Genomic DNA, 102,945 nt, shown 5'->3' on the forward strand with positions numbered 1-102,945 from the left:
CGCAATAACAATCCACAAAATGGCATTGCGGACATCAGCTACGTGGGTTGCGAGCAACAAGATGTAGTGACTGTGTATGTCACTGTGTGGTGCCGGACTTACGAAGCCACGGTGGATAATGTGTTGGCATTATGTGTAGCCCGCTTACTGGGCGTAGTACCACCAACCCTAGCGGGGCTTGGGTGAGCAGTGGTCAGCAGTGGTCAGCGCGGAGGCACCACGTACAGTGTGCGGTGCGGGCTCCCGGTGAGGTAGCGAGAGGGAGTGTCAGCCAGCCAGGGTTAAGTTGGGGCATGATACGCTGGTTGACCTGCCGACACGTGACCGGATGATATTGGAGGGGGGCCACCGGTGGACGGGGGCCACTGGGCGGTCACGTGGTATAAAAGAGCTCTCAGGAGCCTTTGGGAAGGAGCTCGAGAGATCTAGAAGGTGGGCGGGGCGAGGGGCGGAGCCAGCCCCAGTCCGGGCGGATATAACGGAAGCCCCGTGAGGGGCTCGGGGTTCTTCGTGTTGTTGGTGATGAAGATCCACGTCGGGTAAAATAAGCCTCTAGCCACGCGGTCCGGGACCCAGGTTGTGGTCCGGCCCGGGATAGCGAACCGTGTCTAGTTCTGCCGTAGCGTGGCTAGATGGGCACTCAACACCCAAGTGTGGGTTGTGTTATGTTGTGTTGAATTACTGAATAAATAGTGTTGCTCCCAAGACAACGTCTGTGACTCAGTTGGACTCACTACAAAAATAAATGGTGAAGCTGGAGATGGCACCGCTGGAGGTGGGGAGGGTGTGGGAGGGTCCAAGTGCATTCGAGTGGGAGGCATAGGAAGCACCGCCTTGCCTGTGTGGTCCGAGATACAGGGGGCGTGCGGCACGCACTGACGCAAGGGGCATGTGACGCAATGGGGGCACAGGGCAATGAGTGTCCCCCCCACCCGCGCTACACAACTGAAATAATTAATTAATTCGGTGTTGCCGAATGTGAACAAACTAGATCGTTCACACGCGAGGCATGGGATTCCCAAAGGCTGACACAACCCCTGATGTACAATATTTGTGCAGTTATGCAATGTTTACTGATAGAACATATGAAATGTTCACTCTGGCTTTGTTCCATTTCTCAGGAATATATCCAACGTTGGAAAGTGGCCCTACGGCAATGGAAAGGAATGTAATTTTAAAAAGGGCCAAGGAAGAAATAAGTATTCTTCAAAAATATATATTAAGCTGCCACCCATAGCAGCAGGATACTCATAAGATTTATTTCAACGGGGGGTATATGCTTTGCCAATGAATTGACTCAACTCTGGTACAACGTCGTCTCACTTCTGCGTGCCACTACATCCAACATATGTGGGTGCATGTTCTCTCTCAAGGCAACATTTCAAGCTGCCTATTTTAAAAGGAGTAATTCCGATACTGTACGCTTGAAACATCCGACAATGTGGATACCGTTCCTAACAGCTTAATACAAATGCGTGGGTTACGAGAGTGTAATCGTGGCCAAATTAAGGAGGTAAAATCTGCAATCAGGGACACGGCTCAATGTTTACTGGTAGGGCATTTGTGGAAAAGTGTGCTGCAAAACATGATGTATGCAGTGGATAAAATTGCCTTTGACTGGACTAGAATGCTATATAATCCAAATGAGTAATGGCAAATACATTTAATGCACCAACTTTGTATAAAAACATATACAGTATACTTTACGCTTCCCAAAGAAAGTTTAAAGCGTGACTGCTGCATTTTTACTTTTGTCCTTCTGTCTCTAAAATGGGTTCACGATAAACTCTCGTAAAGATGAGCCAAGATGAACGAGAATTTAGTGTTAAGTTGTGTTATTGTTCTTCTTCTCGACGTTACCCTATTGGCATCCGGTCAATTTAATAAAGGGTTGCCCAATACAAGAACACTGTACAAGGAACGTATTTTGGAAGGGTAGCTGCCCACACTCATCTGCGCGAGATGCAGACGTGGGGAGCACGGAAGTGAAAACGCAGTGGGGTAACAAACCCAATACTTCACATCATCAGAATATGTATTTATCCTGGAGGAATCCGATGAGCTATAAAGCACTTTTTTCACAGATGTCCAGTGGGGGTACGGGGTAAGAACGTTACAACAAACAATACAAAATCACGATGGTAGTGCAAGGCACCATGAAGGTAAACAAATCAAACCAAAAAACATAGAAATAGAACTAAACCACCCCCATCCTACCTGGCAAAGCCCAGAGGTATTCACTTCGCTGCACCGTCCCTCTATCACACGCCCACCACATATGACCCCGCAGCCGATAACACCTGTTAGACATGATGGTCGCTCATCCAAACACAAACTCGAACCCGATTCACTTCCGAGATCTTAGAGTCAGATCGGGCTGAGCCGACGGCGATTAACGGCGTCGATGTCTGTTTGCCTCATCATCCACTCAACTTCAACAGAGAACACCGCCACCAAAATAACTCACCGCGCACACCACTCACACAACTCAGCATTCACGCGACTCACCACTCACACGACTCACCACTCACACGACTCACCACTCACACGACTCACCACTCACACGACTCACCACTCATACCTCACACGACTCACCACTCACACGACTCACACCACTCACGACTCACACCACTCACGACTCACCACTCTCACCACTCTCACCACTCACCCGACACCACGACCAGAAATCCACTCACCACTTGTACGGCTCTCACTACTCGCCAGACTCACCACCCTTCGACGCTGCTGCTGTTGTTGTAAAAGTCTTACTACTGCAAAGTGAAACTGGGACGAACAGCCGCGCTCGCTGCCACTTCCTCATGCGCAGCGTGCGCTGTGGGCCAAGTGTCACCGATACAGCGGCACTTTACGTTGCGTGCAGTGTCGATTTTAACTTCTTTCGCACCATACGTAGCCAATCGTGCTCATCGGAGGTGCGGCGGGAGAGGGGGGGGGCAACAAAACTGAACACGAAAAGCATCGAAACAATGAAATTAGTTTGTCAATGTCGACTTCAAAGTGCACAGTTCCCAGTGGGCTTCCGAATATCGGAAGGGAGAGCGTTCCAGACGGCCGCAGGAGCGCTCGAAGCTCGCAGACGCAGCTGGCCGCAATCTTTGTTGGTGGGGGGCGGCAGCTCGTGTGAGACACGGGGGGGGGGCAGCTTGTGTGGAGACACGGGGGGGAGCAGCTCGTGTGAGACACTTATCGTGTAGTCACTACGCCACTTATACTGATAGGAACCTCCTGGTTACACCAGCCCACAGGGGATTATTGTGTCCGTCCGTCCGTCGTGCAGAGAGGGGCTGGGTGGGGAGGGGCTGGTCACCCTGTGGTGCCCTTATAAAACTCAACGTTTAACCTACTCACGCCGGCTTGTGCCCACCCTCACAGTTGGGCATATTTGCGGAATACACCACGCCTCCGTTGACCCTGGCCATTGACCGAGCAACCCAACATTACTACCAGCTCACTCCGCAGGAATGTCTTCATGTAGTCACGACGCCACTGCTCGGGGTCCAACCGGAGGGACTTGTGATTGAACGCTCATAATGAAGCATTTGGCGCTCAGCCCCCCAGCTCTTGAAACCAGGAAATTGGTATATTTTTAAAAAATATATTTACCAGAGAAAATACTATAGGGCATTAAATGGTTTGTGTTAATATGTGTGGTGGTGGGTGTGTTCGCGTGATGCCAGTCTGTCCCTTGACCTAATTTCTGCTGGAGGGCTTGCAACCACTCCACGCAGCTTTATATCCACAGAAACCTCGAGTTGGTAGGGGGAAATAATTACGGGTGGCGTTTCCACTTTACTCGGGATATCGCGGGGGTTGGGGCAGGAAATAAGCAGAATCCTGTGCACCTGTTTGGTGATACGGTATATTTATATGGTCTGCGACAAAAAACCATAACGAACAAGCGCAGACCAGCAAATCTTGTTTCAAACAGGATGCAAGAATGTGCAAGAGCACAAAGGCTTTGTGCATATGCAAAACACCATCAACAATTACTGAAGTACATTGCATTACTTTTGTCTTGAGTGACCATTTTTGAGCAAACGTGACGAACTGCAGAGGTGGTGTGCTTTTTAGACACTTGTTTGTGGCAAAACATTGGCAGCAAACTCGTTTCGGAAAAACCAGGGCTGTTAAAATAGTGAATTCTCATTGTACGGTGAGGCGACCATGCACAATCCCGGGCGATGATGATGGTTCCGCGGGATGTTGCGATGTCACTGGCGATAGTTGTGATGATTGCAACGGCTACATGGCCCAGCCCGAAGGAGTCACTGATCAGACAGAATGAGTGGGGATGTGAAGGAGCGGCTGCCCCCACAGAAGCCTGGACACGGCTCCACAGCGACGCGAGATCTTGGGGGGGGGGGGGTGGGTGCTGCTCCTTGCCACCTTCCCCACACATGCAGCGCCCACGCTTACTGTATTCTCCAGGATCATACAATCCTGTGTTTGAACGTTGGAATGTCAGTGTTATTCAATATGTAAACCACGTGTCAATGTTCAAAACAGCATTTTGCAAACTCTGGTCGTACACCCATGGATGATGTCAGTCTCATTGTATGGCCATTGTCTAAATCACAATAGATTGCTCGGGAAGACACTGGAAGGAACAATCGAGAATGCATTTGGTCAACAACCCGACACTCCATGCTTCAGTTTTTCAGCCACATTAAAAGGGGCCTTGGATTTAAAGAAGTTTGAGAAATCGGTCCCAGTTAACACTTTATTCAAATACAGAAGCCATGACATTACATACATTAGGTCTGTGTGATTATACAATAGCCTCAGGACATTTTCCATTAAATTTAGTCAAAGACAATGATTTCACGAACATCCATGAAATAACAACTGTTTAAGAAATTACGTAAAATAATGAATGAGGGGTTTTTGTAGTAATTATTTGCACGGTTTACCTGAGTTTGATTCCTAGCCACAGCTAACATCAGTGGCAGGCGATGTCTGAACCCATCCGGGACCTCTTTCATCAATGGGTACTCACTGAGTAGCGTTGTAAAGTGTGGTTAACAAAAAAATTACCTCTCCAATCACTCCGAAGGCATCATGAGGCTTTCAGTCAGCAGTGGATTTACCAAGGCCTCTAAGTTATCATTGGTGATTACCCACAATTATGCATGCTCAATTAAGTTTTTTTTTCTAGATGGCCTTCATCTTCATGACCCTCAATTGGATCAATCCAAGTGGGCTGGTTCTGGGCTGCCCTGGATCCCTTTAGCAAGGGGCAGAAGATGGAAGCACTGGTTGCTGTTGTTCACCGCTAGTTTTAAATGATGATGATGATGATGTCGGTAGTGACGATCTCTTGTTTTTCACGCAGCCAGTCCCTTGTAGGTTTAATGGAGACGCTAGCCGAGCATTGAGCACATGTTGAAGTTGCTCACTTCTTGGAAGATGAAAATATATACGTGCCGTTATGTAAAATTAGACCCAAGATAGACTTTTTCCCCAAGATAACAAGACCAATAAACCTAATTCATGCACAGAATGAGACCAGTCGTAGTCTGTAATACAAACAAACCAAGATGGTTATTCACAATTATTACCTTAGCGTATTCATAATAACAGCTTGGCAATTAAAGTAATCATGCATGATCTTTTGTAGTTGAATATGAACATAAATACTCTAAATATACTATCTTGGTGGCTTACTTACAAAACATGCAGTGTTACAGTCCTGTATGAGGGAGTAATGGCACTGTAGGTTAGGCACTGCACTAAATTAGATTCCTGGTTATGACTACTATAAATCCACACTGACCAGCATGAAGTATGGTCAAACTATTTAAAGTGAGAGTGGGCATTCATATAGCATGGATTGATAACTGGCTATAAATTATTACTTTATATTATGCAAAATGAAAGTTGTCATGCAGACAGGATTTATCCCTACCTGAGAATATTGCCCATGCATGCCTCGGTCAGTCACAGCTGGAGGTACGCTGTGGAGAGACAGGGTGTCAAGTTGCACTTGGTTCATGCGTTTAACCAGTATACACTGACACAATTTGTTGTAATTTAATTACAGAGGATTGTTTACCATTTCAAAATAACACGTACCAATTTTTATTTAATATAACCAGGAACGCCCCGTTTCAATAGAAATCGATACAATTGGGCTTAAATACATTGTACAATGTTTTAACATTGATTTGTGATAAATATATTCTATTTTTGTTACCACAGCAAAAACAGGGTAGCTACAGTGACTTGCTAAACTCTCAGACAATCCAGATGTTGCTATGCATTTATCCCAGTTACTCTCAATCGTGTGCAGTTGTGTTGAACATAAGTGTTGAATGCATCTCCCTTAATAATGTCCTTTTAATAGTGGTGATGGAGCCCAGCGGAAGCACGTTCGCCTCTTGTTGCAGAGGTTCACGGTTCGAATTCAGCAGCTGCCATTATTATTACTGTGGGCATAATAACTGTAATAATACTGCACACCATTTGTTTCACAGTTGACGTTATTTGGCAAGTCCCGGGGTCCAAATTTGAAATATACCTGCAAATTACTCAATTGGCACTGAATATATAAATCACTGCCCCCCTACTGGCAGACTAATACCAAAGATCACTGTTGCATATGAGACCATCCTGGTCTCGAGTTCTCACCTGGTGAATTTTCACTTCAGTGGCCATGCCCGTGGTGGCCGTGCCCATGGTGGCCGTGCCCGTGGTGGCCGTGCCCGTGGTGGCCGTGCCCGTGGTGGCCGTGCCCGTGGTGGACTTCATGCACATGGTGGACTTCATGGCCATGGTGGACGACTTCGTGCCCATGGTGGACGACTTCATGCCCATGGTGGACGACTTCATGGCCATGGTGCCCGTGGTTGACCCCAAGCCCATGGGCGACCGTGTGGAGGAGCCCAGAAAGCCCTCCACTATGGGCCCCGTGGTGATGGTGGCCAACAGCTGGCACATGTTGATGCACATGGTGATATACTGGGGCTTGTGTGTGGTGGTTTGCATGGGGTTGTGGGTAACAGACCGCGTTGCTTTGACCTGGATGCCCAAACATTTGCACTTGGGGATGTGCTCCCGTAGCGGGTGCTGTGCCAACATAGGTATTTGGGGAATATGCATGGTTGGCAGGGTATCCTGGCTGGGGATAACCCTGCACGTATGTAGGGTATGGGGAGTTATGTGCATTTGTTGGGGGGTATCCTGGCATCGAAGGAGCAATTTGATTACCTGCAAAGATACATTAATTGATTAAATCAAGCCAGACTGCAGATGATGAGAACATTTATGAAACCAGTCCTGAGTTTGCTTGTTCAGAATCAATGTCGGCATTACGCACTCCCAGAAGGCCGTGGGGCCAATGAGTTGTGTAAAAACAAATTGTCTACTTATATATTTGGTTACTTATATTGTCCACCGATTATTGATTTGATTTCTAATTCTGCTTTCATCACTACTCAAAACTAAATATTTGCAACTATATATGAAACATTTACATGAAAAGGACATCAGAATATTACTGTTAATGTTCTAATATGGATTAGTTTTTCTGCAAATTTGCATTGCTAATTATAACAAGCTCCTATTTTCATTACACAAATTCAGCTTGATATAATAGCAAGTATCTATATGAATAAAAACCTTAACCTGAATGTGTCAAAAACCTCTCGGGTACCTCCCGACAAGGGAAAAAGCTGAAATTTTTTCATTTTAAGGCACCCAAATCTCGATTTTAAGTGTCCCATAAACCGTTTAAAAAATAAGATATTGTCTTCGTTTTATAGAGCATTGTATGATGTTCAAATCTGAATAATTCGAAAACAGTAAAATATAGGAGCTGCCCCTCAGAGTATTAAGTTCATGACTTTTTGTTCTTTCTAATTAAAAAATGATGGAATCTTTAAATTGAGGGGTTTCCGACGGGTACATCTTTAAATAAAAAGTTGAATCAAGTCATGAACAAACATTTTTTGTGGAAAAATACACATTTTTGGAGTAGATGTTAGTGTCTGGTCATAGATCAAAATTGTCAAAAATCATATCAGGTTACTTATTATATGTATCGAAAACTTTTGCCTGGCGAAGACAGGCTTCATGAGAACTAGTTTGAAATATTCAAAGAAAATAATGTTACAGTATTATAGACATTTTACAATATATCTAAACGTGTACATTTTTCTTAATGAATATACTGGCAAGAAAATCTTATATAATAGTTAGGCTTTGTGTTGTGCTGTCCAAAAGCCAAACGCCAGCATGAATGACTTGGCCTAACGGGTATAGAAATTCCATTCATCTAACCCTAATCCTCACCACAAATCAATTTAGACATTTCAGCAGTCTCCTCAAATAATTTCAGTGCATATTATTGGATCCATTGCCACATTTGAAAATTAGTTACCTGTTAACAATCACGTACTTACCAACAAAACGCCCGATTCAGTGCCATCATTTGTTCAATAATACGGTTAGTTTCTTACAGTTGCTCATAATGCTTGACAAAGGCTGTAATCATGCGAGTGAACAATGTGAACACACCACCAAAATGCCAGTGGTGAGATGTTAACTACCTCACCTGGTAGACAAGAGGTCTTGGGTTCGATCCCGACCCTGACACCTGTATATTTGGAGTTTGCGTGTCTCTCCCCGTGGTTGCATGGAATTTTCTCCCTCCACATTTATAAACGTGCGTTTGGCTGCCACTTCGTTGAGCCATCATTTGTGGCCAGGTCGCTTCTGAAAAAGCTATGTAGCTCAGTGGGCTTTACCAGGTAAAATAAAACGTTCAATTCAGTTTGCTGCACTTAGCCAAGGCGGAGCCCCCCCCCCCCTCTTCTTGCCAGGGAGACAGCACCAATCTTCCTCCCACCAGGAATTCTTGTGAGAAGTCACTGGCAAGTTCCAAGCGTGAGATTTGGTCTATCACACAGGATGACCCCCAATACATCGCTAACCATGAACAGTCAACTAGAGGGCATTAACATTGACCTGTTTTCTCCCAAAACTCTATAGTTGATTAAAAACTCGATTTGGAAAATAAGAGTGGCATTACCGTGGAGGCGTTTCCAAAAATCATTGCTGGTAAAATTCCCAGACTAACAAAAGAAAATGTTAAATTAAAAAGTTAAATTAAAAATGTTCCCAACGCATACATGTTTTTATTTATATGTTCGGTGATATTATTTCCCAAGTTCTGACTTGGGAAATTTGTCCCACCCCCTGAAATAAAATTGGCCCCGAAAATGCAGTCTCCATTAACAAATATTCAGTCTCCATTTCTCGAGTTGTGGCTCACAGAAACAGGACGTTTATATTCTGTGTCAATGATTATTTACATCTTTGACATTCTCGTGGTAACAGACAATCGTGAAGATTGCCAGTTATTGAAAGTAAACGTTTTTTAACCAACTGAAGAAAAATGTATTACACTACAAGTTTAATCTGGGTAATACAGTACGTAACCTTGAGCCTAACAAGCGTCGTACAACCGAGTAAGCATGAGGAAGCCTCACATGCAAGTTTCGCGACGTTATTTCAGGTAAAAATAGCACAGGTAAAAACGGCACAGGTCAAAATGGCACAAGTGAAAACTATGAACAAAAATGGCACAACTAAACGGGTTAGAATTAATCATCTCTTTCATTCAGATCAGTACGTACGTGTTAGTACTTCTGTTAGCACAGTACTTGTAACTGTTAATGCCAGTCCCGTTTGACGGTGCCATGTTTACTCTAAGATTGTTATTTGTTATTTGAGTCCAGTGAACTCTTAAGGAAGCCTGGAGGACTCACTGGAGACCACCGACTCTCGTACTCAAACCTCCACCAACTCATCAGTCGGATCACCGCAGTACTGTATACAACATAGCAGAGGTGTGGACTCGAGTCATGTGACTTGGACTCGAGTCAGACTCGAGTCATGAATTTGATGACTTGCGACTCGACTTGGACTTGCATAACAATGACTTTGTCCCACCTATGAGATGTGGACTCGAGTCATGTGACTTGGACTCGAGTCAGACTCGAGTCATGAATTTGATGACTTGCGACTCGACTTGGACTTGCATAACAATGACTTTGTCCCACCTCTGCAACATAGCAACCCATAGCAACACAGCACACGACTCAACAGTGGGCTACACGCAACTGTTTGTCGATCTGTATTAACAGTACTGACCACTCGTTTTGAATATAGTTGTATTTGTATATTTTGTTAAAGTTGTATTTTCTATACTTTGAACTCCTATCGTGTTGTTGTATCGTTTGTCGTTGTAACGTTCTGACCCGCCTCTATAACTGGACATATGTGCAAAAGCGCTTTATAGCTCATCGGATTCCTCCAGCATAAATATTCTGATTCTAAATAACAGTAATTTCGAGTACACAAACACCAAAAACAATACACAACACCAGCTATAATTTCAGGCGGTAATCATACGATCTCTCGTTAAATGCTAATCCAAAGTTAACGTGTATATTCTGTATAAGTATAATCCAAAGGGCCGGCAACCGCTCAACGTGACTGTCGTTCTAAGATGCCTGCGTGCGCGAACCTTGTAGCTCCGTACCTGCGGGAGGATTCCACATGGTCGCAGGCGAAATGTCACAACCGGAGAGACGATGGGGGAGAGTCTTGGGAAGATTCCTTCCTGTTCTGCTTCTCTTCGCCCTTCCTGTTCTGCTTCTTCTCTTCAGCCGCACTGGAGGAAGTGTGGACCGTGCTCATCACGCGCAACCCGCGTCAATTGTCCCCTCCCTTCAACAACCGGTTTGTCCCGTTCAAACATCGCCCGCATTTTTAGAGTTCTTCTGTGTCGTGAGTCAAGCCAACAAGACAAAGATCCCCCGTGTAGCCTAGAAACCAGACTGTTGGGGGCAAGTGCTGTTAGCGAGCAGCACCTACGAAGGCCGGCACGGCGCACGAGGGGTTGGGTGGCGAGCACCACGCCCGGCCACCTTTGTCTCCCCAGTGGCGATGTTTACACATCACACCAGGTACAAATTTGAGGCGGACTCGACCTAGGGGAGGCCCAGGACCGGTTCAGATCATCGTCACTAGTGTTGGCCGTGAGCAGGAATCGAACACGTGTCGCCAGGGTCGTAGCACAAGCCACACATATTCACACCCCCCCCCCCCCATGAATAAAGTGACATTTGCAAAAAAAAGCATTGCCCACGTCATCGTTTTCAGCTCCTGCTGTAATATAACAACACAGTAAAATGTTGACTCATGCGACAGCGAACTTTATTATACATTGCACATGATTCGGTGATGCTGCGTTGGCAGTGGTTCACAAGCACAAGGAACTCACAATGGTTAATAGTTACTGCCTTAAAATACAATACCTTTGGAACCTCATTTGCCAGTAAAAAAATATGATAATTGTTTTTTTACCCTTCTATCTGGCAACAAAACTGACACCTTTTTTTTACAAGGAGTCATGTTTACATAGACCACAATACCTGCAGTCATAATGCAAACAAAAAACATAACTCTGATAATGTGCACTGTCCTTGAAGTTGATTGGTCCACACCCGAGACAGCTTTCCTTAGAGCCTAGTCTCACATGGGGTGGACCAGATGACGCCAAAAGGCACACAACTCAAAGACAATGCACCATCAGAGTATGACTCCTTGTAAAAAAGGTGTCAGTTTTGTTGCCAGATAGAAGGGTAAAATAACAATTATAATACAATACCTGTCAACCCATACGGTTTTCTCCGTATTCTTGTACAGGGAAATTGCGTTTTCAGATCCATATGGCGTACAGCCGTTTCAATACGGGCAAAAAACATGTCTTTGTGTTTCTCCCTTGTGATGAGACTTTGTAGGTTGAACGTTGACATTTATAAGGGCACGGGGTGACCAATAAGGTCTGAATTGGTCTGTGTTAAGGTAGGCACTGATAAGGGGTTGACTGATATGAAATACAAAGATAACCTGTGACCGTTTCTGGCAATGACCCTTCTACAGTATCTTCCCCCCTCGATCACCATGAAAACGGAGAGAGTGGAGAAGGATAACGAATGAGAGATCATGGGGGTCAGGGTCATTATCTAAAATGTCGCCGATTATATTTGTTTTCTTTGAAGGCGGTGTTGTTGATGAGTGGTGGGTTCTGTTGATAATTAACCTGTAGTTTTAGTTTTCATGAGAAAAAAGAAGCTACAGCATCTAAATACGAACAGGTTAACGTACTACAGTGATACCTAGGTTCACGAATGCTTCTGTTCACGAACAACTCGGTTCACGAACAGAAAAGTTCATAAAAATATGCTCCGGTTCACGAACTCCGCTTCGGTTCACGAACAGGAGCCGCGGCCATTTTAATGCTATTTCCAGGCTGTCACATGGTCGTGACTTCCTGTAGGAAGATCGTGGAGAGAAGAAGAGACACAGAAAGAAGTACTGTGAGTATTGTGAGACACTTTCAGTGACTTTTTGCTTTTTGGTGTGCTTTTTAGCACATACAGTACTTAACTGTACTGTACAATATTGTACTTACTGTATTGTACAGTTCACCTGTTTGAGTGCTTACTGAAGTCATCTCAAGCAAGGTTGGTGTTCTCTCTTTATACATTACTATACTGTACAGTACTAATGTGTATTGTAATTTGTTTCATATTTTTGTGCTTCAAAAAACAAAAAAAAAGGTCAGAACGGATTAACCGGATTTACATTGAACCCTATGGGAAAATGTGCCTCGGTTCATGACCAATTCGGTTCGCGACCAGTCATTTCACGAATTAAGTTCGTGAACCGAGGTATCACTGTATACTGTTTGTTGATAAGGTTTTTGGTGGCCCACAAACTGCACTATTCATACTCTAAGTGACCCTCACCCAGAGTAGTACAGTAGAATATCGTCCAACTACGTTTGCATTTGATATTTGCAGTAAAGCCTACCACTTGCTACAAACAGGTCTAAAGGTCACATCTAAAGAGACCACGAGTCTGCTTGTTGTTGAATCAATGGACTGATAAAGAGATTTTCCCCCCAATAATGGTTTCATTGTCTCCGTGGCTCCAAAAACCACACGAAGGTGAGTTACGCCTTCTCATGCTCGGGGCACCACAAAAATAGCAATGACTCAGAACCTGGAAGCTATTGTAACTCGCTCACCGTGACTTCCCAATTATTCTTTCATACATATTAATATCAGCAGATTAAAGATTGTATTTTAAACGAGCTTTACTACCCGGCTTCGCCCGAGACTTGGATTCTTGTATTGGATTAACACACGGCCCACGCGGAAGGTGGGGGGGGTTCGTGACGTCAGCAGGCACACTGCGTAATGCTGCCGCGTGCGGGTGATATCACATATGTGACGTCACCACAGATGTGACTTCACAGATGTGACGTCACCGCTCACTTGCCGTGCAATATATTATATCCATTATTGAGCCCGCCCGCCCCCCCCAAAATCTTAAAGTCTATTTTTATACTTTTTGCATTGTGTACAGTCTGGAAGCTACCCACATGCCAAATTTCAAGTTTGTTGCATGTCGGGAAGTTCGCTAAACATTTCGAACAGACACATTCACATATTTCCCTTTTATATATGTAGATGTGTTAATCACCCAGTTGTCTGTTCTGATACAGAGTGGATCTCATCCATTCCTCCTTTAAATGAGTCAAGGCAGCAGCTGTTTACAATGTGGTCGATGGTTTGGGATTGGTGACCGCACTCGCATCATTTGTGCATCACTTCCCAGTTTGGGAACGTTGTCGTGTCCCTTATGCTTACACTGCTTAAACTGATGCTGGAACGAGCCAGACCACGAGGGGCGCCGGGTGCCCAACGGAGGCAGCGGTCGTCAGCTGAGGACAAACAGGGGCGGGGCGGGAGCGCCTGAGGACACGGGTGTGGGACGGGCGGGGGTCACGGTAGGGGAGGGGCAGAGGGGAACTAGCAGAAGTTTTCATGGCAATGGGCCGTGAGTGACAAGGGGATTGAGAATGGGTGTGACGCCCAGGGGATGTTATGGCACAATGGGGCATGGATACGAGGTGATATCATAGAGCAGTTGGTTCTTAACTTTTTTTGGCTATTGTGTACCCCCACTTGTGGAATTTTGTTTCAACCGAGTATCCTGCCCCCCACCTTGTCTGACTTGACATGGTTCTGAGAAATAAATGTATGAACATCAATAGCTTAACCAATTGTCAATTTTGCGTGGTATATCCTAACTAGCTGGTAACTGCAAGTGAATTAAAAAAAATCAACGGATGCTCTGCATGCATGACATAATGTTTGCGCTCGCTGGTTACATTTGGAAACCACATTTTTACAATGATTTTAGAAAGGTATTTTATATCGTTGTAGGTTACCATATGGATTTAAATTGTATCGTAATTATTTTATATTGGCAGATTCATACATGATTATTCACCAATGACTCATGGATGATATTTCACACAATTGTAAATAACCTCACGTACCTCCTGGAACATTGCCACATACCCCCAAGGGGTCAGCATACCGCCTGATTGAGAACCACTTGACATAAGAGGGGCTAGGATGAGAGAATAAAAGCCACAGGGACAAGAGGGGTTCCAGAGCGGTGTGGAGAAGGGAGAAGCGGTGTTGAGGGCAGAGACAGAGATTGTGCGTCAGGGCCAGGGCAAGACGAGAGAGTGACCAGGGTGGGAGAGTTTATTAGTATGCTGTTCCTTGTGATATTAGGAAGCCACTGGAAACATGCACTTTTAAATCAAGATTGAAAACTCATTTCTTTAGAACTGCTTTTTGTGTTTAGTTTTGTTGTCCTTCCCCTGTACCTCTGATCAGCACGGTTGACTACACAATATACCTGGGCGAACGGGAGATTGAGAGTCAGGCAGGAGATTAATGTCACTGTGTGGAAAGTGGATGTGGAGAACCCGAGTGCTGGACGATTCAAATGACCTAGAGGCCAGGTGGACAATGTGTGGAGTTGAATAGTATCCAAGTGTGAACCGTGAGGTATATGTTGAGAATTAGGCTGTATTATTTTTCCGACATTGTTCATGGAGCTCGCACGACATAGACGATCGAGTTGTCCCTATCCATTGCAGGGATGCTTGTGTCACTATGGTACTTACTACTGCCACATGTTATGAAGATTTGAGGTGTTCAGATTGAGTCCAAGTGATTTGACGTGAAATAATCAGCAGGCGTATTGCCAGCAACACCAAGGGTAATACAGTGACTTGTGTAAGGGTTACCTTTTAAAATGAATCATGTACAAAGCTTACTTTAATACGTGAAAGAGTAATCATGCTCGAATTCAGTTAAAACTGTGTGTAAATCACATTTTTTCTTAAGATAGTTTTTTATGAAAAAAAACACACCAAGTGAGACCTTGCGCACCTAGGTCAGTATAAGGCTGTGATTTCCATGGTGATTGAAAATGCAACCAGACTCAATGCGTTCGACATTTTACCTTATAAATGGCATCATTTAAGTGCGTATGCGTAATGTCGTCTGTGCGTGTGGCGTGCGTCGCACACACAGTGAGTCGGAGACGAGGTGGTCGCAGGGGGTACCGTTCTGCCCTCTTTATTTGTTGTTGCAGAGCTCACGCCACCACTCGGGCCCCCCCTCCGTTTCCCACACACGACCCCACTGCCGCGCGCCCTGTCACCGACACGACCCTGCCTGCGTTGCACTGATGGTGTCGACCGGGACAGCCAACCAGTGTCCGGCCGCGCAATGCCCGGGCGAAGGCACCAGCGACGAGGGCGGCGACGACGACAGCGACGACGAGACGAGTCCAATCCCAGAACCGGCAGCTCAGAGCTCTCGCTCTCCGCTGCTTTAGATTTGCAAATATATACAATTCCAGAGGCATCAAAGTCTCAGATTATGTTATCAAGTAGAATATAAAAAACTGTTTTATTTTTGCTTTGGCCACCTAGCCAATTCTGAAATGAAGAGAATCAGGAGCAAATGTGCTGAACCAAAGATGACTCACCTAATCTGAAAGTATTTAAAATAAGGCGTTTCATAACGTTTGAGACTGAGAGCAGTCTCAAATCCCCCCCACCCCAGCAATAACAGCGTGGATTACAAACTTCTTCCACAAAGAAATTTCAGAGGTAAATTTCAACAGAAAAATAGGAATTGGTGAGCTTTGGGACTTCATCTGCATATGATGTGTACCATTATGGATAATTTAAATAATTGAAGATCAATGATCTTCTTAAATAAATTTTCCCGACGGCGGTATGCCACGAAAAGGCCCCAGTATAACGCGATATTTTAGGAATCATTGTTGGTAAGCTAGGACAGATGGACTGTGCCACATTAGCAGATCCAGCTACCAGCCATGCCAACTGCATTTGGGCCAACACATATACACAATACACAAAGAGAAACACGACAACATGGACTTGGACACAAATGCACTCACACAGTAGGGCGCTTTCTTTTCACGGATTTTTGGCATCACTTTATTTCGTTGTTCATGTATAAACAAAGCATTGTGAATCTCTCGTCTACAATACATTCCCCACCAACCCAGGCTAAGGGTGATTTTTCAGTTCAGTATGCCATGAAGATCGAGCAAGCTTGAAAGTGTGCTATGGACTGAAAATAGTTGAGAAGCACTGTTCTAACGTACCAGGGTTTATGTTTGCTTTCTCCAAGTCATGCAAAAATGTCCATATAATTCAATCAACAATATCTGTCTCTTTCCACAGCCACCAATAAATATTCATAGCTAGTAATGCCAATTCCCCACGAATTTATGTTGATTGATGACTTGACACAAATGAATCAAAGAAGCATAAACCTTTACATGAACTCCGGCCAGCCTCACAGTTGCTTTTGGTTAGCCATCAAACAAAGACAGTCACCGCATCCGCGTGCTTTTAGATGCTCTTCTGCGGCCGACTGGAAATCTCTTCTTTCTTATATTAATTTTCAATCTAGATTTTCAATCTAGATTGAAAATTAATTTCTTTAGAACTGGTTTGTGTTTGGTTTGTTGTCCTTCCCCCTTACCTCCGAGCAAGGTTGGCTACATATGGTGTGAAAGAAGATCAATATACGTATGTAATGGGTTCGATTGAGGCACACTCAACATGGAGGCATACTTTATTAACGCATAACCAACGGGAACGTTATACACAGGGTGGTGACCACCGTTCATAATCTCACTAACACTCGGGGAGGGAATACTACATAACGTGACCAGGGCAGGTTAACGGGCTGCCTGGTCACGGACGAAGGTCAAAGCCTGGAGGAGCGTTGATGGCGTCTTCATCCCAGGGTCGAACAACTCAGCTCTCTGTTCACACCCCACTTATAACTCCCGTGGCATGGCCAGCTCCGCCCCAGGCCACATCCCCCTTCTCGATCCTTCGGGAAGGTACGGGCCCCCAACCACGTGACCCCCAAGCTCCCCCCTGGGGCCCCTCGCCCCCCCTTTGGTTGGTCACATGTGCTGTTGGGTTCACGCTGAGTGTCACGGCCTGACACGACCCCGTGACACCCGCCTACAGCCCCCATATCGAGCCAACACGGTAGTGACGTCATATGTCACTACACGTACATACAAAAGCTCATGCATATTTGCGTGGATGAAAGGTTATTCTCAAAACAAGTTTTGCTTTAATAGGTTACGGTCTCATGAGTATGGTAAGTCAAAATAAAATGCATTATGTGGTTGTTAATACCCCTGCGATGTTCAGTTAAATGATGTGAAAGCTCTTCCACGGTCTTCCTAACGTCAATTACATTGATGACATGATGTACATGGATACGTGGAAGGAATATTTGGATTTGTCAACTCAAGTACTGGAGCGGTTGAGACTGTACCATCTTTTATTATTATTTTCTCTCACAGCACATCCTACAACACATATGTATGCATGTATGTTGAACTTCTTTCACACCGTACGTAGCCAACCGTGATAATCAGAGGTGCGGGGAAAAGACAAACTAAATGCCAAGTAGACTTCGCAAAAACGGCCTTCTTTGGGTACGAGTTGGTGAAGGGGAGATCAAACCAACATAAGGTGACCCTAATTTGGCAGGCTCATATACCGAAGGAAAGTTTGTTGGACGTTTTATACACGCAAAGAACATAGCCACATCATTCCAATGTAATATGAAGGGAATTGTTAAAGCATGGGGGTGGGACCATTGGTTTCAATGTCAATATTAACAAACGTGTGAAAACACATAAATAAATCCTATAAGACATACTATCGTGCTATCGTGTCAAAACTTTCGTTGCGAATCCTAAACCAAATTAATATTGTTAATTATACAATGTTCATATTTCATCTTCTTGGTTCTTTCGGTAAAGTCACGTAGAAGGGAAGTAATAAAATAATAAAAATAAAACATAATAAAATTAGTCTCACGACGTTTCGGCCACAACGCAAGCAGCCGTCCTCAGGTGAATACCAGGTCCGTCGAGGCGACAGAGTCTGAATGAAACAGCACACGAGCTTGGAGCATATATATAAGCTGGGCGCCTTGACAAAGGAATTTGCATATCAAGAGGAATTTAGCATATTTATGGAAAATGCAGGAATGTGATTAGTACTACATATGCATGTGCATTATGCAGGATTAACAGCATCAAAGGGAGCTGCAGTTGCTGCTGCTGCAATTGCTGCTGCAGTTGCTGCTGCTGCAGTTGCTGCTGCAGTTTCTGCTGCTGCTGCAGTTGCTGCTGCTGCAGTTGCTGCTGCAGTTTCTGCTGCTGCTGCAGTTTCTGCTGCTGCAGTTGCTGCCTTGGTTTTCACCTGAGGACGGCTGCTTGCGTTGTGGCCGAAACGTCGTGAGAATAATTTTATTATGTTTTATTTTTATTATTCTATTATTTCCATTCTACGTGACTTTACCGAAAGAACCAAGAAGAGAGGTTACTTCATTTGGCCAAAAACTGTTCAGCAAGCTACAGTAATACAAGACACAGAGTCACCATTGAACCCATAAGCTGAAGAATTCCACCGCCACAACACAAAAGGTGAACAACAGTTATCGGCAGCAGCCGAGGAACATTTATCAGCAACTGGTACAGAGAGCAGGGAGACATATTCAGAGAGTGAATATCAGTTAACTGAAGCAACTGAGGGACAGATCTTGCCAAAGGGATCAGAATGTGTGGGGGCTGACGTCCACCTCCCCGCTCCCCGTGAGCGGGCGGGGCGCGACGTCCACCCCCTCCACTCCCCCCTCTGAGGGACATGGCTCGCTGGCTGGCTCATCACCACCCGGAAGTTATCCCACACACTCCCACGTACACCACCACCAATGCGGAGGTGGCTGCGTGCATTTGTGCGCCCGTGCAGGCGCTCGTTACACACAAAGGCAAGCGCTAAAAAAAGCCGTATGAATATGCACACCTTCCCTCCGGTGGATCAGCCTTAATCCGCTGTGCAAACAGATGCTAATGCTACACGAAAAAGGAGATGACCTGCGGCAGGACCCTGGGTGCACGTCTCGCCGGTAAGGCTATTTTTACTATGTGCGCACACCCAAATCACTCACAAACCGTAGCGGTCGTAGAGATGGTAATCTACGCGCACCTCACACTCCAACCCCGCGCTGACACCCTGCAGCCCCGCGCTCGCTCTCTCACGCACCCCGCACGCAGTCGTTCCACTAAAAAAAACACAGACACCACGTCGAAGTTCACCCACACACACAGAAAACACACTCCACCGATCTTCTGATCTGAAGTTCATTAATGGCGCGTCTAAAGAAAACCCTGTGCGGCCCGGAGTAAATATTATACGAGCAGTGCCTAGCCTATCCTTATTCAATCCCTGGGTGTACCCCCACTCTACTTCTCACCTCGCAGATGTGTAATAAAAGACTTGACCACGATATCTGGCTCAGTGTCCTTTATTCGGTCCGTACTGCGTCCCCACACGGCTGTCTCTCTTATTCTCTCTGTGCTGGTTCCGATGTCACTCCAGTCCACATCAGCAGCCCCGCTGCTGTTCTTGTCGCTCTTGCAGCCCCACAGCAGCTCCGCTGCTGTACTCTCACACAGCTCCCTTGGCTGTTCCTGCTGCAGCTCTGATGGCCTCGTGCTGTCTCGCCTTCTCGTCGCTCCTGCGACTCCTGGCAGCCACCCCGCTGCTCCTCACACACAGCCTTACTGCCTATCTCTATCTGCAGCTTTACACCTCCCAGTAGCTCCCTACTGTTCCCAGGGTTGGCTCCCGCTTCTGACGGTGCCCCCTCGGCTCGTACGCCCGCGTGGCCCCACACCTTTCCATTCACACCCCGACTGCCTTCTCCTTCCGGTTTACCCGCTTAAGGACCCCCTACCTTTCACCCACGTCACCTGGCTCCGCCTCCTCGTGACGTCACATCCGGAAGGTCGCTTTCGCCCGCATTACACCACCCTCCCCCATAGAAAAAACCCAGCCGACCTCGGCTGAACAACACCAAAGCGTAATGCGGTGAACCGACCTTCCCCCCTAAAGGACACCAAGCATGCAATATAACAACAAGAACAACACACAAGTAACATCGACGAACGTACGAAAGCATGCGATAAATACGACGGCAAGAACAAGAACAATAACAACATACAATCAACGAAACGTAAGCGATTTGGAACGAGTGCGGGTCGCCGGCCCGTCCCGGACGGTCGGCGGCCCACTTGTAGAACGGGGACGCGATGGAACACGAGAAATGACAGGGGGTAATTCCCCTGCTGCGATTGGAAGTCCACCGACATCTCGTGTCCCTGACGAATCAGTCTTGGTCATATTCGGTGAATGCGCCTGCAGCGGGGTCGGAAGGGTCGCCGGGCTTGAAGGTCCCGCAGCCTTGGCAGGCGCCCTCCGAGCAGGCCCACTCCTCCCCCGCGGTGTCACGGTCGGCCTGTCTGAAACAGGTACGACAGGCGCTCCAGCAAGATCAATGGACGCAGGCGGGGAAGAGTCAGAGTCAGCAGCAACAGACCCCGGCAAGGCAACATTGGGAGATGACGCATCACGTAGGGGAGCAACATATGGTTTCAACCGCGACGTATGAACAAACCAACGGCGAGAACCAAACTGAACGCGCGCCGACTGTGGATTGGGAACCTCAATGAGGCGCACAGGACCATGCCAAGGTTTGTGCAATTTAGGAGAGGTCCCCGGCCGCACCTGCGGGCAATGGAGCCAGGCCAGGTCTCCCACCTTCCAGGGGCACTCCCCCTCAGACCGCCGAGCATACCGCTCGTTCCGGGCCTGGGCTTTGGCCGTAGCCACGCGGGCGTTTTCCCGCGCCTCCGTAACCCGGCGAACCGTGTCCTGAATGTATTCAGGGAGTGGTTTACGAGGTCCCTTCACCCCAGTACCCAATTGCACATCCACCGGAGGCACGTTTTCCCGACCATACATAAGGTAAAACGGCGAATATCCTGTAGCCGCATGGGGCGTCATCCTGTACGCCGAAAGCACTCCGGGGATGTGCAGATCCCAATCCGATTGCTGTTCACTCACAGTATGGCAAAGCATGGCAGACAATGTCCTGTTCAGCCGCTCAACCATACCATCCGTCTGCGGATGGTATGGAGATGTCCGTATCTTCTTAGTCCCAAGGCCTGCGCACACTTCAGCCAATAATTTAGAAGAGAAATTTCGGCCCTGGTCCGTGAGGAGTCTCTCCGGCGCCCCCTTGTCCATAATGTACCCAAACAAAAAGGCGTCGGTGATGGCCGCGGCCGACTGATCGGGCAACGGCCAGGCCATCGGCCAACGGGAGAGATACTCGACCCCTACCAGCAAATATTTATTTCCCCTCGCCGATGGTGGGAAGGGTCCCAATATGTCCAGTGCCACCAATTCATTGACTCGAGACACCTGAATCGACTGGAGAGGCGGCACGTAAGGATGTTTAGGCAGCTTACGCCGGGCGCATTCAGGGCACGCGCGCACGTGCCCTACGACATCTGTCGCCATGCCGTGCCAAAAATAATGACGTTGTAACGTCAACAAGGTCTTCTGCACCCCTAAATGCAATAGTGTGTCACAATGGAGAGTTCTAATCAACTCAAATCGCAAGGACGTTGGTACCACCACACGCCAGCTTTCCTGGAACCTTTCTTGCCACATAAGCAGACCATCTCGGAGAGCGGTTCGCGGCCCCACAGCCGAACTCGGACTCCCCTTGTCCCTCATAGACCGCTTCCGCATGGACAACAACGACTCGTCCATCATCTGTTCCCGAATCCAGACAGACCGCGGCAGATTCAAAACCCCATCAGTCGGTCCCGGTTCCATCGGAGTATCCGACTTCCCGACGGCCAACGTGAGCGGCTGAGGGGGGTTGAGAATCGGCGAACACCTATGCGTCCCCGACGCACATTTACAAGGGGCGCGCCCTGGTAATCTGGAAAGTGCGTCAGCGTTCGCATGGCGCACTCCCTTCCGATGTTGAATTTGGAAGGAAAACTCCTGCAGCGTGTCCAACCAACGTGCCCACTGTCCCGATGGCTGGTCCATTTTAAGTGCATATTGCAAGGCCGCATGATCCGTACGCACAATAAAAGAACGACCGTAAAGGTACGGTCGAAATTGCCGTAGGAAAAAAACAACCGCCAAAAGTTCTCTACGAGTGACACAGTAGCGTGTTTCCGCAGGCGACAAGACTCGGCTACCATACGCCACGACGCGCTCTACGCCCCCTTTAGACTGTGATAATACCGCCCCAATACCTGTGTCACTCGCGTCCGTATCGAGAATGAAAGGGCGATCAAAATCGGGATAATCCAATGTCGGGGCCGTAGCCAATAGATCGCGCAGACTCCGAAAGGCCGCCTCTTCCGGCTCTCCCCAAACAAATTTCCGTCCTTTACCCGTAAGGAGATGCAAGGGCCTCGCAATCGTCGCAAACCCCGGCACAAATCTTCGGTAATACGAGGCAAATCCCAAAAACCGTCGAACATCCCCCACAGAGGCCGGAGTCGGCCAATCCCGGACACACGCCGTCTTTTCCGGATCCGTGGACACCCCCTCGGCACTCACAATGTGCCCCAAATAACGGACGGACCGTTGCAGTAGGTGGCATTTCTTTGGTTTGAATTTCAAATTGGCAGAGCGCATCCTCGTGAACACTGTCTCCAGCCGCGTTAAATGTTCCTCAAATGTGCGGCTGAACACAATAATATCGTCCAAATATATAAGACACGTCTCCCACTGCAACCCCGTCAAAACGAGCTCCATCAATCTTTGAAACGTAGCAGGGGCCGCATTCAATCCCATCGGGAGGCAGTTGAATTGAAATAACCCCTGCGGCGTACGGAATGCGGTTTTCTCCCGTGAGGACTCGTCAAGGGGAAGCTGCCAAAATCCCGAAGAGAGGTCCAGTGTGGAAAAGAACTTAGCCCCCGACAATGCGTCAAGGGAGTCGTCCATACGCGGCAGGGGGTACGCATCTGCCACCGATATCTTATTCAATTTCCGGAAATCGACACAAAATCTCAAGTTGCCATCCTTTTTCTTAACCAAGACCACAGGAGCGCCCCATGGGCTGTTAGATGGCGATATAATGTCCGCAGCCAACATGTCTTCCACCGCCCCCCGAACGTGTTCTCGCTCCGCTGGACTCATCCGATGCGAATTTAACCGAATAGGGGCAGCGTCGCCCGTCTCAATGTGATGGGAAAGCAACGATGTGCGTCCCAAATCCAAATCGTCGGAGCTGAATACATCCGAATACGTCAGCAACAATTTACGCAGCGCATCACGTTGCCCCACGGACAGGGAAGAATTTTCGTCACATAAGGTAGCGATCCAACGATTATCCGAACTCCTTGGCTCGGAAACACCAGCGACCACTCCTCGGCGATGCGGACAATCGTGCGTCGCAAACGCCGTAGTGGCATGTGCCACAACCGTACCGGCCGGAACACGGATGTTTTCCACCCCCGCATTAAGCACCTGTAAAACCGGTAATTGATCCGGCCGGACGATGGTCTGTGCCCCAACTAACGCCAATCCCGTTGTTATCGTGGCTGATGGTGACAACAAGACCCCTAATGCTCCTAGCCGATTGGGCAGGGGCTTCCGATACCGCAAGGGTATAAGCATCTGTGAACCAGGTGGGATGTCCACAGATGCGACGGACAGCGCCTGCACCTGTACGGCCGAAGCAGGTCGCCCCCAGGGCGACGGCAGAAACGAGATTCGACGGCCCCCCGGCAATTCAATACAATTCTCATTGATTTTAATCAAAATGGGCATCTTAGCCAAAAAATCCGTGCCTAGTAAGCAAGGAACCGCCAAAGATCTCGATATTAACACAACGCCCGAAGCCGACACATCCCCTATAGATATCTTAGCATCCACCTGGCCCACAATCCCCATACTACCCCCGTTTGCAGCGACGCAAGACCCATAAACCGGACGCACAGCCCCCGGCGGAATGCCCAACAGATGGAAAATGACATCCGATATAATAGTCGCAGACGCTCCCGAGTCGACCAAAATGCGCACGTCCACACCTTGTATGGACCCCGGTACAGTGGACGAACCCGTAGCGGCCGCGACAACTCTCCGTGCCAATTTGCGCCACTGCGTAACTGAATGACAAGGCCCCGTCGATGGCCTTTCTTTAACAACAACAATAGGATCGCGCAACACAGGTGGTGGGTGAGGTGTAAAGCCTTGCCGAGTGTCTGGTGCGTGCCGACATGCCTGTTTCGGAGGTTCCTTGGTCGGCTTGTCCGGTGTTGTGGGCTCCTGCTGCGGCGGACCCGGGAAGCGGGCCCAGCAATCTTTGGCGTAATGGCCCCTACGGCCGCAGCGGAAGCAATCGGCCTCGTTGCGCCGAAGCGCAGGTCCTGCGTCCCGGCGGCCCCGTCCCGATGGCGTAGCGCGCGGCCCCGGCCTTCCGCGTCCCGGCCATGGAGAGGAGGCAGCCGTCAGCTCCTGTGGACCCCGCTCATCCGGCACATAGATCGCCCTTGTGGGGTCCCACCCCATCGCGCCTCCTTCCTTGACGGGCCCACCCGTCCATGCCGCCACTTGCTTCCAGCGACGGAGATTAAACTGCGCGTCCAGACACTTTGCTGCCGCCCGGGACGTGAGCTTCTCATGCCCACACACAGGCATGGGGATCCCCAGATCCCGAGACAGCTCCAGCATTTTTCCCAATATGAGGGGCTCGAGCAGATCCTGTGGCGTGTCAGGATATGCTGCCATGGCCAGCTCCAACACCGCACCCCTGAACGCCACGGGCGATTCTTCGGGTGCTCGTTGTCGTTGAGCGAATCGCCGATGCGCGTCGTCAGGTGGCTCATAGGCGTCGGCCATTTCCTCAAAAACTCCACATAACGTCTTCTTCTTATCGGCCGTTATGGAACGGAAAAATCGCACAGATTCGTCGTCCAGTAGAGTCGGCAACACTTCCAAGGCCTCCGCATCGGTCCATCTTGCTGAACGAACCGCCGCCAAAAATCGGCAGGCGAAAGCGCTCCAATCGCCCCCGATAGAGAATTCCTTAACTGTAGTAAGGTGGCGACTCCGACTCCTCTTTACGCCGTCTTCCAATGATGGTTGTTCTGGAGGCAAATTCAAAATGGCGTCGGCCCGCGGCGTGGCCAAGATGGCGGTTTGAACCCGCGGAGCGCGCAAGATGGCGTCTTCTTGCCGCGTGGCCAATGGCGGCGGCAGGGCAGGCAACGTGGCGGCCCGTGGAGCACCTTCTCGTTCCATCGTCGTCCTTGGCGTAACGAGGTGACACAGATGCGCCAGGACGTCCTTGAGTGTCTCCAGTTGTTCTGCCACCTGTTGCCATCTTTGGTGAGCGTCCGATGTTGTTGACGGACCCGCCATCGCGCCGACATCTTCCACGCCCGTCCCCGTGCTCGCCTCAGCAGGGCTCTCCTCCACCACCCCAGCAGAATCCGTGGTCGGAGGGAATTCGTCGTCGTCGGACGAAGAAGCCGATGCTGGCGCCGGGGGAATTTTCTTCCTTACTTGCTTAGACATGCCGTTTCACTTCTGACCCCAGTGTAATAAAAGACTTGACCACGATATCTGGCTCAGTGTCCTTTATTCGGTCCGTACTGCGTCCCCACACGGCTGTCTCTCTTATTCTCTCTGTGCTGGTTCCGATGTCACTCCAGTCCACATCAGCAGCCCCGCTGCTGTTCTTGTCGCTCTTGCAGCCCCACAGCAGCTCCGCTGCTGTACTCTCACACAGCTCCCTTGGCTGTTCCTGCTGCAGCTCTGACGGCCTCGTGCTGTCTCGCCTTCTCGTCGCTCCTGTGACTCCTGGCAGCCACCCCGCTGCTCCTCACACACAGCCTTACTGCCTATCTCTATCTGCAGCTTTACACCTCCCAGTAGCTCCCTACTGTTCCCAGGGTTGGCTCCCGCTTCTGACGGTGCCCCCTCGGCTCGTACGCCCGCGTGGCCCCACACCTTTCCATTCACACCCCGACTGCCTTCTCCTTCCGGTTTACCCGCTTAAGGACCCCCTACCTTTCACCCACGTCACCTGGCTCCGCCTCCTCGTGACGTCACATCCGGAAGGTCGCTTTCGCCCGCATTACAGATGCACCCACGGTGTCGCATGGACTCTGTGGGAGTCGGAGGGACGATGACCCGAAAGGTAGTGGCACTCGCTAGCGTCTCTCGGAAGCTGCGAGCGGCTGGGAGTCGGACCGGGCGGCTGAACAGCTGGAGGATAACTGCTTAACGTTTTTCCGCTCCCTCCTTTTATGCCCTCGGAATCCCAAGATCCAGGGTCACACGGTGTTATCCTGCGCGGCCAATCGGGCGCCTACCTTTCGATTTTAAACCGATGCCCCGCCCCTAGCTGGAGCGTTGCTTCCCATTACGCCTCGATCCATTGTCTACGCCCCGTCCTCCCCGGACTCAACCGGTTTGATCAGGGTGGCCGTCCCGCGGAATACACATCTGCAGTGGGTCCAGGAATTTCCCTCCCACCTCCTCTTATGCGCTGCTCGCGGAGTGTTTTCCCTCAAAGCCCTATCTCACTGTGCTGTGAGTGTCTCATTGCGGTTAGCCCGGGGAGCTTCGTTGCGCCCATACAATTTTAAGCCAATTCACGGGGGCCGCAATGCAATTCACGTGGGCTGCAATGCACGCCAGCGCCCTCTCTGAGGGACATCGCTTCTCGGCTGGCTCACCACCGCCCGAGGTTATCTCACACACGTACACCACCACAAAAGCGAACGTGGTGGCGTGCACGCGCGCGCCCCTACAGGCACCTATTTCGCACAAAGGCTAGCGCTAAAGAACACATTCCTGCGGAGGGAGCTGGTAGGAACGTTGGGTTGCTCGGTCAATGGCCAGGGTCAACGGCGGCGTGGTGTATTCCGCAAATATGGCCGACTGTGAGGGCGGGCACAAGCCGGCGTGAGTAGGTTAAACGTTGAGTTTTATAAGGGCACCACAGGGTGACCAGCCCCTCCACTCCCCAGCCCCACCGCTCCCACCCCCCACCCAGCCCCTCCCTCCCCACCCAGCCCCTCCCTGCACGACGGACGGACACAATAATCCCCTGTGGGCTGGTGTAACCAGGAGGTTCCTATCAGTAAAACGGCAGTATGAATATGCGCGTGCACCTCCAGGTGGTTAAACCCTAATCCGCTTGCACATCAAGGCTAGCGCTAAAGGGCTGTACGAATTTGCGCGCGCGCCTCGTCGTCAACGCTATTGTTGTTGCGCGAACACGCGCGAGCGCTTATGTTTTAATACACGCGCGCGCCTCGCACGCACACTCAAATTACCGACACCACACCGACGCTGCAGCCCTGCGCTCGCTCTCTCGCGCACACCGTCTCCCCGCGCAGTCGCACCACACACACATCGCAGACACCACGCCAAGGTTCTACCCACACACACACACACAGAAATCACACTGCACCGATACTATGTACTAAAGTTTATTAACGGCACAAATAAACACTACCTGGAGGTGGAATACTTCGCAAGAAGAGCTTAGCCTAACTCTGCCTACGAACCCAGTCACTCACTCAAACGTCCCACCACGTACCTCGTAGCTGTACTCACGGCGTCGCACGGACGTTGTGAGAATCGGAGGGAGAAGGACGAGCGAAAACCTCACCTATCACTGCCTCGTAGCAGCACTCGCTGGCATCACACGGATGCTGCGAGTGGCTCGAGGAGGCAGGATGGCAGGGAGTGGGTCTTGACGGCCTGGAGGTTGAAGACAACTGCCCTAAAATCGTCCCGGGTTACTTTTTTTATTTTCGAAACTTCAAAGGCCCAGGGTGATGTCGTACCGCGCAGCCAATCATGCGCTTTACTGCGCGGTCGTCCCTCTCCACCATCTCTTCTTCTTTAGTGCTGCCTAACGGCGTGTGCGACTTCACGATGATATTGGTCCCGGTCTAGCACGGCGTGTAGAGTTTGTGCTGTTGTTAATTGTAGCCATGTTTTGATGTTACTGAGCCATGTCGTTTTTGGCCGTCCTGGTCGTTTTTTCCCTTCGATTTTTCCTTCCAGGATTTGCTTTAATAGCTGGTATTTGTGGTCGTTTCGGGCAATGTGGCCTAGGTAGTAACACTTCCTGCTAATGATGGTCTTCAGCAGTTGCCTGGCAGTGCCCATATCTTGCAGAACTTGTGTATTGGTGGTTTTGGCTGTCCATGGGATTTTCAGCATTCTTCGATACAGCCACATCTCGAAAGCTTCGAGCCTTTTTGTTGCTGTTGTTGTCAGTGTCCACGTCTCTACTCCGTACAGCAAAATTGACCAGATGTAGCATTTCAGTGTGCGCAGTTTCAGTGATGTACTCAAGTTGCGGTCTGCAAGGAGTGTTTTCCATTTAATAAATGCTTGCCTTGCTTGTTCAATTCTGCTCTTGATTTCGACTTCATGGTTCAACTGATCGTCAATGATTACACCAAGGTATTTAAATCGGTGTACTTGTTCCAATTTTTCGCTGCCAAGCTTGATTGTTATTTCGCTTGTAGTTCGGCTGACCTTCATAACCTTTGCTTTCTTTTTATTAATTCGTAAGCCCCATATTTGACTCTCTGTGGCAACCTCGTCCAAGATTTGTTGTAGGTCTTGTTCTGAATCGGCCAGCAGTGCAGTTTCGTCGGCATACCTGATGTTGTTGATGTATTGTCCATTGACTTTAATACCAATGTTTTTATCTGCTAGTGTTCGATCAAAAATCTGCTCCGAGTAGATGTTGAAAAGACTCGGTGACAGTGGGCAGTCTTGTCGTACACCTTTTTGTATTGGTGTTGGGTCTGTCAATTCGTTGTCATATCGGAGTTGGGCTGTTTGCTTCCAATAAAGAGCAATGATGAAGTTGATGTCGTTTTTATCTAGTCCCAGTTGTTTTAATAGAGCTGCTAGTCGGTCGTGGTCGACTGAGTCAAAGGCTTTCTCGTAATCTATGAAGCAGATGTACACTTCTTTCTGATGTTCGTAGCATCGCTGTAGTAGTATCTGTAGACAGAAGATTGCTTCTCTTGTGCCTAGTCCTTTGCAGAAGCCAAAATGTGTGTTCTTCAATGCATTTTCGCATGTGGAGCGTATGCGCTGTTGGATTACCTTCAGGAAGACTTTCAGCACGTGGCTCATCAAGCTTATCAGTCTGTAGTCATCGCATTTCCGGCTTGTTGCTTTCTTTGGTATGGCCACAAAGATGGATTGTAGCCAGTCGGATGGAATTTTATTGCCATTGTATATTTGATTGTACCAATTAGTCAGTTGTCATGTGTTGTTACTGTCTAATAGTTTGAGCAATTCTACATGGATTGTGTCGGGCCCGCACGCTTTGCCTGACTTGGCTGTTTTGATTGCATGTTCTACTTCTGATGTTAAAATGTGTAGAGCGTCTTTCGACATCTGTTGGTCTTTTTCTGCAGGTGTTCTCACGGCGCCATAGAGCTTGTGTATATAGTTTGTCCAGGTGTCCATTTTTTCTTGTTTATTTAGGATTGGTTGGTTGTTGTCCGCATACAAGGTAGCTATTGGGGCTGGTCTGTAGATGTTACCAGCTTCTTTGAGCTTCTTGTGCAGAGTAAAATTGTCATGTTTTTTAATTAGTTCTTCAATCTCGGTGCATTGTTCTTCCATCCACTTTTCTTTTGCCTGTCGGATTGCTTCTCTGATCTTCTGTTGCATTTGTTTGTACTTCTCCAAGTTGTTATTTTTGTACATTCTTCGTTTGCTCATTAGATCGAGAATACAATGTGTCATCCATCGTTGTTTCTTTTTCGGTGGCTGATGTCCCAGCATGACTTCTGTTGTTTCTGTGATGCATTGTTTGAACGAGCGCCAGTACTCCTGAACATCTGCTGTTTCTGTTGTTATTGAGCGGATGCTATCGTTGAGATGTTGCTGTACTTGTCTTTTATCGGCGCTGTTCTTCAGTTTCTCCAGGTCTGCTCGTCTCGTCTTTGTACATTGTATTGATCGCAATTTGAGTCTTATTGTAGCTGTTACTGGGTTATGATCTGACGATATATCGGCTCCAGGGTAGGTTTTTGCTGTAATCACACTGGACTTAAACCTGATGTTAATTAGGATATAATCGATTTGGTTCCTGACGATGTTGTTGTCGGAGTCTTGCGGCGAGGTCCACGTGTACAGTCGTCTAGGTGGTAATTGGAACCACGTGTTAGCAATACTGAAACGTTCTTCTTGGCAGAATTGAACCAGTCTGTCGCCTCGTTCATTCCTTGTTCCTAGTCCGTGTTCTCCGACAATGTTCTGCATTCGACCGTGGCCAACCTTGGCGTTGAAGTCGCCGAGGATTATAGTGATGTCTTGCTTCTTCAGCGGCTTCAGCGTGTTGGTTAGTTGCTCATAGAACGATTCGATTTCATGATCTTGTTTATCTGCTGTTGGAGCATAAACCTTTAGAATGTTCACGTTGACTTTGTTGCCTGCTAATTGTAGTAGTGCTATTCGTTCTGATACTGGGGTAAAGTTGTTGACTTTATTCGCTAATTTCTTGTGTACTATAAAGGCGACACCGTATGTTTGTTTGGTGTTTTCTTCTCCTCCAGAGCAGAAGATGTGGTGTTCGCTCGATATAAACTTTTTTGTTCCAGGCCATTTAGTTTCGCTTAGACCGATTATGTTGATTTTAAGTCGATCCATTTCTTGTATGACATTGGCTAGTTTTCCTGCTTGAAGTAAACTTCTAACGTTCCAAGTTGCTACTTTGAAAGGGTTCTTTGACACAAGCTCGGAGATTCTTAGCACCCCTGTCCTATTTAAAGGACGCCGATACTCAGGGCCTTTGTTGATTTTGCTTGTCATCATTGAAGTTTTCAAGGGAGAAATAATCCAAGTAGTTTCCCGTTGCTTTCTTGGATCACAATTTATTTGAAAAGGTAATGTGGGGACCTTTCGAAACGGGTTTTGTCTGACGTCTCCACTGAAGTCTTCCCGCCTTGGGTGACCCTTCTGAGAGCACTAGGCTCTCGACGGTATAGCGATCAGCTTCTCAGACGTACACAAACTCTCTCGCCGCATTAAGGCACCGTTTCTCTAGTGTGGCCTAATCCCCTCACTTCAAAGGCCCAGGGTAGCATTGTACCTCGCAGCCAATCGTGCGCTTACCTGCGCCGTCTCCATGGAGTGCCACAGATTGTGCTGCTGCTCCGCTCACCCATTCTCCCGTTCTCATTCATTCTAACCTACTGGTCTGCCCTTCTTGCCTAATATTCCACCCTCAACCTCTCCCAATGTCGTGAATAAATTATTGTGGTTGGCCAAGTGAACCCTTTCCTTCTGTGCCCATACAATTTTAAGCCATACTCTTTGGTTCTTTCGGTAAAGTCACGTAGGTATAAAATTCGATTTGAACTTCATAATTTAGACAAGACTCTTACAATCACACTTCAAATTAACAGATAAAATGTCCACTTCTGATTGGGACCATGTAGATAACATGACAATAAGCCAGAGCCACACGTTAAAAAGTTAGATGTAAACAAGATTGTTATCAAACAGAATAACATCCCAATTTCCGACAGCCTAAAATCGGTACTAGCTAAAGGGTTGAATTTCGCAGTCACCCCTAAACATATCCCAGTGGATGATATAATCGCGCAGGTCGACGTAGCCCTCAAAGCAGAGGTCGCAATCAGGTACCCGATACCCGGCCGGATACGGGTACCCGTTTGCGACCCTGGTGCGGCCGGGTATGGGTACGGGTAGGCCGTGAGTCACTGGTGAGTAACCGTTTGTCACTCATTTCCCAACGTCTTGTCTCTTCTCACAATTCAAGTTCCTAGAATCAACCCACCCGCGCCTGCAACATGGCTTCATCCCAGAGGTGCTGGCGTCCGCGGATGGAATTCTTTTCCAGCTCAGACCCCGCTTGCTTGCCCATCGCCACATATATAACCTTGTTGTAACTGCTCTCTCGCTGGCTCAGCAGTTCCACTGCTGGATTATTTATTTCCGCCTGAGGACGACCGCTTGTGTTGCGATCGAAACGTTGTGATATATTATTTTTATTTTGTTTTATTTTTCTACCTACATGACTTTACTGAAAGAACCAAAGAGTATGGATTCCTGCAGTCACGAAAGCTTCAAATCTAAAATGTGAGTTTCACTTCATTTTTATTTCAGTTTTTAAAAAAGAATACATTTTGGGGGAAAACCCCAACGTTTACACATTTAAAGCAATTTTTTTAAAATACTGTACTATATATTTAATTAATGCTCATTTTCACTCCATACATATTTTAAACAGAAAACAGTTCTGGCGAGATTTGTTTTACTTTTCCTGATGTTTAAGCAAGAGATGTATATTAATGATATAAAATATTTCCTGTCAATAGACCACCTGTGGATCGAATGCAGGCAATGATTTCGATATCTAGATCAGCTTAAGCCTCTGTTAAATCCAGTGACGTTTGTGTGGCCACTGAATTCCTCCCCTCTCCCTGCCCCCTTTGAAAATAGATGCTGCTTCCGTGCAGCGTTGACCACCTTATGTAGCCTCTTTCTCCATACCCTCATGTTTCCTAACCATTTGGTCCCATTTTTATATTTGTTTTCCATCATTTTCCCTCTTTTATTTGCCATTCTTTTTCTTCTCTCTGCCTTTTCCCATTAGCTTTGGTTTTCCAAGCATCATAACTCTTGACTCTACTCCCCTCCCTGTAGTGTGCCAGGGGTAAAGAGTTGCTAGTACAAAATGACCAAACATCTCTAGTCCTTGTGCCACCTTTCCTAAAACCCAATCTTCATGCCAACCCTGTTGGCAGACACTAAAATACGAATTATGGTGGGGAGTGAGATCTGGAGTTTTAAGATCGTTAAAAGCGGATCGTGCACCACAGCAATGGGACATGTTAATAATTCTCATGAAAAACACACATATAGAAATCATCATGTATCATACTGCTACGAGATACAGCTTTTGATGAAAATCACGAAACAATATTACAATACTAGTTTTCCACATGCTTTCACTTTGAAAATACTTCCCTGTTTCTGATGTGATGTATTTACTATGAATTATCATGTGGATCAAAATCTACTGTTCAACTATAAAGTGCAGAGTATGTCAGTGCTTACATCATATCATGCCACTGAAAAGTTGGGTGCTCAGATGTTCACGACTGGTTTTCAATCGGTGCCACTGAAGAATAAACCAATTTAAGGAAATAACCAAAAGGGAGTGACTCCTTAAAAAAGCTTCACCTGTGATTGTCGTGTGGCTCAGTAGTCAGAAAGCTGAGATGGTACAACTGAGATGTTGGCAATTCCTGGGACTTTCACAACTTCTACGCAGTTGCCAAGGCACAAGGAGCGAGTGTGGAGGTTTAGAGAGATGCAACTTATGCGATGGCAATCTGAATAGTAGAACGTGTGAGTGTAGTTTGATCAACTTAGCTTAAAATGTCTCATTATAATTGTTTCACAATGGAGACACCGTTAAAGACACCATGTATATTTTCATGGTTCTGGGCAGTTCAGGTGACTGTTGCACAACATGCCTCAGTTGGCCTGCCAAGTAGTTAGGGGTTTACATAGATGTTGGGCAGGTTAATTATCTTTCACCTTCACGTATAATTGTTTAAGTATGTCTTTGATACTTCTTTCAGCTAAGGAAATATAATTGCGTGCTGACAGATGATGTTATACTTGTTCTCCAGGACTTTGTGACAATTTCCACTTGAATGGATGACTGTGTAGAGAGCTGTCCTATCATAATACTAGACCAGGGCTTGGCAACCTGCGGCTCCGGTGCCGCAAGTCTCAGATTCACATTGCATTGCGGATCGTAAAATACTGAGTTGTTTTCTACCGAATTGGAATTTTTTTAAATCTTCTTGTTATATTGGTTACCGATCTCTGCACTATACACAGTCATGACAGTAGAAATCAGGCCTGTATTGAACTGATAAGTACAAACTATGTATGCTGCCATGCTGCTTTTGCTCGGGAGAATGGCTGTGCATGTCTAATGCTGATGTTAGATCAGGCTCGAGTGAACGTGATCTAGTGGCCCTGCAAAGAATTTTGGGATGTTTAATAAAAATGTACTCTAGTCTTAACTGTTTTTCTCTTTATTGCATGAAGATTGTCACTGATATAACCTCAACAGTTGTATAACACGTTCATTGCGAATAACCAATAATTTCTAACAAATAATGAGATGTTACATTCAGGCTTCCCCTTTCATTGCCTTGTTCTTTAAACGTGTCCTATTTCGTGTTATACGTGATATTGACTCATGCTTGATGATTGGAAACACACTGAAGCCTGCAGTGTTCATCTGTTGGGTTTGTCAGGTTTCCGTGGGTCGCTCGGCTTGGATGGCTCCGCTTTCATTGAGCTCTTTGGTGGAGCCTGCGGTGAGTTGGCTTGTGCAGGCTTGGTGGCCGGGGCAGCAGCAGCAGGAGAAGGAGCAGCAGCGGGAGGAGGAGCTGCTCGTGCAACAGCAGCAGGAGGCCCTGCTCGTGCAACAGCAGCAGCAGGAGGAGGCGCAACTGCTGGAGCAGCAGCAGCCGCCGCTGGGCCAGCAGCAGCAGCCGCCGCTGGGGCAGCAGCAGGAGCTGCTGGGGCCTTGCCAGGGATCGCGGCTTGAGCACCCGTGGGAGCGGGGGCTGTGCCCGTGCTAGCGGTGGCTGGAGCCGGAGTCTTTGCGGGAGCTGGGGGCGGTGCTTGCGCCGACGTCTCCTTCCAGCGCCGAGCGCCCGACGTGCTGTTGTACTCGTACGTCTTCCCTGTCACTGGAGCGGCAACCAGAGACATCATCACAACCCGACGGCTGTGTATGTGTGTGTTCCAATGCATTATTACATATATAGAAATAAAATAACAGTATACATATAAGGGCGCCACGATGGCGATATGTTAAATCCTTCGCCTGGTATACAAGAGGTTATGGGTTCGATTCCGACTCTGGTGCCTGCTGTATAGTTGGATTTTGCATTTCTCTCTCCCCGTGCTCGCGAGGATTTAATCTCCGGGTCATCACGTTTTTCCCTCCACATTTAGAAACACACGTTTCGAGTATTTGGCTGCGATTAAATTTCCACATAAGCCATTTCGTCGAGCTATCATTTGTGGCCAGGTCACTTCTGAAACAAAACTATATAGCTCAGTGGGCCTCACCTGGTCAAATAAAAGGAGCTATTAAAATCTACCACTATAATTGGGAGAAAAAAAACTAGTCGTGGTACAGTGATTAGCATGCTGCGCTGTTAACCCAGCAACCCGAGTTCGATTTCCGACCACAGCTAACGTAAATGTCGAGTGAGTGAATCAGGCCTAGCCCCTCCTTGACCCTCTTCCATACTTCACCTTGACCAGCATGGTGAAGTATGGTGAAACTACTCCAGTGACCGAGACGGTTTGGGAAGATCTTAGTCTCACAATACATTTGCAAAGGTCTGTACTATAGTTTAATGTGCATATTACCAGGGAGAGATTTTTGGGCCAGTTTCATTGATGAGTATCTTACATGTGGGAGGCTAGCAGAGTACAGCACCCTTAGAAAACCCAGCCGTACCCAATGTGCGATTGACACATCATGGAGATCACTTTCCATGACTTAATCTCCCGCTGGAATCAGAGTAGACGCGATCTCATTGACACGTGACTGAGATGCCTTAGAAATACTTTTTGGTGATCCATACAGTGGAGTAGCCTTTTCAGCAACTCTTGTGTTGATGATAAATCTAATAATTACAGTTGAATCACATACGCATACCAAAACTGCTGCAAATGAGAATCAATTTCATTTAATAAGCTCACGCTAATTTTAACTCATCCCATGCCTAAAATGTAAAACTTGAATTCACGAATTAGTCATTGACAGAGGCATCACGTGAACAGATATTCAGGCATAATATCTTGGAAATGTACAGCATTCATCTCGTGTAGGCAGCAAGCAGTGTCAGTGTCTGTATAGAGTACAAATGTGAATCTCAAAGTCTAAAGTCTCTACGATCTGTATAGATGGCTCTTATCTCTAGCTTCAGGCAACCCAGCGACCTTTATTTAGCAGGCTTGACTCTGCTAATGAGACTCAAAGTCGAAAGCGGTACAGAGTTTTCTTGTTTCAACAAATGCTGCTGGAAAAAAATGTTTGGAAGGCCAATAGGTCGGCAAACTAAAATACAATTTAATTTTTACAATAACAGACATACTTTTGTCCGTGTATTCATTTTATAGAATAGTTTCTTAAGAGGACTCTAAATCAATCCCATCACGATATCCGGTGGGGGAAATGGCTGAGCGTTTCTAATGTTCTGCTGGTATTGGACACTGCAGACATTAGTGGGGTTATCACTTTGACAACAACTAAAGAACAGAAAGGCAAAGAGGTGGCACTGGAGAAGACTTTGATGCTCACTCACCTGGGTCTATAGCCTCTCCGTCGAACACAGTGTTGATCTTGGTGATCTCCTGCGTGACACACAATAATGTTATAATTAATATATAATATTAATACGTATTTATTTATCCAGGAAAAAAAAACAATGAGGCCGAGAACTATTTTTCAGAAGGGTCCTGCATTGGGTTTATTTGTTTAAATATTTTCAGCCAATTAATTCGTGTTTATTATACTTGTGGGAGGAAACTGGCGCACTTGCCGAAAACCCACACGTGAGAGGGGGCTAACACTTCATCCCTCGTACAGACGGAAACCGATGGAGATTAGTTCACTTCCTGGACTGCCTTCTCCTGTTGAGACAGGGTTTGGCACCTCGGCGCTCACGGGAAAGGTTAGTTTCACTATGTTTGTGTGGTGATCAACCCTTGCCTCAAAAGTATTGAATTACATGTGACGTGCATAGCCACCATCGCTTGGCACTGCCACAGCGACATGTCACCAGAGCTAAGCACAGGGCAGGTGCACTGGCACAAGCTTTAGAAACCTGCCCATGTGCTCATTAATGCGTCCCACACAATACCATAGGGCAGCATTAGGAAACACACACTTCACTGTGTGCGTGTGGATTGTGGTGTTTGATGTTGTACGTGGATGCTGTGCGTCGTGCGGATTTATGCATGGGTGTACCTGCGTAACATCACAAATTGCTTAGTAGCAAGAGTCGTGCACGTCGTGGCACCTCCACCCGTGTGCACAACTTAAACCATCGCTGTGCAGTATTGGCAGTTGTCAGTGCATGAGCTTGTTTTAAACTCAAACTATTTTTACTCTTTGGTTCTTTCGGTAAAGTCACGTAGAAAGAAAATACATTGAATAATATGTATGTGTTTGTCTCTCTCTCAAATTTAGCAATCTTTGGATGAACGTCATCAACCAGGTGAGGTGCTGACTGTTGTGTTGGCCAACTCTCTGTGTTGTATTGAATTTTATTTCTAATTTCACTAGGTTTGTTTTCTACCTGATGACGGTCGCTTGTGTTGCGATCGAAACGTCGTATTATTTAATTTATTATCTTTCTACGTGACTTTACCGACAGAACCAAAGAGTAATTCCTGCAGCCACGAAAGCTTCAAATCAAGTTGAAACTATGTTTTACTTTACGAGGTAAGGCCCACTGAGCTAGATAGCTCTTCTTCAGAAGCGACCTGGCCACAAATAATTGCTCAACGAAGTGGCGTATCACGTGGAAATGTACAGTAGCCAAATACTCAAGAGAAGCCCGCAGCTTCGATATCCTTCGCGTCAGCATGCAACCCAATTTGTTGTGGACTGTGACAATCGATTTGTTAGATCGTTAAGCAGCTATGATGAGATTACTGAGGCCAAATTAATATCAGGGATATGGGCCCATTTGTAACATTTTACAAATTCCTTTCAGAACATCGGTTATTTCAGCTATTGCCAGTACATAATTTGTTATTGCAGTGGATAAGAGACCGAGCATAATCACCTGCACAAACTCAACTTTCTTTTTCTCTGCAGCTGTTAAGACAAAAAACAGGGATGTATTAAAATGCCTTAAGACATACAATTTTCTCGTTACAGTATAATAACAAATGTTTGTTCAAATGGAACACTTTTATATGACAGTGAAGACCTCTTATCCACCCTCCTATTTCCATCTCTTCCTGTTATCTAAGACTCCTCAATAGATCCACCAACCTTCCTATGATCTGTGCCTACACATGGGTTCGACCTCACCTATATAAAACAATAATAGTAATCGTACATCAACACATGCTAAGCTTGTCCATGCCCACGCACGGATTAAAAGAATAACCTAGAAATCAGGCATATGTGCCCTCTTAGTCGTACTTTTCTGCGGATGAGACGAAAAATCTGTAGGTTACAGGAAATGAATCCGATGATGCGTGTTTATCTGACAGTTTGACCCGAATTGAAGCGACCAGGAAGGGTTTCTCAGATGTACTTCGTTCATCCTGTTCTGCACACTTACGAGTGGATGAGAGGAACTCGTAACCCAGAAGTTGTGGCAACTTTGCCCTGTTGGCCATGTTTACCTGAGCCAATTAATGTGGATGAAATTAGAAAATGTGTGGATTATTGTGGATAACGATCTTTCCACCGAGACCCCGTATCAACACAGATAAGAGGAGATTCACTGTATATACTCGACTGTATAATCATGGAAAAACACTCAGATGAATGGGTAAAAACACACACTACAGTTGATCTTCCAAGCCTCATGACAGCAGATACATTATATTTGTTGTGCACAAGATATTGATAGCATCAACATCATAAGAATGTGTTCGTTTGAATATTTCACATCGTGTGTCATAAAAGAAACGTGGTCAGGAAATAAACAAGAATGCTTATCCTCTAAATCAATTCGTGGATTACAAGTAACGCATTACAGAGGTAAGAGAGTAAAGACACGGCAAAATATTCGCGTTTACCTTTGACTGGTGGCAATCTGTGAAAGCACAAAAATGAAAAACTCATCATTTTGACAAAGGCAGGCGCAGCGGTGGCACAGAGAACAATGAACACTGCGGAATGAACTCGGCAACCCGATTTGGATTTCTGGTCATGGCTCTAACATCAGTGGTGAGTGACATTTGAACCAGTCCTGGTCCCCACTTCATCAACACACACAGACCAGCGTGGATAAGTATTGTCCGAATTATTTATACTGGAGGAATCCGATGAGCTATGAAGCTCTTTTTCACTGATGTCCAGTATAGGTGAGGGTAAGAATGTTACAACAACAAACAATACAAAAACACGATCGGAGTGCAGGCATAGGAAAGGTAAGCAAATCACTTAAAACAATATATACAATTTAAACATTTTTTTCTCATCAGGTAAAGCCCATTGAGCTATTAACTTACTTTTCAGAAGCGAACTGGCCACAAATGATAGCTTAACAAAGTGGCGTATCACGTGGAAATTTATAGCAGCAAAATAATCAACAACCCACCTGATGATGGAGACTTGTGTTGCCTCCGAAACGTCGTGAATTTTATTTTGTTTTGTTTTATTTTACTTTCATTAATTTTAATGTTTTTACCTACGTGACTTTACCGAAAAAACCTGAGAATATGAATCATTGCAGTCACGAAAGCTTCAAATCTAGAATTAATGCCCTCTACGGGGAGGAATTCCACCTATCTGTTAGAGTTTTTAACAGACAACGAGACAAGAAGTCACAGCTTCTCGAGACGCTGGCCTTCCTCAAGAGATGCCGCGATAACAAGGTAATACCCATCGCTTTCACACTCACATCCGCTGCTGTGTCCTCACCGAACTCCAAACAGATCTTATTTAAAGCTAGCCTATCACTAATCTCGGAGAGAATAAGGTTACTCCGATCTGAACTCGATAATTTAGACAAGACTCTCTTACAAACACATCTAATGTTAACACAAAAAATGTCACCTTCTGATTGGAACCACGTTGATAACGTGACTTCTGCTTCTGCTGACTCAATGTCAGCCAAATGCAAAGCTAACCTGATTTCTAAATTCAACCTCCTATCTAAAAAGAAACCAGAGCCACACATCGCAAAGCTGGATGTTAACAAGACCGTGATTAATCAGAGTAACATTCCAATTTCTGACAATCTAAAAACGGTACTGGCCAAAGGACTAAATTTCGCCGTCACCCCTAAATATATACCAGTAGAGGATATGATTTCTCAGATTGATGTAGCCCTCAGAGGCATAGGACACATCCATGCGGATGTAGCAAGAGCTGAAATAGCTACTATTCTTAAGAATGCTAAGAAACCCACTAGTAACATCAGCAAAAACGAACGCTCTGAACTCGCGAATTTAAAAAAGAGAGATGATATAGTCATCCTCTCGGCAGACAAGGGCAATGCCACGGTCATCATGGATAAAGATTCATACAACAACAAAATCCTGGACCTGCTTAATGATGGGAGTTACTCCAAAATTAAAAACGATCCCACTAAAAGCCTAACGACAAAAACCAACAGTATCATCACGAGTTCGACTTCCCTAATCGAACCAAGCAAACGTCCCTCTCTAAAACCATCGGCGGCAAGACCTCCCAGACTCTATGGTCTTCCCAAAATCCATAAAGAAGGCACCCCGCTACGACCCATCGTGTCGACGATAAACTCTCCGACGTACAAACTAGCCCGTTTTCTATCAGATACACTGCTCCCCTTCACAGGCAAGACCTCTTCGGCAGTACTCAACTCAACCCAATTAGTCTCTATGGTTAAGGACATGGTACTATCTCCTGATGACATCCTCGTCAGCTTTGATGTAGTATCTTTGTTTACCAAAGTCCCAGTACCGGACACCCTAACAATAATTGAGGACTTAGTCCAACATGGATTGAATTCTGATGTACCTGCGCTGGTTAGGCATTGCCTCACCAACACCTATTTTACCTGGAATGGCACCTTTTACAAACAGAATGAGGGTACCCCTATGGGCTCCCCCTTGTCACCAGTTATAGCCAACATGTTCATGGAAAAGTTTGAATCAGACGCCATCCAGACATCCACCCTGCGTCCTTCCCTGTGGAAGAGATATGTGGATGACACTTTCGTCATCTGGCCACATGGCCTCCCAGCATTGAACCACTTCTTGGACCACATCAATTCTCGACACCCATCTATCAGATTCACCATGGAAGTGGAGAAAGACGGTAAACTACCATTCTTGGATATTCTGTTTAAGAGGAGGCTTGACGGATCCTTGGAACATTCTGTCTACAGGAAAGCCACCCACACAAATTCCTACTTGAAACCGGATTCCCACCACCACCCATCTCAAAAGAATTCTCTCATCAAAACGCTATACCACAGAGCCCATGGCATTTCTGACCAACACCACCTGACTGATGAATTAAGACATGTACATCGGGCCCTCAGGATGAACGGATACTCTGACCGCACTATGCGCCAAGCTGTCTCTCCCACCACACAGAAACAACCACATGAAACTCTGACCAAAACTATCACGTTACCATACATAGCAGGCGTGACCAAAAAGATCTCCAAAATTCTAAACAAACATAAGATCCAAGTCCGATTCAGTACAGTGCATAAAATCCGTGATCTGATTCCATCTGTGAAGGATGTCGTTCCTGACTTACAGTATCCTGGAGTCTACAAATTGAGTTGCATTTGTGGTGATTGCTACATTGGAGAAACAAAACGTCATGTTGCTGATCGTGTCCGCGAGCACAAGTCAGATCTGAAACACGGCAGAACTGATTCTTCGGCCGTTGCCGATCATTGCTACAACTCGGCGGGCTCTCATGAAATTGTCTTTTCCGAGACCAAGGTTCTCTGCAAACCTCCGGGCTACCATCAAAGGTTTGTACACGAAGCCATACAAATATACAAACACAGACATAATTTCAACCGTGATGATGGGTACAAACTCAGTAATCACTGGAAAGATGTTATTAACCACGCAAAAAAGACTTAATTACACTTTTTGGACCATCTTATCTGACAGGCACTATTTAATTTACTTCACCGAGTGTTAACATCCACAGTGTTTAACAGTAATCTCTTCATTGTTCTTTGATCACCGCTCGCCACGTTTCCATTCATTGTGTTGAGCACTACGTGATGTCTTTGATCACCGCTCGCCCTCCGTCCCGGCGCGTCTCCATTCATTGTGTTGAGCACTGCGTGCAGTCTTTGATCGCCGCTCGCCCTCCGTCCCGACACGTCTCCATTCATTGTGTTGAGCACTGCGTGCAGTCTTTGATCACCGCTCCTCCTCCCTCCCGATACGTTTCCATTCATTGGCTACCACAGCCTGATAAGCTCTCCCCCCCCCCCCTCTCCACCTCCCTTCAACTTGCTTATAAGGGATTACATCTTGAATCATTGCTTCACTTGATGCAGCTAATTCGGCTGTGACGGTCCCACCTGATGATGGAGACTTGTGTTGCCTCCGAAACGTCGTGAATTTTATTTTGTTTTGTTTTATTTTACTTTCATTAATTTTAATGTTTTTACCTACGTGACTTTACCGAAAAAACCTGAGAATATGAATCATTGCAGTCACGAAAGCTTCAAATCTAGAATTAATGCCCTCTACGGGGAGGAATTCCACCTATCTGTTAGAGTTTTTAACAGACAACGAGACAAGAAGTCACAGCTTCTCGAGACGCTGGCCTTCCTCAAGAGATGCCGCGATAACAAGGTAATACCCATCGCTTTCACACTCACATCCGCTGCTGTGTCCTCACCGAACTCCAAACAGATCTTATTTAAAGCTAGCCTATCACTAATCTCGGAGAGAATAAGGTTACTCCGATCTGAACTCGATAATTTAGACAAGACTCTCTTACAAACACATCTAATGTTAACACAAAAAATGTCACCTTCTGATTGGAACCACGTTGATAACGTGACTTCTGCTTCTGCTGACTCAATGTCAGCCAAATGCAAAGCTAACCTGATTTCTAAATTCAACCTCCTATCTAAAAAGAAACCAGAGCCACACATCGCAAAGCTGGATGTTAACAAGACCGTGATTAATCAGAGTAACATTCCAATTTCTGACAATCTAAAAACGGTACTGGCCAAAGGACTAAATTTCGCCATCACCCCTAAATATATACCAGTAGAGGATATGATTTCTCAGATTGATGTAGCCCTCAGAGGCATAGGACACATCCATGCGGATGTAGCAAGAGCTGAAATAGCTACTATTCTTAAGAATGCTAAGAAACCCACTAGTAACATCAGCAAAAACGAACGCTCTGAACTCGCGAATTTAAAAAAGAGAGATGATATAGTCATCCTCTCGGCAGACAAGGGCAATGCCACGGTCATCATGGATAAAGATTCATACAACAACAAAATCCTGGACCTGTTTAATGATGGGAGTTACTCCAAAATTAAAAACGATCCCACTAAAAGCCTAACGACAAAAACCAACAGTATCATCACGAGTTCGACTTCCCTAATCGAACCAAGCAAACGTCCCTCTCTAAAACCATCGGCGGCAAGACCTCCCAGACTCTATGGTCTTCCCAAAATCCATAAAGAAGGCACCCCGCTACGACCCATCGTGTCGACGATAAACTCTCCGACGTACAAACTAGCCCGTTTTCTATCAGATACTCTGCTCCCCTTCACAGGCAAGACCTCTTCGGCAGTACTCAACTCAACCCAATTAGTCTCTATGGTTAAGGACATGGTACTATCTCCTGATGACATCCTCGTCAGCTTTGATGTAGTATCTTTGTTTACCAAAGTCCCAGTACCGGACACCCTAACAATAATTGAGGACTTAGTCCAACATGGATTGAATTCTGATGTACCTGCGCTGGTTAGGCATTGCCTCACCAACACCTATTTTACCTGGAATGGCACCTTCTACAAACAGAATGAGGGTACCCCTATGGGCTCCCCCTTGTCACCAGTTATAGCCAACATGTTCATGGAAAAGTTTGAATCAGACGCCATCCAGACATCCACCCTGCGTCCTTCCCTGTGGAAGAGATATGTGGATGACACTTTCGTCATCTGGCCACATGGCCTCCCAGCATTGAACCACTTCTTGGACCACATCAATTCTAGACACCCATCTATCAGATTCACCATGGAAGTGGAGAAAGACGGTAAACTACCATTCTTGGATATTCTGTTTAAGAGGAGGCTTGACGGATCCTTGGGACATTCTGTCTACAGGAAAGCCACCCACACAAATTCCTACTTGAAACCGGATTCCCACCACCACCCATCTCAAAAGAATTCTCTCATCAAAACGCTATACCACAGAGCCCATGGCATTTCTGACCAACACCACCTGACTGATGAATTAAGACATGTACATCGGGCCCTCAGGATGAACGGATACTCTGACCGCACTATCCGCCAAGCTGTCTCTCCCACCACACAGAAACAACCACATGAAACTCTGACCAAAACTATCACGTTACCATACATAGCAGGCGTGACCAAAAAGATCTCCAAAATTCTAAACAAACATAAGATCCAAGTCCGATTCAGTACAGTGCATAAAATCCGTGATCTGATTCCATCTGTGAAGGATGTCGTTCCTGACTTACAGTATCCTGGAGTCTACAAATTGAGTTGCATTTGTGGTGATTGCTACATTGGAGAAACAAAACGTCATGTTGCTGATCGTGTCCGCGAGCACAAGTCAGATCTGAAACACGGCAGAACTGATTCTTCGGCCGTTGCCGATCATTGCTACAACTCGGCGGGCTCTCATGAAATTGTCTTTTCCGAGACCAAGGTTCTCTGCAAACCTCCGGGCTACCATCAAAGGTTTGTACACGAAGCCATACAAATATACAAACACAGACATAATTTCAACCGTGATGATGGGTACAAACTCAGTAATCACTGGAAAGATGTTATTAACCACGCAAAAAAGACTTAATTACACTTTTTGGACCATCTTATCTGACAGGCACTATTTAATTTACTTCACCGAGTGTTAACATCCACAGTGTTTAACAGTAATCTCTTCATTGTTCTTTGATCACCGCTCGCCACGTTTCCATTCATTGTGTTGAGCACTACGTGATGTCTTTGATCACCGCTCGCCCTCCGTCCCGGCGCGTCTCCATTCATTGTGTTGAGCACTGCGTGCAGTCTTTGATCGCCGCTCGCCCTCCGTCCCGACACGTCTCCATTCATTGTGTTGAGCACTGCGTGCAGTCTTTGATCACCGCTCCTCCTCCCTCCCGATACGTTTCCATTCATTGGCTACCACAGCCTGATAAGCTCTCCCCCCCCCCCCTCTCCACCTCCCTTCAACTTGCTTATAAGGGATTACATCTTGAATCATTGCTTCACTTGATGCAGCTAATTCGGCTGTGACGGTCCCACCTGATGATGGAGACTTGTGTTGCCTCCGAAACGTCGTGAATTTTATTTTGTTTTGTTTTATTTTACTTTCATTAATTTTAATGTTTTTACCTACGTGACTTTACCGAAAAAACCTGAGAATATGAATCATTGCAGTCACGAAAGCTTCAAATCTAGAATTAATGCCCTCTACGGGGAGGAATTCCACCTATCTGTTAGAGTTTTTAACAGACAACGAGACAAGAAGTCACAGCTTCTCGAGACGCTGGCCTTCCTCAAGAGATGCCGCGATAACAAGGTAATACCCATCGCTTTCACACTCACATCCGCTGCTGTGTCCTCACCGAACTCCAAACAGATCTTATTTAAAGCTAGCCTATCACTAATCTCGGAGAGAATAAGGTTACTCCGATCTGAACTCGATAATTTAGACAAGACTCTCTTACAAACACATCTAATGTTAACACAAAAAATGTCACCTTCTGATTGGAACCACGTTGATAACGTGACTTCTGCTTCTGCTGACTCAATGTCAGCCAAATGCAAAGCTAACCTGATTTCTAAATTCAACCTCCTATCTAAAAAGAAACCAGAGCCACACATCGCAAAGCTGGATGTTAACAAGACCGTGATTAATCAGAGTAACATTCCAATTTCTGACAATCTAAAAACGGTACTGGCCAAAGGACTAAATTTCGCCATCACCCCTAAATATATACCAGTAGAGGATATGATTTCTCAGATTGATGTAGCCCTCAGAGGCATAGGACACATCCATGCGGATGTAGCAAGAGCTGAAATAGCTACTATTCTTAAGAATGCTAAGAAACCCACTAGTAACATCAGCAAAAACGAACGCTCTGAACTCGCGAATTTAAAAAAGAGAGATGATATAGTCATCCTCTCGGCAGACAAGGGCAATGCCACGGTCATCATGGATAAAGATTCATACAACAACAAAATCCTGGACCTGTTTAATGATGGGAGTTACTCCAAAATTAAAAACGATCCCACTAAAAGCCTAACGACAAAAACCAACAGTATCATCACGAGTTCGACTTCCCTAATCGAACCAAGCAAACGTCCCTTTCTAAAACCATCGGCGGCAAGACCTCCCAGACTCTATGGTCTTCCCAAAATCCATAAAGAAGGCACCCCGCTACGACCCATCGTGTCGACGATAAACTCTCCGACGTACAAACTAGCCCGTTTTCTATCAGATACTCTGCTCCCCTTCACAGGCAAGACCTCTTCGGCAGTACTCAACTCAACCCAATTAGTCTCTATGGTTAAGGACATGGTACTATCTCCTGATGACATCCTCGTCAGCTTTGATGTAGTATCTTTGTTTACCAAAGTCCCAGTACCGGACACCCTAACAATAATTGAGGACTTAGTCCAACATGGATTGAATTCTGATGTACCTGCGCTGGTTAGGCATTGCCTCACCAACACCTATTTTACCTGGAATGGCACCTTCTACAAACAGAATGAGGGTACCCCTATGGGCTCCCCCTTGTCACCAGTTATAGCCAACATGTTCATGGAAAAGTTTGAATCAGACGCCATCCAGACATCCACCCTGCGTCCTTCCCTGTGGAAGAGATATGTGGATGACACTTTCGTCATCTGGCCACATGGCCTCCCAGCATTGAACCACTTCTTGGACCACATCAATTCTAGACACCCATCTATCAGATTCACCATGGAAGTGGAGAAAGACGGTAAACTACCATTCTTGGATATTCTGTTTAAGAGGAGGCTTGACGGATCCTTGGGACATTCTGTCTACAGGAAAGCCACCCACACAAATTCCTACTTGAAACCGGATTCCCACCACCACCCATCTCAAAAGAATTCTCTCATCAAAACGCTATACCACAGAGCCCATGGCATTTCTGACCAACACCACCTGACTGATGAATTAAGACATGTACATCGGGCCCTCAGGATGAACGGATACTCTGACCGCACTATCCGCCAAGCTGTCTCTCCCACCACACAGAAACAACCACATGAAACTCTGACCAAAACTATCACGTTACCATACATAGCAGGCGTGACCAAAAAGATCTCCAAAATTCTAAACAAACATAAGATCCAAGTCCGATTCAGTACAGTGCATAAAATCCGTGATCTGATTCCATCTGTGAAGGATGTCGTTCCTGACTTACAGTATCCTGGAGTCTACAAATTGAGTTGCATTTGTGGTGATTGCTACATTGGAGAAACAAAACGTCATGTTGCTGATCGTGTCCGCGAGCACAAGTCAGATCTGAAACACGGCAGAACTGATTCTTCGGCCGTTGCCGATCATTGCTACAACTCGGCGGGCTCTCATGAAATTGTCTTTTCCGAGACCAAGGTTCTCTGCAAACCTCCGGGCTACCATCAAAGGTTTGTACACGAAGCCATACAAATATACAAACACAGACATAATTTCAACCGTGATGATGGGTACAAACTCAGTAATCACTGGAAAGATGTTATTAACCACGCAAAAAAGACTTAATTACACTTTTTGGACCATCTTATCTGACAGGCACTATTTTAATTTACTTCACCGAGTGTTAACATCCACAGTGTTTAACAGTAATCTCTTCATTGTTCTTTGATCACCGCTCGCCACGTTTCCATTCATTGTGTTGAGCACTACGTGATGTCTTTGATCACCGCTCGCCCTCCGTCCCGGCGCGTCTCCATTCATTGTGTTGAGCACTGCGTGCAGTCTTTGATCGCCGCTCGCCCTCCGTCCCGACACGTCTCCATTCATTGTGTTGAGCACTGCGTGCAGTCTTTGATCACCGCTCCTCCTCCCTCCCGATACGTTTCCATTCATTGGCTACCACAGCCTGATAAGCTCCCCCCCCCTCTCCACCTCCCTTCAACTTGCTTATAAGGGATTACATCTTGAATCATTGCTTCACTTGATGCAGCTAATTCGGCTGTGACGGTCCCACCTGATGATGGAGACTTGTGTTGCCTCCGAAACGTCGTGAATTTTATTTTGTTTTGTTTTATTTTACTTTCATTAATTTTAATGTTTTTACCTACGTGACTTTACCGAAAAAACCTGAGAATATGAATCATTGCAGTCACGAAAGCTTCAAATCTAGAAATAATCAACAACGTCCATGACGTCGTGGAAAGACTTTTATATCCAGATTGACAAAGGGCTCTAAATTACACATTCTTATTATGTAAGTACACAGTAATTAGAATAAAATCCTGATCAGCTGATCTAATCAACTTTTGCGTCAAATTGATGGCAACTGATTGTTTCCCCCCCCCCCAATTCAGGTCTGATGGAATCGGGTGGTATCAGATATATACACAGCTATGTACCTTTAATGTTCATATCATCATCATCATTACCACTGTATTGAGGAACCAATATTCGATTGGTAAAACCTACGAAATGTAAGTAGCAGGCTATATCTTCTTGGTTCTTTCGGTAAAGTCACGTAGAAGGGAAGTAATAAAAATCAGGTGAAAACCAGGTCTGTCGAGGCGACAGACCTAGTTTTCACCTGAGGACGGCTGCTTGCGTTGTGGCCGAAACGTCGTGAGAATTATTTTATAATGTTTTATTTTTATTATTTTATTACTTCCCTTCTACGTGACTTTACCGAAAAAACCAAGAAGATGAATCCCTGCAGTCACGAAAGCTTTAAATCGAAATTTAGCAGGCTATATATTTCTAATATTTGAGTTTTATCTTGAACAACAAGATTTTCCTAATTGTCCTATTTATTACAAGTTATGGAATGTCATGAAATGAAGCACAGTTTAACATCCTCACTCCCTTGCCAAATAACTGCCCATGGAAGCGGATATCACAGAGCTACCTCTGATATCCCTTCACGTGACCACTGGTCCAAACATTAGGAGGCAGCACTCTCCCACCCGGCCTGCTACAAAGTGGTGTTCATCGCATGACAAACCAAAATAGTGTTTTCCATTTTCACCTGGAATTTAGCTAAATTATGCAAATAATCAACTATCATATTGTGGTGCTATGTGCAGGCATTATTTGGGCTGCGACTATTATCTCCATACATTTGAGAACCAAATTTTAAGCTAAGGCGGCTATCTGCCGGGATTCCGACCCAGGATCTGAGCTGTGTCAGCTCGGCTGTTTTTGAATTCCGTGCCATCTGGCCACCTCTCTGTGGTACACTGTAAGGTCCTGCATCAGGTCGGGTACTCGCAGGCGACCCACACACCCTTAGGTGTTTTGACAGCTTGCCGTATGGGTGCGGGTCGGACATGACGTGATGAACATGACCTGACATGCACCCAAACGGCAAGACGTTAACACAACTTAATTCTGACCTGCCTTGCGGATCGCTCCAGTATACTCTATATCAGAAAACGATGATGCAAACACTTTACTATTTAAAATGTATTGTGCTTATGCTACATGCTTAAATCGATATTTCTATTCGTATATATGTTGTAGGTAATTGGTTAATGTGACCCCTGCAGCCACTAGAGGTGTCCAATGATCGTCAATTCATAAAAAAAAACGAATTCATGAAATCGCAATGGGACAAATGATTGCAGGCCTAGTAGGTATACACATATCATGTGTGCACGTTACGCGCTTCACAATGCAGATGGGTAATGAGATGGAACACAGCACGAGTGAGAAATGCCTCCCTTTTCCACCGCATTGTCTGCCAATAAGTGGACACTCATCTGAGTAGATTTCACAATATTAGATTCATACCCGTACAGTTATAAACTGTAAAAAAATGCGAACTTGAAAAATTATAACTTTTTAATGCGAACTTGATTCCTTGGAAAAGGTTTCTATTTAGTGTTTGAATATCTTAACACCTGTTTTATCGCCAGAAAGGGTTAAATCTATGCTTATTTTTTCAAAGTAATAAACGGTGTTGCTCCTCACCTTTTGCAAATAATTTGATAAGAATAACTTGGTGGAGGTGTGACTAGAAACGTGACATTAGACAAGATGCTCCGATTAGCACGGTTGGCTACGTGTGGTGCGAAATAAGTTCAACATACATACATACAAACGAGTGCCAAGATGGTTCGTGACTGTCCCAATGTTATGTTGGGTTGAGGCCACAATGAGCGTGTTTACAGATGGTATGATTCTTGCCGGTAATCTGCCTGCGGTGCGAGCGGCGCTGCTCACCTGGCGGGTTTATTCCGAGAGCTGCAGCACGATCGTAGGCAGCTTCGGAAGGCCTTGGACTTAAACAGGCGGTAGAGCAGGAAAGCGAGGAGGCCAGCCAGCAACAAGGAGCCCAGTGTGATCAGGAACGGCACGTACCACTCGCTCCAGTCGTAGGTGTTTACAGAGGTCCTCCTCAACACCACACCGGGCTTGTCCTGCCACGGACCACAGCAGAGCACGGTGAGATTTGCAGGCGTGTGTGGCGAGTTGTATTAAATGCTCGATGTGCAGTTCGCGCTTCGTGTCATTTCACAATGAAACCCCCCCCACTCCCACGGAAGGTGTTTTTTGTGGTCGGTAACTGGTCCTCAATTTCACTTTGAAACATAGTTCGTGTATTCGTTGTCTTGCTAACTGTGTTGTGCTGCTGAGTCACGTCATGAGGCGAGGGATCGTCCTTGTGAAAGTCCCCGCAGCAGAGCCTCGCATGACACCACGGAGCAGCCCAGACGACGCCAACTCAGAGATGGGTCTGGGCCTATGTCCATCGGCCTCTTTTACCTCAGGCTCGATGGCGCTCGTGTCATTATTTTTGTGATGATACATTAAGAATGTTTATACAAAGCTCGGAGAGCGTGACTTACGTTGAAAGCTCATTTTATGTTAAGGGTTTTTGTGCGCAGTTACTGGTGACGAGACAGAAACCATGAAACCCATGACACTTAAGAACTTGGTCTAATCACGGGGCAGCTACTAGAGTGTTGCTGACTCAATGATCTAATTGGCATTATTGGACTCCTTACTTACCCGACCACTTTATTATGGTACCGAGTTGACATGTTGCCTTATATTCGTGTAATTTATTAAATCCCAATGTGACGCACGAGCAAGGTTGAACTATTTAAAAATAGATGCAATTAAACACCTTTAACAACTTATATCGACGGAATAGAGGCCACAAAACCACACATTTACATCCACAAACAATACCTGGGCTTTGAGCCCATGAAATGTTTCCCTCTGCCTTTCAGACTGCAAGGTGTTGGGGACAAGACGTGATTCATGAAATCCTTCCTCCGGTTACGGTTCCAGTGACACGACACACGGCTGCGCACACGCCACTCACGGACAGCGCCGTGAGGGGTCTGGCAGTGGTGCCGGTCCTGACGACGGTGACGAGGATGATGGCCGTGCCGGTCTGGGCCGACACGTTGCGCTTGTTGTCGTCGATGACGTGCACCTCCAGCCGGAAGTTCTGCACCGTGTCCACCTGCCCCTTGTAATCGAACGAGCGCATGAGCAGCAGCCGTGGAGAATTGGAGCCGCGCGTCGGTGAAAAGCCAAAGTGGTTGTTGATGTTACCTGCGGACGCGCGCGCGCACAGCGGGGTTAGCGCATTTCGGGGTCGGTGCAGCTCGTGGAGTCCAACATCACAAACCGCTAGACAGAATGCCACGTAGCTGATTTCCCATGCACACATCTTAGTTGTTTAATGATTGCGAGTCTCAGGTACTGTTAAAAAGTTATTTGTTATAATCTTTGCATTCTATGTACCTGCATAATTTACACCAATGTGTTACAACTTGGTTGGCTAATATTGAATCTCATGACTATGTTCATACTTTACTTTGAAACTTAATGGTTTGTGTTGGGGAGTAACTTTACCTGATAAATGTTGTTTTGAGTAACTTTTCCAATTTTATGGCTACGAACGACTTTACCGCTATCAAAAAACACAGCTAATGTTGACTAGGCCCCTCACCGCTCGATATGTCGTATCGCAGCTCGTCCGCAGCAGAGTCGGCGTCAGTGCAAGTCAGAGCGAAGCCTTGGATGTTGGTTCCTACAGTCACCGCGTCCGTGAGGGTCAATCGAGCCAAGAGGGGATTGCAGACCGGGGGCTCGTCATTCTCTTCCACCACGATCACGGTCACCTGTAAACACCAGACGGCCAGGGCACGCACACATTGCTACTATTCATCACGCGTAGTCAGCGAAGGACCGTTGCGCCAAACGTGTGACCCCTTGCGACGGCATTCGTATCAACTGCCCTTGCTGTAATACACCGGCCTGTTGAGTGATTTGTTTGAGCCACGGATCACGGGGGGGCGGGGGGGGGCGCCTACGGGGGGAGCAGCGCCAATCCCTTTGTGTGTCGCAGTCCTCTTCGAACGTCAACCAATGAAGTGCGCACACCTTACTACTAATTAACTATCTTTTATTTATTTTACAAGGTAAGGCCCACTGAGCTATATAGTTATGTTTCAGAAGAGGTCTGGCTACAAATGATAGTTAAACAACGTGGCTTATCATGTGGAAATGTATAGCAGCCAAATCCTCTAAATGCACGTTGATTCTAAATGTGGAGGGAAAACCGGAGGACCCAGAAAAAATGCCACGGGACCACGGGAAGAAGATGCAATCTTCAAATATACGGTACATGTGTCAGGGTTGTCATGGAACCCACCCACCTCCTGTACACCAGGTGGGGCAGTTAACATCTCGCCAACCTCTATATTAACACCACACGTCATTGCTGTGTCGCTCTTACTCATTCACAGCCACATTAACTAGGCATTTAACAATTACAGTTTGTGTCATTTTCATTGACTAGTAGTGCATTGGCACAGCGGTTCACACACCATACTACGAACTTGGTCGACTGGGTTCGATTGCTGGCAAACATCAGTGGCGAGGAATATCTGAACGGGTCCTGTTCCCCCCTTCACCAACCAGCACTGACCACTGTCACCAGGGCCGGATTAAGGCATGGGCTTTAGGGGCTGCAGCCCAGGGGCCTCCGCCAGCTGTAGGGCCTCCAGAGATTAAGTGAAAAGTTATTTATTTGTGAATGCTGAATCTAGGTCAGGTTGGACAGGTTGGCTATGCCCACTGTGGTGTTTAAGAGACGATGTAGCTCGGTAATTCTCAACTTTTTTTTTGGGCTACTGTGTAACCCCTTGTTGAATTTTGTTTCAACCGAGTACCCCCCTTGCCTGACCCAACGTGGTTCTGAGAAATAAATGTATGAATAATGAACATCAATAGTTTAACCACTTTTCCTTTTTGTGAGGTATATCCTAACGAGCTAGTCAGTGAAAGTGAATAAAAAATACATTCAATGGATGCTCTGCATGCAGGACCTAATTTGTACACGCTCACTGGTTACACTTGGAAACCACATTGTTTACGATCAATGAAGTTAGAAAAGTATTTCATATCGTTCTAGGTTAGCATGTGGATTGACATTTTATCATAATTTTATATTAGCAGATTCATATGTGATTATTCACCAATGGCTCTAGTGTATGATATAATTTCACACGTTTATAAACCACCTTACATACCCCCTGGGACATTGCCACATGTAACCCCCAGGGGTCCGCGTGCTCCCCGGTTAAGAACCCCTGCTGTAGGCAACCATGCAACATGGATGGCTGTTGCCGTTGCTTCTCCCTCTGCTTTGCTGGTGGTTTGGTGAGTGCTGCTCATTGGGGACTTCATAAGAGGTGAGTACGTACTCTACAACTGTGTATAAAGATTTCCTCTTTAAGTTTCTAACATGTGTAGGTTCTGAGGCATCTGCGTACATGTACTGTAAAGAGACCAGTAGTACAATAATGTGACAAGGAAAAACTATTGCACGGCTTGTGGAGCTACTGTGAGTACGGCATGTAAAGTACTGAAACTAGCAAGGTTACAGCACTGTTATCTATAGGGCAAAGCAACAAGCAGTAACTATATGAAGATATTTATTATTATGTATAAAGTGAGGGGTTAAACTAAGTAAACCAAAACATGAGCTTTAGAAAAGATATAGCCATGAAGAGTGAAATTCCTATGCTGACTGATTGTGTAACCCAGTGTTTTTCACTAATTTTCAGAGGGGGCACACTTTTGCCGATAAGAATCCTAAGTGTGGGCGCCGCCACACATTTGAAACCATTGGGAGTTTGACAGCACGATGATGATGGGGGGTTGTTGTCACTGTTTGAGTATTGTCGGGGGCCGCACGTCAGGGGCCGCACTAAAGGCCACCAAGGGGCCGCCAGTGGTCCGCGGGTCTTGGAATGAAGAACCCTGCTGTGACCTAAAAGCTGTGCGCTGTGCCCGGCCGCGTGCATGGCCGTCTGCAGGCGAGGGGACCGGTTGCTGCAATGCCACCGCAAAGGGGAGACCCAAATCCAGACCTCGGACAGTGGAAAAAACCTGGCGCACTGGTGTCGCCTCAGAAATTGACTGGAGTCGAGATTGCTGTTTTATCTTGAGAGATGACAGGAGTGACGTAGTGTTGTGTGTTACAGGGCTGTAATATTCTGTAAATGTGTCTTCGTGTTCCTTTGCCTTCTGCCCTAAAGTGGGCTCATGCCCGCTAAGGATGTCACGGTGGATAGATGTTAACTACCTCGCCTGCTATACAGAGGGTCGTGAATTCGATCCCAACCCTGACTCCTGTATATTTGGAGTTTGCATGTTCTCCCTGTGGTCATGTGGATTTTTTTCTGGGTCCTCCGGTTTTTCCCTCGATGTTTAAAATCAACATGTGTTTATTTGGCTGATATGAATGTTAAAGTGATAAACCACTTTGTTGAGCTATCATTTGTGGTCAGGTCGCTTCTGAAAAAGAAGTAAATAGCTCAGTGGGCCTTACCTGGTAAAATAAAAATATATAGTAGTGGTAAATAGTTTAAATGCAGGTTTGCCCTTAACTCTCAAAGTGGTTGTTCTTTTGATCGGGGCAGTCACTCTTCATGTGCTACACCTCCACAAGCACTCCCAAAAACCAACCCCTCGTCCACGTTGTGGGAGGTGGTAACAGGGAAAGTACAGGATTGCCAGATAGGGCGAAGTATGGGGGGTGGTTCGACCACCTGGGCCACTTCGGTAACCATGAAGGCCTGTCTGGGCTCACCTGGAAACGCCCTGGCTAATGGGGCTCTGGTTAGCCACTTAGGCTAAGTTAGTAAACCCTAATAATGTCCCGAGTCGATACCAAGTGGCCAACGGCCCACCTCAATGGGGCGGATGAGATACGGTCCAGATGGCCAATGGCATATGGTGGAGGAGCCACTGGATGTCTAGTGCTCGAGGACATGCCTTCTAATCGTCTTGATTTTCTACCTTGCCATTGGACTCAGGCTTGGTTCCTGGTTAAGCCCCGTGCGGTAGCTGGTGTGCAACAGACACTGCACGTAAATTAATTAACGCACTGTTACCTTCCAGGGAAACTGTGCCATCACACCACCACACTACATACCCAAAGCCCTTGGGTGATCGGCAAGTGGCGAGTGGGGCAGGCCTATGCAGCTGGAAGCTCATAGTCAGAACCCAGCACCAAGGCGGCAGCTATTAGAAGGTCGTCATGTACTTGGAATAGGCAGGAATGCATACTGGCAGCTGTAGCTGTGACTGAGCAGCCCACAAGGATCCACTCTGCTCACCACAAATGGGGAGGGGGCTAGAAAAGGTGCTCTAAACATAGCCTACCTAGCAACATGCTGTCCTACTTACCGAAACCAGAGGGAGTATCAATAATTGCGGTCGAAACAAAAAGAAATGTAACCTAAACATTGGACCCTGGAATGTCAGGACCCTCACAGACAACCCAAACATGCAACGTCCAGAGCTCTTGTGGCACGGGCTGAGACGATTTAATATCCATATTGCTGCCCTCAGCGAAACCAATCTCGCAGATGAAGGCCAACTGACCGCGCTAAGTGGAGGTTACACTCTTTGGTTCTTCTGTTCTTAAGTTTGCCTTTGGCAAAGTTTGCCTTTGGCAAACTTAAGAACAGGGTCTTTGAAGACCACGACATTACCACCAAGATCAAAGTGGCTGTGTATAATGCTGTGATCATTCCAACCCTCTTATATGGTGCAGAAACCTGGACCACCTATCGTAAACACGTAAAATCTCTCGAAATGTTTCAGCCATGCTGTCTCAGGAAAATAATAAACTTCACCTGGGAAGAAAGACAAACTAATATCAGTGTCCTGGAGCTATCCAATTCATCCAACATAGAGGCCATCATCATGAAGTATCAACTCAGATGGACAGGTCACCTTGTGAGGATGAATGACTCGAGGCTTCCTAAGCAAATCTTCTATTCCCAGCTCAGGGATGGATCACCAGCCCCTGGAGGGCAAAGGAAGCATTTTCATGACAACCTTAAAACGCACCTCAAGTGAAGCCACATAGAGCCAAACAACTGGGAAATCTATGCTCTTGATAGACCATCATGGAGGGCCAAAATAAACAATGGAACTCAGAACTTTGAGGCCAAACAAAGAGAGTTGATCACCAGGAAAAGAGCACGCCACAAAGCACATACACCAGAGACAACGAGTGGGAGCTCCAGGATGGATCATCTCTGCCCCCACTGTGCCAAGATCTGTAGTTCACGGATTGGCCTACTCAGCCATCTCCGGACCCATAGCCAGCCAGTCCCCCTTCACAACACGGACAAGTGACACCTGGAGGGAAATCATACTCGACTACGAGGGATCCCAGAAGACACCCCCATATACAAGCTATGGACTAAACCAGCGCATGACAACCGTCATGGTGAAGTATGGTCAAACAACCCCTAGAACCGACATGAATATATTAATACTCGGCTGTGAATCACTCATTGATAAAGTTTAGACAAGATAGATCATCACACAAAACGTCTCCTTCACATATCTGTCCCCTCTACCTAAATAGAATATGTTTCTACACATCCTATCAGCCCCATGACAAACTGGGAGTGCATAATTTCAGCAGCATTGATTCAACTACAAGCAAACTCTAAGACCAGTTTCGATGTACAGTGTATCATCAGCAGTCATGCTTGCTGGAATTAATGCCAGTGAACTCATCTTGAAAAGCCCGATAATGCATTTTAAATGTGCTCTGATATAATTCATTGTCATCAAATAATCGTAATGATCCTGGTTCACTTTCATGACCACAAGCATCGTTTCTCCACCGTGTTTTCATTCACAAAAATTCACTCACCTTTAGACATCATCAGATTTATCAAAATGTCTTGCAACGCAAATATTCAAATCAAAGTAAACATCGTCATACTGTCTTTAGTTGTGGCAACATTAATACAATGAATATATATTAAATTCTAAAAAGCGATGTACATTGAAAGTGTACACCATTGGGAGACAGACACCAGATCAGTCGGTAGAAAGAATGCTCATTCGGAAAAGCCAAGGCATAGGCGTACCTGGTGAGGCCTTTACAGGTCACATTGTCCAAGGAGCTTGGCCTGGGGAATCTCAACGTGGGTTTTGTGTGCGTGTGGTGAACACGCGCCCTGTGGACGGTGTGGCGGTGGATTTGTGCTCACCGTGACTGTGGCTGTCTTGGGAAAAAACGGGTCCCCATCCACTGCCTCCGCCACCAGCTCATAGCGCTGAACGAGCTCATAGTCCAGTTTGGTTATGGCTTTAATGTTACCCGTCGGTTCTATGAGGAAGCGGCCTACACCGGGTCCCCGCAGTCTGTACGTTATGTCGTTGAGAAGGAAGTCTTGGTCGGTGGCCTGCACCTTCCCCAGGATCGCTCCGGCTGATTGATGACAAATATAGGCAGTGTAGTCATCATTATCAGCTGTAATATCAATGCACTTTTGGATCAAGGCCTTCCCAAGCCATCACCATCTCTCACGATCGTACGATATAAACAATCCATTTAGCACCTGCGAATGAGCTGATTTTACCATTCCATCTCTGCAGAGGAGTTGAGGGAATTAGTTGTTCGAATGTTCCTCTTACCTTTCATGAAAGGGAACTGCTGCTTTATGAACATTTTACAGCCGAATAATTTCTCGATTTATAATAAATATTTCCAGTGCTTGTCTCGTAACTGTTCAAAACACAGTGATGCATCGCGCAGTGATCCAGGGAATACTCACCAGATGCGGTTTCGGCGATAACAAATTGGTACGTAGCGTTACTGAACTGTGGAGTGAACTCATTCACGGGGATGATGCGCAGGTACACTGTGACCGTAGCTGTGGCAGACACAACAACACTGTCAATTTATTTTCAGCAACTCAACATCCAGTGTTTTATCAGTGAAACAACGACAATTGTTTCACTACGTGAAAATGTTTACTAATGTAACAAAGTACAGGAGAAATGTTTGTTGTATATTTTAAATTATTGTTAGTACCTGGTTCGGTAATTAGGATTCATTATCTACATTGTCACATTAACACACCTATGCAGTTTATGGTCGACAACATCCTACATAGTTAACAATAATTAGTTTTGGATTTTGTTAAGACTAATTGCATACATTTAGTCCATAAATGAAATTGTCCCTTATTTCTCTGGGACTATATGGTACATACTCTTTGGTTTTTTCGGTAAAGTCACATAGGTAAAAAGTAAATAAATGAAAAACAACTAAATGAAATCATGACGTTTCGGAGGCAACACATGTTTCCGTCTTCAGGTGGAACCGTTACAGCCAAAATCACTGTAGTAAGTGAACGTGTCTTCAATAAAGTGCTATCTCAAGAGAAGTGTGTCAAGTCGTCATTACACTTGTAAATAGGGCATTTCTCGTAAGGATTATGGCATTTTGGGCCTGTGGTCGGCAAATGCGATTTAAAAGAAATACACCATTGGGTGAAGAATTGCCCATGCCTTATCGGACATTGTAGTTGTTTGACCATACTCCACCGCACTGGGTATTGCAGGTGGCTAAAGAGGGCCTGAAACCAGTTCAGAAATCACTTGTTACTGATTGTAGCCATGTCCGGGAAGCAAACTCGGGAAGCAGGTTCATGGCAAAGGGAACTTTTGCGACCACTCCAACACAAATGAAGTATCCGTACAGGAATTAAATTTAGTCTGCTATAGAATGCTTGGATGGAAAAGCCTCATGTATTTACAATTACTGGGCCAAATCATTTTCACAGGTCTGTTGGTTACCCGTGCTCACTACAAATTCAATAACATGTCAGAATCATAATCAAAATCTTTATTTAAACTGCAGGAGGGATTCGATGAGCTATGAAGCTCTTTTTCACAGATGTTCAGTATGGGAGAGTCTTTTTGACATATGTCCACTATGGGAGAGTCAGCAAGTTATAACGACAAACAATGCAAAAAAAGGACACGAGTGCAAAATAGAGAAAATGGTTAAGTCACTATATATGAATAAACAATACGTAAGTATCTTCTTGGTTCTTTCGGTAAAGTCACGTAGAAGGGAAGTAATAAAATAATAAAAATAAAACATAATAAAATAATTCTCACGACGTTTCGGCCACAACACAAGCAGCCGTCCTCGGGTGAAGACCAATTCTGTCGAGGCGACAGCGTCTAAATGAAACACCACCACGCTTGGAGCGTCTATTTAAGCTGGGTTGGAAGGGGGGGAAAATGCGCCTTGACGAAATAATCTGCATATCAAGAGGAATTTAGCATATTTATGGGAAATGCAGGAATGCGAATAGTGCTAATTTGTGAAATGCGTAGGAGGTGGGCGGGGGGTTTTCAAAGTCATAGTATGCCTATGCATTATGCAGGATTAGCAGCATCAAAGGGAGGGGGTAGGGGTAGCATTAATAAAGGCAAGGAATGCTAATAGTATGTAGCTGCAGTAACTAAACAACATAATGCATAGGCATAATATGACTTTGAAAACCCCCCGCCCACCTCCTACGCATTTCACAAATTAGCACTATTCGCATTCCTGCATTTCCCATAAATATGCTAAATTCCTCTTGATATGCAGATTATTTTGTCAAGGCGCATTTTCCCCCCCTTCCAACCCAGCTTAAATAGACGCTCCAAGCGTGGTGGTGTTTCATTTAGACGCTGTCGCCTCGACAGAACTGGTCTTCACCTGAGGACGGCTGCTTGTGTTGTGGCCGAAACGTCGTGAGAATTATTTTATTATGTTTTATTTTTATTATTTTATTACTTCCCTTCTACGTGACTTTACCGAAAGAACCAAGAAGATGAATCCCTGCAGTCACGAAAGCTTTAAATCGAAATTTAATACATAAGTACGATTTATCAAGCTTGGGCAAGACATTCACAGATAATGTGACCAAGGTTTGCCAACGGAACCTGCCAATGACAATGCACCGGTAGTTAAGTAGGTCCACCTGTCTGTCACCGACGCGTTAAGTTCACCTTCCCCATCCCACAGTTCCCACCCAGTACGTCGGTAGCCCTGCAGGGGGCTCCGTGCACTTAACGGCCCCCTGCTGAGCGACGTCGAGCGGTAGCAAGCGGGGGAGCGATGCTGCGGCAAACCTGCGATGTTACTCACCGCTGAGAAAGGGGGTTGCTGTGTTTGTGGCCACCACAGTCAGCAAGTAAGTGTAGCCATTGAACAGATTCACCAGGTTCTCATAATCAAAGGTACCTGTTCTCAGCTGTGAAAAGTAAAAAAATTAATGTGGATGCTATGTGCAAACCGCGTGTTACATTCGTTTACAGACAGAATTAGGTTGTTGCACGCAGCTGAGATCTGGAAATACGTAAACTTTATAACCAAGCAAGAGACCATTGAGAAATCGTTCCAAGACCTGGGTCAACGCATCACGACCCAACCCTGCATAAATGAACCCCTCCAGAACTTCTGTCAAGTGGTTATCCCCAGTGTGCCCCCGGCGCAGCTCGGTTTGTATAGTGGAAAAGAGGGATTGACCACTCTGTGCATCCCGGCCCTGCATGAGTGTGGTTTAGAGGACCGTGTTCAGGGGAGCAATAGTATGGTGGTTAGCGCTCTACGCTACTAACCCGGCGACTGTATGTGTATTATATTAGGAAATATGTGTCTCTTTCTGTAGACCCTGTACGAGAGCACGGACGTGAGGTGTAGTTCAATTTATCAGGATAACATTTTAAAATATTGTGCTCCATCGGTATAAGTTGCTTCGATGGGGTGCATATTAGTTTGCAAAACATTTGCCTTTGAATTGACAACTGTAATATAGGTGTGATTGAAATTGTTAATATTGTTCTATGAAACTAGGGAATCATATATTGCTATGTGATAAATGTCCTGCCTATTGATCTAATTGTAAATGGATCAATTTTTATTTATTTTAGTATTGAAGTCAGGATATAGTAGAGCCATTATAGAACAAATAATGGGATTAAAAAATATATATAATTAACAACCTGTGCATTTTATATAATGGTGTTATACATAGCAATTAATTGCATCTCAGCCATTAGGAATCGAGGTGGATCGTTACGTGAGATCACCACAATCATACGCCTCGTCGAGTGAGTGTGCGGTTCTGACCTCAATCGCGCCAGTTGCATTAATCGCGAGGTTGCTGGCAGCAGAGCCTACGTTGGTCATTGAAAAGCTGAAGGCTTGGTTAACCGCAGTAAAGTCAATGTCTGTGCAAATGACATTTGTCAACACGCTGATTGGAGCTTGATTTTCATTAATATCTATCCTGCAGGAACAATGATAAGGTTTTGTGGAAAATACATCATCAATGACAAAGTCGATTGTAAAAAACTACCTTCGGTCACAAGAGGGTTTTGCCAGAGTGTTTTTGTTATCACATTTTCAACAAGCATGTATGCATGTATTTGCTTGCATTGTAGGTACGTGTGTGATGCCCATATAGAGGCTGGAAAGGGCGTATAGTTAACTATTGAGCACATAACAAACTTGGTGGCATTGATCAAGCAAATGTAAAAAAAATCAAAATTCTGATTTTCTTTTTGCAATGATATTTGGTTCTTTTTTGTTTACAAAAACTGCAAAACAGTGTGTCAACATAATGTTTTCCAGCCTCGAGCGCGAAGAAATGTGTGCATAAATTGTTATATTGATTACTCATGGGTTGGCTCCTCGTGCACCTAGAGACTTAAAATCACCGTGTACTCAGTCGAGACTTGTCCACTTGGGAACTCCTTCAATGAGCAGAGCCTCAAAAGTCCAGATCAACACTGCTTCTGGTGTGTCTTCGCTAAAGCGTTTCTTATTCTAAACTAGATGGTATCTCTTTCATGAGGCCGAAGAAATTGTGCTGCTCAGGCAGACATGCTCACTTAGTCACCACGTATACGCTGCTTCTCAGGAATTACCCATAGAGTATTCTATCTGCTGATGCTGTACTTTGAAATACGTGTTTACTGGGAAATTGGTTTCAGTAGTGAGGTTATTGATTGCATGTGTGTAACGTTACAAACCCAGCGGCCCAAGTTCGATTCCCGCTCATGGCCAACACCAGTGACGATTATTTGAACCGGTCCTGGGCCTCCCCTAGGTCGACTCAGCCTCAAATGAGTACCTGATGCGGTGTGAAAACATCACTACTGGGGAGACAAAGGCGGGGCGGGCGTGGTATTGGCCACCCACCCCTCGTGTGCTGTGCCGGCTTTCATAGGTGCTCGCTAACAGCACTTGCCCCAACAGTATGTTTATGATAGACGGGGGATCTTTGTATTTGCTATTTTTGTATTTATAAAAATGTACAGATTGCACCTCTGTGACTGACAAATACTTATATTTCAAGTGTGCCGCCTTACACAATGGACAGATAAAGCAGCTACGCATTCAAGTATTGTTTTTTTTCAAAAGCCTGCTCTGTAGTTTTAACCATTCATCCATGATGCACTTGAAAGTTGCAGAACCAATTCTTGGGACCAGGACTCGTTAGTGAAATATGGTGTTCGCATCCTTAAATGCAGTAAGGGTGTGCGAGTGTAAGTGGGCTGTACTGGTAATTATCTTCACATTGTTTTACCCAGTGCTGTACTGGGTATCTGTATATATATAAACAGTTTGTTTGTCTCTAAGGATCTACAAAACATACTACCCAGAGGTGGGACAAAGTCATTGTTATGCAAGTCCAAGTCGAGTCGCAAGTCATCAAATTCATGACTCGAGTCTGACTCGAGTCCAAGTCACATGACTCGAGTCCACATCTCATAGGTGGGACAAAGTCATTGTTATGCAAGTCCAAGTCGAGTCGCAAGTCATCAAATTCATGACTCGAGTCTGACTCGAGTCCAAGTCACATGACTCGAGTCCACACCTCTGATACTACCCATATTATAAATAGATTGTTGATAATCCACGGTGGTCCCAGTGGTTAAATGTTCCGTGCAGTTGGAGCGTACGAGTAAGGGGCGACGCAGACAGGCGGGTTGTCGTTGATGTCGGTCACTTTGACCGTTAGCGTTGAGATGTCGCACTTATTCCCATCGTCACACACTTTGATGGTGAACAGCAATGAAGGTGGGCAGTTGCCCTCCAGGTTCATCCTCTTGGACAGCATCACTTCCCCTGTTGCTGTAGCCAGACATTCATGTCAGGACAGGGAATACGCAGATGTCCAAGGGAAAGAGATGTAGATAAGTCATCTGATAGTGAGGGGACAATCATTATCAGATCATTGTTAATTGAGGTCACAGTGGACCAGTGAGCAGTGAATATGCAACATGCAGTGGATTGACATTCGGCATAATTCACAGTTTGATCATTACTGTGTAACAACATTTTTTTTGTTCCTGGGTAGTAAGTGTTATTTCCTAATTGCTTATGCCTCAAAAGAACAGAAAATGGCTATTATTCCCCACAAACTTTGCTTTTGTGACCAGGACAGTGATATTTTTAAATGTACCTATTTTCAATGAGAAAACGTGTGCATTAGTGTCATTCCTTCACATAAAGTCCTGGTCACAAAAGCAAAGTTTGTGGGGAATAATAAAAAAATTCTATACTTTTGAGGCATAAGCAATTAGAAAATAGCACTTACTACCCAGGAACAAAAATCGTGTTACATCTCCACTTGATACGTAAAAACCTTAAATTATTACCCTAGATGTATATATTCCGCTGTGTTTTTCATTTGCCTCTGAATTTATTTTATTATATTATATCGTTTATCAAACTTTTACATGACTTGTTTAGCTCACGTTTATCCTAACCTTTTTTAAGTTCTCCGATTCGTTCCTACAGAATATTTGAATTGTTTGCAATAATAACTGTTTTCCGTAAATGTAAATAGACTCTTGACTTACGTGTAAACATTTGTGTATTTAATCCAATTACAGACCCATTAGCCTCCTACCGCATGCATACAATTGTTCCCGAAGATTGGAGGAAACCAAGGGACATTTTAGAGGCCAGCCAACCATGTTCAGCAAGATGTATCACTTCCTAGAGAAGATCCCAGAAAGTAAATGATGATGATTATTAACTACCGTTATAAATGGCGTGTATAGACCTATGGAAATGTCTTTTATCAGTGGAAACGGATGCAGTCACCCCCAGCTCTCACGAGCCAAGACCTTGACAACAACACATATCTAGAAATTGTCACAACTATTTAGAAGGAACTGCTGCACAGAGATTGCACTAAGCTAGGACAGGAATAAACAATTGAGCTCGTTTACTCTCGGATGTTATATAAAAGCCCATTAAATAATCACTCTCTATGGCATTGCACTTGGTTAAATAAAGCGCACGAAGCAATGATACGTGGACATGGGATGTCATAGTTAATATATTTTAAGAATGAATTAATATCAATTGGGTTAAACGTACAGCAGTAAACATAAAGCACATCAAGAAACATTGCACCCGAGTGGGGTGTCATTGTTAAATAGAGAAGGAAGACAGTGAAACCCGGCTCGTCGGACGAGTGGGGAGAAGGCCTGGTCCGGTGAGCTGAAAAGTCCGTCTGGCTGCTACAACAACGATATAAGCCCCTCTAAATTATGAACACAAATAATGTATACGAACACATGAACTAAACTAAACCATCGTTACAAACACATGCGAAATGTGTCGAAATAAAAAAAGTCAATACATGTTACTCATTGAATCTCAATGGGCCCTCACCGGGGTTAAAGTGAAACAGTTAATGATTTGCAATGATGATAGTGTGGCACCCTCCACTTCTATAGCTGTGATAATTTGATGGAGATAATGAGTGGTTCCTGGTATCGGCAAATCCCCCCCACCCCCCATTATGGCTACGTAACGTGCGAAAGAAATGCAACCAGGAGCGGTGTAAGGAGTTTGGGAGGGGGGGGCTTGGCTCAACCCCTGGTGGCCAAAGCTACGAGTTGGAGGGCCCCCTTGACAACCACCGCGAGATATATTTTGAACAACGGTGTCAAAGAAGTAAAACTTATTTAAAAGGCAGTTTAAATTAATTTTTTACGAAAATATTTTTTATTTACGTTCCACGTTTTATTTTAAGTTAATCAGAGCGGTAACGTTTGGCTTCCACAAATTTGCGCTTCGCGCATTTGTTTCTACATTGTCGCCATCAGACTGTAACCAGGTAGACAAGCAGAGCTGTCGTGGCTGCATTTTGACCGAAGACGGAGCGCCTCTACAGCATTATAATGTTCGAGACCGCGAGCGAAATGCTATGATTTGACATGAGGAGCCTCAATATACAGGGTGCTTAAAAAAACGTTAACACTTGTATGGGACTATCATTTGCACTGGAAAAAAGAACGGATAATACACTTTAACATGATAACAAAGGTATGCTAATTGCTAATAGCTTCAATAAGTCAAAGAGTCGCCACTTGTTCGCCATCATTGTCAACACATGTCTGGAATATTCTATAGGTGGTCTCCAGAGCCCGGAGGCACATTTCTTGTGGTATTGTTGCAAACTCTCGGAAGTGTTAAAATGTATTTGAAGCACCTTGCATAATGGCCTAGGTGCGACCGTGCGAGACAAAACAAATATTGGGGCCTCACCTGAGCGATTGCCACACCGCCCGAGCTGATAATGTCGTTACGACGCCACTAAGTTCGACATACATACATTATCCATGGCATGTTGTGGATAAAGAGGAGTCTTACCTGGAAGTTGTGGAAGCTTCATTGTATTATTCACGTATGATTGTGGGTGGCCGCACGAAAAACGAGAGTTATTTTTGTGGATAAATGTGGAAAATACAATGTGCGAATAGTGCCCTCCCATATACACGTAGATGAGAGGAGTCATGGGTTCTTACCTGGTTAAATGAAGATGGGAATGAGCACCCAGATTGTTCACGTGAGTGTACACATTGCACCACGACTGGATTAGAAGATTCTAGGCATCCCCTGTCTTATTTTATTTTATTTCTACCTACGTGACTTTACCCAAATAACCAAAGAGTAGAGTATCCCCTGTCTTGTTATTTACATAAAATCTACGTATGTGGTAACAGTTTTCGATATTTTCTTGGAGTGACTTTAGTATAACTGTTAAAAAAAAACTCAATAAAAATTAGAACCACGCTGTTTTACGTGGAAAACTTCTGCATAGATTTAATTGAAATATTATAAAGTCGTATAAATTGGAAAATAATAACAATGCGATCGTAGAATCGTAGGTTTAAGCGTGAAATACAAGATTTCTAAATTGAAGAATATGCAGATAAGCGTCAGCTTTCCCTCACTACTGTATGGGGTATTAATTACCATCTGTTTACATGGATACTTAACCTGTCTTAAAATCATCATCATCCTCAACCATTGTCAATCCAGTGCTGGATAAAGGTCTATCCAAGCCACTGCCGGCTCTCATGATTGCGCAATCTAATATACCAGCGAGCACTCGAACTGATTTAATTGCTCCATCTCTACTGTGCACCTCCTTGCAGTCGCGTTTCATTTCTTGGCTGCCATTCTATTAATATCTCAATAATTTAAATGATGGTCCCCCTAATTCACGCGCGCCTCTTGCGGTCTCTCAGTGTAATTCTAAGCATGCACCACTTCATGCTCTTTGCACACTTTTCATTTCTGTGTTTTTAAACGCTTTTACAGGTAGGAACAACAGTTCCACACTGCCCTCCAGGGATTATTTGTCTGTCGTGCATAGTCCCTCCCAAACATGTACGCTCCCGGATTGGTTGAAGTGCGTCACGTGACCGCGAGCTTTCTGTCATGCACGAATGCGCTGTCCAACCAAGTTCCTACCTGCCCACTCCAAAGGAACGTGTTTTATTAACTCACTCTGTCTGTTGTTGTATCCTCAAATTATGTAACTCAATTTTTACCCACTTCTCAATGTGGTATCGACTGCAAACTTGGTATACTTATGTCATACTGATGACAATACTATATTCTATCCGTAAAAATAAAATATACATATTTTTAAACAATCTTTTTTATATGTTATGTTTCGGCTTGGCTCTAATTGTCAAAGGTAAACTCAAGTTGCCTATAATTGACCACGGCCCCTTACGTTATGGCAAGCTTCGGGGCCACTTCCTGGAGTCGTGGAGTTTTTCCATTACTAGTACGGTACATTTCATTAAAGTGCGTTTAAATTTTTTTTTTTTTAATATTACTTATTTCATTCATGACCGTGTTTGGTCTTAGATGACAAAATCATAATTATTGCATTTTATTTTTGCATTACATTAATTTTTCTGTTAAATGCATAGAATCTCTTAGAATAAAAAATATATGCACATCGCTATTGTTTTGCTCCACCACAGCTATAGCAACTTTAATCATAACATTTAAAACAATTGAATTACATTTACAATCTTTAAATAATATATTTGCGGTATCGCGACATTATAAATGTGATTGTCGCACCTCCAATTAGTACGGTTGGCTATGTAAATACGAAAGAAGGTTAACATACGTACGAAATCATGATTGATTCATTATATTCATTTTTATATGGTCACCAATTTAATTAGTAATGTGGAATGCATGCGCAGGTGAATGCAACGGCTGTGAGCAGCACACCTGCGTCCACACTTAGGTATCCAGTGGCTGTATCAATGGAGAAGGTGAGAAGGCCCAAGTTGTCGACATCTGTTGCCGAGAGTGTGGTGATGAGCGTGCTCAGGGCGAGCTCCTCTTGGATGGTCACGTTGTGGGCTACGACAACACTGTCAGAAACAAGCCATGATAATCAACAAATTCCTCCAACCGCTACACAGGCACATCACGTAAGTCCACTGCCACATGAAGGCCTCCCCACACCGTGCAGGTCTTGGGGGTTATTTAACCGCAACGGACATTCATCGGGCCGGTCAGTGCGGGTTGATGAAGATGAGAAGCTTGGATGTGGGAGCAGTGAATAGCAGTACAATTGTTTTTTTCTGCACTGCCCTCGACTGCCAAGTAGCCCTGCAGCCGACAACAATCTGCAGCGCACGGTATAGTCACCCAGGCAGTATCCAGGCTCGAGCCTAATTAGCGTCTGAGATCTGACGACGTGGGCTGCATTCTGGGTGAATATAATGCGCGCAACAGTAAATTGAGTCACTTTGTTAAAACAAATATTGTGATAATTTAATTCTATTCATGCGCCGATGCACATTCTTATCAGAATTTACAGAAAACATAAATACATTTTCCATTAATGGTTCGCCACCGGTGATGCATGCCAACGATAATATCACTGCTTAGGCTTTGGTATTAATTGGGCTTTACGATAACTTAATGTTGTTTGATACTTACTTGGTGAAGGAGGGTGAATTGTCATTAATGTTCTCTATGAAAATGAGCACGGTTCCAGTCACTGAGAGACCTCTTCCATCTGACACGATAATGTTTAGTGTATAGCTGAGTAATAAAAAAAAAACATAGCATGATTATGAAACTAACACGCTTTGATTTTAATATACATCAAAATCAGAAATGCATAACTTAAATTTATGGTGTCGAGGCTGCAGCCTTTGGAGAAATCTAAATGTGTTGCTGAAACACGTCTTGGGCATACCTAAAAGTATTTAGAGTCTAAGTCTAATCTATAGTCTTTTCTGTTGTTTCAAAATGCACAGTTAAAGGGAAGGGCTGATGTGGACATGGATTTTACAACGAGCTTGCATGCAGCAGCTCTGCGCTTGGCTGAAATGAGGTCATGTGAAACGATTCCCAAGTTTGATAGCCGTTTCTGCAACTCAGGGAGATTTTCATAATGAACATTGTTTCATCTGGACCAGTGATTTCTCAACACCATTTTTTTTTATCACACAGTGGAGCGCAAACAATTTTGAGAGCTGTCCGCGGGTCCAGAAGTGTTGGGGAGCACTGGTCTAAAAGTGAATACAAGCGATTTGATTTCACGTAATAAGCACACACCTTCAACAAATGAAGTAATTCAATTGTTCTTTATTTTTAATCTGAAGTGGACAGCAACTCCGCACCGAGAGCGAGGTGTCGGGGTTCAGGTGTTCAGGTGAGACGAGAAGGTGGGGCGGAAGGGTCAGGTTGTGAAGCGATTCTGCCTAAACGGGGTTTGTTTTTGCTGAGGATTTGGGGCCTGAGTTGGGAGAGAAAGGGCTGGAAATGTTAAAGGATTTTTATGATTGGTTAACGCTCAGTGTGCTCCTTCGGGCATTCTGCCCGCACATTCGGACACATTTAGGTGTGTGATGGGGTAATTCCTGTAATTACGTTATTTACTGAAAAAAAAAGTTGCTTCTTGAGCCAGGTATGAAACCCATATCCTTTTCTTGTAAAGCAAGGTCCCAATGTGTAGTTCATTATATTAATATTTAGGTGCCAATGCCGCTGGACGGCGTGCAAACCATCAACGCAGTGCCAGCAACTGAGGGACCGGCAGTGTCCACGGGCTACTCAAACAGAACAGAATGGTGCCAAGACAACGTGGGTGAGTTTTTTTTTGTGTATAAGTTACTTGGCATGACAGCATGTTACAACAGGCCACCATTTCCTCCAATTTGATTCGTCAGTGAACTTAAAGTTATTGGATCATGTAAAAAAAACACATTTCACTTGTCTGGAGTAATCATAATAAGGCAGTGATTCAGGTGTTGAGTGAAGTGAACAAAAACGCCGTGTTATTAAAATACTGATTGTCTTGAAAGTGAGGTGAAATTAAATATCCTATTGAAATGCTGGAGTGATACTATACATTATTAAAAGAAAAGTACAGTATTGCTTGCTGGATTCATGCCTGCCTGGCTAGATTCCTGGCCCATGGGTAAATGCACTTCCACGGTGGTGATGCCACCTTGCATAGCTGCGTAATGACGTCACCCGCATCTCACAGCGTTGAGCTGGGTTCATGGTTCACGTCATACTATCCTACTATATTAGACAAAAGTTTTGCCTGCCTGCTGGCTGCCCAGAAGGATGGAATTGGACGTGCGGGTTACTATGTTATATCTATATATTTAAAAAAATGTAATGAGGGGTTCAGGAGCCATTGAAGCAATGTACAGTGAATACATAGAGAACACATTTGAGAAGCCTGGCTGGTAATAATTATTTGAGCCAATCATAATTACAAGCAGCATGTTTAAGTTGTTGTCCTTCCTGGCACCTCAGATTAGCATGTGCGGCTACGTACGGTGCGAAAGAAGTTTAACATACATACAGTTAAGTGCTAAGATCGATATAGAGTATTGTAGTATAATTGTCACTATGATGATATCGTAATCAATACGTGTTTTGTAAGTTGCTTTCCATTTTGAAAGGGTATCTCAAAGTGCATTACAACTGCAAGGAACAGTATACAATGATGTTTGTCCCCATAGGAAAGTGGCAATGCCAAAAAAACAGATTAAATGTGAATGTGTTGCAATAGGTTATTAACTTAATATGTTTATTCGTATAACAGTGATTGAAGAGATGAGGAACATATGATTTACTTTGTGAAGTCAATTTCATAGTCAAATGATTTCTTCGTCGTAAGTCCTCCAAGAGAAGTAATATCAAAATCTGTGTTGGGTGAACAAAGAAACTGAAAGCGAACAACACACACACACAGAAAAAAAACACATTTTAAAAACGATCAACAACAAAATGACTTTGAAAATTATACAGAACATCTGTATTATATGTGGAAGCAACCACCCCTCTGGGATGGTGACATGGCGTAGTGGTAGCTCTTACCGTGCATACATCATTGTCTGGATCCCACACCAGCACTTGGTACAACACGTAAATGTTAGAGTTTTCAGGAACGTATAATGTCAGTGCTAGACAGGAGGTGTTGAAACACAAACATTGGAAACAAACGTTAATTTCCTGCAAGATCATACTCTTATTAGCCATGACAGAGCCTACACCAGGGGGTTGGCAACCAAGATTACAAGAAGAGCATTTTTTTCAAATTTTATACAAAAAAAGACCTCAATATTTCAATAGCTGCAATGCACGTGGTGAATACGTGACAGTGGTTCTTAATAAATAACGTCACGAAGCAGTCCTTAAAAAAGCCACATGCGGTTCTGGAGCAGCAAGTTTGCCAATCCCTGGCCAACAGCAAATACATTTCAATATTTCATAACAAGGACGGCCCTTTGTCAGACCCCACTAATCAATGTGCCTGCACGATCCCCCACGTAGCCCTTGTAGGCTCTCTATGTACCACAAGGCGGTGGAGGTGGGCGAGGGAGAGGGAGGCAGCATGTGGTGCTACGAACCCATCAATCTTAGTTCGATTTCATGCATGTTTGAGTGCCATTCTTTTTATGCATGGGATTTCTATTGGTACTCCAAGGCCGCCGATTTAAGCAAAAGGTTTGGCGTTTTTTAAAGCACGTTTATTGTGTACCAATTTTTAAAACGAACCGTAACTTGCCTTGCACAATTTTTTACAAGAAAAATATATTATTTACGCCATTTTTTAAACAAAATTCTCTTTGCTGTGATTATGGGTACATGTGGTAAAAGGGTTTTATCTGAGAGCTGAAGTCGCTGGGATTGTCGAGTCTGCCAATGGGTTTGCTTGACCAATGCGCCGTGAGCAATTGGGTAACGTCTCAAACGGGAGCCTCTAGAAAATGTGTTGAAATTTTTTTATTGATAAAGAACATTATTATTGTATCAAGACCTTTACTTAACTCCGATCTAAACATAAATCACGTGATTTTTTTTTTATTAAGTAAATGGACGTATTGGCGGTAGACCGGTGCAGCATAACAACACACCGGTCCTCATCAAACAGTCCGACGACGTCGCTCTTGCCCTTGAGTGAGCTATAGACTCTCCATTAGAAGTTGCACTTATATTCAGCAGCTGCTTTCCCATTTGAACGTGTGACATGAGTCGAAATCTTTTGATTCCACCGTCCTCATTTCCGTCAAGTGCAATACATTCAAATGTCCGCCACAGAAATGCACTCCTGTGTTTGCATTACACTGTGACGAGTGCGGATGCCATGACTTACTTTGCAAACCAAGAGAATCCAGAAACTCTGGGGCCTCATTTACGTCCGTAATGTTGACGGTGAGAACATCCATCACAGAAATTCCATTGATGTCGGTCACGTAAATGGGCAGTGTGTAAAAGCTTTGACTCTCATAGTCCAGCACAGGGCTGTTGGACGACACGGCCACCTGCACTCACCCAAACACAGATAAAATACTTTTATAATTAGAATTTCACTTACGCTGAATATTCATTTCTACAGCTAAGTGGTCAGTGTTTATCAGCAGCATCGTGGGCATTGAAGGTAAAACTTGGGGTAATGTGTTTTATTTACCTGTAAAAGTCTCACTTGGTATCAAGACTCTTTATTTAGGAGGGTCCCTCTTTGTAAAGTTTGAAAAATTCCATTAATGTTTATTTGGTACGTGGGAAGAAACTGGATAACCCAGACCTCCCCCCCAAACATTTCAAGAAGTGATGCTTAGTGCCATCTTCTAGGCGCCTCACAGCCACATGCTCTGTTAGTCACCCATCCTCGCACTGACCATGCTAAACCCTGCGCAGCTTCCACGATTCAATTAGATCAGATACATTTTGAGCAGTGTTTTTCAAACTCGTGTGCCCCACGGACCACTCAGCCGATGCAACCATTTCCGCGGACCACCCAGCCAGCCCCCACCCCTGGTGACAAAAGACATTCACTTATCCCTCTTAAATATCACTCATACAACATGATTCATTCTTTGTTTCTTTCGGTGAAGTCACGTAGAGAGAAAAATAAATTAAATGACAGCATACGACGTTTCGATTGCAACACAAGCAATCATCATCAGCTACAAATGAAAGAGAAAACAAACCTAGTATACTTAGAAATATAATGCAATGCAACAGAGAGTCGGCTAACATAACAGTCAACACCCTACTGGTTGATTACGTTCTTCCAATGATTGCTAAATTTGAGAGGGACAAAACACAGACACGGAGACACATAGACAGACACATAAGCAGAGAGAGATAACAGAGACACAGAGAGAGAGAGACACATAGGCACACAGAGAAACAACGCCTCTGTGTCGAGGCCTTAAATAGAGAGAGAGGGGGGCAGAGAGAGGGGGGGGGGTAGAGAAATTAGCATGTCAATGAGAGATTTGGAGCTTTCGTAACTGCAGGAAATACTACAACACGAGAACACAGAGAGAGAAAACACACTTAATCAAAGAAACTTTGCAAAATTTGGAAAGTAATGCAATGCAACACAGAGAGTCGGTCAACACACAATTAACGCATAGCCTGGTTGATTACGTTCACCCAAAGATTGCTAAATTAGAAGTTAAGTGTGAAATTTTGAGGGAGAGACAAGACACAGACACGGAGACACAACAACAACAACCGCCATTCGCCACTAAGTGGCGGTGACGTCACCACGACGCTTGTGCAAGGCCATGTGCAACTTGAGGCCACGTGAAGTGTCGAACGCCCCCTGGCAGGAGGTCACGGGACAGACCCAGGTGCCACGGGTCGACTGACTGAGATGACGGGCTGATGCAGCACCTGTGCCCCCTACTGTGCCAACTTGCTGTGCTTTAGCCACCCGGCGCTCCACTCATTGTTGTGAGCGTTGCTCCTCCGCCCTCCGTTGTTGTTGGAGGGCGACTGCCTCCAACTGCCCAGTAGCGTCCTTCACGAGCCTCCTCCACTGAGGCCGATCTTGACACCGCGGGTACCAGTTATCGGCAAGTCCACTCAGCTACACGTCCTCCTGTACCACATAACTCCATCTCTTCTCTAGCCCGTGCTGTGCCCGTTCAGCCCCCTTGATCCAGCCGAAAAAAAGCTGTTTAGGCATGCGGTGTCTGGGCATGCGGGCTACATGACCCAGCCAACGCAGCCTTGCCTGCCGGAGGAGCTCACCGATGGGACTTTGCCTAGATCTTTCAAGGATTTGTGAGCTCCTCACACAATCCAGCCTGGTTAAACCCAGGATGGATCGTAGGCAGGCCATCCTAAATGTTTCTAACCGGCGAAGATGCTCCATTAGGGGGGTCCACGTTTCGCAAGCGTAGAGAAGGGAGGGAATGACTGTGGCCGAGAAGACCTGAAGCTTCGTGCGGAGCGACAGACCAGGTAGCTTCCACACAGCATTACGCAACCGATGAAAAGATATTGCCACTCGACTGATTCGGAGTGAGATCTCCGCTGCCAAACCGGAGCCGGTCATGAGCACACTGCCCAGGTATGGGAAACTCTCCACCCTCTCCACAAGTGCCCCATCACCGATTCGGAGTTGTGGGGGTGGAGTGTCCGATGGTACAAAATACCCAAGCAGGTGCTTAGTTTTGGTGGGGCTGATGGTAAGGCCCCACCTCTTAGTGGCACACTCAAGTTTCAGCAGAAGCATCTCTAACTCCTCCTCTGAATGAACAGCGATTACCAAATCATCGGAATACATAACGTGCTTGACCAATAGGGAGCCATCCCTTGACCGCACACGGGCATTAATCAGCCTCCCATTATATCTGTACCAAATGGAAATTCCCCCGGTACAGCTATTGAAGGCTTCACGAACTACGTGGTCAAAATAGATGTTAAATAATTTTGGGATCCAGAGGACATCCCTGTCGCACCCCAAGGTGTACAGGGAATGGCTCTGACTCCTGGCCACATAGTTTTACCCGGGCCCGCTCACCTTCATGAAGGTCCTTAATGATCATGAGCAGAGGGTCAGGGACTCCGAAAGCACGAAGAACAACCCAGAGCCCAGGCCTACTGATGGTGTCATAGGCCTTGACCAGGTCAATAAAGCAGAGGTGTAGGTCTTGTTGGAATTCCCTACACCTCTGCTGTAGCAGACAGACAGTAAATATGGCATATGTGCAAGACCGCCCTTTCCTGAAACCGCATTGGGGCTCCGCAAGCCTCTCCTCAGCGTGACTAGCAAGGCGATATTGAATAATCCTTGCCAGGACCGTTCCCGACACACTGAGGAGTGAGATGCCCCTGTAGTTGTTACAGTCTGTGTGGTCCCTCTTCTTAAAAAGGGGGACCGCCAGGGCATCCTTCCAATCCTGCGGAACCCATCCAGTGGTCCAGACTGTTGTTATGATGTCATGTAGGGCAGTCTGTGCACAAACGCCACCCTCCCTCAGCATTTCGCTTGGGAGATCATCTCCTCCCAGTGCCTTTCCTGGTCTCAGACTCTAGATCGCCTTCAGTACTTCCTCAACAGATGGCACCTCAGCCAGCTACTCACAGGGGGTGACTTCTTCAAATATTTGAGGCACCGCAGCCTCAGCAGGGTCATCCCCACTTTGTGCCACGATGTTTTCCTGGCTGAGGGATTTCCCCTCCCCCAGGACCTCACAGAAATGCTCAGCAAATCTGCAAACCTGTTCCTGGGAGTCGGAGATTGGATCACCGTTTTTTCCCCTATTGATGGTAATTGGTGTGGCGCTGCATGTTACTTTTTTGATGGAGTTAAATAAGGATTTGTGATCGTGGGCCACTGAGGCAGACTCCATCTCCTCAGCAACCCGCGACCACCACCCATCCTTGCAGCGCCTCACGGCTCTCCGAACCTCCGAGCGAAGGCTGCGGTAAGCCTCCTCATTCTCTGACGTGGGATGATGTAGACGATTAGAGTGGGCCTGTCGCTTTTTCTCAACCATCCTGAACACCTCCTCTGTCAACCAGGATCTCCGGGGAGGTCTGGACCGCATACCCAAAGCAGCCATTGCAGCTGCATGAGTCACAGTCCTAAACCTCACCCATTTACCCTCGACATCAGGAGGAGTGGGGGACGATGCCAACCCCAGCCGCAAGCGATGATTCAATTCTTGCTCGCAACTTTCATCAGCTGAGACCAGGCCACCTTAGGTTGGAATGGGGTCTTGGGTGTACACCCACCACCGGAGTGGAAGAATGCCAGGCGCATCTTACAGATGACTAGTCGATGGTTAGAGGGCAGATCAGCTCCACGGTAGGTCTTGGTGTCAAGGACATGGGCTCGCATCCGCTGATCCGTCACTATGTAGTCCAGCAGATGTTCTTGCTTGGACCCGGCATGCATCCATGATGTTGTGTGGATGCACCGATACCAGAACAGCGTGTTGGTAATTACAAGCCCATGGGCTGCACAAAATCTAGCAGCCTCCTACCGTTATTATTGAGCTGATCTGGCCCATGCCTTCCAATCACTCCAGAGCAGGTACCAGCATCATGACCAACTCGGGCATTGAAGTTACCCTACAAGATGACTCTATCCCAAGGGGCCACTTTAGCCAGCACCTGTGACAGGAGGTCATAGAAGGCATCTGACTCAACGGCCTTGCCTGCATCCCTCCACGGATGTTTGTCTTTGGTGGGGGCATAAGTAATCACGACCATCACTCCTCGCCTCCGGTTGATGGGAAGGCGAGCCCAAAGTAGCCTGGGGCTTACAGCTTCCCACACCTCACCGCCACGCTCCCACGCCCCCTTCATTCTTTTGTTCAGAAGGACTGTCCACCCCTCATGGTGACAGGAGCCAGAGCTGGTCCACCGGACCTCCTGAATGCCACGGAGATCCAGGCGGTACCGGTCCAGCTCCTGACAGAGGAGTGGCAGCCTCTCCGCCGCAGTGAGTATTCGAACATTTCACATGGCCATCCGTAGTGGCTTGTTGTTGTTTCTGGAGGAGCCCTGAGGGTGAAGATTCAATCTCCTGGCTCTGCCAGATGGGGTTTGGTCAGGAGACGTCATAGACGCCTGGCCCCCCGGGGCCTCCGGCACAAGCTTATTAGTTAGATATTTTAGTCGTGGTTTAGTGGTAATTTATTGAAGGTGGAGGGGTTACCAGCCCCTCGCACCCATCCAGAGCCCCCATTTAGCCACCGTGGTGGTCACAGATGCCATGAGGGGAAAGGCCAATCGGAATTGGCCCTCCCCCCCACAGCACTGTCCACGACAGTGTTGCCCGTCCGGCACCGCGAGGATGTAGGGGGTTGTTTGTGTGTCTGTCTTTGTGTCTCCGTGTCTGTGTTTTGTCTCTCTCTCTCAAATGTCACAATTAACTTCTAATTTAGCAATCTTTGGAAGAACGTAATCAACCAGGCGATGCATTAATTGTGTGTTGACCGACTCTCTGTGTTGCATTGCATTTCCAAATTTTAATGAGTTTGTTTTTATTAAGTGTGTTTTCTCTCTCTCTCTGTGTCACTGTTGTCTCTCTAGTATTTCCTGCAGTTTGTTTTCTCTCTCTCTCTCTTTGCATGTGTCTGTCTTTGTGTCTCCGTGTCTGTGTCTTGTCTCTCTCTCAAAATGTCACACTTAACTTCTAATTTAGCAATCTTTGGATGAACGTAATCAACCAGGCTATGCGATAATTGTGTTGACTGACTCTCTGTGTTGCATTGCATTACTTTCCAAATTTTGCTAAGTTTCTTTGATTAAGTGTGTTTTCTCTCTCTCTGTGTGTCCTCGTGTTGTAGTATTTCCTGCGTTCACAAAAGCTCCAAATCTCTCATTGACGTGCTAATTTCTCTATCCCCCCTCTCTCTCTGCCCCCCTCTCTCTCTATTTCAGGCCTCGACACAGAGGCGTTGTTTCTGTGTGCCTATGTGTGTGTCTTTCTTTGTGTGTCTCTGTGTTTTCTCTCTTTGCGTGTCTCCGTGTCTGTGTTTTGTCTTTCTATCAAATTTAGCAATCTTTGGAAGAACGTTATCAACGAGGTAGGGTGTTGACTCTTATGTTAGCCGACTCTCTGTGTTGTATTGCATTATATTTCTAAGTTTACTAGGTTTGTTTTCTATTTCATTTTTACCTGGTGATGATTGCTTGTGTTGCAATCAAAACGTCGTATGCTATTATTTAATTTCTTTTTCTTTCTACGTGACTTTACTGAAAGAACCAAAGAATAATTCCTGCAGTTACGAAAGCTCCAAATCAAACACGATTCATATTACCGAAACATAATAATAATTTATTTTTAAACGCAGTTATACTTTTTTGAAGGGGGTTCGGGTAGTCTAGTCAGGGTAGTTTACCTTACTTCATTTTAAATGTTAAATATCACAAGTGAAATATTAACTACTGTTCGAAACAAAAGTATCTAAATTGTCAACATTTCCTGCATTTGCATCACAGCCCCGCGGGCCACCTGGAGGAGCGCCGTGGGCCGCCGGTGGTTCGGGTACTGCAATCTGCCAGTCGCTGATTTAGGGTGATGTGGTTATAGGCAATATGCATGCAACCGCTGCATACATACAATTTATCCTTCCTTTGTTCAAAACGTCACTTATTTCCATATTATTTTCCTTTTAGGGCAGCGTTATTGACAAATGTGTGGAGCTTCTGTTATTTGCGCTTTGGCTGTGTACCTCTGCCAATGCAGTATCGCACAACACACATTTATGATGTGTAAATATAGTCTAAAATGTGCACAACACGCATTTTCTCTAAATCTTTCTATGATGCTCGCATCCTTAAAGACAAAATGTATAAACTGGCAGACGATTAAAAACAATTAGAATGTCTTACCTTGTATGTATAGGAAAAGGGAGCGGGGGTTATTGAGCCATTGGAAATTATTTCAAACGGATGGCTGGCGGGATTAGGGTTAAAGAAGATAGGACCCGCAATCGAGAGTCTGTTTGTTGATCTAACTGTGAAAGTATATACAGTGGCCAACGGTGCGGAATTCTCTTGCAGAGTAACAATCTTTGGCAAACTCGACCCAAAGGTAAGTATGCCCTCTCCCTCTGTGTGTGTGTACAGAAAAAGAGAGCATTAGCAGACATTCACAAGAGAAGACTCCAATGAACACGATTAATCATTACACATGACATTGTTACAGCAGTGGCAGGATGGGCAACACTTAGACTGACAGTGCCGTCTCTTAAAATGTTGTTGATGTTGTCAACTAATCACATTGGTTCTGGCTCACTGCTGCAAACTGTCGTTTTACCTTTTATGTTACCCCATTTATTAATTTTACTACATTTTTGTCTCTTGCTGGGCCTAGTTCAGAAGAAACTAAATCAACCACTGTCTTGGGTATCCCATTTTCATTCACTTAATTGGCATGTATTGATATTATTTTGAAAATTAAAAATTTTACAAGTTCTGCTTTTAAATCTCTGATTGTGTTAAATACGTTATATGTTTTTTTTTATGCACACTGGAATTTTGGACTGCAGTATTTTGGTGCCCAAAACTATGATCAAGCTTTTTTATATATATAAAAAAAAAACTCGTGCTGTAACATTTAGATCAAAATAATCCGTAAATGTAATGTTTCTTCTCAAGAATCTCTGTTTTTCAACAGCTGATAACAAAAAAAACTACTGTTAGCCATTTAAAATAATCAAAAACCTACCCTCGTAAGTAACGGCAATCATTGTACAGTCCAGAAACACTTTATATTGCTCAGTTAACAATACAGGATATCGTAAAACTATACTCATAAAATAGTACATACTAAAGGTATATGCAATGTATTTTTTTACACTGCCATCATGAGAGTCATCATCAGTGGTGCCTATTGGCTTCAATGGAATCCTGGCGTCAGGAAAGAGCCCGTACCTAAGCAGGTAATGAACACCCATTTCCATAGAGAAGAGGCATGAATGTGTTCATGGAAATATTCTTCGGTTCTTTCGGTAAAGTCACGTAGATAGAAAATACAAAAAAAAAGAAAAAGGAAAAAAACCCACAACGTTTCGATCACAACACAAGTGGTCTTCATCAGACGAAATGTAACTGCTTATAAGGGCTTCCAAAGTTGTGAGTGGGTGGAGGACTAGAGTTGCGAGGCAGAAGCAAGGAAAAACATGTCCATGTTCATGGAAATGTTTAAATGGGGTCATGAAATTGACCCTTGGTTATGATTCACCTGTAAGATATTAGAAGCTTATTTGTACTCAAATCGATACAGGAATGGAATAAGAAACTAATTAAAAGAGATGATGAATTCATGCGGGTTATAAATAATCTTACTTCTTTTCAAAAAACACTAATATAGCTCGATATGACCACTATTAAAGATAACAACTTTGTCACATATTTTATCGTGTGTATTGTGAAAAACTAATATGCAAATACAAACAAACCATCAAAGTGATTTCCTACTCAAACTAAAATTGAGGCGGTGTTTATCTCCTGTTTTCTACCCTGAGCCAGTGGTGGAAATTCCTCATTACAATGGCAGGGGTGAGTCAATCCATAGGAAAACCACTGTGGACATCCCCACAAAACGGGACAAATTTGATCAACCCCAGAGAGATGATGGGCTGAGTCAAGGCCCCAAACAACATTTGAACTTGCAACTTTCCGACTACGAGCCGGTCAATCTACCACTGAGCCAAATGACTGACATTTTAAAACATTTATTAAATAAAAATTACAGCATTAATGCCCTACATTGTGGTAATGAACATTGTGGTTGTGAACATTAAGAAAGGCAGATTAAAAGTATCCCTCAGAACACTTTCAAAACATCGACGGCGATCAACAGAAACCGACATTTCCACCAAACGGGAAAAATGTATCTTGAAAATTGCCCCATCCAGCCACGTGGCCAAGCTTTGCAACTCCGGCCCCACGAACACTGACACGTTTTTTTATTATCATGATGACAGCAGCCGGCCAATGTGATTACCGCTCCCAACAGTATGGAAAGATTTGGATACATTTGGAGACTTGTCTGATGAGTTTCCACAAGTGTGTATATATTTACGATATTGCGTTTGGACATTTTACAATTTTACCATTTTGGCAGTGTTTGTCTTTGTTGATGATGACGTATAAATGAAACATCTATCGTACTGTCATAGACATTCCGCTATTTAGAATGTTTTACAAACCACGTAGCTGAAAGCACCATATGTCCACTCTAATTCTTATTATTACCATTCTGTAATCCAGTACTAGAGTTCGTATACATTTAGCCAATTGACAATTATCATTTCAACAAATCGTGTGTTACGTCACCATCATGTATAATTTGAATATGATGTTAAAATAACAGTATCCTCAACACCAGCACAGTACAGCACATTGTAACAGGCACTGCACTGGAATATATTATGTAAGTAGAGTATGTTGCTGTTCCATTTCCTTAACAACAGACTAATTCGTTTTAGCAAACTTCACCAGTTAAAATATGAAACCGTCCTTAAGATGACGTACACAAAACATTGAACGCTCAACACCAGTCGCCAGCCTACCTTTGGCAAACCCAATGACAGTGAAAATAAGAATCTTCAACAAGTCACAAGAAGTGGGTCCCTTCTTCCTCCGCTCCATCATCGCCGCTCGCCAATTCGCAACTGCGGCCAGGCAAAGGAAATTCTGGCCGGTTTATTCAGAAAAAAAACACAGCCGGTGGTGACATCACTTTAAGTTGCGAAGCGCAGGATGAGTGACGAGTTGGCATTACCGTTTACCCCGCCGACCTACCAACCCACCCACCCCCCACGGTCTTTCTGTGCGACGTCCCCACCACCGTGTGTGTTGTGTGTTGTGCAACGGTAATTCGCAACGGAGCCCCCGCGGTGCAATCACTGGCCATGGTGGTTACCTGGAGATGGCCCCCTTTGCATGTTTGTTTGGGCGGCATGGCTGTTAAACGGTTGCCCATGGAGCGACTCCTAACTGAGCCGCAGAGTCGTGGCCCCCCACACACCTGAAGTCGTAAGACGGCTTCATTGAACTGCCCATCGCATCCCACGGTGCTGTCGCTTGGACCCGAGACAATGAACGTGGCACAATGGAAACACTTGAGCTTGTTTCTTTTCTTGTGTTTCCGAATCATTGTTATTTATAATATTGCGTGCCTGCGTGTGTGCTTTGAAGTTCGAGCACAACGAGGTTATTCCGTGTTTTTCTAATTCGTAAACCCACGTAAAGTATCGTAGAAAGTGATCATTTTAGTCGGTATGAACGTTTAAATGCTGCATAAAGTACGTACATTCGAGTCAGTAAACTTAATGGTGCAACCCATTTGTAAACATACTCCGATTGAAATGCGCGTTGCCTATTGCCCATAACTCGCGTTGAGCGTTGCTGAGTATCGCTTGACACACTGCAGAGTTATAAAAAAATAATTCATTCACAGTACTGTACTTACATTGGCATGCTCTATCCCCTGTATACTGTTCAATCATTTATACACCAACTCTATGAACTATAGAGTTTTGTTTAGCAGTCATTCCCTTTATAATCCATTTGCGTAAATTTCTGAAGAGAAAAAGCCACCTACTCATTAGCACGGTTGGCTACGTACGGTGCGACAAAAGTTCAACATGCATACATATTGCTGGCTGACTGTTTATATTTCACAGCGCAATGTTTGTCTATTCACATTTGTTTTGTTCTGTTTACAATAAACTTTACTCGACACAAACTTGCTTACTTATTAATTCAATGCACAAATGATTTACCGTGACACGTGTCTTAATTCTACTAGCAGACATCTCTTCAGTGGCAAAATACTGTACACGGCCTTGTACCAAAATCAGATTTCACAATGATCAAGTCTTCAGGATACACACATACACTGCTGAACTGTGTATTTGTAAAGCACAGCGTTGCCGTGGTCTCGCGAGATGCTTGTCCGGAAACAGTGGGCACATGCACAAATATGCTTTACCAGGAACTTGCAGCATTCTCAGACATTGTTTATATCCACTGGCAGATGAAAGTATTCGAATGTCTAAATCCTTACCCCTAACATCCTTTACACATGCAATCACCATCCATTACTCAAAACTCTTTTTTTTTCAGGTAAGGTCCACCAAGCTATATAGCTTCAAAAGCGACCTGGCCACAAATGCGAGCAAATACTTTAAACGTATTGTTTCTCAATGTGGAGGGGAAAACCTAAGGACCCGAAGAAAAATGCACGCGACCACGGGGAGAGAGACAGGCAAACTCGAATCATACAGGCGTCAGGGTCTGGATCGAACCCACGACCTTCTGCATACCTGGCGAGGGAGATAACATCTCGCCACCATGGCAAAGGCGAAAACCAGTCTCACTGCTGCACACAAGCTGATCTCATCGCTCCATCTTAACGGTGGTATATTTTGAGCATTTTAATTTTTGGCTGCCATTCCATAAACCAGCCGCGTCAATCATCCATCATTCCACTGGAGCTATGTATGCACTTTTAAATCTAAATAGAAATCTCATCTATTTAGAACTACTTTGTGTTTAGTTTGTTGTCCTTCCCCCTGCACATCCGTTTAGCACAGTTGGCTACATACGTGATATGGTCTATTCAAGCCCACTTCCCTTAACGGTCAATGTAATTTCGATTTAAAGCTTTCGTGACTGCAGGGATTCATCTTCTTGGTTCTTTCGGTAAAGTCACGTAGAAGGGAAGCAACAAAACAACAAAAATAAAACATAACAAAATAATTCTCACGACGTTTCGGCCACACCTGAGGACGGCTGCTTGCGTTGTGGCCGAAACGTCGTGAGAATTATTTTGTTATGTTTTATTTTTGTTGTTTTGTTGCTTCCCTTCTGCGTGACTTTACCGAAAAAACCAAGAAGGTCAATGTAATGTCACTCATTTGTGTTTGTTCCCTGATCCAAGTGTTTCTTCTGTATCTCATTGTCATTCCAAGCATGCATCTGCCACACGCTTGCCACAAAGTTCAGCTTTAGCTTTCTTTATCAGAGTGCACGTTTATGAGTATTGTTTTAGTGGCTAATATGCACCGATTAATAACTTCCTCAGGTGCATTCACAGGCTGCTTTTTTCGTGATATTCGTTTTTTTAGAGCACTCATTCCTGTACTCGTTCCCTCTCTATGTCGTAATTTTTAATCTGGAGCCACATTCATACTTGCCCCAGGCATGCACATTTCGCTGTTTTCCACTTGCCCTTTTTTCTGCTCTATTTGTTTTGGTGACACAATTCATTTATAACTTATACATTCCCAGGCCCTAATCTGTAATTACATTTCGGTTGTTATTGGAATCATATCATGTAAAAAAAACGATAACATATTTTCATAGCCAGAGAAGCACCATGTCTTGTAAAGCAATAGACCTCCTTTATACTTAGTAAACCATGTTTATTGGACACTGAATGCAATGAACACCAAATGCACTTTATTTGTGTGGACGTTAAGAACCTCAGCAGTGCTGGCTTGGTGCTCGGAAATGGGCATTCACTGCACGAGCCACCCAGTCACCTGTTTCTTGATTACATCCGACCATATCCGTCCAGTGCTTACTGAGCTGCATTAGCTTCCGGTTACCGAACGAATACATTATGAGGTCGTACTCATTACAAAGTGCTTGTCACAAATGAACCACAATACCTTGCTGATCTCATCAAGGAGCATAAACCATCACGTGAACTCCGGTCATCCTCGCAGCAGCGGCTTTTGTTAACCGTTGAACAAAGATGGTCACCACATCGTGCACTTTCAGATGTCCTTCTGCGGCCGTCTGGAACGCTTTTCCTTCCTAGATTAGGAAAACTAATTTCTTTATTACTGCTTTTAGTGTTTAGTTTGTTGTCCTTCCTCCGCACCTCCGATTAGCACGGTTGGCTACGTACGGTGCAAAAGAAATTAAACAGATACACGTACATATCATATTCAAGGTCAAGAGGGTACCACTGGCAGTACCGTTGATGCCACTGCATATCCCCATTGCTTCCTGCCGTTGGTTAGATCCCCGTAAACTGTGGCAACATTGATAAAAGGCACACACGGTCTGCTTCACAGTATCTTCACCATTTTGCTTAGCTTGGTTACTGTTCTGCAGGACGTCCCTTCAGTGCCCGACTGGGTAACCAGCCCTCCAAAGACAAAGATCCCCCCTTATGTCTTAAACAGACTGTTGGGGCAAGTGCTGTTAGCGAGCAGCACCTAAGAAGGCCGGCACGACACAAGGGGGGTGGGTGGCCAGCCCGACGTCCGACTGCCTTTGTCTCCCGAGTGGCGATGTTTACACCCCCCACCAGATACTCATTTGAGGCTGAGTCAACCTGTCCTCCACCATCACCCACACATGCTTCACACTTCACAACCTCCATTTCCTTATTTGACTCCAATAACTCTCGGCCAGATTCCACACTTACAATTTCTTAAACCTATCCTGTAGTGAAATGCAGAGTGTTCTTGGCATGCACCTATGTTTACAGGTCAGAAGCATATTCTCCAGTTTTTCTGAAAGTGTAGCTCTGAATCGTATAGTAACACAAAAATTACGCCTGTCACAGGAACTCACGTTGACTTCACCACAATCAAATGTGGTGTCCAATGTAGTCCTTCGTAAACTCAGCCCTGAAATGTCAAGCTTTATAAATAGGACCCCTATATTAATACGTCGAACAAAAAATAAATACCTCTTGTAAATATCAATACATTACGAATTTTCGGGGTCGCAGTGGCGGGGGGAGTGGGTGATCACCCCTATTGCCTCTCACTTGGATCCACCACTAAACAAACGGAATGTATTTTATGGTAAATACACCAACAGTATTAACCAGGACAACCTACCGGATGTAACCCGTGTGTGCTTTTGCTGGGCCACGGCAAACTCCTTTTCCAAGGACCCCAGCGCGCAGCTTCAGTAAGTCAAGCTGCCAAAAGCTTCAATGCCACAACCCCGCATCGTCCACATCGAGCCTCGGAGGTGAAAATTATCGATTGTGATTCTTGGGTTTCTTTATTTTTCGATATTCTTTTCATGTTTCATCTGATATACAGTGATTGAGTTGTACAATTCATTCACATTTTACCAATGTTTTATCTTAAAATGTGATTGATTGCACCTTGCAGTGGTGAAGACCACATCAAGATGACACAATACAGAAAAAAAACATGTGTTGTGTATTTCTGTATGTTATATTCGTGTAGCCAATATGTAATACACGTAGCTATTTTTAATTCATAGTTATTAAGAATCAGCAACAGACTTTGTGTCATAGTATCCTTCCCAATTGTTTCAAACCATAGTTGTAGCTACCACTTGGCAACCATAAATCCGAATGGTCTCTGATAGTGTCGTAATCATTATTGCCAAACACGTAAACTCAAGCAACGTAACAACGCGGGGAGGTGACTATGCTCTGTACCCGCACAGGTTTGGTTGCTGCATTAATTCACTTCATGCCTTAGGCTCTGTTGGCGTGAAAACGAAGAATAACAACTCGCTCGATAATGGTTTCATTGCAAAAGTTGGTGGCTCCGCAAAGTCGATGCCATTCCATATTCCCGAGACATTACAGTGCTTGTCACGGCACCTCAAATTCAACATTCAATACATAGAATATGAAAAACTTAAGCATCGTGCATTTGGGGTGTAAATCATCGTAAAAATTGTCGTTTGTGATGTCGCTTTAATTATTTATTTCCACTCTTTCTACATAGAAAATCTCAGTGGATTTTGTTGTTGTTGTTGTTGTGGTTCATGGAAAGAATACGCACATGGTCATGGAGGAGAAAAGGCCACGTGAACTCTTAAAGCATAATTCCCTTACAGGTAGCTGGGGATCCAAGGTGACTCGGTGATTTAATATACAGGCCAGAGGTGTCCCTCGATTTGCGAAAAGGGATGCGTTCATCAAAAAAAGACAAGTAAAACGAAAATTTCGTTAATCGGAACTTAATACAAAAAAGAATGAGGGATGTGTTTCGGTCAGTCATTCCAATTCTACTCCTAACCTAAAAAATTGCACCTACTTTATATTGCTCTTCACAATACGAAAATAATAATATAGAACATAAATGTTAAAACGACTGAATAATAATTAATGTTAAACTAAAATAATTAACCTTTACGGGGAACTCACCAAAAGATTTGCGTGTTGGAATGACTGGAAAGGTGCTGTGGAGGAGGCGTTACCGTTGCACTGTTGGGATACCATGACACTCGCAGATGGATGCCGCTGACTCCCGGGTGCTTCTTGTTTGATGATACCTCGGCACGTGCCGTGTGACATTTCGTTTACGCGGAAAATTCGCTTTCGTTCATTTAAAAGTGTCCATAATTTGTCAATTGCGTGAACGCGAAATTTCGTGAACCGTACGGTCGTAAACCGAGGGATACCTGTAAAGTTCATTCTCACTCCCCACTCTCCCACTGGGGGTGGGAGGGGGGGGTGTTCGGGTTTGTTTTCTTGGGAACAAAATCAGAATCTTTATTTATCCTGGAGAAATCCGACGAGCTATGAAACTTACTCTTAGTTCTTTCGGTAAAGTCACGTAGGTAAAAAATGAAATAAAAATTAATAAAAATAAAACAATAAAATCACGACGTTTAACACAAGTCTCCGTCATCAGGTAGGACCGTCACAGCCAGATTTGCTGCAGCAAATCTGGCTGTGACGGTCTGTGACGGTCCCACCTGATGACGGAGACTTGTGTTGCCTCCGAAACGTCGTGATTTTATTGTTTTATTTTTATTAATTTTAATTTCATTTTTTACCTACGTGACTTTACCGAAAGAACTAAGAGCATGAATCCTTGCAGTCACGAAAGCTTCAAATCGAGCTATGAAGCTCTTTTGCACAGAGTCAAAAGTTACAACGGAGTCAAAACGTTACAACAATCAGAAAGTTACAACAGCAAAACACCATCCCTAGCAAGGCGGTTTCAATTGACAACAGCCTGCAGACACCCAATGTGTTTTGAATTTTCGGTCACATTTTGTCGGAACGATTTTTAATCTCTGAACAATCCATTGAAAGCGTTGTGTGCCCAGCCATAGGGAAGCATCGAGGGAAGTCCGGTGGGATATTCTCATAAATAGTCTCCTTTCATCTTGTGCTTAGGTACACTTCATGTGATCATCTAAAACATTCTAGTTTTCACATTTATATTTAGTTTCGCTATGTTCTCCAATACTAGGTCCTGTTAATCTGCCACAAGTCCTCTACTTAGGCCAGGGATCAGCAAGCTGTGGCTCCGGAGCTGCATGCTGCTCGTTAAGAAGCCCTTCGTGACGTTATTCACGTGCATTGCGGCTCTTGAAATATAGATTTTTTTTTTACAGAATTTGAATAAAAAATGGCTCTTCTTGTTTTGGATGCTGACCATTGCCCTAGGCTTTTAAGGCACTAAGACCTTGTTCTCCCCCGAATAGTGGACCTCCTGTAATGCGTGATTATCTACACCATTGATGGGAGGGAGGGGGTTCACTTGGAGGCAAATGCACGATTAGGTAGTAAAAAAACATTTATTATTTAAGCTCTCAGTTGGCATTAAGTCCCATATTCGGCAGCCCCGAAGATTCTTCCTCACCGGCCCATTTGTTTTTTGGACCCAGCCCAAATGGGTCAATGAGATCGCATGGCAATTTGGACCCGGTGTGTTTACAAATGCCTGGGCCCATTTTTACTCCCAGTCCGTCACTGGCTGGCACCATTACCTCTTTATTCAGGGCTGCCACGAGACCCGGCCTGGCCATAGGGCAGCAGCCCGGGTCTGGTGGCAGCCCTGATTTTTCTTGCTCACGCCACTACCGGCTGAAGGCAAATCGGATAATGGAATGGTTACCCCCATTGTAACAAATGGCTTTTATAGTTCCTTTCCTAAATTGCATAAAAGTGCCAATCATAATATACTTGCGACGCTTTTAGCAAACGCTTGTGAAATGTCTAGTGGCGTAGCTGTGCAAACAGCTGGCGTGTTTACAAAAACACGGCGCTGGCCCCCCACTCGGCTGTGCGCCACAGAAGGCGTGTGCCAACTCATTCCGCGTATTGTGTGGGGGCCGTGAATCATGGCTATGTTTGCCAAGTGCTATTGAGTGAGTGCTCACAATAGCTGTAAAATTCTCACACTGGTGAGGATCACGCATCACATTGGGCTGAATAATTTCCATGCCGGGATTACACGCGTGCTGTATTTCTTGCAGGGAACGTTGTGTTCATTTGAGCACCTGCAATGCAAACCCCGAAGTGTGCCTTAGCCTGCATACACCTGTCTGAGTGCTACGTACACACGCGACCTGTGCAGAATACCATTCATTCATCCCTTACTGCAGCATTAAAAGTTTCACAATGTTAAGTTTCCTTTGAATGTCTTAAGAAAATAAGTGATACTTTTTTGTGTGTGCAACCTGTGAGGACATTCCTAAAAAGTAAAGCTGCATGGGCAAGTCGTGTTGCTACCTTGTCCACAGACCAATGCCGGGCATATTTCTCAGTCAGTCTGCGACTCTGCGTCTATCAAAAGTGTGCGGCATACCGTGATGAAGTTTAACACAATACCACCAGATATCGGTACAATCCAGCTATGCCGCCCGAACACATGCAAATTCCCAGTCTGTCCCGAGTCAAATCCAAATAAGCAGCAACTCGATAGGAAGTAAAAAACAAAGATAAAGATCCCCTTATAGCCTTAACAGAATGTTGGGGCAAGCGCTTTTCTGGAGCACCTATGAAAGCCAACTTGGCCCACGAGGGAGCGGGTGGCCAACACCATGCCTGGTCGCCTTTGTCTCTCCAGTGCTAATGTTTACACACCGCACCAGGTATTAATTTAAGGCTGAGTCAACCAAGGAGAGGCCTAGGACCGGTTCAGATATTCGTCGCCGATGTTGGTCGTGAGCAGGAATCAAACTCGGGTCACCGGGTTCCTAGCGTACTACACTAACTACTGCACCACCGCTCCCCGCGATCCAGCACAAGCCCTCTTGCTCACAAAAATGTTATCCGCAGTTATTTAAATTCGTGATTATGTTATATGCACACAGTTATTAAAAAAAAGTCTGTGAACGTGTTTATACTCGTCTCAACCCAGGTTATACGTGGGTATCAGAAACATAATCTTTATTTAGACTGGAGGAATCCGATGAGCTATAAAGCTTTTTTTTTTACAAATATCCGGTAGGATAGATTGAATTAAGCACGCCACCGTGGCACAGATTGAATTAAGCACGCCACCGTGGCACCCCACCAACCCTGCCTCTGACGCACAAGCGGACACGTGCGTGTCACCGCCGCCCAGCTATAGATGAGGCAATGAATCCCCGTGTTCATTCAATATTGACCCCGTTCATTGTAGGTGTTTTTATTACAGGCACGCCAAACCTGTGAAGAGGAACAAACATCACTCCAGGCAAGTTCCACGCAATGGTACGCAAACATCATCTATCACGGGTGATATAAATTGCAATCACAATAAAGCGCTTCACCATCATATTGTATACAGTCTGTTCTCCTAAAACGCGGCAGTTGTGTTCCTGAAGCACACCGCGTTATGGAAAAATCGCGTATAAAAAACAATATAGGGGTAAAGCACAGTCCGAGATAACACGTGAGATGCGTACGCTGGCTGAACAAAGACTGAAAGACTGAGGTGCGTGGGTAGCATCTAGAAGCATTCAGCAGCATCCTGTCTTGTGCGATGCTACGCCGAGGCAGCCGTACATCCGCTCATTCCTACTCGCGTGACGTCGTTCTGTTCACTCAATCGCGTTATATCCAATTTGCATCCGCGTTTTAAAAAATGTGTTCAGGCATCGCGTTGTATCCAATTCGCGTTATGAAAGCACGCATTATAGGAGAATGGACTGGAAGTAAATCTCTCGTTGTTCACAGATAGCATCATGAATGGCAGACGAATGTGATTTACATCCAAAAATCTGTTAAGTTAAGAATGTACATCTGTGTGTGCAACTATTTACATGCCAAATGTAAAAATAAATATTCGCATGATTTTACTCAATTTTATTTGAAGTGGTCAGCCAATGTTTTTTTGGTTCTCTGATTTCGTGTACAGAACTAGAGGAAGTAGCAAATCAAGCGTGCAGTGTTAGAGCTGTCACTTGCTTTTTTACAAAGTGGACCACCCCTCCCCCACCAGTGCTGCTACTTGTGACGTCCTGTCAATAAAATGTTGACAGTTTTAAATGCCCCCTTACTTGTGATGAATTGAGGAGACTCCAATGTAGATAATCTTGGCAAACAGCTAAACTATTCAGCATTGAACAAATCCTCTTCTTTTTAACTTTGAATGCACAAACTTCCTGCAAACACATCCGGTTACAGCTAGTCCTCGTTTAACGCGGTCGATTCGTTCCTGAAAAGTGCCGCGTTCATCGAAAAATGCATTCATAGAAAAAATTTCCAATAAATAATGTAAAGATAAAGTTTAGCGAGATACAATGTACTACGTCCACACAGTGAGATGGTAGGACAAATAACTGAGGGTATGCCGCCGCTTTACTGTATAATTATGCATACTGTATTACTCCGCTCTACTGTATGTAATTTGGGACTTGGAAAGCACTCCTCTGTTGCACCACCCCAGACTGGACACCACGTTTCTTCCTGCATTAAGTTTGTTGCAGTGGTTCTCGACCTCTTTTGGCAACTGTGTAACCTTTTGTTGAATTTTGTTTCAACCAAGTACCCCCCTTGCCTGAACCAAGATGGTTCTGATAAATAAATGTATGAATAATAATATAATCAATGTTTAAATCTATTGTCCATTTTCTGAGGTATCCTAACTAGCTCGTGAATTCAAGCTACGAAAAAAAATTTAACGGACGCTCTGCATGCATGACGCAATTTGTTCTCGCTCGCTGGTTACTCTTGGGAACCCGCATTGTTTACTATCAGTTTAGAAAGGTATTTTAATTCGTTCTAGGTTACCATATGAATTTACATTTGACCATAGTTATTTTATTTTGGCAGATTCGTACATGCTTAGTCACCAATGACTCTCATGTATGATACAATTTCGTACATTTATGAATTACCACATGTCCCTCTGGGACATTGCCATGTACCCCCAGGGGTACACATACCCCAGGTTGAGAACCACTGCCTTACGGTATCTGACCGCACACATGAAGCCCACAGCTGATAATTAATGGACAAGAGTAGACTGCAGATATCTAGGGATGCAGAAAAGCAGTTGGAAGTTGTCATCTCAGTGCTTCAGGGAGTGGTTGGGGTCAAATATTATTAAATGATTGCGCTGATATTATTTGGGTCTTTCGGTAAAGTCACGTAGAACAAAAACATTCCTGCAGTCACGAAAGCTTTGAGTCAAGATTTGATTGCGCTGATGTGTAGGGTATGAGTCTAGGAGCGTTTTCAATCCCGTGTGATCGATTGTTAATTTGATGTTAACGTTGTGACGTTCGATTCTTATTTCATATGAGTGTTACAGGTGTAGTTACATTGAATGAGTCACTGTAGCGCGTGGCGCTGGGAGATTGGCAGACAATGCAATTAGGGGTAGCAGCCCGTTCTACCAGTTGGACCCGTGGGCCAAGCCCAGAGCCTTCTGGGGGATCCAGAAGGGTGCAGGGCCGAGGGTGAGCCTGGCCACACTGGGGAGATAAAAGGTGAGCTCCAACTCACAGTCAGCGCTGCTGCCATTGGGAATGGAACTCATCATGCTGCTGTCGTCGTGGTCTTCGCCTCTTCAAGCTATGGGTCTGGAAGCATGTTGGCTGTACCGACCCAGTATGGAGTTATCCCTTATGGCTGCGAGAGCTGGAATAAACAAGAGGGATAACGCCTCCTAGTAGTCTCTCTGAATTAGTACACTACATTTGATGTCAGATGTGTTAACGAATTTTATTTTTTATTGTAGGGTTGTTAGGAATTTTCTTTTTTTAAATCCTTTATATTAAGTTTGCTTGCTTGCGTGCTTGCTTGCTTGCTTACGACCGTGCAAATCTTTCGGTCGTGTTTTAACCCACTTCCCGTGATCCAATCGAGCTGACATTTTGCACACAGACTCGTTGTGCGTGGCAATTTATTTTCGTGAAAATTTGTTTCCAAATTTTTACACTTTTTAGGAAATAATACATTATATTTAATTACCAATTGCTTAATGGTGGCAGGCAATCATCTGACCCATAGGTGGCAGCCATCTCAAGCCAGAGGACGAGATGACTCTAGCCGCCCGTTTCATGATGACGCAAATGTTTACTAACCACATGGCATGAAATCCCTGCCCCCACGCTGTACAATGGAGACTATTTATAGAGCAGTTAAATTGAAGCCGCATGTCAAGAGGTGATCTTTCATTTTTAAATCCTTTATATTGACTTCACTTGCTTGCTTGCTTACTCAAGAAAAACAGAAATGAATAATAAAATGAAACCGATGCCACGCATATAAAGGATTTATAGTGAAAAACTTAGTTTTTACGGGTTAATTTTTTTCCCTTCGCATCCCGGTGGGGGGGAGATAGGCTATGTCGACAGCCGCAAAGAGGATATAATCTCCCCGTCCACCAGTCCATGGGGTGCTCCCATTGTCCTGGTTAAAAAAGACAGGAGTTTGCGGTTTTGTGTGGATTTTTGGAAATTAAATAAAGTCTCTGTGGCAGATGCGTATTCACTCCCACGGATGGACGATTTGTTGAATGCCCTGTCGGGGGCGCGGTTTTTCTCCACCCTGGATCTATTGTCAGGGGTTTGGCAATTGCCCCTGGATGAAAGTTCAAAACCTAAAACCGCATTCCGGACACCGCAATTACACGTGCTTCCGATGGGGCTTCACTCAGCTCTGGCCACGTTCCATCGACTTATGGAGTTGATACTGTCGTGGCTCCAAAAGGAGTCATGTCTGATCTATTTGTATGACGTGATTGTCTTTGGTCACACGTTCTGGGAACATCTGCAGTGGTTGCGTGCGCTATTTGTTAAAATGTGGGCAGCTAATTTGAAATTCAAGCAGCAGAAATGTCACCTCTTACAAAATTTGGTTCGCTACGACTCCGGGATCGCCACGGACCCTGCAATGACTGCGTGCGCGCGTGAGTGGCCAACCCCCATGTTGGTGGGTTAGGTTCGCAGTTTTGTGGGGTTTGTGTCGTATTACCGCCACTTCGTGCCCGGGTTTGAAACAATGGCAAAGCCGCTCCACGCTCTCACGACAAAGGGACAGAGGTTTCAGTGGGGGAAAGAGGAGGCCGCATTTGTTACGCTGCGTGAGCGCCTCATAAATGCACCCCCCCCCTTCGGTTGTGTTGGATACAGATGCCAGTGATACTGGGAACGGCGCCGTATTGTCGCAGGTGGAGAGCGCGGTCGTTTACGGTAGCCGAGTGCTGTCCCCCGCAGAGCAGCGCAATTGTGTCACGCGCCGCGAGTTGTTGGCTATTGTGCACTTTGTATAGCAGTACCGCCCGTACGTCTATGGCAGGAAGTTCGTGGTACGCACGGACTACGCGGCTTTGCAACACATGCTACGTGTTGACCAGTCGTCTGCGCAACTCTCGCGATGGTTGGACATTTTTCAAGATTATTTGTTCGAAGTCACCTATAGCAAAGGGTTGCGCCACTGCAATGCGGACGCTCTGTCATGGTTAACGCCGAAGAGCCAGAGCACATGCTTTATGGGCGCCGGCCATTGTAAGTAGGTGGATGCGGGGGAGCCGGGCGCCATTGTCGCGTCGGTGGATGCTCCGCCGCCCGTATCGGAGGTGGCACGTGAAAACACCATTGGTCTTGTGCCTCCCAGGTGGAGGACACCTCCTTACTGAAAATACGGCGCCGTGTTGGTGCGCCCCTAGGTGGGTGCGCTTAGATACGGAGGTACAACGGCACTGTCTCGTTGTGCCAACTGCTGTGCGGGGTAGGGTAACGAGAGCTGCCCATGTGCGGCTGATGCACCTAGGGGTGCATAAAACATTATCGACGTTGAAGCGTGACTTCTTTTGGCCCGGGATGTCGGAAGACGTCCACAACGTGCTTAAAGGTTGTTTGGAATGTGCTCGCCGGAAGCCCCTGCCGAGGCTGGCCTGACCATGTAAATGAGCTCGTTGCCCTTGACATCCTCGGGCTATTTTCCACCACTCCGAGGGGAAATAAATTCTTGCTGTTCGGGGTCGAGTACCTGGCGTGGTGGCCGGTGGCATGGCCCCTGCCGGATCAGTCAGGGGCGTCCATTACGGACGCATTCCTGCATGGTTATGTGTTGGATAAAGGGGCCCCAGAACGTTTCCTTTCGGACCAAGGTCGAAATGTTTCTTCAAAATTGTTGCAAGAGGTATGTGACTTGTTGGGTACAAAGAAAATTCGAACTTCGCCCTACCATCTCCAGACTGGTGGAATGGTAGTGCATTTATATAGGATTTATACATCCATGTTGTGCCAACAAGTCAATGAGGCACAGTCCGATTGGGACCTACACGTTCCGGGGGTTCTTGTGGCCTATAGGATGGCCCCTCATGCCTTTACCAGGTTCTCCCCGTTTTTTAATGTACGGGAGAGAATATGACCCCCCCTCCCATGGAAGCCCAGTTAAATACTGAGCCGAGCAAGAAGAGAGCCACTGTGCCGAGACGTATTAGCCTCACCCTTAAGCGGTTGACGGAAGCACGGGAGGCGTCTCGTGGCAATTCGGCCAAGCGGCATGCTGTGAATGAAAAACTTATTGGGCTTAAGGAGTTTGGAAACCCGTGGAAGCCTGGGGAGAGGGCATGGCTGCATTGCCCCCAGGTGCCTCGAGGCACGTTTCCTAAATTACATAGGCCATGGCAAGCAGTGGATCTGGAAGCATGTTGGCTGTCCCGACCCAGTATGGAGTTATCCCGCTATGGCTGTGAGAGCCGGAATAAACAAGAGGCCAGGTGATACACCAGAGGGGATATCTGGGAAAAACGTCACGGGAGGGGCACGTGGAGGAAGCCCGGGAACCCGATAATAGGTTCTAGAAAGGAGGTGTGGCTGGGGCGGAGCGAGGTCATGCTCGGAACATAAAAGGGGGCGCTGAGCGAGAGCTCGGGGCTGTCGTTTGGAGTGGGATCCCCATCGTGCTGCTAAAGTCTTCACCATTCTTCTCGTCATTCTTCTCATCGTCTTCACCATACTATTTGTCGCCGTCTCCATCTTCACCATCTCGGGGTGTCATCAGTCAGGCGGCCTACAAACTGTCCTGACTGAGTAACGTCGCTGATCACAGGTGGACTTATTATAAAGTGTTAACCCCGATGGTGGTGGTTAATAAAGAAAGTGCCTCCAACTCTTATTCGTCTCCGAGTTAAGTCACTACACATACATTCACAAAAGTAGGCCATTGTGTGTCGGCGTCACGTTCTAAATTAGAAAAATTATATCAAAAATTACTCATTTGTGGTTAGACATAGCAGTCATTGCCCCCTGCCACAGAAAACTTGGCAGGACCCTCCTAAAATTGTCTCGAGACTCAGTTAAGGTTTCCATGCGCCGTGCGTGCCCATTTAGCTCTGTGCATGATATTTACTCAAGCACTCTGCATTAGATTATCCAAGTTGGATCCATTGTTAAAATATCTTAACTACATTACTTATTAGCTGTCTTTCCCAGCTTCTAATAATAATAATAAAGTACAGGATGTGTACTATGAGACCTCCTTTACCAGTGGCAAAATATAGCAATAGGTTTTTACCCTTTCAACTGGTACAAAAACTGACACCTTTATACAAGGCATCATGTTTGCAATAACCACAACACAAGCAGTAAAAATGCAAACAAAAAGAAACAACTCTTATGATGATAATGATATGCACTGTCCTTGAAGTTGATTGGTCCACACCCGAAACAGCTTTTTTTAGAGCCTAGTCTCCATTGATGTTGGACCGGTCAAATACTCTGATAGTGCGCTGTCTTTGAGTTGTATGCCTTTTGGCGTCATCTGGTCCAACACCAATGGAGACTAGGCTCTAAGAAAAGCTGTCTCGGGTGTGGACCAATCAACTTCAAGGACAGTGCATATCATTATCATTATCAGAGTTGTTTCATTTTGTTTGCATTTTTACTGCTTGTGTTGTGGTTATTGCAAACATGATGCCTTGTATAAAGGTGTCAGTTTTTGTACCAGTTGAAAGGGTAAAAACCTATTACTATATTTTGCCACTGGTAAAGGAGGTCTCATAGTATAAATGCTTACCCCGAGCTCTCAATACTCTGATAGTGCGCTGTCTTTGAGTTGTATGCCTTTTGGCGTCATCTGGTCCAACACCAATTGAGACTATGCTCTAAGAAAAGCTGTCTCGGGTGTGGACCAATCAACTTCAAGGACAGTGCATATCATTATCATCATCAGAGTTGTTTCTTTTTGTTTGCATTTTACTGCTTGTGTTGTTGGTTATTGCAAACATGATGCCTTGAATAAAGGTGTCAGTTTTTGTACCAGTTGAAAGGGTAAAAACCTATTACTACAGGATGTGTAATTTTTCGGAGGGAGATTTTTTCCATAGGGCACAAATTAAGTTAAGGCAGAGCCTGTGTTTTTCACCTTTGTGTAGTGGGTATAAATGGAGAGCGAGGCGTCTCTGGAGGCAACACGTTTATTACAACAATGTACCCTCGTAGCTGCCCCTTCCACCAGGTAACCTAGGGAGGTAATCCCTCCGGGCTAACTAGCCCTAACACAACTGGGGAAGGCTGTCAAGCTAGGACCCTGACTCGAGTCCGCGTCTTGTCTTCAGCTTCTTCTTCAGGAGGACGTAATCATGTCTTCAGGTAAGCAACAACAACCGGATCCGTTCAGAGGTCCGGCTTATATAATCGGTCCAGGGGCTTCCTCCGCCCCTAGGCACGCCTCCCTTCTCGAACCTTCCCGAGGCATCTAGAACTGGTCTCGGGGTCCCCCAGCCCCACCCCCGGTACCTCTGGCCACTAGCCCTCCGGGTTTACTTCATCCGAAGTACTATGGCCCCCTGTCATCCCGATGCCACTACATTTGTAGCAGGTTCCCTTTCATAAACTTGTAGTATACATTGCATGTGTAGTGGCATTACTGGGTGTTGATGCACGAATGTCACTGCTCTCTGGATGTAGTGCCAGCTCCGGGACGACAGGGGGCGGAAGAGTGCCCGGATCGAGTTGGGCCGTGGCACTCAGGTTGAACCCGGGGGGGGGGGGGGGTGACCGGAGGTATGGACCCCAGGACCCCCAAGAGCGGGCTGGGGGGATGACGTGTCCACAGCCCAGGTCCTTCTCGAAGGTTCGAGAAGGAGGGCGTGGCTAGGGGCGGAGAGAGCCGGGACTGACTATATAAGCCGGACCCCTTGAAGACCTGAAGCCGCCACCTGAAGACCTGAAGCCGTCACCCTGAAAAGAAGCCCGAAGACAGGACACGGACCCTGGCCGGGGTCGGGCCGGAGTTAGCCTCCCCAGTGTGTTAGGGTATGTTAGCCCAGAGGATATACCTCTTCAGAGTATCGGGTGGAAGGGGCAGTTATTCCTTCGTGTTAAGGTTTATTATTGTTATAATAGACGTGTTGCCTCCAGTGAAGTCTCGCTCTCCCTTCTTACTCACTACACATGCAATATACATTTACACTATGAAACATTGAGTCCATTTTAAGTTTAGTTCCATAGTTGTGGCCTGGTAGATGGTTATATAAATAAACGTTTAGGCAATGGGTTAAACAAATATGAAATCATACAAAATACTCTTTGGTTCTTTTGGTAAAGTCACGTCATCAGGCAAAGGAGCTCCTTTGCCTGATGACGACTGCTTGTGTTGTGATCGAAACGTCATGATTTGTTTTTTTTTTCAACTACGTGACTTTACCGAAAGAACCAAAGAGTATGGATTCCTGCAGTCACGAAAGCTTCAAATCAAGATCATACAAAATAATTATTGTGCTGATCCTTATACGGATCAGAATGTAGGCCTTTTAGGAAAGCAGATGAATGAAAGATGCAGACTTGGTTGGCATAGGGAAGAGAATATTGGAGAGAATATTGAGAGTTTTAAGGTTTCAGAAAATAAGACATAAAACAAAGGAAAGTGGCTAGGACAATAAAAAGAACAGATGTCATGTATTTCAGCACCTGTTTGAATCTTGAAAATCCTGATACATTTTCTTGTGTAAAGAGGAAATGTAAACTGGGTAGAGGAGGCCATCAAGCGATTGGCAGAGTTATTGCAAGAGAGATTAAGGGAAAGCAGTGACCAATTTAGTCAGTACAAAATAATTACAGACGCCACGGTGGCGAGATGTCCTCTCCCTCACATGGTATGCAGGTGGTCATGGGTTTGATCCCGACCCTGACGCCTGTATATTTGGAGTTTGCATGTTCTCCGTATGGTTGCGTGGATTTGTCTCCGAGTCTTCCGATTTTTCTCGCCACATTAACAAACATGCATTTAGAGTATTTGGCTGATACAAATTGCCACATGATGAGTCACTTCGTTAGGCTCTAAAATTGTGGCCAGGTCGCTTCTGAAAAAGAGCTATACAGCTCAGCTGAGTTTCGTTAAGTTTTTCAGTGATACAATCAAACAGTACAAAATAATTACAGGCGTGTCTAGCTTAACGAGCGTTCTTTTCCATGGATTCGCTATTACGAGTAGAGACCGATTTATAAATGCGTTCCGTGGCAGCATGGGGAGCACCATGGCCCGCAGTTGTTTGATTACCAGTTGTGCTATACTGCACTGTGTAAGCGCGTGATTCGGGTGGGTGCGGTGTGGGGAGTGGTGGCGCAACGGTTACGAACCCGGCGACCCGAGTTCGATTCCCGCTCACAGCGAACACCAGTGACTATTATCTTAACCAATTCTTGGCCTCCCCTAGGACAACGCAGACTTAAATGAGTAGCTGGTGTGGAGTGTAAACATTGCCACTAGTGAGACATCGACGGCCGGGCTAGTACAGCACACCGGTCCTGTTTGTGGATTTGCTCTCCAACACACCGGTGTGCTGTACTGGTAACGAGTTGGCATGTTCTGTTTACATGACAAACCTTACGAATTGGCTGTCTCGGGTGGTGGCGGGTTTAACGAAACATTTATATTTATGCGTTCTCACCCAAAAAACCTATATGGATGATATTCGTCGCGAAAGCCTACGTGTTAATCAGAGGAGGTGATATCAGGCTACACGGAGGATCTTTCATCGTGGTTCTTCATGTGTGGTAGTGTTACATTTTATGTCATATTCCTTTATTTAAAAATTGTACAGTAATTTGTATTTCTCGTGTTAAAAATTCGTTCACGAGTAGAACATTTTCGAGGCTAAAACGTACCTCAGCTTTTAATGTGGGGAGGAGTCAATGGGGGGAAAGCGACGATCGTTCGCTTTTTGCCGAGGTAGTTTTCGCGGAACGCATCTCGGTCGTTAAGCGAGGCGTGCCCGTGCAGGGGCGATCGGTGACGTACGCGAACATCCGGCACTCATGTATGGAAGAAAGTGGGCGTGGATTTGCCCATATATAGTATTTTGGATCGTTAATTGAGATTAATTGTATCTAAACCTGCTCAGTCGATCCATATTAAAAACAAATATCAAAGATACTGTACAGGAACTCTTCTTCTTACGAACGAGCTAGGTTCCAGAGGTCTGTTCGTAAGTCGATTTATTCGTAAGTCAAACTTTACTCCTGTCATTTCCAAACATGTTGTACGGCGTGCACACTAAACACGGGGAATGGCTTTAACACTAGATTTGAAGCTTTCGTGACTCCAAGGATTCATACTCTTAGGTTCTTTAGGGGCGGAGGGGAGGGGCGGAGGGGGGATGGAGGGAGGGAGGAGGGATAGAGGGAGGGGTGGAGGGGAGGGAGGGGGGAGGAGGGGGTAGGAGGGGAGGGGGCGGTGGGTGGAGGGGAGGGGCGTTGAGGGGAGGGGCGGAGGGGGGCGTTGAGGGGAGGGGCGTGGAGGGGAGGGGCGTGGAGGGGAGGAGGGAGGGGAGGAGGGGGGGGGGTGTTTCCACCCGCCTGAGTGTTTCCCAGACCAAGGTGGCCGCCGACTACCCGCGTCGCGGCCATTCACCCACGGTCGAAGCGTCGGGGAGGGACAGAGCCCCCGTCTCGCTGTTGGCTGTTCGTCTCGTCGATTCACTGTCCCTCCGCTGCTGTTGTCGCTGCTGTTGTTGTTGTCGCTGTTGTTGTTGATGCCGAGGTCGGGACTCGGGAGGAGAACGCGGAGCTGAGCCCCACCACCCACACCCCACACCGGCGGGCGGAGAAGGAGCGACATGGCGGGGACGGCGACACCCGAGTGGGGCCCCTTTGACGAGAGCTCACAGGTTGAGGCGAGTCGGGGAGGCCACGGGAAGACGAGGGGAGAGACGGGGAGAGAGAGAGAGGGGATAGAGGGGATGGACGGGGGCATTATGGATGTGCGCGGTGGGGGCAACGACAACAGACTGAGAAGGGATGAGGTGAGGGTTGAGGGGGTGAGGTGAGGATTGAGGGGTGAAGTGAGAGATTGAGGGGGTGACGTGAGAGATTGTGGGGGTGAGGTGAGAGATTGTGGGGGTGAGGTGAGGGTTGAGGGGGTGAGGTGAGTGATTGGGGGGGTGAGGTGAGTGATTGGGGGGGGTGAGGTGAGAGATTGTGGGGGTGAGGTGTGGGTTGAGGGGGTGAGGTGAGAGATTGTGGGGGTGAGGTGAGTGATTGGGGGGGTGAGGTGAGAGATTGCGGGGGTGAGGTGAGGGTTGGGGGGGGTGAGGTGAGTGATTGGGGGGGTGAGGTGAGAGATTGAGGGGGTGAGGTGAGAGATTGTGGGGGTGAGGTGAGGGTTGAGGGGGTGAGGTGAGGGTTGGGGGGGTGAGGTGAGAGATTGTGGGGGTGATGTGAGGGTTGAGGGGGTGAGGTGAGAGATTGAGGGGGTGAGGTGAGAGATTGTGGGGGTGAGGTGAGTGATTGGGGGGGTGAGGTGAGAGATTGAGGGGGTGAGGTGAGAGATTGTGGGGTTGAGGTGAGGGTTGAGGGGGTGAGATGAGGGTTGGGGGGGTGAGGTGAGAGATTGTGGGGGTGATGTGAGGGTTGAGGGGGTGAGGTGAGAGATTGTGGGGGTGAGGTGAGTGATTGGGGGGGTGAGGTGAGTGATTGGGGGGGTGAGATGAGAGATTGGGGGGGTGAGGTGAGGGTTGGGGGGGGTGAGGTGAGTGATTGGGGGGGTGAGGTGAGAGATTGAGGGGGTGAGGTGAGAGATTGTGGGGGTGAGGTGAGGGTTGAGGGGGTGAGGTGAGGGTTGGGGGGGTGAGGTGAGTGATTGGGGGGGTGAGGTGAGAGATTGAGGGGGTGAGGTGAGAGATTGTGGGGGTGAGGTGAGGGTTGGGGGGTAGGGTGAGAGATTGTGGGGGTGAGGTGAGGGTTGGGGGGTGAGGTGAGTGATTGGGGGGGGTGAGGTGAGAGATTGAGGGGGTGAGGTGAG

At 45.7% G+C, this 102,945-nt stretch overlaps 4 protein-coding genes and 1 long non-coding RNA gene across 9 annotated transcripts in view; 2 read left to right on the forward strand and 3 right to left on the reverse strand.

Annotated features, from left to right (window-relative positions):
* Positions 1–2,836, reverse strand: part of LOC144934725 (E3 ubiquitin-protein ligase MIB2-like) — a 66,975-nt gene extending 64,139 nt beyond the window's left edge. For all 4 annotated transcript variants that reach the window (XM_078860796.1, XM_078860795.1, XM_078860794.1 and 1 more), the window contains exon 1: positions 2,697–2,836. The gene's annotated coding sequence lies outside the window, so the exon portion shown is untranslated. The remainder of the gene's footprint in view (positions 1–2,696) is intronic.
* A 1,118-nt stretch (positions 2,837–3,954) lies between these two features.
* On the reverse strand, positions 3,955–10,692 carry LOC144934679 (uncharacterized). The gene is made up of 4 exons (XM_078860729.1): positions 10,565–10,692; positions 6,649–7,227; positions 5,927–5,975; positions 3,955–5,537 (listed from the first exon to the last, which is right to left on the reverse strand). Exons 2-3 carry the CDS (start codon positions 7,183–7,185, stop codon positions 5,955–5,957), a joined length of 558 nt encoding a protein of 185 aa, XP_078716855.1. The 5' UTR covers positions 7,186–7,227; positions 10,565–10,692; the 3' UTR covers positions 3,955–5,537; positions 5,927–5,954.
* A 24,007-nt stretch (positions 10,693–34,699) lies between these two features.
* LOC144934681 (cadherin-related family member 3-like) lies at positions 34,700–82,160 on the reverse strand. The gene is made up of 19 exons (XM_078860730.1): positions 82,079–82,160; positions 79,392–79,612; positions 72,898–73,066; positions 71,619–71,704; positions 71,375–71,466; positions 69,216–69,320; positions 68,496–68,641; positions 63,896–64,067; positions 62,058–62,217; positions 61,074–61,179; positions 58,696–58,794; positions 58,129–58,349; positions 52,548–52,719; positions 51,912–52,147; positions 50,804–51,000; positions 39,251–39,267; positions 38,281–38,312; positions 36,793–36,841; positions 34,700–35,160 (listed from the first exon to the last, which is right to left on the reverse strand). Exons 1-19 carry the CDS (start codon positions 82,158–82,160, stop codon positions 34,700–34,702), a joined length of 2,823 nt encoding a protein of 940 aa, XP_078716856.1.
* On the forward strand, positions 35,075–51,831 carry LOC144934682 (uncharacterized). The gene is made up of 3 exons (XR_013637188.1): positions 35,075–35,202; positions 37,680–37,707; positions 51,817–51,831. It is a non-coding gene; the product is annotated as an uncharacterized LOC144934682 (long non-coding RNA).
* Positions 82,161–101,525: 19,365 nt separating the features above from the next.
* The window catches only part of LOC144934728 (protein YIPF3-like), a 24,850-nt gene continuing 23,430 nt past the window's right edge, over positions 101,526–102,945 (forward strand). Inside the window, exon 1 of one of the 2 annotated variants that reach the window (XM_078860799.1) lies at positions 101,526–101,818. In XM_078860799.1, the coding sequence (XP_078716925.1) occupies positions 101,762–101,818 (57 nt within the window). In that variant the 5' untranslated portion in view covers positions 101,526–101,761. The remainder of the gene's footprint in view (positions 101,819–102,945) is intronic. The other variant, XM_078860800.1, reaches the window with a different exon arrangement.

This window comes from Lampetra fluviatilis, chromosome 11 (genome assembly GCF_964198595.1).
Source record: "Lampetra fluviatilis chromosome 11, kcLamFluv1.1, whole genome shotgun sequence".
Classification (NCBI taxonomy): domain Eukaryota; kingdom Metazoa; phylum Chordata; class Hyperoartia; order Petromyzontiformes; family Petromyzontidae; genus Lampetra; species Lampetra fluviatilis.

Coding starts and splice junctions, on each gene's coding strand:
- LOC144934679 (XM_078860729.1), bottom strand. CDS start 7,185: ATGCACATAACTCCCCATACCCTACATACGTGCAGGGTTATCCCCAGC. Junction 5,976..6,648: donor CTGAAGTGAAAATTCACCAG/GTGAGAACTCGA, acceptor GTCTCTCCACAG/CGTACCTCCAGCTGTGACTG.
- LOC144934681 (XM_078860730.1), bottom strand. CDS start 82,160: ATGATGGAGCGGAGGAAGAAGGGACCCACTTCTTGTGACTTGTTGAAG. Junction 73,067..79,391: donor CCTTTTCCTATACATACAAG/GTAAGACATTCT, acceptor GGGTGAGTGCAG/GTGGCCGTGTCGTCCAACAG. Junction 35,161..36,792: donor CGGAGAGGCTATAGACCCAG/GTGAGTGAGCAT, acceptor TTGCCGCTCCAG/TGACAGGGAAGACGTACGAG.